Genomic DNA, 144179 nt, shown 5'->3' with positions numbered 1-144179 from the left:
TGTTGTTGTTGTTGTTGTTGTTGTTGTTGTTGTTGTTGTTGTTGTTGTTGAATGATGCAGTGCAAAGTGGTAGAAACATGGTTTTTGAGACTTGCAGCTGGATAATGGTAACTTCAAACTTCCATGAAGATGAACAACCTTTTGTATGTAATCCAATCATTGTTATGGCAGCCATGAATATGTCATGAGTTGTCAACAGTCACACAAAAACCTTCTCTAGTGCTTAGTAGGGCAAAAAAGGGGAAAAATGATAATGATAATTAATAGAGAGTCCACAATGATTGCAAAAGCTATACACACTACATTACTTGTAACATGTATCATAGAAATGAAGACACATATTGTACAGGACGGGTGCTGGGTTTAAGATATAACATCAAAGAACAAAGGAGGAGATTGTCTTCTATTTTGTAATTATTTGTATCTTTTAGTCCCACTAATGAAAGACGCAATTGTAATACATATACTACAGTACTACTACTATGGCAATGGCTACAAATCCATAAGGTTGATTGTCCACCATTGTCTACTTTGCAGCCAGAGTTTTTGTAATGTGCCAGGATTTGTCATGTCTGCATGCATACAACGTACCATCTCAACCTACACGAGTATCAACATGCCGGCAGCATTTCCATCTAACTGCCCGTATGTGTTCACACTTGATATGCATCCAGATTTTACGTGTTTTACTGAATATGCATAACCCCAAATCTGATTCTGTATTCACGTACTGTATCACTTGCATTGAGTAAACTGCGTCTGAACACACTACAGCCTTATAAAGTTAAGTCCATTTCCCATCACAAAGAGCATGTAACCACTCATGATAAACACCAAGAACTCTACATACTCCATGAAGGGACATGCTGAAATTTAGTATCACCAGCAGGAATAAACTCCATTAAAACTCTTTATCAAGATATCTAGGCATATGAGGAGATAGTTATTTCTTTTAGACTGTTGCAAACATCGGCATCAACACCAGAAGTAACCTCTTTGTGTTAAACTGAACTTCGCTGCTATCCTTCACGCTGGTGTACAGGTATGTATAGCCCTACAGTTGGCATGTTTTGGCAAGCTTTGTATTCCACAATGAAAAGCTCACTGCTCCTGACATACACTGTACAGCAGTATGACTTCCTAGGAGGAATTTCTGGTTCAAAATCAGCACACGAGACAGAAGAGAACTTGTACGTATTATCAAAAAGATTAGGCCTACCTTACCCACCACCTGCAAGTTGTATTCTAGTAGTCATCCACTGTAGTCTGTATGCATAGGATAGCAGACGCTAAATGCTACACCAAGACAAGTGTGTAAAAAGTACACTGATATTCAGCTATACCCTTCCAAACAAATATGTTGTACACATAGTCAAAATACAAATATCTCGCACTACACAGCTTGAACTAGCGCTACACAAACACGTAACACTGCAGAGTTAGTGTACGCTATACTCAAATGACCAAGTAGGCATTGTATTACACTCTCACTCCACGCACAGATCTCACTTGACACTGGCTTGTGTGCCAGATGTAACAAATCTACAAGAGCTTCAAAAGATATATATTTCTCAATACACTAACGTCACACGACCTCATGTCCAAAAAAGGCTATCAATGACAGCCTTTCACTGGATACACACCAACAACAAAAAATCAGATTTACTCTTTGGATCAATTATACATCACTTCTAGTATTACATAAACTATAAAAGTGATATTCTTTCAATAAAAGGAAGAAAAACAACATAAAATTGTCTTGCGGACGATCATCACAAGACTACAAACTATTGGCAAATTCTGGTGTCAAATTTGCATTCATTGGTTATTAATGATCTCCAGTCTTACTCTAAAAGGTCCTAGACTCAATATCGTTTTAAAAACACATCAGACCTTCCAACGTAACACCCACAATATTGCCATTCTTGAAGACTTACTTTATAGTCACGCCGATACAAAGCTGTGACGCAAACTGTTGTTAAATACATAGATAATGCTGCTAAATGCTGGATACTTTGGTTGAAACGCTTTGCATAATACTCATACACATACAACAGGGAAGTCTGACTGTGAAGAAAGCATTAACAGATGGTTAAGTAGAGAAAGTCACAAAGGCTCTGCACATGACATGATACAGAAAGGGAATGAAACCAGAGTGCTGCCAACACAAAGATCTATGTGTCGGACCAAGCGTTGCCCTTGCAGACTTAATTAATCCGCATGATACTTTAAAAAGTCTGCATCAATGTCTTTGTGCTGGTGCCACAAAAAATATCCGCTGTAGCAATATCCCTCATCCAACAAGTGACAACAGAGCACAGTTTTTTGTGGAAATGGAAAAAAAAAGAGTGGTTGAACTGAAAAAAAAAGAGAGAGAAAGAAATGAGTTGCTTAGAATTCAATGCTGCAGTATGAACATGTCTGTCATGACTTGCCCAGTATGCATGGATATTACACTGCACTAGGAACATCATTATAAGATAAAATTCATACAGAAGATGACCAGTGTGGGTGGGGAAGCAGACAATGACCACTGTAGAGGATTTGAAATGCTCCTTTAGAATATGGACCGATAACATCCTCGAACTACTGCATACGCCATATATTTCGCGAGTTTAAATTTTCGAGAATCGGGACTTCCCGACAATTTCGCGAGTGGTTAAATTCGCGATCGTGGAGTCCTGTACTGAACAGAGAATGTATACGCGTACGTCACATTCATATTGACATCAGAGTCAATATTTTCGCGTGTTTTCAATTTCGCGTGTTTTCAATTTCGCGAAAAAGCAGCTGAATCACGACATTCGCGAAAATTAAAACCTCGCGAAATATTCGGCGTATACAGTAGTAAGTACCTTCCCAAAAACGCACATCATAATATGGAGTGTGTTATGGGCTATTTCAAGTACTTTCACAGGAAAGTATCAGATATAAACGAGGTTCTGTGACATCAAATGACGCATTGCTTGAGGGCAAAAACAAATCATGTGTATATTAAAGTGCATAGCTCTAGCGCACAACTGTACAACATAGCCGCCTCATGGGACCTGGGATGTAATGCTTATGCGCTCGCTCATGCGTACAGGGGCCCCCACATACAGTTTTTGCCCCTCGGCATAGCTTGATGACGTCAACGGAACCTCATCTATACCTTCACATTGGACTTTCTGTGCTAGCAAGTGTTGCAGCACAGCAAACAAGCCCACATGAAGCTATTCTAAGTATGGACAGCTGAATGCAGCTTTAAACTCATTGTCTTTGGGCCTCCAGTGGACAGAGCGTGTCCATAGCTACATACCATTATTACACAAAACAGGCTTGTCCATTTTACATTCCTCCTCACCATTCATTTTACAAATTGTACATCAAAATGTTCTCCCTCATGTGAACATTCCTAAGAGTGATATGCCCATGGGAGAACAAAAATGGTCCATTATCATGTGAGCCATTATCATGTGATCGATGGTCAAGTATCATGTGAACCAAGGTCTGCTATCATGTGATCAACAGTCTGCTATCATGTGATCACATTTACCCAACCATTGACTAGTACATGTATTTCAATGACACATTAAAGAGATTGTCATCTGCAAAATTCACATGATCATGTGATCGATGGTCAAGTGTCATGTGAACCAAGGTCTGCTATCATGTGAACTAGGGTCTGTGAACATTTGATCACATTTATCCAACCATTGACTGGTATTTGACTGACACATAAAAGAGATTGTCATCTGCAAAATTCACACTGTCTTGAGTTGAAGCAGAGCCGAAAGTCAATGATCTAAAAAAAATTCACTTCATTTTGAAAGCGGGAATACAAATTAAGTCCATTTATAGTGCTTTGGTGCTGGGAAGAAAGTCCAATTAAAGTGGGGCTAAGCACAACACAGAGGGTCAAAACTACTCCTGGCATCAATACACTTTAAAAAGATATACAAACAAATAAACAAATACACAGACTCACAGCTGCCATCTACTGCACATACCGTGCTGGGGCTAACGTCGACATGATACGACAGGAAAGGGATGCATATTAAACCGAATATGCATGAAAAATGCCTGGAAATTGCATATCTTGATTTCAATATAGCTACATTGTTTCGCTTTATATCTCTGTCACAAAATTGAAATGTCTAGTCACCATGATTAGCTGATTTAATAGAGATTTGCTCCTTAGTTTTAATACACAAGTCCTCTTTTGTGTTTACACTCACACCTACGGAGAATCTAGGACTTCAAATAATCAGACTAGTGGGCAAGACTACCGCGCACAAGGGGTTGGGGGAGGGGGGAAGAAATGGTCTTGGGGCAGACTTGTCCTGGGAATTACCAGACAAACAGCTGAAGTGGCGCCAGCTCCAAATCTTTATGTAGGGTCTTCAGTGCCTGCTCCCGGATAGTGCACCGACCTACTGGAAGTGACAAATGTAAATGATCACAAGATATGAAGAAGACTAGAATCTTAACGACATTTTTTACTGTTTGCAGATGAAACAAAAACCCAGTTTTAATGCTTCAAAATAGTTCTAAAATGTGTGTTAGGGATAGAAACAACCAGTGTAAAAAAGTTAATCAGTATAATCAATGTTGAGCATTGTTAGATATACAAAATATGAACAATAGTCAAAATAGCACTGTTTCTAGACCAAACCGTCTACAGTTACGGTTTAGTGAGAAAATAGTGATATCTCCTAATATTTTAGACTTTATTCAAAATTTTTTATATGGTAGGATGTTTTGTGATACTACAGACCTACACATATGCATCACATGTGATAACTCGAACATTTTTTAAATCACTGCTCCCTGTGGTAAACGGTACCTTTAAATCAATGTTTCAAAGCAGAATCTCTTGCTGCATTCACAGCAAACTCATGAGCAATTCCAGTCCAGTCTTTCGTAAATCAGGACAAGATTTTCCTATTCCACAAGGTATCTATTTGTACCGTCCCACCAGAAGATACATGTTGGTTTCTCTGACATTAAATCTTCACATTACTACTTACACATGGTACTTATTCAAGGGTCAAAATGTAATGGTTACACAAAAATTTTGACTTTACAATAATGATGCCAGCAATACAATGTATATTGGCAGGACAGCACAAAAGCTGAGAAATTTCTGAAAATTTACTCTCTCAAATTTGACACATACGTACGATTGTATTGACTTGATATACTCACCAAATCAACTTGAAATTTGATGCGTTTGATTCAAATAAATCATAATTCCAAAGTTGCATTTTGTATTATAGTCTAAGCAATAGTTGTCAAATGAAAAGTAAAGTTTCTCTCAACAAATCAATTTTCTCAAATGATTTGTTTCTAAAACCAATCTCACCTCTTGAAAATGATCTGCCGGTGCATCCGCTTGGCTTCGTTATTCAGCTTGGTGCGGATAGCATCCTTCACTGCCCTGACCGGTACACCGGTCACTCGCTGGACATAATCTACAAGATGACCAGAAAAGGATAATCAGGCTGGAATGTAAGTTGTGTCTAGCTTGAGCAAATGCTCATGATCCTATAATTGTATCAATTTGCATCACAATGTACTTTATTACTCCAGGGGCCTGTTGCATAAAACTCCAACCGGACTTTTTTCCGGTTGAAATCACAAAATTCCGGTTGGAAGCTCCCAACCAGAGTTTTTATGCAACGGATTTTACATTCTTAGGTTAGCAACCTTAAAAAATTCAGGTTGGGCAAATCCCAACCTGAATTTTTTAAGGTTGCTAAAAAAGTTTTATGCAACGGGACCCAGTTCTATGAACACGACTGAATGATATAAGAAAAGTCCACTGTGTTGCAGATGTTACATACCAGGAGACTTTACACATTTTATTTCTGAAAAAACTTCACTAAAAAAATATATTTAAATATATGGTATTAATACAGTTACTGTAAATATTTCAAATCCTACCTGTTGTTTTAGATTCAAACATGGAATAGAATTGATTTTCCTATGATCATAATTATTAAAGATACATGGACAGCAACACACAAGCTTTCTTTGGATCGATCAAGAAGCTGTCCCATACTTTTATTCTAGCATCAGATACTCAGTATATGAAAGTATGTGTTATGTGCGGTCGCAATTTCTTGCGGAAAAGTAGCACATGAGCTTTCTGTACAATGCTCGATAACCCATCTTTGTAATAATCAATAACGGCTTCATTTCTGGCCATTCTGCAAACAATAGCAGATTTAAATTTACATTAACAAGCAAAATGGTATACCATGCTCTAAGTACTGAATCACCGTGCTATCTGTCAAACATGTTTGTCCAGTCTCAATCATTGCATAGTCACAGAACTAGAAGTGCTGTAAATTTGGGTCTAATCTTGCCAAAAACTCGTACACAGATGGGAAGACGCAGATTCTCCCATGAAGCAACAATAATCTGGAACCAACTCCCAAATCATATTAAACAGGCATCCTCAAAACAAGCTTTTACAAATCTGTACTGGAGGAGATGGTGAGACGTACTTGAGAATGAGCGAAATAACTGGGTTACAAAGTATCCATTTTTTTTTTTTTAATTGACTTTCTCCTTTTCATTTCATTTTTTCATATGATATTAGTTTGTGTGCCAAATGTTTTGTAGTGAATTTTTTTTTTTTCTGAAAGACAAGAGTAACAGGAATACTGTGTTATTCAAGTGTAAGAGACAAATAGTATGTTTTGTATAGTATTTTTTGTGTTAAAACGGTGTTATTGAGAGTGATATATGGAATGATAGTAATTCCGACTGCAGATGTAATATTGAGAGTATTTTTTTATTCTTTTCTTCATATGAATCCTGTGATCTCTAGTGTTGTATTTCATATCATGATGTACGTTTCATTATGCATGGATTGTGTACAAAATGATATCCAGTAATGTATTTTTTTTTGTTCAGAATAATGTGTATGAAATGATTTTTTTTTTCATTTGTTTGACAGCGTTTCCATATACTTTTTTATTTCCTCAAACAATGTTACATATGGTTGGATATTACGAATTCTACACCATCAGATATGATACTGATTGAAACAGGATTTTTTTTTCTCTCTCTCTCATATGCTATAGTATTTCAGTAATTACATATAATGAATGAAAGAAAGGTTCTGTGAGCAGGAAATTTGTGTTTATTTAGCTAGCCTGTTTTTAAAGGCCCTGTTATCATATAATAATAAAAATGAATGAATTTGTGTGTTGATTGTTTCTGAAAAAGATTACAATTAGGCCTATGTAATCTGAAGTGATATGAAGAATTATGGATTATGCAATATATACATGTGCTGTAACCTAGACATTTTGATTTTTCTTAGATATGTCTTGGCATATCACTTTCCAGTGAACTGTAATGATAAAAATGATGTTATTTTTTTTTTTTTCTACCATCCTCCGCAATGCTCAATTATTTGGCCATGTTGTAAGTGTACCGTAATTGTACATTATGTTATTTTTCTTGGTAAATGTGTCTACAATGTATTTCGTGATGTACGTTATTATATGTGTAGGGCCTCTGAGAATAACAGTGTTTAGCCACTGACAGAGCTACCCTACTGAAACAAAACAAATAAATAAATAAATAAATAAATTAACCCTCTCGCGAAATGGAAGATCACAAGGCTTTTTGTTTGATTAAACGGATGGTATAGTACTGGTTAAGATGGGGCTTTAGGTTTCCAACTTTTTTGTGAGTTAATGAGAAACCTCTTATGAAATATGAAATAGCATACAATTATAAGAGGAATTCAAAGTTTATTTGATAAAAATCGGTCTTAAAAATGGCTGAGATAGCCAAAATCAAAGACGTCCTAATAAAAGGTGGGACCCATCTTTTATTAAGACCACTTTGTTTTGCTTTGTTTTTGGATATCTCAGCCATTTCAAAACCGATTTTCATCAAATAAGCTTTGAATTCCTCTTTAGATTTGTATGCTCTTTAACATTTCATAAAGTGGTTTCTGATTATCTCGCATAAAAGTGAACAGCTGAAGTCTAACCTCAACCAATATCATATCATCCTTTAATACTTCAAATGTGGTATACAATTAGCTCACAAAAAGTTAAAATCAGAATCCCTCATCTTGACCAAAACTACACCATCCCTTTAACCTGTTGAGAACGAGTCCCGAGTATACTTGGGCAGGTGTCTATGGGAAATGCGTGTTGTCGCAAAATCAAACCGTCCTCAACGGGTTAAAGTCCCCATTCTGAACCTGAGCAGAGCCCCTACAGAACACCAGTGCCATTTGTCTGTTGGGCCTGATGTTTGCTGCTTCATCTCAATACCCACCAATGATCGCTTCCACTTTGTCTGGGTCAAGCCGGGTCTTGTTGGTTGGGAGTCCCGTCGTCCTGGAGATGGAGTGGCTGGTCCCGCCCAGCGTCGACCGGCTCAGCACCTTCCGCGAGAAGAGACACATCAGGAGGTCGGAGGTCAGCTTGCGGAAGTTGGTGTGGTTGCAGCGGTCAAGCAGCTTCTTGTCTACTTTCACCCGGTTGCTCAGCGTGATCTCAATCTGTGGAAACGCAGGGCAGATCGGAGAGCAAAAACGGATGTCTCATATTTGCAAAATCATGGTGTATGTTTACATGAAAGGATTTAAAAAGGCAGACTTTAATGACACACATCCCTATTCTTCGGCCAATGAGACATGTAAAATTATATACCTCATAAGTGAGATTCGTATCACTGATTGTTCAAAAGTATATCACGTGACAAGGTGTAGTCCCGTCTATCTTGCCTTAGGGTTCTCATATAAGTGATAGAAAGGCAAAACCCTCGTGATAGAAAGGCAAACCCCTCGTGATAGAAAGGCAAAACCCTCGTGATAGAATTCGTAAACCCTCCGCGACTTTTGTACACATAACAAGTACACTAGACTTCGCGCGCGGTGTCCGCAACCCCTCCACCCAAGGACGTTCACTACGCGCATCGTATAAACGCATGCAAAATCATCGCACCTAGCGCACAGCAGGCATGTTTCAACGTGGCATGGTGATCGAGCGCTCCTCCGTGATTTGAAGTGAGCTGGATCAAAGATCGTACCACTTTGCAATTAGAATTTCTTAGGATCCCGAAGCAGAGACAAATCTCAGCATGTCGGAAATATCGAATTAAAACACGAGCGACGGGAAACTGGATGTATACTGTAATCTTCTGCCAAGATTTTATGCAGGAGCTCGCCGAAGGCCGTGTGAGTGAGTACAATGTACCGTGCGTACTGGGTAGTGTACGAAATGCACGAAAACCATGCAAGCAAGCGCAGGCTGTGGCCTGATTTTAGGGCTAACGTTTAGGCCTAACAGTTAGAATTTACTTCGTATTTGCCTACCCCTAGATCTTGGTTAAGTCTTAAACGATGAGGTATATAAAACAAATATTAACTGCTCTGTATTCGGATGGTGGTGGAAATTATCACTCCCTCGGTGCTTTTCATACCGACCCTTCCATCACCCCTCGGCTAACGCCTCGGGGTGATAGAAGGGTCGGTATGAAAAGCACTTCGGGAATGATAATTTCCACCATCATCCTCATGAGCAGTCAATATTTGTATACTATCTAATGGTCACAATCTAACTATAAAAGACAAACTTTTAACAAAGAAAATATAGAAACAAAAACAAGTGAAAGACATTACAGAAGTACAAAAGTAATCAAATTTACTTCTTGTGACCCAACCTGCCCCCCCCCCAAAAAAAAAAAGAAGAAGAAGAAGAAGAAAAACAAAAGAAAACAGACAGCTTGCCCGAGGCACACCTGAAATTACAATAAAAACTACAAACATATCGTATTTAAAGTCCTAGAATGTAGAAAGCATGCAAAGTTGAGTTCCATGACTTCTTACCAGGTCTGCAGGGCAAAAATATTCCAGTATGAAATATTACTAGATCAGATTAGAGACTCTCTACCAAGCCAGCAAGACATAATGTGGTACTCTAAAAACCAGAAATATCTGTGGCATGAAACTTTTGCGAATTGGAGCCCGAGGCCTTTTACACTGCACGAAACTTTCGCACCCTGCCACTGGCATTCGATGCATTGTGTGGAAAAAAAAAACTTTCGTGTGCTTTTTATTTTCATAAATCTTGGATAATTGCAAAATCTGCAACAGTTTTCTGCACGAGAAAATTTCTGGTTTTTCAGCATGCCACAGTCAGATACTGAGGTCACGTCTAGTTGGGAATTCCCCTAAAATTTCTGAGGGGTGACGTACCGTCTCTTCCGTCTGTTTACCCCCCGCTCGTGGTGGCACCTTGCCCCTCATCCTCAGCATGGTAGGTGGTGCCATTCCGGACAGCACCACCTGGGAGGGTGACTGGGGGACCTGACTGGGCAGGCTCTGCTGCAGCATGGCTAGCTGGGACGGTGCCCCTGGTGGTACCATTGGTGTCGGGTTGGCTAAAGTCATCTGGATGCTTGGCGCCAGAACAGGAACCACTGGTGCTCTTGGAATGTGCACCTACAACAACACAGAATAAAGGGCACCAACATTAATCATCAAGATATATGTCATATACTGAGATAATGTTCTTAAAAACAAACAAATAAACAAACAAAAACAGGAGCAAACTGAAGTACATTCCTATCTCAGGTGTTCCATTTTGCTAATATCAACTGACAACATATTGTAGCACCAAACACACAATAAAATAAATGACCCATAGGCAGACGGTGAGTTTGACCATAAATGCTTCTAATTAATGCCTTGTAAGTGTAGTTTCTAATAATAATACTTTACTGTCATGTTGAAGTCAATGGTAAGGTCGTTGCTTGTGTCATTGTTGTTCCAGTCCAAATTAAATTTTCAAACCTGATACCTGGTATTAAACACAAATGAGTTTGATAGGAACTCCACATGATACTGCTTTCATAGCAAGAGAATGGAAACAATAGGGAAAGATTGCTGAAGTGTTTCCTGCTATGGGTTAAAGGGAGAATCATATGAGATTGTTACCTCTGCTGAGTTTATATTTTTGCCACATTGGTTTGCTTATTTGTATGTTTGTGTGTTTGCAAAATAACTCAAAAAGTGACATGACAGACGTTGATTGCTGCTTTCATTCATTTATTCTTTATTTTTATATATATATAATTTTTTTTTTTTTTTGATGAAATGGTGGTAATGACACAAGAAAGACAGAATTAAATTTTGGTAACAGTTCAGATGACCATCTGGATCAAGGAATCTTTTTGAAAATCATGGGAGGTAATCACAATATATACTGTACATGTAGGTGGAAATAGCAGCTTGGCGGAGGTCTGTGTTCTCAGAGTGCCTTTCTAGTCTTTGATGTTTTGCAGTAATATCAATTCCAGATAGAGAAATGGCTCAAAGTGTCACATGATACTGAGAGGACAAGCTAAGACTGACCGGCTGCTGGGAAACCTGCTGAATGGTCAGGGGTGGAAGGAGCTCTTGCTCCACCACAGTGACCGGTGGCTGGCTAGTCTGAGGGATGGCCATCCGGTCCACGATGGACATCTGCGAGACGGTGGTCGGCACGCCGGACTTTGGTACGTGTACCTCCTGCGGAACCATCACCGTGGCGATCTCGGAGATGGGCGGTGCCCCGTCGACATCGCCGGGCGTCGACGAGATGGTGTATGCCGCTGGCTCCTCGTTAGCCAGGCTGTGGCATTTGGAGATGGTGATGGTGGAGGGAGTGGACGAGGGGGTCTGGATAGCGGGCAGTGTGGCTGAGGTGCCCTGACCAGAGCCGGCTTCCTGGGGATGCTCCCCTCTCAGGGAAGCCAGAAGACTGGGAAGAGCTGGAATGGGGAGCAGCGAAAAATACCAAACATTTCACTGTCTCTACATCAATGATAGAACCCATGTACAGGTAGTGACAAATTCACAAGGTATTCCCCTTTACTTCACATACAATTGCATTAATATATAGCTGAGAATCTTTCTTCTTTCCTCTTCCCTTACTCTCTGCAGGAATGCACTTGTAGAAATATAATACTATAAGCTGTCATTTTTGCATAAAGATATTTTCCCGAATGAGGAGGTCATGGACATTTTTGCGAGATGCTGTTTTCGCAAATTGACACCAACTCAAACATAAATGCACTATTACTCTAGTGCCTGGCGACATATTCATGTGTCGTTAAATTTGCTGTTCAAGTGTGATTGTGAAAATCACGAAAATTAATAACTTCTTATACAGTATAAGGGGACAGTATTGGAGAAGCACTAGTACAAGTATGTAGCAGCAAAAGTTGGAAACTATTGTGATGGACAGAATGCCTCTTTTCAGATGTTTCTTCATTTATCCACAGAAAGACTGCCTCATGTATTGACACTTTCAGGTTTTATTTTTACATGCATTTCATAGCTTGTGCACCTTGCAAGTTGAGTAGGTCTCATTATCTTGTTCCACCCACCCCCCCCCCCCCCCCCCCCCAAAAAAGAGCAAAGCTTTATCTTGGAAAGATGGCATCCATATACAGTAAAGGTCTGTGCATTATGACAGTCCTACATCAATCTCCCACTTGTATCGATAATAGTGCACAACTTAGACTCCTAGCTTGCTATACATGTATGTTGCAAATCAGATGAGAGTGTGCACAATGGTAAAGGAAGTAGTTCTCTATTCCTGTTGCATCACGCATTGCTATATGTTTGCAAACTGTCCAATTCATTTGACTTCATTCATTGAGAAATTATACACACAAAGTATCAAATCAACCAACAAATTAACTGCATCAATAAGGGAAGTCAATAGATAACTACATTAACCAACTACTGAGGAAAAACAAGGAATGCTCGAGTGCTTTAAGTATGCAAATTTCGCGAGAGCCAAGATTAGCAAAATTAAAGTGCACTTAATAAGAAAGTACTTGTCTACACTACACGCATTGAATATTATGTATAGAGGCAACTCGCAAAAATTTCATGCCACGAAAATACCCGGTATCATGTGCGAGTTTCTTCACTCTGTCTCCCTCTACAAACTTAATTTGTTAAGTGACAACCGCTGATCTGTAAATTAACAAACATGTCTGAAAAAGGAACCAGTGGGACTCAAAGAGGGAGACAAAGTGAAGAAACTGGCACCTGAACCTTCACCCCTCTGAATAATATCTTTCTTTCTTTCATACCCGATATCATGTTTTACAATACCAGTCTCATTGAATCCATCATTACCATCATTGAGGGCGATAGTTTCCACCAGGCGGTCCACCTTGTTTCGGAGTTCTGTGTTTTCCTTCCTCAGGGCTTCGTTCTCCTCCCGCAAGACCGACAGCTCGTCATCTGGAAACTGTATGAAGATGCCACAAATTTACATTTTGCGGTGTTAAAAGAGATGATTAAAGAGATCACATCCCTCCTAAAAGCTTACGTTGGGAGATTCTATGTCAGTAAAAGTGGCCCCAATCTGCATACTTAAAAAAAAAATGATACTAATAATAATGGTAATAATTCACAATGGTGTGCCCTGCCTTGAAACAGTGAACATTATACCTGTGGATTAGACTACCGCAAAGTCTGTAAATGAGTGAGACTATGTCTCTAGATGCTGTTTCGTTCTTAATATCTTGTGGTTAGAAAAAAGGATTGGAGTTTCTGCACACATACTCTTTTGGAGGAGAAGGTCCTGCATGAACCATTCAAAACATATAGAATAGACATTTTTCTACATCTCCTAATTCTTCATGAAAAGAAGTAATAACTGATGAGTGATTGATTCAAGAAGAGTTCTAGCTTGACTTATCTCTTTGAAAAATAAAAAGAAGAAATGTAGAGAAACCTATGTGATTTTAAGTGCACCATATTTATGAAAGAAAAGTTCACTGGCAACGTATAACATGAGAAATTCTTGAACTCCAAATGATACAGTTGAACCTCTCTTATCCGGCTTCCCTTTATCCGGATCTCTCTATTATACGGACGCAATCTCGCCGTGATTTTTTTAAAATAATTACGGGAGGAAAGGGGGATTCCCAACTCCTTGAGATCTCCTACACAAACAGTAAAACACAATGAATTACATATACTTGATACATTTCTTAATAATTATTTAGGTAAATCATCCCAAGAATTTATAAAAGAAAATGATTTCATTCTTGCAAACATGAACCTCTATATTGGGGTCTGTTACTGAGTGTAACAATGAAAAGGTTGCAGTATACACATTACTACATGTGGTACTACAATGGGCTACATCAGTACATGTGTATGTATATATGTGCATGTATAAAGCATTGAGTCTCCCGTATGCGGCCAAATCCCTTATCCGGATGAGCCCTGGTCCCGACTTGTCCGGATACGAGAGGTTCAACTGTATTTATGAAAGCAAAGATCACTGGCAACGTACAGTGTATCAAGAATTTCTTGAACTCCAAATAATTTTGCATTTCTTTGTTAAAATTTAGATGAAGAAATATGTTTCAGGTATGTTATGCCAATGCCTTCACAAATGTCTATGGTTTGAAGAGAGAGAATTAGAAACTGATCTAAAATATTTGGAGTGGGAGGGGAAGGAGGAAAGAGAATGGGCTATTAAAGGGATAGTACAGTATTGGTGGAGATGAGAAGTGAACTTTTAACTTTTTGCGAGATACCAAGAAAACACTTATGAAATAGTTCAGAGCATACCATTTTAGGAGGAATTCAAAGTTTATTTGATGAAAATCGGGTTTGGAATGACTGAAACATCCAAAAAACAAAGTAAAACAAAGCGATCATGATAAAGTGTGGGTCCCACACTTATTAGAATCACTCTGTTTTGGATATCTCAGCCATTTCAAAACCAATTTTCATCAAATAAATGTTGACATGCTCTTTCATATTTCATAAGAGGTTTCTCATTATCTCACCAAAAAATGTTTCAATAGAAACCTGAAATTAGGTCTCAACCAAAACTAAACAATCCCTTTAAACTAGAAGACAGTTTGTCTTGAGACTTACCTGCATACATGCGTCTTTTTTCCCAGAGGTTGACGTCGTGCGACAAACAAACGGTTCTACTGCCCTCTGTTGTCTTCTCACCTATAGTCAGAGAAATGAATGTAGCAGAGCTCACATACAAAATACAATACACGTTCACTGCACAAACAAGGTGCACAAAAGCCTCCCGACAGTAATGTTGCACAGACATCCCGTACATGTACAAAGTAGGTCACATTCCTTTGTATCGTATGACCCCTCACTTCCCCACAAAGTCAGGCAAAGCCAAAGTCAAATAATACTGTCTGTAAAAAAGAGTTCATGGAGTTAGTCAATCTTTGGTAGTCTGGAGTTTCACTTTTTGAGTGTAGTTTTAATCGAGGTCAAACATTTAAAAAGCCGGAGAGGAATGAATTGCAAAATGTTTAACGACACCTTGTCATCTATTAACACATTCATGCAATATCACCAAAAGTTCAATCATAGAATCATGTACACTCTGTATTTTGTACACACCAAGTACAAGTAGGACACCACATTTACTGTTGTACACTTTGTACATGTTCATTTCTTTTTTTTTTCTTCTTCTTTTTTTTTTTGGGGGGGGGGACAGAAAAACATTTGGTGTATAAATCATGCACTTCTGCCCAATGTTGTTGCAACATTGCATCTCTGGGATTGACATATTTCTTAGACTGTCTTTTTATGGTGACACAACATGTGTTCCTGCGACAATTGTTGCAGTCTATACTTTCTTTTAAGGTCTTTAAGATTAGGGTTAGTGTTGTGATACAAATGTATAGGGTTTAAGGTATAGTTTGATGTGAGGATTAGAATTAGGGTTAGGGTTATGTTTGTGGGTAGAAATTACGTATCGTACTATGGCTCAGCATGCAGTACATGTTTTGATTTTCTTTATCCCATTGTTTCTGAGACAGCCATGTACTGTACATGAGGCAAAGATTTTATCAGCATAATGGCACATTTTCTACTGACAGAGTTTAACATCATATTAAAGTCAAGTGGATGCAGGAGATGTGTCAAGTCAATGCATACAGTCCTATTAATAGGCAATGAGATCATGTACGAGACCCCTATATCCAAACAGTCAGAATAATACTGACTCCTTTCTTTTCTGAATGCTGTGAATAGCCTAGTACATGTCACATTCTCAATCATCCCACAGAGCAGACCTCAAAATATATTTCAGTGCAAAATACTAAAGATTTATAAACCTTTACCGCACAACTATCAGCATGCTATGATGGACGAACATACTGTAGGGCATAGCTTTGCTGTTCCTGTTAATAGAATGTTAATGTTATGATTTTAAAAAATGCACATATTTTATGTCATAGATCTATTCAACACGAAACCGATGTAAAAATTGTGGGTCCATTGGCATAATTTTGTATTGCTTTAAAATCATTCAAAAACTGTCGTGGCTGGAACATGAAATGCTGACATACCCTTGTATCTTTTCTTGTGTTTTTCCTTGTGAAATGACATTTGAATTTGTTTGTTTGTTTTTTTTTTTAAGCTTCAGAGTGTAGTCCAAAGCTTATAAAGTATTTAACTTTAACATAAAATTGGATTTTCCCAACATTTCATCCTTTAATAGACACTTTGTAAGAATAACTCCCACATTTCCTTTGGCAATTAAATACTAAACAAGATGACAATGGTGATTATAGTGGCCCTATCAAATAATGGAAATTCAATTGTCACAACCTTGGTAAATTCTGCAGGTATTAAGAAAACTATAAACTATTTCAAACCTTCTTTAACTCAACCTTAACAGGCACACACTTTTAAAATCAACTAATAAAAATTATCGAGATTTTTAACAAAGATGTACGAATTGTATGTCACAAATAGATTAGACAGGTTTCTGAAATGGGCTGTATACAAGCGTACACCTGTACCTCTGATGTAATGTGCATTACAGCACAGTATACACTCACTACAATGAGAACTGAGTTGCACTACCACAATCACATCTTAAGCACTAGGAAAGATTCAACGCTATCTGTATATTTGACTATTCATTTTACTGGAATTCTGTTGGGACAGGGTTTTAGAGATTTCAAAGTTTATGTTTTCTTTAATAATAAATAATTTCACTAACTCTACAGGGAGTCACGTTTCTGCACAGATTTATTTGAAATCAAAATTTTGTCATGTCCAAATGCCAATTGATATTTTTTCATGGTAAAAAAAAAAGGAAAGTATCTTTCAAATCAATACATACAGCCAAATTTCATTTGAACTGCTTGAACATGAAGAGAAAAAAAAAATGAGGAAGATGTGTGCACCTAAAGATTTGTTTGATGTTGTTTTTTTCATCATTTTCTTCGAGGAGTCGGGGCATTAACTTACTTTGTTAAGTCATTACCATGGCAACACGTAAACCTGCCATTCTTCAAAAATAAGAAAATGTGCGTCTTGCATTTATTGAAAAGTAATCAAAATTAAGTGTACCTTGTACACTGTAAAAACAATGTCTGCATAAATAAAAATAAAAAATAAAAATCACTACAAACCTAAGGAAGAATTTTGCTCCAGTACAAGCTTTCAGAATATGATCAAACAGCAGACTATAAACTGACCGACAACAGATACTGTATATGCCTCATAATATGCGAGCTTTTTATTTTTCATGAACTTTGCGAGTCAGGTGGTTGCAAATTTTAAAACATGCAAAAATATTGGCTCTGATCCCGACATGAATGTACAGTGTATCTGTGCATGAATACAAAATTTCTCTCTTCAGTACTCTACTCTATAATTGCCAATTTAACGACTTACGAAATCAACAGGAAGTTGCGATTCGCAAAGAATTAGACCCGCTTTTATTGTATATATGGTGCATCCACCATGACCAGCTAAAGTATCTAATAGACTAATTTAAGACACCCCTTTCAAACGTTACGGGTTGCAATAACTTCATCTGGTGGGAATAATTTCATGTTCACGTAATTCATTACTTATGACTCTGCCCTCCCCCCCCCCCCCCCCCCCCCCCCCCCGCACCACATAAAAGGATATTATTCATGTGACCCCGACCTACATTGTACAAGCTTACATTGAATGTCTGCAGACACTGCACACATTTTTAGTTCATTATGTGTACACAAATAGAAACTTCTACTGGGTGTGGGTATGTACCCAGACAAAAAAGAAAATACCATCATGTTCTGGGTATTTTTTTTCATAATGCCTGTCTTCTTTGCTGTTTAATGTTTTTCGTGCACACACCCAAGCATACTTCGCAGCCCTCACAGAAGCATTTCTTCTCAAACTTGTATGACAACATCAGATACACAAAGCATCGGATACACACATGATTGAGCGCATAAGAAATTATGTCTGCCATGGTAGACTACATTCAAATGCATTGTACAATGCAAAAACAGCATTAAAATAGAACATATTTGTACCATGTACCATGACATACCTGTACCACAAAAAAAGAGGAGAAAAACCAAGAAAAATAAAAAAAACACTTGAAGGGGAGCAGTACCTCATTTTCCCCACCTCCCTCTCTCATTCTCCCTGATCTGTCACCCATAACATACCGACATCGTAAGATGAGTAAAAATACAATAGTATGTGTATTAAAATGTAACACAATAGACAAAGTTGTGAAAACCTACTTGTAAGATGTAGACAAGAGGTTTGAGGTAGCACCATGTACCATGTATGTCGTCTTTGAAAGGACTGTGGTTTGACGGAAGAAGATTCTAGAAAGATGGCGTTACCGCAAATCTCTCTCCCTCGTTTACTGTATACATCACCATGCAAACTTTCAAGCAACACACCTACAGGTGTTAAGATGAGTGTGCACGTACACATGTGTTGACAATTGACACATACACTACTTGTAAGCAACATGCAATGTACGTATAATGTGCACTGCCCACTGAAAAGGACACATTAATGGACTAACGTTTAATGGTAACTGTCATGGGAAGACTACACAGAGAATGCTGTATCCTCTAGGTTTTACAATGCTACGCTGAGGGACTGAATAATAACCTCAAAATAGCCTTTTGTTTTTAAACTCAATAGAACACACTACATTTAAAAAAAAATAAAAAAAACATAAAAAAACATACTGAGAACACATTATGTACTGCACTGCATGGGATACAGTTTCTAGGTGGGATAGTCAAAGTATACTGTACAGTACTTTGAAAAGGAACACACGCTTACCAACCAAATTTTTCTGTTTTATTAAGTGTAAATTTGTAAATTTCTATATCACAGAAAAAAAAAAAAAAACATTTGCCAAGCCAAAACTGTACCAGCTCTATACAGTAATGTATTAAATTAAAAATAACAAAAAAATGCTTTGTGTAGAATATTGACCCTAAATGTCATACAGTGCACACTTCATCTCTAAATGTACAGTGTGATAATGACCCAAAACGTGACACATTTTGATTCATGTAACAGCAACACTAAATGTAATTTTGACTCTCTAACTGACCCTTTTACTGTCAAACATTCCAATAATTGAAATGTTGACTTTAAAATGTAATATTTACTCTTCATATACCGTATTTAAAGCATTTTAACACAATGCATTATACGGAGACAACCTGTATAAAATACTAAACATCATAAATCTAAGACGTAATATCCACCCTATATAAAACAAAATCCATTTAAACTTTAGGCCAAGTAAAAAAAGAAACCAGTTTCTCGTCCTCGCGCGCATCGATTTTGGCCGCCGCATCGATTTTTTTACTATTTACTATTTTCAAAATGGCGCTGAAAATACCAAGAAATTCATAATTCTCGTCCCAGCCCGCTCCCCGCCCGCATCGATTTTCAGTTGCCGCATCGACTTTTTTGATATTTACTATTTTTTCGGCCGTGTCTGTAACTTGCTAGCTGTCCAAATCGGGTCCCCAGGCCATCGCACGCATGAACACATTCGAATGTGTAGAGGCCCGTACACTCTGCTCTGTAACGTTGCACCTGACGGCGATGTATTTTGAAGAGAAAATGAGTGCGCTTTTCCAGCAAATGTGGAATTATAAAATGGGTGTAACTACAAAATAAATAACTTTTCCACGGATTCTGGTTTGTATCGTATTTCTGCGGGATACTTTTCTTTACGGCGTAAATTCACGGACACGGCCGTGAATCGTAACATCTGTAGTGTGGTATACAGGGCAGGGGAAGCTCGGTTTATAAAACGAACACTGCTATAACGAGATATCGGTTATTACGAGGAAATTTTCCCGGTCCCAAATTTCCTTCCACACAAGTCCATGTAAAATGCTACTCTACAGCGAGATTGGCTATAACGAAATAACTGCTATAACGAGATAAATTTTGTGATTTCCAAACAAAGAAAAATATAGCCAATCAAACCTGATATAGCGAGGTAAAGCAAAATGTCTTCGGGTAAAGTTAAATTCGCCTGTGCTATCACGGTCCGAGATTGTAAAGCTCGATGCGCCAAAAACTGTCTTGTACACACACATTTTCTTCATGACAGTTCACTCTACAGCTAGCACCGCATGTTGTACGTGTATGTGTGTGTGTGTGTGCGCGCACTGATACATGCAGAAAATGTGGTGGGACGGCCGTATACATGACATCATCATGACGTTTAGCAAGTGTGAGGCAATCTGATGCTGTGATTGGCTTTCTACGTAGGGAATTCCCCATCTACACACACACATGCAGTCATAATGTACATACAGAATGTGTCACACACACACACAAGACATCGTGCAGACCATATTCAAGCTTTCCACACACAACACCCATACCATAAACCACATACCAATCCACAGACGATGTTCACACAATTGCAAGCTATGTAGATTTACAAATTCAAACATCTATTCTACAATTAATAAGAAAAACATTCTTGATATCGGATTTCATTGGCGAAAAAAAATCTTCTTAACCATAAAGGTGAGTAATTACCTCACACACATTAGCAAGTTATCAGTATTGATTGAAAGATGATGGGTAGTCCCACGTGTGCAAATTAATGTCTTTATGTTATGCCTTCTTTTATGCCTACTGATATAACGAGATATCGGCTATAACGAGGAACACGACTCGTACCCGACCATCTCGTTATATCGAGTTTCCACTTGTACAATCATCATCCAAATGATGAGTGATTATCAAATGTCTTTTTAGAACATGAAGAAACATCTTTGTTTAATGCTATAATGCCATAAATCGTATCATTTTGACATCCATCTGCAATTGTACAAGCCAGTTTCCAGTTGAATGTGCTACAATTGTACTGTGAGGAAATGCATATACAGTGTACATACACTGTACCAGCTGTGTGGACACAGTGTCACAAACACAATAATAAATAAAGCAGTGTTTTGAATATCATGGAATTTATTTCAGTCGTACATTTGTTGAAAGACATGTTTTATACCTGTTTCAATTAATAGCACAATACATCAGAATTGCAAGTACACTGGTATCAGAAATGCCATTACAACACTAAATACCAGTATTAAGATGGTCATTTTCCCTTGACATCTGTAATGGAAAGAAAAAGCAAATGTATTTCTGCATGCATGAAGTTTCATTTCAAGTATGGTACATATATCTATTTGTTTGAATATGTTTGAGAGTGCAGGCAAGACATACACTTGGGACCTGGTTTTTCATAACACAGCTACCACTTAACAGAGTGATATTTCATTTCATAAATTGGATATAGAAAATAGTAAAGCCCTCTCTCGTTACTTTTCTCAGAATTACCGGACGAGAAACACATATTACTTTCATTTTGACAATCCTCGAAAAAATAGTAAGATATCAAATAGTAAGGACCTCCCTCATCGCCTTGCTCAAAAAACCCGGACGAGAAACTACTTTCTTTTTTTACTTGGCCTTAAATGTACAAATGTACTAAATGTGTCATCTACACCAAATGTGCATTTAATACCTAAATGTAATCATCTAGTACAGGGTTGACGGACCGTTTTTAAAAGTGGGTGGGGGGGGGGGGTTGGGGCCCACTTCTGGGTTTCATAAGCAAAAAAAAAAAAAAAGGCCTTCAGCTCATCTTTCTCCTTCCACTTCAAGGTTTCTTCAGCCGACAAGCAAAAAAAAAAAGGCCTTCAGCGCAAAAACATCACCTTCCCCCCCCCCCCCCCCCCCCTCCTCACACTTCAAGGTCTCTGTATGTTATCTATTTCTTTCTAGTGCCACTAACGCACTTCCGGGGTAAAAAAAAAAAAAGTGGAGGAGGAATGTACATTCCTCTTGCATGTGTATACAGTAATATGGTTTGTCAATTCCTCTTGTTTGTACTTTACAGGTAGCTGGTTTATGTGTATCTTATATCATGAATAAATAATGGGGTGAGTCATAAAAATTAGATTGTGATTAATGATACAGCACTTTTCTGTATAAACAACACAGAATTTGGATTTACACAACACACATAATTTCTACCTGCAATATTGTGATCATGGTCATTAATGAATTACATGGTATGTTGTATTTAATATTCGGTATACATTGCAGGTATGCATTTATTCATGCATGCTTCGAACCATAAACTGTATAGTGCAATATGAAATATGAGTCATTTTATTCACCTACATGTAGGAATGTACAAGTAGCTACATTATGTCAGTAAAGCATCCATAGAATTCAAGATTACTTCTTCTACAAAAGTTGTACATCTCATAGGCAGAATATTCATTTTATTACTTCTTGAATACAATATATGTCTGGTAAATGTCTGGCAGAGTATAAGATGCACACAAAATCTAGTCAGGTTTTTACATATTATGAGAATGAACCCCATATAAACAACAGTAGCTAATTTCTATGTGTTCCTTGAATTGTTTTACAAGTATTAAACAAAAAAAAACAACAACATTTAAACAAAGTTTTGTTTTGTCGCATTCTGTTTTTGTTTATATTTTGTTTATATTTCAGCCAGTGTGAAAACAAGAGTGATTGCTGTCTTTATAATGGCAACTCAACATCTCCTGTTAACTGGGTAATCCCTAAATTGTGCAGATCTACTATGTAGGCGTACTATGGTGGGATAACCTTTAAATTTGAAGTAAGATTTGTAACACATAGACAACAACAACAGAAAAAAATCAAATCGGTCTTCTCAGAAAATGTGACAGTCTCCAACTAAATACACTGAACATTACATCCCGCCATAAAACTGCCTGGTACAAAAGGGAATAAACTTGTACATCTTTGAGGATATTTACTACCCCTAGCATTTCTAATGCACACTAAAGCATTGGAAGCCTCAGAGCAGACCAAGATTAACCCACAAACTCTCTCAAGGAAACAGTGAATCTCACTGTAAATGCACAAATTTTCGCAATGCGTTACTATTTGCCCATTTCGCACTATTTTTGGCAAGCGCAAATTCTAAGGCCCGCGAAAATATCTTCACAATTTTCTCTGCACATTTTGAATGGGTTGACAGTTAGTGCAGCGCGAATTCAAGAACCCACACACACGTTTTTGAGCCACTCAGCGCTAAAAATTAATCACACCAAAATATGGACGTTTACAATACTTGCAGTTTAAAACATGGAGATCAACGTTGATCATAGGGCGATACAGGACCGTTTGACTAGAAACATTTGTGGTATGAAACTTTCACTAATTGGCACAAAACTTTCGCAAATTGCCACTGGCACTCAATGCATCGTATAGACAGAAAAAAAAAAATCTGCTCAATTCACAAAAGATTCAAGTCTGAGAAAATTTCTGGATTGTTAGTACTTTTGTAAAACACCCCTCTTCCCTTCCTCCCCCCCCCCCCCCCCACACACACACACGACAGTGTAACTTATGTACAAAAAAAAGAAAGAAAATACAGACAGCTTTGGAAGATACAGTGATATTGAAGAGCGACAGACACGGGCACTTGAAGTGTGAGAGTTTAATATCAAAGACACCGTATATTAATAACCGAACTCAGTACCAGGTAGCTCAGATAGTGCAATTTGAAAAGCTCTACCCATTATAAAATTATCTCTTCTGTCTTTGTTCCAGCACACAAATGTTTTCATGAAATCTGTGGTCCCGGTGGCTGATTACACCACGAAAGAGTGTTTTAGAATTTGTTTTTTTCTTCAAAATAAACTTTAGATGTTAAAGTCACATTTCTGTTGTTTCAAGTTTCATTGGGGTGCATGTTTGTAAAGCATCAGTTTATAATAGACACATGGATACCAAACTTGCTGGTAGAGTAATCTGTATCATATAAAGTTTCTAAAGAAAAGGCACATTCAAAAATTTGTGGATCCAGGGACTAGCCTTACAAACTGCCAGGAATGATCTCTGGCCAGATATAAACCATGTTAATCCTTTCATTCACTATCACAGGAAGATCAGGAAGTTTAGATTAGCAAAAAATGTATTTCTGTTATCTTTACGTTGTATGTCTGTCCATACAAACTACAACACAGCAGAAGATCAATTTATACTTTACACAGAGTTGTTGTATTTAATTGCTCCAACAGTTGCATGTAATTTAGTGTGCAAGTCACGGCATAATTGTAAGCCACTATTGCCACTGTACCATGTAATTGGCCTGCAAGCTTTGAATATCTACTGTGATGAAATATTTATTTGATGCCACAATGACAATGATGACAATGATGACATAATGACTAGTGTCAGCGCATTCTTTACATTAGCATCGGTCATAAAACCAAGCTTGAAATCAGACGGCAGGTTGACCTCAAAGTTAATATGACATATTTCTGGTACCAGGAGGGTGTTTCATAAAGTTGTTCGTAACTTTACGAACAGCTTTATGAAACGCCCCCCTGGTGTTGGGCCTGGGGGATGTTACATAAAGCTATTCGTAAAGTTACGAACGACTTACGAGAGACTGGTGATCAGTTCTTGTGCTGAATTATGGAAATTCTGATACGTACACTGTAGAGCACATCAGAACTGATCACCAGTCGCTCGTAAGTTGTTCGTAACTCTACGAACAGCTTTATGAAACAGGGCCCTGGTGTTAAATGTTGTCTGTGAGCTCCACTGTTTGTGTTGGCGATTTACATAATTTTCCCCTTTGGCTAACACTAGCCTCTACGGATTATCATATTTGTCATAAAGTTCAGTGTTGGTGTTTAGCGTTGCTACGTTCGTATGCTTAGGCAAGACCCAGATTCATGTCTCTAGATGCACATTGCGCATGCAAAGTCTATGCTAGTGCAATGGTTGCTCATGGAATGTACACGAACACTCTAGACATGGCTACACACATCTGACCCTAGCAGCAAAATCAAGATCATCGTATTTTGGAGAATGGATGAAATTTGTGGCATTTAATCTGTCTTCCCATCAAGTGACTAGAACTATATTAAGTAGTCATGACTACATTCTTTATTACTTGACTTGAGCCAAGCACCATCACTTTTTTTTTTCAACACTCATTTCCCCCAGTTTGGGAGATAACACTAGCACCAGCACTAGCACCAAACCTGAAACCACCCACTTTATTTGTAAGGTGCTGGTACAGTCAGCAGGTCTTACAACACGCTAGAGGTACAGTAATTTCATATCTGAGACGGTGAACAAACACAGACTTGTATAATCCTAAACAGGAGCACTGACAAAGAAAGTTGCCAAGATCCCACCGGGACACGAATAATCAGAAACACTGCTTCAATGACATGGCACAATGGCAAGACTCCTTAAATAGGAGGAATGAATACCATCATGGGTACAGTGTACTATTTTCGCTGTACATACACCACTCAAAGATAACACGACATTGGTTTACAGTAAGTAGGACACATTTCCTTCTTAAAGGTGCTCTTTACCTTTGGGAGCAGTGATTTAAAAAGAATGTTCAAGATATCACATTTGATGCATATATTATGTAGGTCTGTTGTATCACAAAACATCCTATCATATAAAATTTTTGCAATAAAGCCTAAAATATAAGGGAATATATATCAGTATTTTTCTCATTAAACTTAACAGTAGACGGTTTAGTGTGGAAACATTCTTATTCTAACTATTGTTCACATTTTGTGAATTTAAAAATACTTAACATCGATAATACGGATTCAAATTTTTACAGTGATTGTTTCTATCCCTAACTCACATTTTAGAACTATTCTAAGGCACTAGTGCTGGGTTTTTGTTTCTTCAGCAAATGATAAATTATGCCTTTAAGATTCCTACAAAAATACCGCCCCCTAAAATAGAAAAACAAAAAGAAATATGGTACATAAATATATCGATGAATGTAAAAGACTTGGGTATTCCCCATCCTCTGGCCAGCCATGGAAACTACTTCCCACATGAGTATGAAGAAACGCCATGGTACATTGTAGCATACAATGCATTATTTAATGCAGAGCAATGCATTATTCAAGACTTTGCAAGCTACAGTGCAATGTGTTGTAAATCTCCTGTATGATACAGCTGTAAGTTACTGTTCACTAAATCTATAACCTTCTTATTTTTCTCCTTCATTTCCTTCATATTCTCAGGACAAAGAAACTACTGATACCGGTAGTCTTGGAGTCATCTCAATTAAGTGGTGCCGGTCAGGTCAGGTTCTAAAACCACCCCCTCTACATGCAGATGGTTTCAGAATCTGACCTGATCGCATCGGATCGGATCAAATCGGATCGGATCTCCTTTTCTGAATTCTGTCTGTTTAAATGCTGAGGTGAAAGGCTCCTTGAGGCTGCTATAGGAGGCTTCACAACCCCCTTTTGATATAGTATAAATGGGGTATTAATGTATTAATGCTACATTAATACACCATGCTTCCCATGGCCACGAAAGCCCTGTTTGCCCAAAAACAATGTGTGCCATGGCAGATGCCCTCCATATTCTACATTTGTTACGAGAGCATCCTCACTCTAGTGAGCATCAAGCTAACGTAAGGCGTCTGGTCAGGCTAGACTACACGTATTTCCTGTTGCCTTCCCACTACTCACCACCTCCAAGTTTTGTTACTGCCTTACTATTACATGTTGTCAAGTTTTGTTGCCGCGTTTGACTATAGCGTACTAGGTTTCCCCATCGGCATGATAACTGCCGTCGCAAATTTTTTTGACAATTTAAAAATCTGACACTGCATCCATGGCACGGCCAGTCATGTTTGCTGATCCCAGTCTCCCAGTATTGTCTCCGATTGTCTCACATCCATCCCATTTTGTCCACCATATTTTCTACAGCCTATAAACATGATTGCCATGGCTGCCAGAATCACGTTGTAAACTTGGTATAAAACACTAGGGGCCGAATTCACGAAGGTGGTACAAATGATACCATGGTTTAAACTATGGACAAAAACCATGGAGCGCCAAGTGTCGCATGGAATATTTCTTTACGAAATCAGTCATTTCGTCGATGAAATGATTATTTTGTAACAAAATGACAATATTCTGTAACTAAATTAACATTTCGTCCACGAAATGATAATTTCGTTAACGAAACGGTCTTTTTGTTGACGAAATGACCAATTTCGTAACGAAATATTCCGTGCGACACTTGGCGCTCCACGGTTTTTGTCCATGGTTTAAACCATGGTTTCATTTGTACCAGCTTCGTGAATTTGGGCCTAGGTGTATAGGGCTTACCTGGTTGGGTTCCAGGTCCATGGGGTAAGACTGGTAACTGTCTGGGGTCATCTCGATGAACTGTCTCTGTCGGATGAAGGTGCTGGCGCTGGAGTGGCGGCGGTTGTTGAGACTGAAGCGTCCTCCTTGGAGAATGGACTGGGAAGACGTGTGGCCTGCAACGATATCAGCCCGCACAACGCAGTACTTTTAGTTATCAGTTTGTTAAAGGAAGATGTATTTAGGTATAGAGCGAGATGAAAAATTCCTCAAGAAAATGCATTTCATCTTTCACATTGACAGGTGTGGAAATGCCTTGTTCTTGGGATAATCCTGTTCCATCACTGCTGCGCAGAGTGTTCGACACATGGATGTTTAACAGCTCTAGAAATGACAAGTAAAAACTGCTCAAGACTTTACTTGGCCCGGGTTTCACAGTGTGTGTGTTTGGGGGGGGGGGGGGGGGGGGGGAGAGGGGACAGGAGGCTCAGACCAAAGGCAAAAGGCAAAACATAAACTCACATTCAGCACTGCCTGCTCCTATCTTAATACAACTTAATAAACTTGGGAGTTCAAGCTGCATATTTTTTTTTTAGGTTAGCACGATACGCGCACTACAGTGCATGCTCTAGTTTTTGCTAGGGCAACGTGAGCCGCACAGCTGGAAGTTGATGATGTAACAAAAGGCTTCTATATTGGGAAATCGGGCAATTTTCAGCATGCGTACGTATGGGTGGAAATCACTGATCACTATGGAAGAACAAGATCATTGGTGGAAATGAGCTGCTTGGTGGAGGTCTGTGCTCTCAGAATTCTTCTCTTGTAGGGGGGGGGGGGAGTAAAGAGGAAACCTCTGACAGGAAGTACTATTTCTTGTGACATGAAGAAATTAAACGAGTCTCGCAACTTTCATAGATTCACGTTGTTGCTTTACATTTTCTGTTATACATCCTGCTGTCTCTCAGGACAGGTAATTTATCCCAGAGCTTGGCATCAAAGTAAGAGTATGTTACATCCAAACTATTATAACCCTTTGGAGCTCATATTGAAGGGGAGTTCTCACTTGCTACGCTTCACAAAGTAGGGCAAATGTAGGTACGACCAAAGCTAGAATAATACGTGCATTATTTTTGCAACAACAACAAAATAATAATGATGATGATAAACTAGAAAAGTACTTGGAGAGTGCAGACCTCCGCCACGCAGCTAATTTCCACCCATATTGTTATTTCCACTCTGTATTATTGTCCTACATTCATATCATCTGCATTATTAGACTTCTCGATCCTCAAAGCATACCCTCAGCATTTGGAATCACATTAATATCATTGGTAGAACAAGAGCTATTTACAAATTATGACCCTATCAGTATCTCAAAATGATAAAGAATCCTTCAGTTTTTCTGTTTATTTTTTAATTCTTGGATCTGGACGGTGATGGGATCACAACCAAAATTTATCCATCTGCTCCTTGTGTCATTAAATCAACTTTTCCTGAAAATTCTTTCCAAATCCGTTCAAAAATATTTGCCAACAAGCAAACAAACAGACAAACAAAATGTCGGGCAAAATTATAGCCTTCTAAAGCAGGGTAAAAATTCTCATTCAACCACACAGGACTAATTCAAGGTTCTGTCAACATTTGGGGGGGGGGGGGGGGGGGGATACAGTGTATGGCACAACAGAAGTGGATAAGACTCTTGACTTTCATTTCAAACCGAGGTCCAGAGTTTGAATTCTGTCAAGTGCTACGTCCTTGCACAAAGATGTTTTTACCCACCATCATGTCCCTCTCAACCCAGGTGTGTGAAAATGGGTACATTGCAACACTACCTGGTAATGCCAATGGCAGGGCACTCAGATAGAAGAGTGCCGACACTGAAGAGGCTACCCTGGATGAGGAAGAACATGTTATCATGACAATACAAACTGTGATGCACAGCTTTACTATGTTTTGTGTATCTTTGTAATGAAATAGTAATGTAGATCTCGACAACTAAGTTTTTCCCCTGATGGCCTGTTCTGGACACTGGACATCTTTAAATGTGACATTTTGATGGCCCTAAAAATAAAACGTAGTGGCCCAGGATAAACAGAAACATGACAATCCATTTTGAATCTTAACCCGCTGAAGACTAGTCCCGAGTATACTCAGGCAGGTGGCTATGGGAAATGCGTGCTATAAAAGCAGAATTAGTCTGTGCTCGACAGGTTAAGTGCGCGATCAGGCCACCGAAAGGTAGTCTTTATGGAAATTTGGTGATCCGACATTGATTTTTAGTGGCCCCAGGACACAGGCCATCGCTAGTGTCAAGCCCTGAGTAATGAAACAGAGATGGCATACCTGTACTCTCTTCGTGGACCTCGAGTGAGTGCGATTCCCCTCTCTCCTCCCCGTCCACTTCGTTGCCCAATGCTGCGGCTCCCGCCTCCCCACCATCCATACCGCGGACTTCGAAGCCCATGACGCCGTCCGTGATGTGGTCGACATTCTCATCCTGGTGGTACCACCTCTTGCTGTCGATCACTTGTATGCCGTCATCGTCTGGGATATCGATGATGTCGTTATCTGCACATGGTGGGGGGGGGGAAGAGGGGGATGAGAAATGGGAGTAACTGGGAGTGAGGGGGGCTTGATAAGCAAGACACGACTGAAGAAATGTGCGTATAGATTTACAATGTAGTTATGTACTTTTTACTTTAAACGTTGAAAAAACAAAATTAGCTGAAAATAAAGCACAATGGCATGAAATCAAAGGAGATCCACATCTAGCCTTATTTTGGAAACGCAATTCACTTATTCAAATAAATCATGCCACAAGATGCTTTGCAAATCATTTGATCTCATTCACGGTCTACCAAAAATTAGTGACTTCTTCTTGTATGTTTTATGCAAATTTTAAAGCATGGCCTAATCTGTACTGGTACACAAAATTCAAAAGAAATACCATTGAAATCAAAAGTGCATTGTAGAATGGTTTCAACAAATCACGTTCAGCCAACTGTATAATCTCTTTAGAAGTATTGTGGCTAGGCAACCCGTCTTCACAACATGCACACTGTGCTGCAAACACAAACAAACGAGAAAAAAAGTTGTATAGCTGCGACAAAGTTTGCATCAACTTTCTCCCTATAGATCATGTACTGTATTATGTTTCCATAGGAAGTAAAGATAATAACAAAAGAAAAGAAAAACAAGAGAAATATTAGTGTACCTAGTGGAGGGTTCCTCTTTCACAAGTCTGTGTGGAATAACATTACTATGTTGTAGTACTTACTTATGAAATGGCAACATGCCAAATGCTTTTAAAATCTCCAATATTCACAGACAATATGTTACATTGTACAACTGTGCCAGTGTACATGTACATGTTGTGTATCAAGTGGTGAAATATTGCACGGCTGCTATTATAACAAAAGGCAATGTTCATCTGTTCAATTGTTGTTGATGTTTTTCCCCCTCACTCCTCTTTCTTCTTAAAAAAAAGAAAAGAAAAAAAAAAGTATGTACATGTAGCCACCTGCATAGTAAACCCAGACAGTATTCATAAAGCCGCATACGTAGTAATCATTGTCTGGATGCGCACAATGTACAAAGCTTTAGTCCTTCCCTAGCATGCAAATCATTCAGAGCTACCCACATTCACCCACCAAACTCAAGGACTCAGCTCCGATAACAACATTAAAGGAAGACGGCGTGCATGTCTTTGATGTCTCATGGGGTAAAGATAATTCCCAAATCAAGAAGATTTTCATATTCTATACAGACATGAGATATTAAAAGTTTCATGAATTATTTCTCTTATTGCTTTCTTGGCCTCCATTTAAAATTCAATTAGATATTTCACATCTTTTTGAGCCATCATACATTTCAGCCAACATCATACAAATGTATACTTTATTTGATGTCTCATTTTTAACTAATTTCCATTATTATCAGTTTTTGTTGTACCCTGTGATTGTATTTATTTATTAAATATATATATAAATGCATGTAAATTTACTTATCTATTTATTCATTTATTTATTTATTTATTTATTCATTATTATTTATGTTAATTAAAATAAGTACAAATGCAACAGGGTGCACCTTACCCGACAAGCATTTGCTTCTTCTAGGAGTTACCGAAAAGAAATCTCTGTATTAAAAATATTTCACTTCTTTTTTTTTTTAATGCAAAATAAAGGTGAATTAAATTGAAATGTGAAATGAATGACAACTTACGTGTACAATTTGTATGTCAGAATCAGGGAGACTGGGCAGTTGTGACTTCATCATCTTTTTTGGTGACACAGTATCTAATAGTGTGGTCCTGAAATGTGTTTAATGCTGATTTATGCGACTACCGGTACACAGTTTAATTCAAAATTGTAAGCATCTATTGGGTAGTAACGATGTCTTTAACAGGTTCAAAGGTGCTGGTGATCATGAAAGTCCCTTTAAATGTTCATCCATACTAATGGTTTTACCATCATACCATGTATTTTGTCTTTTAATGTTCTGTGTTGCCTTGATCATGTCATTCATACCAATCACATCATACATTAGTGTACATGTAGGAAACAGACTACTGTACAAGTGGATATTTTCACGCGAGTAATTTTTCGCGCTCAGCTGGGTAAGATGAATTTTGTGCGTTTTTAACTCAGGACATCAACCACTGGAACATATAATGGCATGCAAAAAATAATTTATGTGGTAATTTCTACACTGCAAACATTTCCACTCTTACAGTACTTATATTTAAGAAATAACAAGCTTTGGATGAATTATTCAAACAAAGAAGACTTTTTCTATGACAGATTTCAGGTAATATCTATCTACATTTTTTAACACTGTCCTGCTCATTCCCAGTTTAACTCTTGATGTGTCTTTGAAGCACTTTTGTAGATTTATTTGCCAAGCTTTTTCATTAGCATTCACTAATCCATCCAAACCTGACCTACAACTGTAGTTGTTAAGTTATCAAGGCTACTCAGGTGTTTATTAAAGGGGCATAGTCCCGGTGGTGTAGAGGGCGCTGTTGATGATACTGCCGATCACCATTAGCATTGATACGAAGATTACCCAAGTTGAGCTGTCATCAAGAGGAAAGTGAGTAGCTGCTGCTAAGTAACGTTGCCTGCGTTGTCTTCTCTGCGCATCGCGCAGTCTGTAATAATGCCATGGTGCTTGCATATGTGCATGTTATTATGACATCACAAAAGAACTTTGCTAAAGCTGTCTTCCCCCTCACCCGAATCATGAGCCAAACTGTGATCCGACCACTGACTACAGTGAATCGGACTTCTTCGGACTCGGGGAAGTGGGCCAAAGCGTAAGCGCTAGAGAGGAGTCGATAGCGTAGGTCTCTATAGGAACTTGCGCCGTGCGCCCGCGTACGCATTTGACTAAAACACCAGGACCATGCACCTTTAAAATAGCAATGTGCCTCGGTCCAGTGGGTAGGCCAGGGAGACACAAAAAGGGTATCTAGGTATCTAGAGGGGATTAGGCAAATCTCTATATAGACTGATTTGGGTTCATCGAGGGCAGCAGACAATTTGTGGCACTGGGCGCAGCCATTAGCTCATTTTGAGGTGTCTTAGCCGACCCCCCCTCCTCTCCCCCACCCCCGGGTAAACATGTTTATCGCGCACTTGTAACAAAGGTTCGCGCACTATTACTTTAAAGCAAGCATTCGCGCACTCAGTACAAGACGCCTATTGGCCAAAACGACCATGCATCAGTTTTTCATTCCGTGCGTGGAAGGGGGTGGGGGAGGGGGGGGGGGGGGTCGGCTAAGACACCGCGTTAATGGCGCTGCCCATGCCAAAAATACACATAGCGCGTCACAGAATCGGTCTATACACTGTACAATCCTGTAGATGCAGTGGCAAAAAGTTTCAAGATGACTGTCCCATCAGCAAACAAAGCCCTCCAGTCTGAGCATCAATCGGCAGACAAAGCTCAAAGGGTTAATAGACTTTCAATCAGTCTGTCTCTTTCCCTGAAGTACAAATCTGTCATGTACAGACTGTAGAATGTACTACTGTACGAGCTGAAATTTTCGCGTACAGATATTTTCGTGAATTGCTACTTGGAGAACATTTTCGCATGTTGTTAATTTCGCGGTTGCGAGGGTCTAACTGAACTAAAATTTGCGCATCGTTATTTTCGCGAGTTGTAATATTCAGCTCGTACAGTATCAGCTTCTGAAGAGCAGTTGATTACCATGAATAGATTCAAGCACTATATCCATATGGTCTCAATACTTGTGCCTGATGTACAATGTACATGTTTGGATTACTTGTACTGGAAATTTACTTGAGATAACACTGCTCTCTCGGTATGAATGGCATGAATGAACATTATGGCCATTGACTGATGATATCAGTGACTGTTCATATACCGGTACCTTTTTCAGAGAAAAATCATGTTGTTTTGATATTCAGTTTTTTCTCCCATAACTTTTTCATCCACAATTTACGTGCACATATATGTGTACATGTACATTGCAGGCCTCGAATTACCCGGCAGGCAAAAGGCAATTTGCCGCAATGCCCTATCTACTTGCTGCAATGCCTCTCTCAAAATTACCATGCTTACTGCAACTTTTCCTTGCTGCCCTTTAAAAATTTTGAGAGAGTGCCCCTAAAACCAAAAATTGCCTGTCCCTAAAACTGGCGAAATTCGAGGCCTGACATTGTATGCCCTCCTTGACATGAGCCAAAAAATGAATATTATCTCTTTTCATGAACTTTCTCCCATATTTCAAACAAAATAGGAATTGCATGCAAGTATTTTATGTTCACTTGAGAAGATGGTTGTTTAAGGATCTCTATTTAAAATAAGATGCCACAAAGCATGTTTCTCACAGTTAAATTACATATATGTGTCCATCTCGTGTAACAAGTGTTGTGTGTGTGTGTGTGTGTGTGTTTTGGCTTGGTTTGATTTGCTTTTTGTTATTGTTGTTGTTTTGAATTTGGGTTTTTGTTTTGTTTTGTTTGTTTGGGTTTTTTTTTTTGGCTGATCTGCTGCTGAGGTGATTTCAAGACAAATAAGCTCTGAAAGCTTCACTAGAGTGACACATGAAACACTCACAGGAACTATTCAGTAGCGCTTAAAATCAAACATTTATCAACAGGCTGATATTCACAGTCCGAGTTGTTTTAGACAATTGTGTGCTTCTTTCTTTTTTTGTTTCTTTGTAGCTGTTGTCTTCTGTGACTATAAAAAATAACTATGACAAAGTCAGGTGTGTGGGATTTGTGCATGACTTTTTTGACAAAAGTGCAAATAAAGAACATAAATTCTTATCACAGATAAATGATTAACATGTACACTGTATTACAGAATTGGAACCTTAATTTTGAGAAATTTCTCACACATACACTATATATGTAAACACACAAAAACATACACTTAAATGTAGTGTCACATTTTACAGAATTCCAGTGTCCAGCTTAACTGTACAGCTGTTTGCTAGGCTACTGATCTGTTACATGAAAAAAAAATAATAAAATTATTATTATTATTATCATTATTATTCTCATAACTATTATTATTATTATTATTATCATTATTATTATTATTACTATTATTATTATTATTATTATTTATTCATTTATTTATTCATTATTATATTTTGCATTCATTTTTGTATCATAACATTATGAAAAACAAAAGTGCTAATATCACCCCTTCATTGGCATTTGGCTTTTCAGGGTCATCTTTTTGTAATGTCCATGGATCTCCTCTCCTTGATTTAAAAAGAAATAAATATATAAATACAAAATAAATAAAAGTAGTGAAAACGTTCACTCACGAAGGAGTGAATTTCAGAAAAGAGTGAATATAGAGTGAAATCATAGTGACTTAGATGCAGTAAAAAAACAAACACGCTAGAGAATTACCTAGGTATATAAAGTACAGACAGTGAAGTAGGGCCTATCTTTGGATGTGATAAGTTGTGTGTATAAGCTGTTAGTTAGACATGATGTAGATCTACGTATGCCGAAAGTCCTCTCACTCAAAGAACATGAGCCAAGTTTTACATTGCCTCCCCCTTTTTTTTTTTCTCTCTCTCTTTCTTGCTGGCTTCTTGCCCAATAAAATACTTATGTTTCACAGTAAAACAAATATTCATGCTGTGATGACGTGTTGTTGCCCAAGACTCACCATCGGTGCTCTGCAACACTCGGCTTGGATTGTTGCTCTTTCTCCTGGATGAATCCTCAGACATGGTGTCTTGTGGAATTGGTGCTGAAAGGCAAGGAAAATGAGAACATAATGATGTCTAACACTACAGTTTAGCATGGTACTGTATCAATGCTGGACAAATCAAATTGATTCAATCTACTATCTACAGGGTGCTACATAACTAAGCACTTGCCCGATTGCCCGGGGCAAGTAAAGCAAATTCGGGCAAGTGTTTTTGAACAATGAGAACAAATGCTTGCCCGAACTGGGCAAGCAAAAAATTTTGAAGCCACCTTTTTTCACTTAAATCCCCCCAACAAATCCACAAAGTTAACCATACAGAAGTCCAAAGATAATGGACCCTATTTAGTAATACTAATACAACACATCGACACACTTGATATTTCATTTCAGCAATTTTCCAACACTTTGAAGAAGTCCCAATGCAATTCAAAAGCAACACTTGATCTGACCAAGTTTGTTACTCCATTGTGTTTAAGCTTGCGAATCAGTGTGTGCTGTTTATTCAAATGATTATGTTTTATTAAGCCCTTGACTTACACATGATTTTCTATATTATTTCCTTATATTTGGGGCTTTCTTTTCAGGCAAGTAAAATTGATACTCGGGCCAAGTATTTTGCATCAAATTTGAAAATCTGCTTGTCTGACCGGGCAAGTGGATAAAGAAAGTTATGTCGCACCCTGTATCTAGAACACAGACTATGTTAATTTGTGTATTCAAGCAAGCAATGCAAGTCAAGTGCAGGAGTATGGCATAGAATGTTGGAACTTGAAAGATAATACTAATAGTTACATTTACTTTAATACTGACATTGCCATTGTGCTACTAATATATAGTAATACTGTTTTTATGCTTGTACACAATTGAAGATTCTACATGTATGTAGATCTAACAGTTATACATCAACAAACAAAAGACAACAATAAACATCAACACGATCAAGTCAGAAATAGAATTGAATTTCTAGATAGACAACACAAGTGTGACAAGGAAACAATAGCAATGAAATTCCCGCACAAAGAGATTATCATAATCAAGGTCTTCAGCACTCAAATATGGGACTCTCGTCTAGGGTAGTTTTAGAGCTCCGTTTTATCGAGTAGTGGACACCTTTAATATTTACGCAGCCAGCACAAGTAAGAGCAAGCAGTTCGGTATTATCGTATGACTGAGAGCGCTCCTTGACTGCATGCGCCGTGTGTGCCCTGTGTATGTGGTGCTGCAGCAGTGCAGAATGACGATATTTTCTGCAGGTCAGCGCCTGTCCACTCGATATCCAACGACGGCTACGTTAGACACTAGCTCATTATCGCGATATACACTCATAAAACAAATCACTCTCACAAAATACTTTACCTCAGGTTAGATGTTCATTGGGACACAACCATTAGCAACGTGCATCATTCCTGAAATACTCTTGGTGATATTTTTGCTCTGGATTCTTGCCATTTATATTTTTCAACTTTGTCAGAATACACACAGCTGTCGGACATTGCTGCTTTTCAGTCAGTAGATGGCGCTGTCCTCGCTGTCAGCAAAAACAAAACGGATGATATTATTATGACTCATCATACTCGCGCTTACTAAGATGATGTTTATTATTCTCGTTCGTGTGGTTCTCAGGACACATTACTTATTCAACTGAATTTTGCTTTTCCGGTGTTGAATGATGACCTTTGTGTCTTGGGACAGTGTTCAAGATCCCCGGATGGTTCTCTGTTTCAATTTTTGTTGTTGTGGTTCAACCTCCAGGATCGCTGCATGCTTCATTCTTATTCTTTCTTTCTTTTTTAAACTCTATCATATTTAATATTTTGGACATCAAAATTGTAACGTTTGGTTTAGGCACTTTGAAGTGGGCAGCTATGTGTATTACAGTAAACGAGTAACGAATATCGATAGGCCTATCGACTGTCGTTGCTACTAACATTAAATGAGGAAAGAAAGAAGGATAATAACTAGTGATAATTGGTCAATTGTCAATTAACGAATCCGTCTTAGAGTCAGTTGATTCAATATCTCTTCTCGGAATCTGTATTGATGAAAACTTAAATTGGAAGAAACACATCAAGAATGTATGCACTGTTTTAAGCACACAAAAAAATAAGACTTTTGGACAGAATACGACACTTCGTCTCTAAACAATTGCTACTGTTATACAATGCTTTTATTCTACCTCACATTGAACCTACGGATTGGAGGTCTGGGGCGGAACAAACAAAACTTTCTTAAATCCTACTCTAATTCTACAAAAGAGAATGTCGAGAGTGATAACAGTCCAAAGTTTCAGGCATCCTTATTGTATGAACTAAAATTATTGGATGTTAAGGAATATAGATACCTAATTGGAATATTCATTTATGATCTATTGAATGATAACCTATATACCTCATAAAGCATCGTATTATTTTTCTCATATTGACCATACATACGAAACAAGAAACAAAGAAATGTGCAATATATTTTAAACTAAAAACTGTCAGAACAGAATTAGGGAAGCGATCAATAGCATATTCAGGTGTTAAAATATGGAACAATCTTTCAACTGATTTACGTTATACATCCTCTCGTTTAAAAAAAAAATGTAATGTCTTCAAAAAGAATTTATTGGAAGAATACACATAATTGGAATAAACTTGTTTATTTTGTAATCCACAAAGCAAAAACTTCAATTCTAGTAATATAAGTAATGTAAGTACACTTATCAATTTCAAAATGTTAATCTTGTACATAGTGTAAATACATTTGTTTATAATGGTTTTCTTGTTGAATTTATACATTCTTCTTCTGTATTCAATTTCCCAACGTCCACTATCGTTGCTATTTGTTGGACCCTTTTACCAAATTTGTAAATATGTTTGTACTTTCATATTCATATTGTTGATAAGTTTGATTCTATACTTTCATGTCTTGTATTCCTGTTAATTGTATTATTATTATATTCTCAATGATTGTATAAATTATCTGTGAGTGTAAACGTGAACTTATAAATTTGGTAATAAATCATTCATTCATTCATTCATTCATTCATTCATTCATTAAGAATAACTTCAGCTTGACAAGCAGCACTTCGTTTGCTGCTAACACCTTGAGTTTGTACTTTTTTTCAAAATGGTGTAAACTTTGTTCAGCAATTTTCCCAGCGATACAAGAATTTTATGTGTGCGGTTTTACACTTCGCTGCATACAGTCACACTGCGACTTCACTTTTATCATTTTCTCTGTTTGTTAAGAATGGATTGATGAATTAATGCAATTTGGGAAAGATTGACACGATTGAATAAAACAGTGCAAACTTATGAACAATCATTCTTATCTATTGAGAGATAAATCATCCGATCCATTATTGATCATAATAAATGATACAGCTACACTGTAAAAACATCGGTGTTAGATTTAACACCACGGGTGTTAAATCTAACACCGATCAAACTTCAATAAAGGACCACACCCACAGGTGTTAAAAATGCACTGTGATGGTGTTGAAAAGTGTTCACCTGACACTTCGTGGTGTTAATTTGACACCGTACCTGGTGTTATTTTGACACTGTACTGGTGTTAATTCAAAAATGACACCACATGGTGTTGATTTGATATTTGCTGGTGTTAATATCAATGGTTTAACACCCGTCCAGCTTCGATAAGGGACCACACCAGCTGGTGTTACTTCGGTGTAAATGTATTTTCACATTTTTTTCAAAAATCTAGTATTTTAATGTAAAATTCTTGATCGTCTTGTTTAAATTAAAAATCAACAAGAAGTGCAGTTACTAAGAAACTCTTCAAAAAACAGTTTAAAATTTGGAAATGACACCCGTAGGTGTTAATTTAACACCATAAATGAGCACCGAAAATTTAACACCAGCTTGGTGTTCACTATTTAACACCGGACTTTTTGCAGTGTATAAAGGGCACCATTATAATCATTATAGCTATGAGTAGGTCTGTGCTGATTTGTAAAAGCCGTATAAAGACTCCATCCGTATAGTTATGTTGTCAAGATACACAATAAAGAAGACAAGAACTTTTCACTTTTAACATCGATCTCCAAAGTTCACCAAACTTATCAATAAAGTGCAATGTTCTCCGATCATGGAATTGGTGTTTTATAGAGAATACAATCAACAACAACAAAAAAATATTGAAAAAGAGAATGGTAGACTTTTCGTCAAAGTTGGACCTAAAATGCTTTACTTATTCAAACTAACTTGTTTAGGGTGTTTTCACAGAATAGTTGTTTTGGTCACAACCACTTGTCACGTAAATTAAAAGTGGTGGTGACGTCATCGAGTCACAACTATCTAATTATTCATAAAGCTATGAGTTTTATCGCAAAAGGAGCTTAGTCCATTCTTGTTAAGCTGACATATATTTGTGATTAAAAAACACAGAAAATAATAAGAAAATATGGGATATTTTAATCATAACTTGTTCTAGAATATTCCTTGAATTGTTATGTTACCAGCGATGTATTACCGGAAAGGTTTTATTTTGCTCTATCTGACGATGGACAATATACTTTGAAATGTTTAAAAATGGCACTTAGCTCATTTTGCAATGAAACTTTTCATCTGATTGTATATCGCGTTTTTATGTCATGTTAACAACTCATACAACTCCTGCCCCCTAAAAGGCATTGTTGATGTAAGATTCTTGTTGCAAAAAGAAACTGCTTGAAACTGCTTATCAAGAGTTTATCGATCCTAGCAGAATCTTTGTCAGAGGCAAAAATGACAAAAAGGCAGGGACATGCAATCACATCTGTATAAGGACTTTACACAACAAGAACTGTCTGGGGAGGGCTATAGGGACACGGAAGAAAGAAAACAAAAGGTTATAGGGTTGGAGGTCACGGGCAAGGAGCCCAACGGGTATACGGAGGGGGATTAAAGGAGGGTAGACAGATAAAAGGCAGTGGTCGTTGAGGGTCAGTGATGATCCCGAGAACCATGGGGGCAACATTTGTAGGGTAAGGATAGAAAGGGAGGCAACATCAAACAAGAAGAGGAACAATAGAGTCAGGGATAAAGAAAGGAAAAGAGTGAAATAGCAACACTGAGGGGGGGGGGGGGGGGGGGAGCTGAGCAAGCAGCGAGACCTATAACCTGGGGCCCGTTGCATAAAACTTACCATTGAATTTCAATGGTAACTACCGTCAAAATTAGGCGTCACAGCCAATCAGCATCAAGGATTATAAAATTTACCGCTAATTTGAAGACTTACCGCTAGAAAGGGGCGGTAAGTCCAGCGGTCTATAAGGGTTTTATGCAACAGGGCCCAGGTGTACCAAGAAGAAGCAACAAAATGAAAGTAAGAGTCAACCAACATAATGCTAATTATCAAACATATCAAAGTGTATATAAAAAATAATATTAATGACTATAAAGATTATATTGATAATAGTAATGGTAATGGTTTTGCCTCTGACGAAGATTCTGCTAGGATCGAAAGCTCAGGCCCCTTTGGACTCCATAAGATTATTGCATATGACTAATCATGGCCGGCGGAACGGGGAAGGGGGGGGGGCAGGCCCCCCCCCCCCCCCCCCCCCACTTTTTGTGCACCATACAAAGGAATATAAGGTGTCATCACTTTGTCCCCCTCCCTCTACTTTTTTTTTTAAAGAAATAGAGATCTTGAAGTGAGCACGTAAGGTGATTTTTTTTTTTCTGCGCTGAAGACCCCCTTTTTAAATTTATTTATTCATTTATTTATTTATTGCTTGTCAGCTGAAGAAACCCGGAAGTGGAAGGAGAAAGATGAGCTGAAGACCTTTTTTTTTTTTTTTTCTTTTTTTGCTTGTTGGCTCATGAAACCCGGAAGTGGGCCCCCTACTTTTGAAAATGCTCCGCCGGCCCTGCTAATACTTATATGATTTGTTGAAAACACCAATTTTATGAATAAACAAGACAAATAATATAATGCCTTGAGAGTTCATGTGCAATTCCAAAGAACTTGCGATTTGATGACATCACCAGCGCCTTCATGGCCTATATAGAAGTGACAAAAGTTTGCACGACTTTGTACTTGCACGCGACTAAAATGTTTATCCCATATAAAACATGGAAAACGTGAACATTCAACAATTTTCTCTAAACCCTTATATACCTTTCTGTTCATCCATCTGCATGGACTCTTCTTTACGATTCCATCGCTGACTTTTGGTTAGTTATAGGGCCTACACGGCGATGAAATAATAAGGATATACTCATACAGATTGTCAAGATGGTGTATGGATTATAAAGAGAATAATATGAGATTTAAAAAAAAGAAGATCTGAGTCCTGTGCACACAAACCCATGACAATTATTGTGTTCGTCATGCACACTAAAATCCATATTCTTAAAGAAGATGTCACCCTCTTTACACGTTAACCCAAGCAACTGAAACGCAAGAAACCGCACGTCTTTCTTTTTTTTTTCATTTTATGCTTACCATTATCTGTAGAATATAGTTATATAATTTTACAGAGGTGAAGGGTCAACAACAGCATGTCATGATTATTTCTGTGACACATTATTCTCTTGGCAAAGTCTTATAGCTTTTGAATAAACATAATAGACAAAAATGCAGTGAGCTATTTTATTAGAAAGTTGTCGAAATGAGAGCAATGTAGTACCTTCCATGGATATAGCCCATTCTATATACAGAATCTTCCGTCGATAAAGGATTTATCTTAAGTAAAGCTTTATTATTAATGAATAAAATGGAAGCCGTTAGTGCTTTGAGTTTTCGAGTCACTCCAGTGTCCATGACACTGATACTCAGTGACAAACGGTGCAGAATTTATATATTTTTTAAGCCATCCTATCAAGACTAATTTCGTTTTAATTTGCCAGTAATTGTCGAAAACATAATTTGGAAACACCGTTGATCTCACGTTATCAGCTAATAAGATATCAAATTGACGTAAATGATTGATTTATTTGTTTATTCATCAATATTCATTGTAGACAGAGCCTATACGGTGAAATAAATGCCATACAACATACAACGATTTGGCATGTTCTTGTAATATAGAGGCCCTATCCATTTCTTTGTGCGTGCTCTTTCTGTTGTCTTTGAAAGTCCCTTGGCATCAATCAAAGTTTAGTTGTATGATCATGTCATGCGTGCTGTAGGTCTAAATGAGTTTAGTATAGTGTGCTCAGCGATGAGCATGTTTTATACTGTGTTTATTTATTTTTTTTTTTTGCACACGAGATTGTAAAAGTGTTGGCAACTATGTTATGATAATATTTGGGTCTTCTTTATGTAGGATAGGCTCTTCAGTGTATAGTACCACTAACTCAATGACATCTACACCTGTGAGAGCATTGCATGCCATGATTTAATTTAATTTAATTAATTTCATTTAAAAAAATGCAGTTACATATATGCAGTACCGTAGCGCAATGACGATCCGATTTTGCGCGAGGTATCAACATTAATTTAAAGAAAGCGGTGAACGTACGGAGGTCGTATATAGGGCCCTACGATTAAAAACTGAAAATCATGATTTATCATAGTGATATCCAATATCAATGCAACATTATAGTAAAGGAAAATACAATGAACAGAAATAGTAACAATAATACGTGTTAGCCTATATTGTCACTTTTTTAAAAACTGTGAGAGGACCAAAACAAAGCGATTGGAAATACAGGGAATGTTGAATTTGCAATCTTCTTATAACATAAAATACTGAACTAATAACACGAGGGCAGATTGCCTTAAAACAAATCTAGAAAGACGCATTACGCACATAATATCTAATCATAATAATTACCGTTATACTGTAACTCACGCGATGCCGCGATTGCAAAATGCAAAATCAATGAAATAAGATTCAAAATCACTCGACGTTACATGTTTTCCACTAATCTGACATAATGAATAAAGAACATTCTACAATGTAGATTACATTATCAATATTATTATTTGCTTGATTTGAAAAATGATAAAATCGGCTTTCCAACGGGGTTCAGTTTCAAAACCTGTAACAATTTGACAGCTAAGATTTATCTATTTATTTATTTTTGCACAAGGCCTACTTCTGAGAGAGATTCATTTTAGTCTTTATGTTTCATCACTTCGTGAAATTTCATTTCATTTAGATGATAATACAAAAAAAGCATAATATAGTCGATATTTATGTTAGCGTTCAAAATGAATCTTCAGATTGCTCAGAAAGACGGGGGCATCGAAACCCGATCATCAAAGGCATAAATGTACCTGTGGAATTCTTTTGTACATCAATAGAAAACTGACAGTTGTTTGAATAATTAAGGCCAGTTGGAACTCGTAGTCCATATTACTGTATTCTCTTTAACCTCATTGTTTATAGGCTTTGATACTAACTAAAACCTCGTTCTTGCCGATCTTTCTTTCGCTTGGAATGCATGGTTTGTTCTGTGATTTATGTCTTGCGCCCTCTATAGTGATCTAAACATACACAGACTGGTTGAAAACACAGTTGCACCATCACATTGGGTAGTCGGGAACAAAACTTAAACTTCATCTGTGGTACCATTCTTCTTACGGGACACGTGTATTATAGCACTCCTACCTCACGATGATACTATTGGTACTGCACACTGATCAGCCCGCTGCACACAATCAATGCACCACTACTGTGCTGTAATATTGTTAACGCGGCTGTAGGATTGGTATGCATGGATCGCCGGGAATCGTCTCTGCTCCGATCGCTCTGGAATGCGTTCCTGTCTTGCCCCTGTCCCTTGCGATATATTTACATTATCTAGTTGTCACGGACACCAGGGTTCATCCACGGTGATCACAGCTGGTTTGTATATAACCAAAAAAGACGATGGGTGAAGGTGAAACATCGTATACCGAGTCGCTCAGTCAACATCAGACAGCGAGCAACCTCAACGAAAGGGTCGTTGCTGCATGCAATAACGTGGTTATGGCGGTTTTGGACTTCGGCGAAGCACTGCGTACGGGAAGAATAGATATTTTGGACGTCTTACTTCTTACATGGCTCATAGTCACTGCGAGCGTTTTCCTTGGATTTACAATTTACGGTAATATCAAGAAGAAGGAAGAAAAATCTCACGGGAAGGGCCGTAAAGATGAAGGATTACATGACCGTACCTACGGAGTTGACCGCCCTCCAGCGGGTAGCTCCGTGACCCAGTACGGGCAAGCGCCGGGAGGACGGGACTCCGTTGATGGGGGTGATCAGTGCAGTTGGCTGAATTCAGTTGTTGCGTGGCTTTTCTCGCAACATTCACAGCAGACACCCAGCCAGCTCGCTTCTTCCTGGCTCAAAGCTCTCAATGATGAAACAAAGAAACAAGGGGTAAGTTGATTAGGCATATGATTTACCAAAATTGAATAAAGCCCGGCCTACCACCACGCACCACCTGTGGGTGTGCGAGGGATGCATGAGATCGTATGACGAATGTGACCACACTCACATGCACACTGACACAGTGAAGTGTGTAAACACTAAAACAGTAACGTTTCAGAACCCTCAGCACAATATCAATGGCAATGCCGGCATAGCGGCAGTGGGTAATTCCCCAACACTGGCACAGCTTTCAAAACAAACGTAACACTCCATAGAGTCTACTGATACTATATATTTCTAGTTGTCTCTAGATCTACCATGATGTAAACCTAATAATATACATTTGTATGCATTAGTATTATAAACAGTATTGTGTCCTTGAGTCTAGACTATGGATTACCCACAGAACGATAATATCAGTTCTAAAATAACCTTGCTGTCACAATGATATGTTCCTTCTGAGAATCTTACAGAGAATTGCATCCTCAAAGCACAGGATCAGATCCCCTTTGAACTGTGTATTATTGATTGGCATGTTTGGATAATGTGTTTTGATGCAATGTTTTACTATACACGATGATTCTGCCCTTTGCCCTCAAAATTTAGAAGATACATGTACAAGTACATGTAGCTGTAGTTATCAGATACAGACTGTACTGGGCAGACTGGAAGAATATCTATGAGTGATCAGTAAATAACTTCTTACTTGAGGAAGAGAGAAAGAGAAATAGATATCTAGAGTGGTAGAGAGAGAGAGAGAGAGAGAAAGAAAGAGGAAGCCAGACATGGTCCAGGTGTTCAAAATTTTACATAATAGTCAAGCCTGTTTGTGGCAGGGTGCCTACATGTATGTTCGGCAGGGGCACTTGCTAAGTACTGTAAAAGCGGAAATTTTTGCGGTGTTTAAATTTTCGTGCATTTCACGCAACCGGAAACTACATGTAGCGCAAAAATAAAAACACGCAAATATTTTTGCTTGCCATATGTTCCTGTGCATGATGTCTTGATTCCGCGGAATTAAAAACACGCGAAACTCTCCTTACCCGGCCAAGCGCGAAAAATTAGTCACGCAAAAATATCCACTTTTACAGTAATTCATCAATAAAACAGCAAATGAACATATATGCTTAGTCCCACTCCAGAACACAAGCAGGAGTTACTCGTGAGTTTTATGGGAAGTGACACCTGATTGGGTCTTTTCATCAATGAATGAAATGGCCCCGTACAAACGTAGCAAATAGGCACCCTGTACAAGGCCTGCCACAAACAGAGTTGTTTACTCTCTGGAGATAGACTTAACCCACAGTCTTTGTTTACGTACTAGTGTACAAACAATCACTCTATCATGGAACAAGAGACCACCCATTCAAATTATTTACCACCCACTGTTGATTGAACATTTGGAGCAATTTTTTTCATTTTTTTTTTTTTTAAATCAAAAGTTTCATCCAGTCATGGAACAGAACAGTTGCCCACATCACTGTGAACTGATATCCACTGATATTATTTCAAACATGGTGTAGACATGTTCTGGTTTTCAGATATCTGTATATCTTTTGAAATTGTCTGTCATCCACAACCACGCTTTATATACACACTTTGTAGACTGACCGGGAGACTGACAGGACCTTGTGTACACTCCCATAGAGATGATGGTGATTGGGGGGGGGGGGGGGGGGGGAGGGAAAGAGGGAGAGAGGATTATCAATTCCTATTAAACTCGTATGCTCATGTTAACAAAGACATTACATTTGATTGTTGTTGAAAGTGCAGATCCATCATATTGTAATGAGAGCCCGGACCATCTGCACTTTCTTTTTTTATGCCGGGAATAATTTTAAAAAAAAAGAAGAAAAATTTGTAGTTAACTGTATGCGTGCAGTATAGGGCCTATTGCACATTGTATGCATTCTTATTCATGCAACTCTTTTTTTTTTCTTTTCAAATAAAATCATTTTTTTTTTAAACTGTCAGTTAATACACAAAGTTTGTATTCATCTACAACCTTTGTTTGTGTTGTAGCACAGATGATCTTGCAGTGTACCACACATAGAGGACATTGTTTGTTCTGAACTTTTGTTTCATAGCGCACTATAACACGGTGCATGTACAATGTACCATGAAAATACAAATGGCACCTTTTTCTCAGTCTTCCACGCAGCAATGTTTATGTTTGGTTGCATGATGTTGCATACCCTATAGACCAATCCCCAAACAGGAATTGGATAAAGAAAGGATGAGTACAATGTACTTACTGTATATGAATTTACATTGGACCATCCTGGGAGTTTGAGTACCATGTACTGTAAAATGAGGAATGTTCGTGTGCATTTTAATTTCGTGAATTCCGCGAGAGCCGAGTTTCGCGAAATTAAAATGCACGCGAAAGATCTTGTCTACACTATATGCATTGAATGTTAGAGGCAACTTGTGAAAATTTCATAATGCGAATAAGGCTGTCGGCTCCCATTCCCGAAAATGTCATGCTGCGAAAATATTGTGTTTCACAGTATGTTAATTATATCTAGTGTTGTTTTCCTGTTGACCCATAGTGGTAACATACGGGTGTACAAGTTTTACTTGTGCATGTACTAACTTTGTATGTCCTTCCAAATTTTCAATTTAATTTTACACTGTAAATTATATGTGAAACTAACTATCGTGGATGTTGATACTATCCTTCCTGAACACAATGTTATCAAGTATTCTGCAAATACCACCAAATAACATTCTGATGCGCCATCGCAAACAGGTACTGTACAATCCCTTTAAGTGTTGATGTTCGATCCATGTATGTTATTTCTTTGTTTTTCTTTAAATCAGCTGCTGGCATGGTTCCTTATCTTTCTCACTCTGAAAGTCAGGTATAATGCTGAATTAGGCCTTTTTGTGAGATTTTAGGATTTCCCTGTGGGAAGACAATTTCAGGAGGAAAACACTCATATTAAAAACAAACATTGTGGTCATGCAAATTTAAGCAAACACACATTAATCAATGGCCCTAGCATTTCTGCGACCTTCATTGCTCTGATAGCTAAAAATTCCCTGCATGACATGTTCACACACTGCAGATTTTTCTACCTTCCTGTTTTGATGGATCTTTGCACTCATAAATTTGATGTATTGCTGTGCTATTAAAAGGCTGGTGGCTGTGCATCATATTTGGACATCCTGTACATTTTGACATTTATAGATTTTTTTTTTTAGATTGTTATTGCCATGTTATCTTTTGACTTTAACACATAGAGCCACTTGATGTCTGTTATTTATTTTATTTAAAATTCATTTAAATTCTCTTGTACTGTTTAGGAAAGTATACGTACAGTAATGTATGGAGCTCTATAAAGGGCATCCTATTGCAAACCTGTCACAAAAGCTAGAATTTGTGGCATGATTTCCAGTCAACTGCACACCCAGTTTAGTGTCAAATTAAACCCACAGATTAATAAATGTATGGATTGACTACATGGTATTTGATGGCAGTAATTATCAATTTTTGGATGGTATACATGTAGCTTTGTTTGAGAGGGGGTACATGTGTATTCAGATTTTAACTTATTGGGAGATACATGTAATTAGCAACCACTGAGATGTAAAGTACAATGTATATACTATGAAAGAGCATACAATTTGAAGAGAAATTCAAAGTTAGTTTGATAACAAAATTTCTGAGAGTCTTATTTCACACCACAAAATAAACCCAGGAGGTCCTTATAAAAGGTGGGTCATATCGTTTATTATGATCTTTTTGTTTTTTGGATATCTGGAGGGTACATATTAAGATTTTAACTCTTTTGCGAGATATGTACATTGTAATAGAAACTGGACACTTAAAAATATGAAAGATCATACTATTCTCAGTGAAATTCAAAGTCTATATTTGATGGAAATCGAGTTTGGTATGGCTGAGATTCTTAGAATTTCAGAACAAAAAGTAAAACAAAGAGGTCCTAATAAAAAGGTAGATCACATCTTTTATCAGGACCTCTTTGTTTTTGGATGATATCTCAGCCAGTGTTCAAAACGATTTTCATCAAATTAATGTTGAATTCCTCTTTAATAGAATTGTACGCTCTTTCGTATTTCAAAAGTGGTTTCTTATCATCTCACAAAAAAATTGGAAACCTGAAGCTTTATTTCAACCACAACTATACCATCCATCAAAGGGATGCTGAGACATCCGAAAACAAAGTAAATCAAAGCAATCATAATAACAGGCATGTCCCACCTTTTATTCGGATCGCTCTGTTTTGGATACATATCTCAACCAGTTTTCAAAACCGATTTTCATCAAATTACAACCTGTCACTTTGAATTCCTCTTAGAATTGTATGCTCTTTCATATTTCATTGAAGTGGTTTCTTATCATCTCAGCTTCATCTTTAAATAACCAAAACTGCATTGGAAACCTAAAGCTTCATCTTAATAATAACTACATTGTATAGCGCTTACATTGTACCATAGACAGGCAATGATTGAATTGAATCGAATTGAATTGATTGTTTTATTGTCCACAATGCGAATGTGGAAATGCGCCTTCCACCAGCGTTACATACAAGAGATACAAACAGATAGCAATTATTGTTCATTGAACAACATATACTGTATAACGTCACAGATTATGAATAACATGCAACATAAATGTTTTGCAATACTTGTTGCAGAAAAATGAAAATAATAACCGTTATATTCATAATACATATTACATCTCATTCAATTCATTCATTTAAATAAATTCTATAATCATTATACTTATCAAAAATTCCACATCATAGGGCTTGTCTGCCAGTCTCTCCTACCCCCCCTCCCCATCCCCACTCCCCACCCACCACACTCCTTGCCAGTCATCCAGACGAAAGACCTTCTCAGCTGGGGAGAATAGATTGCATGTGAAGGGTTACCATGACAACCACTACCAACCTGTGGCAGGCTCGCCGCGTGAATTTTTAAAAAGCCATTTGAGCAGCGTATCAACAGTATTGTTCGCCTGCTGCACGTGCGTATTGAATGGGCACCGTCAATTACGCTGCAGGTTTCTGCTTTGATGATAGTATGGAGCGGGTGGAGTCAGAGAGGTAGAGGTAGATAGATAGAGAGAGAGAGAGAGAGAGAGAGAGAGAGAGAGAGAGATACAGTGTATGAGAAAGGAGTAGTGAGAGAAATAGAAAAATATTATATTGCTGCTTTCAGTCAGAGAGGGAGAGGAAGATAGAGAGAGAGAGATATGAGAGAGGGAGAGTGAGAGAAATAGAAAAAAGAAATATTGCTGCTTCAAGAGTAGATCTTTGTGTCATGTGGTGATTTTTCCCTACTTATGTTGTATATAAAATGCGTGTACAATTGTACAGTCTGACATATGGCAGTATCCAGTGTCTACCTGTATCTTTACCATTTGATTATTAACATCTCATCTAGGAGCTTAAATTTGTTTTTGCTGTCTTTAACTTTTGATATTGTTTTTAAAAGGAGCAATATTACAATGAAAAGCACAGATCAACAATTGACGCACAATACATGTACATGTAAATTGTGTTTTCTTGCAACACATTGATAGAAACATCATCATCTCCCTGTTGATTATCGAGAAAACAAGAAAATACTGTAGTCAGTCTTGCAATCTTCTAGGGATGAAAACCATGTTGTAGTTTGTCATTTGTAAAACTTCACCTCTTTTTGAAATGCAGTAATATTATTAACATTTTTTTCTTCAGATAAATTGTGCATTTGATTTTTTTTTAATAGAATTGCTTCATTTTAATTAGTTTTGGATATCTCATCCATTTCAAAACCAATTTTCATCAAAAAAAACTTTGAATCCCTGTTAGAATTACATGCTCTTTCATATTTCATATTATAGAGGTTTCTCACTACAGTGTATCTCACAAAAAGCTCTAGATGAAAATCTAAAGTCCCATCTCAACCAAAACTAATATTCAATCCCTTTAACTTCAGTTGGTCAACCTCAATAGTCAATCAGACCATGGGGGTGAGTTAAAGATACTAATGGAAGAACTGAAGGGAAGATGAAGGATCCAGGTCCTCGCTGGGGCGACAAGACCTCGTATCTAAAAAATGTGAAATGTTCAGGAGAGCAAAAAAACATGGCCGCCAAAGCACTACTGTATGAGCTGAAATTTTCGTGAATTTCGCGAATCGCCTTCGAACCGCGAAAATAACAACATGCGAAAATAACAATTTGATGCGCAAATGTCTTCCAAGTAGCAATTCGCGAAAATATCTGTACGCAAAAATTTCAGCTCGTACAGTATATCAGATGGGAGAGCCTTTCCTTTGACATGCCGTGGTGGCTTCATTTTGGGGGTAAGACAGCTAGGATTTGGACAGGACATCACTTAACTGATTATCTGACCATTAATTCAAAAAAGTTATTTTCACCAAAATTTCAGTAGGAGGTCTTGTCACCCCAGCGACGAAATATCCCTTGACCAAGTACAGATAAGTTACTCTTTTCACAAGTGTGCCAAACAGTGTTTTTGTTCTGTTCAAGTTACGTAGGAACGGCCCTTTTTCTAGCCCATTATGGTATCGTCCCGTTGCACCTACTACCATTATAAACATACATTCCATCCCGTCACACTACCATTACATATACCGTATATTATTTCTGTCCCATCACACCTGGGGGCATTTCATGAAGTATTTTGTCAGATATTTTTTTTTTTGGACAAACTGTTATAAGCTACTGAAATTCTTGAATCTGATTGGCTGAGAGCAAATTTGTCAGACATATTTGTCAGACAAAACTACATGTAGTCATGAAATGCCCCACTGAAAGCGCGATGGGATGAAATTCATGTTGAAACATTATAATTTTATTATGAATAGAGAATTTAAATCTATTTAGAGTCATGGATGTAGAGCCACACTAATTCATTGATCATGCATTATGGAAAGTGAGTGACCAAACTTGCGTCTATATAAAAAAAAAAATAATAATTTTGGGTCAAACTACCGAAAACATGTTAAAAAAAAAGAAAAGATTTTGATCCTGAATTTTAATAATAGTGAGAAAAGCAAATTGAAAACATGAATTGCTCCTAGGAAGGTTTAATCTGTGATTAAACTTGATATTTCCCCTACTTTTGTAGGTTTTTTTGCAAATTAATTGAAAAAACAGTGACATGATACATTTTGCTGGTAAGAATTTACACTTGTAAGCTTTACACTGTCATACCATTAAAAGTATCCTGCCCACACAACTGAAAAATTTGAAGTGAAAATAAGTTTCCTGGCCACACAACTGAAATATTCCAAGTGAAAATGATGGCCATTGGCTCAGACCAGTGTGGAAGGAAAAGCTGATACAGGAGTGTCCTGTAACCTACTGCACTTTTTTGACTGCACAGGAAGGCTTCAAAACTCATTTGACATTTACCTCTCAACAAAGCACATTGCATGACTCAATGTGCTGATGTGTGATGGACATAAGCCTGCAACACAACACCTCATCTTGTTTACCGTCCTGTGCCGAACGTCACGTTATTATTCTACCACCCTCCGATCGCGTCACGATGTCATACCCCGCCTGATGGTAGACGTGCTAGGGAGGGGGGTTGGCGCTACCCACGTAACCGCCTCGGAATGCTTGGCATTTCCCTTGGTTGGCCGCTAGCCTGCCTTGCCGGCCGCCTGTCCCACTTGCCTCGAGTGCCCCTTGCACTCCAGCACATTTACGACTTCGGAGTGTTTGTACGCTGCTTTAACATGATGTTTTAAAGCCCCAGATGGTGGTGACAGGTTTACTATTATGCAAACTTTATTAATGTATTAAAAAAGAACTTCAAAATCTGGTTTAGGCAGATCCAAATGCATACAGTAAAAGGTTGTGGGCGTGGGTTGTGGTGTTAGCCAGAGAAAAATGAAGTTAAACTTTAAGACTTGTCACACTAATTCTTTAGCACATTCAAGTGATGTTTATTAACACAGAAGAAATGAATGCTTGGGTCTGATTAATTGAACTCACATTTTGATTCAGTTATTATGAAAAAATAAGACCCTTGGTAACCCCCAAACAGATTATAAAAGGTACAGTATTCTTGGGCATGAGTACACACTATGCACGTGTACACTCATGAATACACACAGGTCTGTGAGGCATGACTTTTGGAAGACACAACCATCATAAAAAAAAACAGCATTTACTAAAGAAAAAAATCCTTACAAATGGAACGCTGCTATTGAGTTACAGCTGTACCATGTGCCACAAGCTATACCTGTACTTTTAAAGTGTTTTATAATGGAATAGAATCACTTCCAGTGTAGGGCAAGTCCAAGATAAGGTCCCCTCAGAAGGCAAAATTTCATCTTTGCTCAATGTTGACATGTTTGGTATCATTTTGAAGCTTATGAGTTGAAGTTTTGATTTCCATGGAGGAAAAAATTATATTACGTAAATTTATGCAAATTTCAAGGGCTTCATTTGCATAAATGTGAAACACAGCGTTACGTATGGGACATTTATAAAAATTCATATTAATTCAAAGGAAAGCAAATGATATTTGATTAATATGTGGACATAAGAAGTTCATCAAATGGTTTAACTTGGTATGAAAATTTAGGGATTATGCAAGTGATTATGCAAATTAGCTTGTGTCCTATCATGAGATGTCCCATACGTAACAAATTGAGGTCATTTTTTTAGGTTTTTTCTGAAATTGCTAAGGTTATATTAATGCCCTTTTGGAAAGTTCTAATTTATTGTTTAGAGAAATTAAATACCACAGAAAAAAGAAAAAACAGTGAAAGGAATATTTTTTATAAGGCATTGAAATAATGTTACGTATGGGACAAATGCGTTACGTATGGGACATCCTCATACATAATGCATGTGAATGCATGTAGCTAGCTGGGAAGGTCTCTCAGTACACAAATGGTCAATCATCCTGAAGAAAGCATCCCAACATTGTCGCTACTTTTTGAGTTATAGACACTTTAAACAATACATGTACTTGACTGAACAATTTTCAGAAAGGGGGAGGGGAAAATGGCAAGATACACAATGAAAAAACAGCATTAAAGGGATGGTATAGTTTTTTGTAGAAATGGGGATTCATTTAATGAGATGATTGGAAACCAATTATATGAATTACTAAAGAGCATACAATCCTAAGACTAGAGGAATTCAAAGTTTAGTGATGGAGATCCAATTTGAAATGGTTGTGATATAAATATTTAAAAAGAATATAAAGTAAAATGATTTTTTTTTTTTATTGCAAGTGATACACAAATTGTCCTTATTCAGGTTTCAATAATAGCCACGACAAAATTCATGGGTATACATACTGAGGTGTGACTCGAATCAATGACCTGACTGCTAGACAGACATCATATATCTACTCGATCACTGGGGTTCCACGCAGCAGGTATTGCTTATTTATAAGAATTAACATTTCTTGTGTCAAGTTGTTTTTTATTGAAACGAAATGGCAAACTGCCCTTCATCAATGGAAGCAAACACTTTAAACTATTCAATTTTTCAGTAGTAACTATCCTGATAAAAAGAGGGCATACTCCATATTTAGGTTGGTCATGAAAATATAGAATATGATTAAATATGATTATGATGGTAAATATTTGGGGAATATTGTTCCCTTGTCAATCTGGATCAGTATTTGAGTAGTTTCAACTGATTCCATTTCAATAATTATGCAAAAAATTTGTTTATGGGTATTTTGCAAAATTATTTTGCAAACTACCCATAAATGTGTCTCTCCACACACTAAACGAATGGGGGACAAAGGGCATGCATACTCAGGTTGGTCATAAAAATATGAAAATATGATTGAATATGATTAGGATGGTGAATATTTGGGGAATATTGTTTCCTTGACAATCTGGATCAGTATTTGAGTAGTTTCAACTGATTTTACTTCAATAATTATGCAAAATACCCATAAACATGGTTCTTCACACACTAAATGAATGGGGGACAAACTGTCCCATACGAAACTGTCCCATACGTAACACGTCATGTCTGTCTTTAATTAGAACCTGTAATTAGAGTTTTTTACCTAATGACACGAAACTTACCTATGATAATCTTGAGTGTTGTGACTTTCATCACAGTGAGTTACAAGTTGTAGAATGAAATACTTTCAGAGAGTTTTGAGGTTGAAAAAAATGTTCAAAAAAACAAATTTTTTCTGGTCCCATACGTAACGGCACATATTTTCTCTTCTAGAATATAATTGTGAAGGTCATTTTTCTCCATTTTTTGCATGATTATACTTCCCCTAGATATCAATCACCATGATAAAGTTTGATATGATCAAAAGCCATTAACACTATTTTTCAGGTCATAAAAGTCTCTGAATGTCCCATACGTAACGCGCGTGTTATCTTGGACTTGCCCTGTACTATTGGATATTGTGATTTATTGATCAGTTTTGGTACGATTGTGCATAATGTAATTGAACAAAATATACTAAGTGGGTTGCAAACATGGCACACAAAGAGTCTAAAGCCCTTAGCGAGACTTGAACCCAGGATCTTGCTGATAAGAAGTCCAGAGCTTTATCCATTCTACCACAGTGCTCTCCCTGGTTGTGCTCTGTTCAGATTGTGGAATACACTTTTGTATATTCCATGTGGGTGTTCTGTTAACTCTTTCTGTGCCAGGGACTTTGGACACCGTGATTTCTCTGCCTACTCTCTCAAAAAGATTGAGTGAAAATATTCACTATTGCTTCTTAAAAGAAAGAATACAAAAAAGAGTGAATTTAGAGTGAAAATGAACATTTTTACTCATTTTGGAGTGACCTCAGGGATCACTCGAAGATTTTGGAGTGATCCCTGAGGTCACTCTGAAACGAGTGAAAATGAAAATTTTCACTCAAAATTCACTCCAATTTCACTCTAAATTCACTCTTTTTTTGTATTCACTCTTTTAAGAGTGAATATTTTCACTCAATTTTTTTTAGAGAGTAGAGTAATGGCACTCGGAGAACACAGGGTAAAGAATCCACATTTTGTTTACATAGCCTGCACAAACAAGCAAGCATGTATCACAATATTTTCTGTTGACACATTTTTTGGAAAGAAGAAAAGCAATATTGAATCAACCGTTTTCTCAATTCTTGCGGAACAAATGCACAAAAGAGCCTTTCATTGTGCACCTTAATTGAGTGAAGTTGACTGTTGTGCACACAGCATTGGTTTTGCTGTGTTTCCCTACTTCCCTGTAACAGGTATGGACTTGATTTAATTTATTTCCATCTAATTATCGGGGGGGGGGGGGGGGGGGGCTGACAAAGCTGTGCACATGTACATATCCACCCAAAGGAGAAGGAAAAAATACAATGTACATAGACATACAATTGTACTGTGTACATTTGTATGTACAGGTTTGTTGGCTGTATGTAGTGAAAGCTATGCCAAGATGAAACCAGACTAATGTACAAATTCAGTGTGCTATGCTCTCTATGTACAGCAGCCGGGAGTATGCAGGGATGCAGAGTGTATAATAGGATGGAATGTTCAGGTTCATGTAAACACAACATGAATGTCTATATATGGGCTCACACAAACATCTTGCTGGATGAGACCCTTCATACGCTGACCACAGTAGCTTCACTTGTTATAGAGAAGGATTTAAAAAAGAAGAAGAGAGGAATAGCAGGGACAGTTACTAATGTAATCTCTATTTGATTACTGTGTACATAACAGCACATCAGTGCCATTTGCTTTAAAAAAGCACCCCAGTGTGTGTGCGCCAATTGGCAAACACTATTAGGATGTCCAGATAATGAAAGTGATGATGGTGGTAGTGGTGTTGGTATTTCTACACCCACAAGTGCAGGGGGGGGGGGGGGGATCCAAAGTGGTGAGGAGTTTAAAGTGGCAACACAAAGAAGGTTACCACTGCAGGTGCACCAGGTGTGTGATAATTCAAGGGTGATTTTAATACAAGGGGGAAGGAACCTGTTGCAATCTACAGAAGATAACCCAGGAGAGTGGGGGAAGGGTGTGGATCCAACACCCCTGCCTCACCCATGGTGTCAGTCTCACTCAACTCTGCACCTGCTACTGAGCTAGTAATGCTAGTCTACTTAATGCAGACCCAATTATTTTTTTTTTAATTTCAGTACAATTGCATCGATTAGACAGAGAGATTTTACATAGATACACACACACACACACACACACACACACATGTCTCTCACATACACATACACACAATGATTTTTTTTTTAAATGAAGGGGAGAGGAAAAGTTGGAATACGAGATATGAGGGAGAGAAAGGAAGGGTGGGAGGGATGGAGGGAACGAAAGAGACAGAAAGGGATGCAGAGGAGAAAGGTTGAGAGAAGAGAATTAAAAGAAGAGTGTTTCTCCAAATTCATGAATTTCTTCCGTCGAGATGTTTTCATTGCAACTGATTGACAAATTGCCCTACATCGACGTAAATAAGCACTGAATTGATCATTGTTTTAGTAGTAGCCATGATAAAAAATCATGGGCGTACATACTCGAGCAGGATTCGAACCTACCACCTCCGGTGATCAGGAGGTCGTAGGTTCGAATCCTGCTCAAGTATGTACGCCCATGATTTTTTATCATGGCTACTACTAAAACACTGATCAATTCGGTGCTTATTTACGTCGATGAGGGCAATTTGTCAATCAGTTGCAAAGAGTGTTTCTGTTGATCAATAGGATGTACTGTATTCAATTCATTTTGAAATTACACTACTCTCAAAGCAAAGTGATCTATTCAATATCTACTATAGAATATATGGCAACATGTATGCTACAATGTGTTTGAAGTCAGCTATGTTCATATTTAAGGTATAAAATGTAATCTGCTGGCTGTGTCTGGGCAGTGCAGACTAGGCTTCACTATGGCAGTTGAAGTCATGACTAAATAGATTAATGAATATGTATCAAACAGCAGCAAATTAATTTATTGATTAGTACAACAAGAGCCTGCCCTCGCTAGCTCTGTGCATTACCTTCTGTCGATGCAAACATCATACTCGGTACGGTAATTTACTCAGTGGAATTGCAATCTGTTAAATTGACCGTGGCTGTGGAAATCTCTAAACCTGTACTCTCTGCTTTTGACTCATGTGTGTGGACATTTGTATGAAGCTACAGTAATCAAACTGTGAATGATTTAATACAAATGTTGTGCCACCTTATCAAAGAAAGTTCAATCGAACTAAACATTTTAGAAAAATTTATGTACATAAAGTTGGATAGAAATTTACAAAAAGTGGGCATTTTAGAGAGGATCACAACTGGAATATCTGTATACATATTTGAAAAATATGTTGCCATTATGCCAATGAAATAAAGAATTAATTCTAAAGTTGGGAATTAAGGGGCTTTGCAAATGTTTTGCACCAAATGAGAAATTATCATAGAATTATCAACAATGGGCTCAAAAACAAAATCATTTTAGTGTACATGAACATTGTACATAATTATTGTACCTTTAATACAAAACTCTGAGGATGAATAGTGAAAGCTGTAATAAAAAAAAGACAAAGCACTATGGATTGCAGAATTATGGTTTTATGGTTGCAAAGTTGAATGCTCTTTTGGAATGTATTTGAAACTCAGATTAAGGCTAGATTGTGTATTTCGAGCATGGTTAAAGTTTTTGATAATGCATATGGGGGAGAGAAGGGGGTGGCAGGCAAGGGATATGAGAGGTGAGAAAAAGGAGGAATGAGAATAAGAACATGATAAAGAAGATTGGTGTTGGAGGTGGAAAATGAGGTTAGAGAGGTAGAGTAAAATGGAAGGAAGGGAAGATAATGCCAGACTGACAGCCCCCTGGAGATCAAAAGTAAAATGCCGCCATTACCCTAGTCCCCTCTAAAGGTGAATCGTCTGTACTCCGCAGCATGCAGTGAGCTTGTCAGAGTCGTTGGCCGACACAGTCAGGTGTAGCGTATTGACAGTGTGGGTGACAAAAAGTGCATTGTGCAGGCTTTGTGGCACATTTGTCTTCGCTCGACACGCCTCCACCCCCTCCGATGCATTTGCGTAATTAGCTCGCGGCAAAATGCGTGCAGCAGCAGCCGCTAATGAAAATACTCTGCAGCCAGCCAATCTGTGTACCATGCTCCATGGCTATGGAGAGGGTTGTGGTGCCATCACAGCTGTGTGCGTTCTTGAATCCAGGCATGCTATAGAGTTTATGGGAACCTCGGATAAAGTAGTGACATTGCTCAATGTCTTGGGCTACATAGTGACAAAGGGTCATCCAGAAATCAACCCTGTCACTAAAAATTGGGTGGGAGGGGGGGGGGGGATCGTATTAGTTGTCTTGTGCAGGACATACACCTGTACACATATTGACATTAACCTGTTGAGGATGGGCTGATTTTGCTATACAACAGGCATTTTCCCGAGATATTAGGTCTCACTATCGCTTTAATAGTGTAGTGGAACATCATTATTTTGTTGAATTTACAAAGAAGTTGAAGGACTGAAAGAATAAATGAATTGTTTAAAGTGGTTGACTTAAAGCACAGTTGCAGCTGTTGTCTAAAAACTAAAAGCTCTGTAAATTCATGAATAGAGCTAGAACCAGTTATTTCTTCTGATTTTATAATTTGGAGAAATTCCTTTTGAACCAGCAAAATTTAAAGAAAGATTGCTCAATTTTAAAGAAAAATACTGAAAACCAAATTCAGAATCCACACACATGCCTACAACACAAACCATTTGTGTATTCTAAGTCTAAACATTACATTGTTGATTTCTTCATGGCATACTTGTGAAAGTAAAGACAGGATTTCAGGAGTCATAATTATCATGAAAGGACTTGAAAGGAAAAGAACAAGCCCTGTATTGGCACTGACTGCTTGCTTTTCATGGAAATTACAAGCAGAGTGAAAGACGTCATTAAACCACATTATCAACACACACTCGGGCACTATAGGCATAGATCTATAGGGGAAAAGTTTCAACGATATTTGGTCTTGTCACAAACACACGTTATGTGAGTGAGAAAAGAAATGTTTTTTTTTTTTGGTCTCATTTTCTCTCAACTCACTTTTTGTCTCTGTACTGTGGAAACTACGTCTATCCTTGAGGTTGTGCACGCTTCTGTGAGCAAATGCCATGGTACAGTGCAGTTGATTAGAGGCAAGGCACTGCATTGATTATTGCTCTTATTATCATTCTCTGTGTCTTTTTTTTTTCAGCTCGAGGCGTGTAATTAGAATCGTGTGTATCTCTCTCATTTGTTGTAGTGGGGAAAATCTGCATGACAATTTGCTAATTATGGTATTGTAATCAGAGGAAATGTAAAGGGGGGGGGGGGGCTATTGAGCATGTAATAGAGTAGACATTTGAGCCCTGTTTGTTAACTCATACATTGTACATTATATTATACTGTATGTCTGAATGCACTACACAAGCGTGCATGGTATGATCATTCTTATCTGCAATGTACACATAGAGTAGGTATATAATTCTAGTATCACTCCTGTGCCATTTATAAAGGTTGATTGCATTTCTTTTTTCTTTTTTTAATGATATTACCAGGATTTCCCTCCATTGTTGTTGTTGTTGTTGATTGCCCTTTGAGATTAATGTCTAGTGTGTTTTCCGTAAATTGTAATTCATGATACATGTGCAGGAAATAATTTCTTGTGAATTTTGAATTCTTAATAATAGCATAGATACTAGTAGTAAATCATGATAATAGTGACCAATTGTTGAGAGGCCTTTGAGATTCTGAAATTGTTGCAAATACATGTATCTACAACTTTAGGCCCTAATTCTATTTTTGAATTTATGCATCATGTGACAAACTTCATTGTTTTGTTCAAATCATGAGAAAACATACCAATTACATTATACTTTAATAAACCTAAATATTATTTTCACTGACATTATGTTTGAGTGTGTAGACTGCAGTTGTAGAAAGCTTGTCATCTGATATGGTGTGAACTTTCATATTTAATCTCTGCATAGTGACTTGAATCTTGATCGCATCCAGGAAAAAGTGTTAAGTCGTCCGGATTACGTCCCACCACTTTATCAGATTCATTCGAGGGTGGATCAGGCTTTAGTCAGGGAGTGACTTCCTTTATACTATTATAGTCTGTCAAGTTCGGTGGGAAGAAAGAGAGAGAGAGAGAGAGAGAGAGAGAAACATATAGACAGCGAAGGAGAGAGAAACATAGACAGCAAAGGAGAGAGAAACATATAGACAGCGAAGGAGAGAGAAACATATAGACAGCGAAGGAGAGAGAAACATATAGACAGCAATGGAGAAAGAAATATTTAGACAGCAAAGGAGAGAGAAACATACAGTGAAGGAGAGAGAAACATATAGACAGCGAAGGAGAGAGAAACATAGACAGCAAAGGAGAGAGAAACATATAGACAGCAATGGAGAAAGAAATATATAGACAGCAAAGGAGAGAGAAACATATAGACAGCGAAGGAGAGAGAAACATAGAGACAGCAAAGGAGAGAGAAACATAGACAGCAAAGGAGAGAGAAACATATAGACAGCAATGGAGAAAGAAATATATAGACAGCAAAGGAGAGAGAAACATATAGACAGCGAAGGAGAGAGAAACATATAGACAGCAAAGGAGAGAGAAACATACAGACAGCAAAGGAGAGAGAAACATATAGAGAGCGAAGGAGAGAGAAACAGACAGCAAAGGAGAGAGAAACATATAGACAACAAAGGAGAGAGAAACATATACAAGGTACAGCTGTAGACAGCAAAGGAGAGGAACATACAGACAGCAAAGGAGAGAGAAATATATAGACAGCGAAGGAGAGAGAAACAGACAGCAAAGGAAAGGTAAACATAGACAGCAAAGGAGAGAGAAACATATATAGACAGCGAAGGAGTGAGAAACATAGACAGTGAAGGAGAGAGAGGGAGAGGAAGGAAGAGAAAAAGAGGTAAGAAAGAGAGAAGGAGGGGGAGATAAGAAGGGGGGTGTTGTAGGAGAGAGAGGGAGAGAGAAGAAGGGGGAGGTGGCTGATTGTTGGATCAGTGATCTAGCACGTGGGTAGTAAGCACTGACAAGAGAAGCGGAATGAGTCGTCAATGGGAAGGGGTGTGAACTGATCGTAAAGGGATTGAGATATCAGTGCTTAAACTCACTGAATTAGAGAGAGAGAGAGGGCGGGGGTGGGAGGGGTGATGTGAGAGACTGAATTGCAGAGTGAAATAGTAAAGGAACTTAATAGGATAAATATATGTCGTACCTGGTAAATGCTCAGAAATCCAATCAGTTGTCAATCGAGCACTAGAAAGGTGCCAGAATACATAATGTGATTCTGTGTAAATCCCATTATGATAATCATGCGTTTATTTTCATTCGAGTGAATGGTGCGTGCTCATAAAGCTCCTGCCATTGAAGCGATTTCTCACCACTAAATTCATGGGTGTGATGCGTACCGATGAAATAAGAGGGTGGCCGTTGGGGTGAAATTTCACCCCTCTTGGGAAACTTGAGTATTCTACTGCTCAAAGATATCAACAAGGGAAATGCTAATGTACCTGGCAAATGTACCTTCAGTATATATCGCTCAATGGATTTTTTTTTTTTCATTTTTTTTTTTTTTTTTGGGGGGGGGGGGCAAACTACCTTCAGTATATCACTCAATGGATTTTGTTTTTGTTTTGTTTCTGTTTTTTTCTCCTTTTTTTTTGGGGGGGGGGGGAACAAAAACTATCCCTCCAGGTTCCAGTATTCTACTTGTTGTAAGTGGTTATTTCTGATCATGACTATAAAGTGGTAGACTAACCACTACAACTTAATGAAGTCTTCATGTTTCAATGCTTCACTCTCTAATTCCTCTATCCAAATGTGTGTGTAGGGAGGGGAGGGAAGAGGAGAGAAGGAATTTTGCAAGTTATCACCCCCGTGATGATGCTTTGGGGTTCTTTAACCCACTGAAGTCTAGTCCCCGAGTATATTGGGCAGGTGTCTCTGGGAAACATAACATCGAGCAAAAACAGCTAGTACTCAGTGGGTTAAATGACACAAAGAGAAACACAATGTAGTAAAACATTTAATCAAGGCTTGAGGGACCTTCTCCAATCAAATACATAATTTGTATTTTTATAGCAAGATGAGGTGTATACAGTAGACTGGGATGGTAAAATGCCATGCAAGACACATAAATGTAGTGTGACATTGAAACTGTAAAGGCTAGAAGTGTGGGCAGCTCTGCAATAGTACCGACAAAATCAACGCGTGGCATTCAACAAGTTGATTGCATTGACCAGGAATCACGCTAGTCTGACTCGGTCTTGACGAACGCCGAAGCGGTTTAATCGGTGGAACGATAAGTGGGCAGACTTCATCAGTGGACTGCGGCGCTTCCGAGTCAGCGCGACCTGATGGATGACAGCTAGCAACCACTGACGACAGCAGCCGCTTCTCTCTCTCACGTATTCTAGCCAAAATATCCCGTCTCACCTGCAATTAACTGAGACACTGTACATTGATTTCCATCAACCTCTAGCACCTTCTTGGCCTTGTAGTGCATCCTCCCCTTCCCATCCTGCTTCAGTGTGCCTACCCATGATTTAGTTTATGTTGTCATTTTCTACAATTTATTTTCATTCTGATAACATCTTTTTTTTCCTTTTTTTTTTTGGGCAGGGGGAGGGGAACTGATTATCTAAGCAGACCAAATAAAAATGCAGTTCAGTTACAGAAATTGCGTGACCTGTTGAGGAAGGTTTGATTTTGCTACAACACGTATTTCCCATAGACGCTTGTCCGAGTATACTCGGGACTTGTCCTCAACGGATTAAATGTTAAATTGAGTAAGAACATGTACTATACATTGTCCCCTGTGAAATTCGATACCCACCTGTAACTGAATTTGTCAAACAAGTCTTTAATAAAATGTGTGTACAATATTCACAAAATGGAGTACAACTTGATACAAATTTTTCACAAAATCAAATCTCTAGGGTGCAAACATGATAATGAAAAGAAAAACCGACTCCAAGAATGTTTGTCAGTGAAAGGTACAGTGTAGAGTGTGTTAAGAGTCATAATGACAATTTTGCTGCCATACAATATGTTCACATGGTTATGCAAGTGCTTATTGCTATCATAATTTTTCTCTTTTTTTATATTTGGGGGTACCGTACAACAGAAGATTTGCAAGGCACCATCTCTCCATTCGTTTAGTTTAGTTTTGTTTTGTTTTGTTTTGCTGCTTTTTTGTTTTGCAAGCATTGATAAAGGCTGTCAGTGTTGACTCAGGATTGCATTCGATCAACATTCAACCAGTCATAATTACATTTACATGCAGTTGATCATTGTGAGGCAGGAACATGAAGGATAAGCGTGGTCAGACTTACAGAATGTGTATATACACAGATCAACGTATTGCTGCCATGGCAGTAATAATTTTGTTTCAGGAGGGTCAGTTTTGTCAATTGATCTAGATGAAGAGCTGAGGTCCTCTTTAGGAAGATGTAGACTCATATTACACATATTATCCATGTACATGAAGTGTATCAAAGAAACTACAATTACAAAGAAATACTTTATACTACTGTACATTATTATGATAGTTGAAAGAATATGCACAGAAGTGAGCGAAAAAATTTATTGAAACTACACATTTCCTGCATTTGTAACAGTGCAGTAGTACAGTGTATTTCAGTCCCCATGCCTTCTGGAAATTATGTACAATAAGAGGTACTAATGGCCCTATATGTTCAGCAAATTTCTTCCAGATATACAACTGTGCGAAGTAGGGAGATCTGGTAACAAACAAGTCTCATGGGTGAAATCTCTGAGTAAAATGCTGACTGACTTTTCAGAATAAATGTTACCCTAGAACCATCCTTAATAAAATCCTGGGAACTCCTGGGAACTCTCAAGTAAAGCTGTAAAGTGAAAGGTATCACGGTCAAACTCCCTTGTGATAAATGACAGGCTACTATATGCCAACGAGGTTTAAAGGGTGTGTACAGTTCTGGTCGAGGTGAGGATTTAGCTTTTAACATTTTGCGAGATATTCAGAAACCACTCTATGAGATGTCAAAGAGCATGCAATTCTAAAAGGTAGCAAAAGTTTATTTGATGAAAATTGGTTTTGAAATGGCTGAGACATCCGAGAACAAGGTGAAACAAAGAGATCCTAATAAAGTTGTGGCATGTCACCTTTTATTTTTATCACTGTTTTGGATATCTCAGCCATTTTGAAACCAATTTTCATCAAATAAACGTTGAATCCTTCTTAAAATTAGACTGTATGCTCTTTCATATTTCATTCAGAGGTTTCTCATTATCTTACTTAGAAATGTTCAGAACATGAATCCCTTACCTCAACCAGTACTGTACAGTCCCTTTAATAGTGTGCCAGTTTGAGTATGTGCCATAAAGTCTACTTCCACTGCAGAAGAGCAGATGAGAGAAATTCAACTGAGAACTCATTCGCTAATATGAAAGAAAATTTTGTGGGGTATTCCCCATTTGATCCCAGGAAGAATCTCTCAGATGATCCCCTGGGTGACAGGCATGAAAGGGGGCATTGATCAAGTGTCTTTTTTTTTTTCATTTTGGGAGCAGAATATGACATTATGCAGAATTCTTTTCATATTTTCTTTATATAGTGCTTTCTTACTACTATGACATCACAAACTCGTCTAGCCTTATTATCCAGCAGTGACAGCTCACAGATTAATCAGTCCAGATTTTAAGAATTCTGAACTTTTGAATGGATTGTCCTATTTCCTTCAATCTTTCCTGACAATAACATGCTCTGCTATCATTTTTTGCATTCACTTCATGAATCCATGTAAGATTTTGATTGATTCCTCTCTTTAAAAGGGGTGGTATCATAGTATTGGTGGAGATCAGGATCTGAGCTTTTAACATTTTGTGAGATACTAGAAGCCACTTTCAAAATGTAACAGGGCATGCCATCCGAAGAGGAATCCAAAGTTCATGTGATGAAAATTGTTTTTGAAATAGCTGAGATATCCAAAAACAAAGTAAAACAGAGCAAAAAGGTGGGTCCCACCTTCTATTACACATTTATGTAGTATTCTTTTTTTTTTGGATATCTCAGCCATTTCAAAACCAATTTTATACCAAAATAAACTTTGGATTCCTCTCAGAATTGAAATCATGCTCTTTATTTTTCATTAGATGTTTCTCATTATCTAAAAAAAATCATCATCAAAAACAGTGGAAACCTGAAGCCCCATCTCAAATGAAACTGTATCATCCTTTTAATGTCTATTAGATGTTACGTAGGCTAAGTACTACTACTACCATGGAGTAGACTGTAGAGCTCCCCCACATTGTATAGCCACAACATATGTGTATGTTATTTCTTTTACCACAATTGATTATGAAATCTGAAAATTGAATCAAATTGATGGGAAACCTCATGGAAAAGCCCAAAAATTTCATGCATGTCTGATGAAAGATGGATTTATTCATAAATGTCAGAAACATTAGAATACATGAATGTCCTTATTCTTTGGCAGCTCTCAGCTGGTTTTGACATTGTTGAACTACTGCAAATCTTGAACAGATTTGAAGAGTGATGAATTAGGACATGTTCAACTCATTGAAGCATTACATACTGCATTTTTAAATGTAATGCACAGGTCAGATGGTTTTTGATAGGAGACAAAATGTGCATACGATGCTGTGCATGTCAAAAGGCTAGTATTCTTCATGCAGCATGATGAATTATGCATACGTGTGTATTTTTGGCACACGGTGACGACAAGGTCGCTGCTTTGTCCGCGCCCCGACAGAGATGTCCATCTCGTGTTTCACGTGTGGAGGACAGCAAACAGTGGATGTTTGAGGATGCGGCTCTGACAAGCGCACGAAAATCAGCGGCGTGCGATGAGCGTATTAAGCAAACTGTCAAGACAGGCGTCGAGTGCCGTGAAATGCAAACATGGGTCTTTGCAGAGGGTGTGACGCTCAGCTGTGAAACCAACAAGAATATTGGGAATATGTGTTTGCCAACTTCATCTGATTAATATGTGACATATATCAGTCACATGAAATTGCTAGTGTTTATTCTGAAAATCAGTGTTGTGATACTGTTATTGACATCAATTAATAACTGGAGATACACTGTACATTTGATATGTGTCAATTTTATATTTTGTTTTTTGGTGACTAAACTTGAAATACATGGATGATTTCATTTTAATTCTACTTCTTGAGTCAGAAATGAAAGAAGAGACAAGCTGGTCAAAAAGTTATAATTGGTAGAAAGGCAGAGCATGGGATTAATACATTGGGCATTACAGCTGTATGTACTATGAATAGAGAAACAATAACTTGAAGACATGTACATTGTAGAGTCTTCTCTTATTACTTATCTTCAAGTCAGAGTAAGTGATCGGCTTCATTAAAAGTGAAAAGGTACTGTATACATGTACGAAAGGAACTTGGGAAGATGCTGTTATTTGCAGGAGAAAGAGAATATATTTTGCAGATAAATATATAGATACAGAGAGAGAGAAAAAAAATACATAGAGAGAGATATACAACAAATATGAATTGATAATGTGTGATAAATACACTTGATAGAGTTGAGAAGAGATGTATAGATTATAGAAGGATATATGGGGAGAGGAAAGAAGTATAAGTACATAGAGTTAAATAGTAGTGAGCTTGTGGGAAAGGAGCAAAGAAAGATGAAAAGGGGAATAGAGAGAGAGATATGAATTGATAAATAGATATAGATTTAAAAGAGATTTATAGATAGATTGATAGATAGATAAATAGATCGATGGATAGATAAATAGATAGATAGACAGATACAAGGTTTGATGAAGAGGAGAGGAAAAGAGGAGAGGAAAGAAGTATACATTGTTGTTGTTGTTGTTCATTTTCCATCTGTGAAGATGGCTGGATAGCCCATATTCAGCTATACACTAAGCTGGTCTTCCATGGGTCCAGTTGGATGTGGGGTGGGACCACTTCACCGGGTTAGACACCCTGCTCTTTGCGATGAATGAATGAAGCGGGATCTTTTACGTGCATGAGCTGTGACTCTCTCAAACACGGGACCTCCATTTTATGTCCTATCCGAGGGACAGAGTGTTTTGCCTCTTGCTAGAGGGGACGGTATGTTTACACACAACATTGCTCAGTCCAGACTCGGGTTCGAACCCGGGCCGCGTTGAGTTAAAAAGGAGTGAGCTCGGGTGAATGCAGTTGTGGGAAAGGGGCAAAGAAAGATGAAAAAGGGAGATAAAGAGATGGATAAGTTTAAGGGAGATCAGAGGGAAGAAAGAGAGAAATACATTGTAGGAGAGAGAGAGAGAGAGAGAGAGAGAGAGTAGAAGATATTGCAGACACATTGATGACAGAAAGATAGAAATAGACCTAAAGTAGATGAAGGAATTTGAAGGAAGGAAACTATCTATGTCATGCAGCTGATGTAAAGTACGTCGTACATGCTGGCATGCAGTAAGGTGTCTACTTTAGACTCTATGCTCGACCCCTTGGGACAACATCACCTCGATATAGCCTGGTATTTCCTCTGCATAATGTACACGGATTGCACTTTGGGGGTAGTAGTGGTCTCAGATCACACTTTAGAACACTAACGTGTAAAGAATATGTGTGCACATCATGCAACCTATCTACACAATTGGGCCAAATGAGCATCAAAAGGACTGTTTCTGTTTGCTTGTTTGTTTTGTTTTTGTTTTTCTGAGAGGTATAACATTTGAGAAATATGCAACAAGATTGGAGGGTGTGAGAATGTGTGTGTGTGTGTGTGTGGGGGGGGGAGGTAGTTTGGGACGGGCAGTTTGATCACTCACACTGATCACAGGTGGACATTAACCCGTTGAGGACGAGGTGATTTTGCTATTACACACATTTTCCATGGACACCTGCCCGAGTATACACAGGACTAGTCTTCAACTGGTTAAATCACATGGGTGTGTCCGAGTCTGAAATTGAAAACACATGATCATTTGCTTCAGTGTGCTATTTGGATCTGTGATCTAACGAGGACCATGCTGGACATTAACAGCCCTCACTAACCCCCCCCAAAAAAAACAAAAAAAAAACAAAAACAAAAACAAAAACAAACAAACAAACAAACACAACAACAACAACAACAAACAAAAACCAAACCCAACAACAACAACAACAACAACATAACAAAAACAAAAAACACAAGAAGGAACAATCCATATGGGAGAAAGAGAGAGAGCCTAGAGGGGATAAAATATCTTCCTGTCACTGATACATGTAGTGCACAGACACAGTGTTTTTGTATCCTCCAGTATTTGTCACATGTTATCCAAGTTGGGTGCATAGAGCATCAGTTAACCTTTTGATCGCAGAAGGTGATGTACTGCATGTCAAATCTATGGTGAAATACTGTAATGCAGCTGCATTTTGATAAAGATACAGCTGCACTATACTGTATGATTCTCCCCCCCCCCCCCCATTCCACTTCATCTACTGATGATGGATCTGTTTTCATTTCTTAACCTGTTGAGGACGGTTTGATTTTGCTACAACAACGCATTTCCCATAGACACCTGCCCAAGTATACTCGGGACTCGTCCTCAACGGGTTGATACCAATTAAATGTTATCATGCTAATTATGTGTATTATGTACTATATGTGCAACAACAACAACAACAACAACATACAAAACAAAGCAAAACCAAAGAGTATCTGAATACCACCTGATGTCATTCTCGTCTCCCTTGTTCTGACAGAGCACAGTGCAAGTGACCTTTGACCGGATCAAACCAGGGGGCACGCCACCACAGTTCCAGAATGTTCAGGCTGTTGCAGGTCCAAAAGATCACTTGGTAAGCCCACTATGATTTCCTTGGGTATTTCTTCACTAAATTTTGAAATTATTTGGACTATTTATTTTCTTTCCAATTATGTAATATTTTGATAAATTTAGATGTATTTTTTATTTATTAATGTATTGATTCATTCATACATGCACATTAGTTTGTTACTTGATTGATGTAAACAAATCTTTTTTATTGTATTCATTACAGTGTAGTTCATTCACTCATTCAGTTTTATTAAAAAGTATAAGTTCAAAGAAAGGTTCAAATAATACTTCTTTGATTCCTTGTGGTAATCTGTAGATTGACAACGACAACTACTGCTTTGATGTTAGCATGATGGTCTCATGCTTAGTTCAGAGTGTGAAATGGTGCAATTATACCTCATATTAAGCATGAATCATAAATTTTGCTATGCACTGGAGTCCTGCACACAACAAAATTACCATGCAATGTCAGCTCTAGAAGCTTGTTGTAGTTATTCATGCACCCATTTTACCTATTCATTATTTCTTTTCTAAGTGAATGTGTTCTACTTTTCAGAGTCCAAAGAAAAATTATGAAAAAGTGCAGACTTTGCAAAATATATTACAGCATGGTGTTGCTTGCTGCATGAATTGAAAAGAGCCTGAAACTGTTTTGTTTTTATTTTTTTGAAGTTTTGCCTGTCAAGTACACATAGAAAAGAGCATCATGGTGCATGCATTGAATGTTCAATAAGTATTGCAGAAATGTAGTCATAGTCAGATGATATCTTCTCTACCAAAAAAAAAAAAATAAAAAGATGACAGCACTTATCTTAAGAGCTCCTTTTTAAAAAAAGATCTTTTAATAATCTGATCTCTGTGATATTGTTTCTTTTTACACACAGCCGGTAGATGAAACTGAGTGTGCGGTGAGTTAAAATAGATGTGTCACAGCTCTGGTGGAGGAACATATTAATATCTAACCATGTGTGTAGTTTGACATTTAACACTTTCTTCATGAGTGACAGTCTGCCTGTATCATCAGGGCTCACTATTGCCACACTTAACTCACCTGTGAAGGTTTCATTGTGTGACATGTATCATGAGTACACTAACACAAGGTGTGTGTGGTTTGTCTAGCTGTGCATCATCATAGTCCCAGCCTATGCAGAGAGACTACTATGAGTATGGCATTGAAGCCACGCTGTCCTCCAAGTCTTCTCATGATATCATACTTTGCCCCTTTTTCTTTTCTTTTTTTGGTCTTCATTTCATAGATTGATACAATTTAGTTGGCTGCGGCAAAGCAGGGTTCCCTAAAAATTAATAACTTCCTTTCCCGCCATGCGGGGCTCCCTCTAGGCAAGGTCTGTCGGTCTGTCCCGTGTCTGAGGTGCATTGCCCTTTGGGCGGACCTCGTGCCGCCTCCTGTTGAAGTTCCTTTACAGAAGACAAACCAGTGTTTTTGCACTTCACTCCATTCAGCTAGTCTTGGCATCAAAACTTTTTCTTTCTTAATTTTCCTCCTTTTTTTGTGTCAAATTGTTTTCTTTCACCTGTTCAGGGCTATAGCCCCAGACTTGTCTACTTTTAAGGGCTGATTGTAGAGTACATTGATGCTTAAAATTCAGTCATTTCCTTTCCTTGGAAATTCATTATTTGCCTTTCCATGAGGTAATATGAAATATAGGAGTCTAGTTTAAAAAAAAATAATTCTCATTATATGATTCATGCACATTGTAGCTGCCTAGTCTCAATGATTTAGAAGAACACCCCCCCCCCCCAAAAAAAAAAGAAGTAAAGAAAAATGAAAATGAAAAGAAAAAGAACATCTGCATACATGTTAATAAAAAAATTAATAAATAATATTATTAAATGGGAACAACCTTTCCATTGTATCCAACACACACAAATCTTTGTGATTACTCTGATACTGATGTATCATAGATCAATGTTGGCCTCCATGTTCAGTGAAAGTTGTGGCTTTCTTGGCCTAACCACCTGGCATGGAATTGTTTGAAAAATAGTCCAGTAGATAATTCTAATTTCCATCATTCATTTGGTTGTTATTCATTATTTCTCAGACTGGGAAAGACTTGATTAACCATTTGTTGTTCTTCACACTCTGATTATTTCATTTTCATCATTATTGTTAGTTTTGTCATTATTTCTAGCTCTGACAACTGTCAGATGTTATTAGCACTCTCATGATTTGAAGTCATTTTCAATGGATTTCCAGTACTGAAGCCAAGTTTTATATTATTGAATAAATGTACACACATGAAAGAAAATAAAATCAAAGAAATAGCTTTGCGGCATCGATGACAGAAGAGGACAAGAAAAAATAGAAAGATGTGAGGTTTGTACAAAGCTTATAATCGTGTGAATGGGTGGAAGAGTGCAAGTACAACTGTATTCCTTGAACTATTCATAATGGTGCCTTACAATGTTTTGAAGCCTTCAGAGCAATTTCAGACACAGACTCTCTTTCTAGGAAATGTTTCTCATTATCTGAGATGTTGAAAAAAATATGGAAAAGAACTCTCTAAAAAAATGGAGTGAAAATTGTCACTCTAAAAAGAGTGAATACAAAAAAGAGTGAATTTCGAGTGAAATTGGAGTGAATTTTGAGTGAAAATGCTCATTTTCACTCATTTTGGAGTGACGTCAGGTATCACTCGAAGATTTTGGAGTGATCCCTGACGTCACTCCAAAATGAGTGAAAATGAACATTTTCACTCAAAATTCACTCAAATTTCACTAGAAATTCACTCAAATTTCACTAGAAATTCACTCTTTTTTGTATTCACTCTTTTTAGAGTGAATATTTTCACTCGATTTTTTTTAGAGAGAATGAAAAAAATATGAGTCTTTTCTTTTTTCTGCTATGTTAGAGCTCATCCAAAATGAAGTGGACATAATGACTTCACAAACAACTGTGAAATGTAGAGATCTATGTAAATTGCATCTCTGGGCTGAGTTTTGAATAAATTTGCCTTCTAAATTTCTGTTGAATGTCCTATTATGACTCTTCTTTTTCACAATCTTAAAGAAAAATACAGCCCTACATTCTTTCCAACCTCCATTGTGCTTATGATGAGAATCAATGAGATTGTACCACTCCCAGGGTAGCACTCTTAAAGTACTCTCGACCTTATTCATTGCTTCCTGTATTAGGATGAATAGCCCTGTCTGCAGGGGGCCGATCCAGTCTTCACAGGGGTGCAACCCCAGCACCCCTGTGAAGCTCCCAGGTACCTCCCAGGTACCTTGTGTGACTCTGACACATGGCAGTGCTTTGCTTTGTTATAAAGTTGGTGGTCGTCTGATGCCACCAATACAATGAAAATGTATGATCAAAAGGGATTTGATCTGAACCATTAGCTAGATCACGTTCATGTCTACACACCACCACTTGACTGAAAGGATATTTTTTTCTTATCTATGTAGCTGAGTGCCGTGCATTGCTCAGAGTTGAGCTGGAGTAATGCTCTTGAATTTGGTCTCTTGATTATGGCAAATTGTTGTTGTTGTTTTTTTCTTATGTCAGATGCGTTCCATAGTTTAGGTTAATCCCCAGCATTCCATTATCACTTGTTGTAATATTTGCCTGTTACAACAATAAATCTCATACTAAAGTCAACTTCTGCTTTCCAACTACATGTAGGATGCGCTGAATATTGTTCTAAGCCATACATGTAGATTATCTGGATGAAATTAACTGTCATTGTCATGTTGCTGTATTACTATGGATTGTCTCAGTACATTGTATTTTATGTCCATGCAGTACCTCTTGATACACACAGCTGCACTGACTTGACCATGATCAAGATTTATGTGTGCTTTAATATGTTGACATCTGTATCAGGGTTGTCTTGCACATATAATTAAGATGCATACCGGTACCTCATACCAATCAATAGAAAGCACACAAACCATGTAGTGTTAATTTGTGATTTCATGTCACTTTATTAAAAACCTATTCTTTCCTACAATTGAACACTTCAATTAATTGGGTAATGAGGACAGTCACCCTGTCCCTAGATTAGTGCTTCTGGAATAGATTAAATTAGAACAGCTATAGAGTACTGGGTACTGAAGATTGAATAAGAGTAATTGGCAGCAACAATTTTTAGAATTGATGAGAGTGCCAGCCAACAACAGCTCTGAATCAGTGTAGTATAAATGTAGCTAATTCCCCATTAACAGCTTGTACACCAATCTTTCATTGAATAGCACATTAAAAGTTGATGAAGAGATCTCTTTGGTTTTTGCATCAAAGCTGTCTTAATGCTCCTTGACAAATTCATTTACATGTAGCACAATGGCCTTCTAGATGAGTGTGGTGAATTCTATTCTTGATTGTAATATTAATACGCAATATTTTATGTTTCCATAAAGGGCAGACAATTTCTGGCTTTACAGTAATAATAATAATAATACATTCTGCTTATATAGCGCATGTTACACTAAAGTCTCTATGCGCTTTACAAAATTTTTAACATTACAATTAGAAAATACATATGTAATACAATACAACTGACTACAACAACAATAAAAAAATTAAAGAAAAGTGATCTGAAAAAGAGACGAAAACTTAAGAGCGATCTATATGATCGTGCTGCCTCGTTGATGGCGCTACATTAATTAAAGTTGTGAAAGTGTTTATAGAGGCTTCTTTGAAACATTCAAATTCTGGTGATATGAGAATCAAAAATGGTCTGTGGACTAAGACTAGCACAGCTGGTGGCATCCACCGGCTGACACACATAACACACCAATCTGTTTCCAAGTTACTCAATGAAAGCATTGAATACTGTCTGGAGATTCCAATGAGTTCCACATCTGTTCCTCCTAGGTGCATCTCCGTCTCATGAAGTAGACCCTGGTAGGTTTTGAGGGATTTCAGACTTCAGAAAGAACTTGTTTGTAAACATGTTTAGAAATAATTGTCATGAAAGCAGGCATGAATCTTTTCTTTTCCAAACACCATTGTCTAATCATGGTTCTGGAAATATACTTAATTTCAAAGATTTAAGTGTGATTTTTGGTCCATGTTGCGAGTCTGGGTGACTTTTAAAAACTCTGAGTGAACAATTAACCTGTTCCATACTGAATTCTGAAATGCCCATAGACTTAGTATGCAGGCCACCAGATTCCCGTACGGAACGGGTTAACAAAGTGGAGCTCAGCATGACCAGAGAGGTGGGCGCTTCCGCTGTGAAGCATGCTGGTGCATCAGGGCTACTCTTTCATGTTGAAGCGTATCAAGCTGATCTTTTGTGATTTATGGGCCATGGAGTTGGTGCACAGTTGGTGTGTGTAATGGGGTTGTATTGTTTAAGGTCAGCGAGAAGACTTTTCTGGGTGATTTCCGTCCTGTAACTCATGACATGCTTAGATTGGATAAGGTGTACCGGTACTGGAAGATTTTTGAAGTGTGAAATCCCCCTCTGTCTGTTTACAGGAGAAAAATGGTGTGGATGATATGCTTGGCTGGTGGTCCAAAGAGGGACATTCTGGTACACATATTGAAATTATGAAAAGAGTTATTCAGTAAATTCCCGAAACTTTGCAGATGATTGAGGACCACGCACCCTTTTTCTGTTCGTCCTCTGTTGAGGGATTGTAAGCCTACATCAAATGTAGAAGTGATATTTTGAATGAATGTTAGTACAGAGGGAATAGTTTGATTGAGAATTCCATGTAGTGTCATCAAAGTGGTGGCTATCATTTCATGATGAGGAGGATTAATAATGAAAGTATGTGGCAGCTTCATGATCATTCACTATTGATGATATGTGATGATAAATACAATAGTAGCAGTTTACATCTTCAGGTAGTTTAAATGCAATCCATGCTTTAAGTTCAGTTATTCGACCATAAAACAAGAGCAAAAAGGCCTATATTCTATACATTGACCTTGCATACAATATGTGCTTTTCAGTGTGTGTGATTATTTGATGTCTTCTGGCATATGCTATGTGTCAAAGTCATTTGAAGGATAAGAATGTGCATAATCTACGGCCTTGATTTGAAATATCTTTGTGAATCCAGGGTATGATTTTTATGTTCAGCTCGAAATGTAAGCCATTGTAGATATCAACATGAGAACATACTTTGCTTTATAAAATACAAAATTCATTCACTGCCACAAGTTTTTGTAACCTGTCTTTTCTCTTTGTCATATTGGCACGGAACAGGAGATCATTTGACTCAGTCAAACTGATAACTCTCCTAGGAAGATGCAATTATGTCAGGTTACCATAGTAACAGCTGAAATACCTCCAGTTGGCTGGTTGCCAACTACCTTAATACCACGGCAGCGGCATGTGTTGTAAACTTGCAATGAGTGCGCGCATCTTGTTGAAACTGCTTCCTGCTCAAATCTTAATGTCCTCTTCCCTCTACACCTGTTGCTTCTGTCTTTGATATACAGCACAATCTCATCTCTCTCTTAACCCTTTTACTCCCACAGACAGTGACGTGTCAGTTGGACGTGGCTGGGTTTGGGTTTGTGGTCTTCGCCACCCAGCACACCTCTGCCAGTGTCAAGCTGTCTACCTGTGATGTCACTGTAAACAGACTCGCTGGAAAGGTGAGACAAAAACTTGGTCATTGTATATAACCCCTTTAACCCTAACTGCACTTTGTTAGCCAATTGGCACAGATGTCTAAAAATCAATTGTCAATGAATACAGATTTACCTAATCCCTTAATCCCCTAATCCCTATTTTGTCACCATGGAATTCCTGCTGGACTGGGACATATGGGTGCACTCGAGTGGACTTGCTAACCTGTACTGCACAATTTGTAAGTCAACTTTTGACTAGTGGATTATTCAATGCTTTATACAAGTGAAGTACTGAGTGCAAGAAGGGTCGATCTACCTGTACCATGTCAAAGAGGGTTCCCTCCCCCTTTTAGTTTGACTGTAGTACCCCTTTTATTACATTTTTTTTTTCAAAGCATTTATCTTTTTTTCCCCTCCATTTTTAGATATCATATCATTTAAGCAGAATCTGTTTGGAAAGTAGAAATTAACTGAGACATTATTTTGATTTGATCATTTTGATTGTTGTTAATTTCTCCAGTCCAATATGTTTGCATGTTAAACCCAACTGCAATTAGTCTTTTATTGGCTTGACAAATTTATCATGCATGATTGATAAATATAATGTAGAAATGGCTGTGTGTCATCATACTATTAACATTGTACATTTGTATAAGAAATGTTTTAAATCTAAACCACTTTATGAATAACCTATAAATAGAGCATTATCTCCCAACTCTCTGTTGGTTATGTAGAAAACTTGTGCTGTTCTTCATTGCAATTTCAAAATGCAGAATGAATGGATGCATACCAGTATGCATGAATTTAGATAATCAATCTAGAAAAATCCCAGAATAACCTGTGTAATTTCTTCAAAGCATTCACCGTGATCATAAGGTCAAAGTGTTTGTAAAGGTGTAGAGTTTATAGTTCACCATGTTGTGTGTAGACTTGAAAGGTTTGTTTGGGTAGAATAAGGTGGGTAAATACTGCCTCATTCAAGAAACGTCTGAATGCGTTCTGTGTGAGGATTTGGTGGCCTAGTATTACATCATGCTTAGTTCATAACACCTTTAACTGAGCTGTACCTGTAATTGATTGGATTGGACACCAATAAGTGCAGGTCGGTAATCACTGCATACAGCAGACTTGATGCGCCTTCTAAAATACTTACAGAGGGCAACACATTTACAGAGTGCAGTGTTTATAAATAGCCTCAATAGATCTTCCTGAAATAACAAAGAAGATTGCATTTTGCATGATGAACATTTTTTTAAATAGGGGATGAGAGTCAAATTTACAAAGGTTTTAAAAGTTTAGCGTCCTTGTAGAGTGTGTTCAGCTGATTTATAATCAAGCAGAGTCTCATGAGCCTTATGAAGTAAGTTCATATCTTCACAAGACGAAAACAATCCTGGTTGTGCAAACACATAATTGAATGTGTGGGACTGTAGGCTCATTACTTGAGTGATACACAGAGTCGTGATGGATGTGCCATGTGTAGGTCATTATGAACCCATCACATTCCCCAGGCTAATACCGACCCTGCCACACTGTCTCAAGGAGACAAGGGTCGTTTCTTTAATTGCGTGCGTAAGGAGGCATCACCTTGCCCGCTATAGAGCTATCCATTACAATGCATACAGCGAGTGCCCATACGCATGAGTTACAGGTTGATACGATCCATGCTCTATATACATTGTACCCTATGTCACAGCGACACCAGTGGAAATCAACTCTGATGTTTGTAAAAGAAACTGTAGAAGGTTTTCTTTGTCTCTGTGATAAGAGGTAAGCACTATTTGGGCACCCGTCCCGCTTCATCATGAATATTCATTAGGCAGTAAGATACTGTTCTATTAAATGGCAGAACGCTGGATACGTGCAAAACGTATCGCCGGGAAATGTAAAAATCCCGAAAAATTGCATCAACGGGGAATGTTGAAACGTCTCGCCGGAAGATGGAAAAATGTTCAGTTTTGCCGAGAAATGTAAAAACGCTGCCGGGAAATGAAAAAATTATGTATTTCCACGGTATTACGGATACATGTAGACGATGAATATTCATGATGAAGCGGGACGGGTGCCCAGATAGTGCTTACCGTGATAAGACAGCAGTGAGCGCCACATACAATGTACAGAGTGTAGGTAGAGATCCTGAAAATCTGCTGCTTTTTCATTATTCCATTCAAGCCTAGAACAAGATATCAAATGATGTTTTAATAGGGCATGCTTCCCCCCATACCAGCCTTCCATTTCAGGTTTGTAGAGGCAAATATGAACCATATGACATACTGTATAAGCTGTTATTTTCGCGAGGGTTTAATTTTCGTGAATTTCGCGAATCACAGTTGGATCGCGAATTTAACAACACGCAAAAATGTTTCCATGCGCCCTGTTAATAATGCATTAATGTAAGCGTCGGCGTCATTTCGCGAAAACAACATCTCGCGAAAATGTCTATGGCCTCGTCATTTGCGAAATTATCTGTACGCGAAAATAACAGCGTATACAGTAGATAGTGCGGTAAAAGCTATTTGATGATCATGTGCAAACTCTCTAAAAATATTGAACTTGGTAATTTTCCCTCGAGATATTATTCCTTTCATGATAAACTTTTGTCTATGAGAAGACCCATTGACTCTTGACCCAGAAATTAGCTAATCCCAGATGAAACCTGTCTTTTGGTTTTACTAGAATGTGCCAGAATGGGTATGGAAGGCTGACAATGTACCTATAAATTAAATGAAATAACGACATGGTATTTATAGAACACCATATCAACCCCAACCAAGTATCATTCCGGTACTTAAAAAGCGCAGAAATGTGATACCAACATACATACCGGTGCCTTGAATGCTAATGTTTTCATGCCAAATGTCAACACTGTATAAAATTGAGTGGAGGCAGTGGTACGATAGATGGCTTTGATACCACTAACCATCTCTTTGGATGATACAGTACACTGAGCTGATTATTCACTTCAGTCATCAACCCTGCTGGGTCTTCCGAATTCAAATTAGCCTGATTACAGTCGGGAAATTGTGTGCCCATCATACAATACATACAGTCTGCCGCATGCAGCCTGAAATTAATGGCATTATGCTTTTGATTGGATTATGTTTTCCAAGGGCGTCTGGCCAACCTGCATTGTCGTTACGGGCAGATCAGCTCTGCATTGACCTTTGACCTTTCCATTCTGTGATGCATTCACTATCTGTACCGTGGAATGTATTTTCCACGCAGCGTTACCCTTTACAAACTACAGTGTAGATGTACAACTTAAGTGGATGGTTACGTTGCAATGCATAAATAGCTCTCGGCAAGCAATCGTAAATTAGCTGACTTAATAGTGATAAGAGATTTGTAGGCTATCAAAAGTCATGCAATATCTCCTTTTATCAGACGTAGATAGTTACTGCCTTCTAGCAGGATGCCAAGTCTTTGTACACCATGATAAGAGACATGTAGAAGGGTCATCGTTTATCAGCAAAAGGTGCTTAAGGTTTTATTGCTATCCTCAAGTGGGATACAATGTGCTCTTAAAATTCCACACTGTGGATCACATTGTACGGCTGCTTGCATTGTGTAGTGTTTACACATTGTATTTGATCTGTAACTTATTCAGTACGGTATGTTCTTTGCAGAATTATTGACAAAGCTCTCAAATTTCAAGTCTCAAAGAAAGCATTGCGAATTCAAGATAGTCATCATTCCGTGAATAATGTAGATTGTGATACAATGTAGCAGTATCTACACAGCACGTTATTTTGGTCAAAGTTGATAGTTTACCTCAAGTGAGAACACTGTGATATATTGCTATCATCATTATTATAGCGGCAGTATTATCATTACTATAGTTATCATTATTACAAAGGTTATCATCTGCATCAGTTGGTATTCTAACAATTATTATTAGTGCTTTGCCACTTACACATATTGAGAGTCAGTGTGCAATACCGTTGTGTTTATACAAAGGTTTTGTACTCTGACAAGTTTGTTTCAAGAGAATCATGCATACTGAAATGGAGCATTGCAAATACAGATCATGACTTTGTGGTACATAATTAGATACACTGTATTAATTTATGGTGGATACGGGTGGATGACACCTATTCTCAGGATTAGTGAATTCTCATGATAGCTTGACACCCTCCAAGGCACCATTCATCCCTTAACCCTTTTTATACCAATGAATCAAATATGAACAAATTTCACACAAAAAACTGATATGTAGGCCTACAGGTAATAAACATGGCACGCAGGGGGTTAAACATGAAGCAACAAGGTCAGCTCTAGGAGAAAGATCCGTCTTATTGAAGAGAACGACTCACAGTATAGAGAGAGAGCGTCTCAACCATAGCTAAAGAGAGTCGAAGTGTGTTGGAATTGTTGTTGCTGGTGTTGTTTCTTTCTTAATCCACCTGAAGCCAAGAAATGCATAGATCTACATTTCGAGGCACGTTGATGCCCGGCACAACAGACAGAGGTCCCACGAGGGGTAGAGTTTTTGGCCAAGACGTGCTCACGACTGCGCTTTTCACTTCTTTGCGAGGCACGGGGTGAAACATTGGTGAAGTGGGCCAGTAAACACACACATGTTTGGAAAGCTAGGGCATTGCCCCTTTAGGCTTGCATCCCTGGGAGAGAAAAAAAGAGTCTCTCAAAGTCGTCTACCTTTAATAACAATATCATCGAATGCTACAAACTTGGACAAGAAATTGCCCATCAAAGGGATGGCTTACTTTTGTCATGCACTGTTCCCCCCCCCCCCCCCCCCCGCCCGCCTCTTCTTGCCATGAAAAACAAGCATACAAACTAATAGGTAAACAAACAGTTGTTGAAAACTTGACTTTGTGCAGGTTTGTCTTCTTTGAATACCAACTACAACCTAAGACACACAAATACTTCAGAGATTGATGTTAAGCTTTTGCAAACCAAAACAGACCAAAACAAGATCAAATTCTGGAGGGAGTCCTTTGAAAACTTGACTTCTCATTGGTTGGCTTTCCTTTTAATATGCACCAATCAAGATCAGCAAGTACGGCTGTTATTGATTTTAACCATTTGCGAACACTAGTGCTTTTCTGTCTTTGATAGGATTATTTACATGTCTAGATTCTGTCAAGTGCAGAGACTCCAACTCCAAGCACCTTCTGATCTGGAGATTCTCCCGCCTGAAACCCCTAGCGAACGGGAGATTCCAAGTTGATGTGCGCGAAGCGCGAAATTCCTTGCGGCCAGGGTCCAGTCTAGGGTTCTTATAGATGCTCTCTCGTGCTATCTAAGGCTTATTTTTCATTATACGATATAGCAATAAGTAAGAAATCCTTTCCAACGGGAGACACAGAGCCAGGGTGGGAGAAATCAAATCTCAAGCGGGAGAACGGGAGATTGTGCAAAAATGGGATTTCGGCGGGAGATCTCCCGTCGAAAGCCCATTTTGGAGAGTTTGGAGTCTCTGCAAGTGCAAGGTACTAGCAAGCAAGTTTGTTTGGAAACCAGGTTTGCCAGCACTTGTAGAAAGTCTGTGCAGCGTAGGCCTACATTTATATCACAGTGCTTGCCTGAAGTGATTTGGTTGAGATGTGTAGAACGATATGTTGTCAGACTATGCAGCATTTCAGTATAACAGAGGATATAAAACAGCTTTTCTCATGATTTTAAAGGGGCGTGTATTAAAGTAACAAACAAAGAAAATTTGTCAGCAGGAGCTCGTAAAAGTGCATGATGACAAAGTTTGTTTCTAACTGTGGAAAAAGATGAAAAAAAAAAGATTGCATCCCCATACTGACATCATGGAATTAAACATCAATATGCTGCATTGATAGGAATTAGGAATGCCATGCCAGTATTTTTGCACGCTTTTGAGGTGGGGTTCATTCATTTGAGCTTCGGCTCCATGTGCCTGGTCGATACCTTTTGCTGACTATTGCTATTCACCTGGGGGCGAACCACGAGGGGTCGCCATCATTTGCCCATTTTCTTAATGTATAGATGGGTAGGGGGACCACTTCACCAGGTAAGGACCCTGCTCTTTGCGATGAATGATGAAGTTGGATCTTTTACGTGCATGAGTCTGGCTAACTCAAACACCGTATATATGTATACAAACTGCATAATGTCCCATCCAAGGGACAGTGGTTTGCCTCATACTGGAGTGATGGGGTCGAAAGATGGTAGACATGTGACTTTAAGACGGTCAGTGACTTTAAGATGGTCAGTGACCCTAGAAAGATTCTTTGCATATGTCCAAGATTCCTCTACTTTGAGGTCAGTCACTCAGCCTTTCTGATAACTATCTATCGATTTATTTATTTATCTATTTTGTTTAGAACTTGGATTCTTTATCTGTCTTTGAATATTGATAGCTACAATACACAGTGTACTACAGTACTCTCCGCATAATCGGGTAGGCTCGTGCAGAGCGTTTCTTACCCGATTAAGCGGAGTACCCGATTAACAGAAGAACACGTCTCATTCACATTGGACACACACAATGTGTATGTACATGCATTGTACACTGCACCAAACACCTACACTGTATACTTAACACGCGTGCTTGTATACAAGTCACATTCGGAGCGCAAGTGAAGTGTGTTCAACTCCGTCTGTGCAATATTGTGAGTGCCAGTTACATGTGTAACATTCGTTTACGTGTGGCAAGTCGGTACTGGTACATGTGTTTTCACTTTTAATCACTCCCCAAATGATCGTCTTCTTTGCTTAAGCAGAGAATGCTATTAGCCGTGGAAAATTTGACATTCATGATTTCTTAAAGTGTCATATCTGCGATAAAATGTGGGTAGAAATTAGATTAGAAGAAAATTATTTACCCATTTATGCGGAGAGGCAACCCGATTATCAGGTAATTTTAATGTGCATTGGAACTGATTTTGACATTACTACCCAATTAAACGGAGTACCCGTTTAAGCGATACCCGATTACGCGGAGAGTACTGTACTCCATCATTGTCATATTGTGAGAGAGACATGATACATTGTAGTTCCACAATGATGATGATGATGATGAGCCACAGCATTGTATAGTGCCATATATCTGTTATAGAAACATTCAAAGCCGCAGACTCCTCCAAGAGAGACACAGATCAAGAAATAGTTATCTTTGGAGTTTAAAAATAGACAAAGTCAACCAGCCTCAATAAAGAGATTCCATAATACCTCATGGGACATTTGTTTGTCTATTTCAATGGCATATAAATGTCTTGTGTGCTCCGGATATCAACTTCATGTTGTAAGTACGGAGTGGTAGTAGTCACAGTCTTAATGGCAACTCAATGACCATCAAATGACCAGAGTGTGAATATTGTATTCAAACAGCCATGGCACTAATGGGCTGGGCGAGGGCGCCCTGGATGGCGTGCAAGATAAAATGAGCAATTTAAAGCCGTTAATGGGTCCACTCATCGGGTGGAGGATGTCGGATGAAAATTAATGTCTGTGTTTGACACGACTCGCAATCCATTACAGCCAACAACTGGAGGGCCATTAATGTACTGAGACATAGTAATGTGTGTGTACACAGTGTCAGTGGGAATGTTGTTCTAAAATATGTAAAGAACGGAAAAGCTATTCCACCATACACCCTTTAGCATGTGAAGCACGATATATCATCATTCCCTGTTCAAATCTTATTTGGGAGCTCTATTTTTGTGCTATCTACTATTAAATCACCATTAAGCCAGTTAGCCACCATTTTGTTTGTTGCTTTTGTCTTTTCTTTTTTTATTCATCACCACTGTGTCACACATGGTTCAACCTGGCCCACGAATTCCTTTCAATTGCTCAATTATCCTAGCAGAAAAAAACCCAACACAGAATACCAAAGTGGGCTTAGCTAAATGACCCAGCAGTGTTTCATTACCAACCAATTAATCCTGATGCTTTTAATCAAACACAGCATGCACACTGTAAATTTTGCAACCAAAGATATAGATTTCAGCTTGCTGCAGCAGCATTACATTTTTAGTCAGTGCTACAAAATCAAGAATAGGAGATCTGTTATGCAGTCAGCATTGGACAAAGTGTTTGATTTCAATACAGTGTCTCTTTACACTGTTCATGTTGTTACTGCCCAGTTCAAAGCCCACCAAATAGTCACAAATTAGGATTCACTGTAATACGTAGACCAAAATACGTACACGACGTATGTCATTTGGGTCGACTATAAACTCAAATTGTGAAACTTTGTCTTACCTGAGAGAGTAATCTTTTCCTACACTTACAATAAATATATTATCAAAATTTGGTGGCTGAAAATAATTTACCAAAATTGAGATATTAGCAGTTTTTTCTGACTGTTTTTTCTTTTCTGGATAGATGCTGCTTTCACTGGGATATTGATACATTTTCATTGATACTTTTCACAGTATCTGAGTGACCACTGTCTTTAAGTCCTCTTTTCTTCCTTTTTCTATGAAAAAAAAACTATTCCTCGAAACACTTTTCTTATTTCAAACCCTTTTTGAGTCTGTTGGGGTGATCCAGTTTTAACAAGTTATGTATCATTTTTAAAAGCTTAACATAACTTTTTTTTTTATTAGACTATACAGTAGAAAAGTGGGAATTCATTTTGACTTACCTTTTTTGTGGGTTTTGAACTGGGTGTTTACATTTAATTTGTATAATGCAATAATAAGGATATCAGTGGAAATGGTCTATGGGAGAACAGTGATATAATTAGTAAGGCCAATTGTGACAAGTGGAGCTGACAACAATGATATTCTTTTCATTATTGACTTTTTTCATATCATTATTATGATTCTTATTGATAATATCAATCATTGTGTTATGTATAGGTATTATCGTTTATTTAGTTATCACCACATCATCGTTATTTTTCATCATATTTATTATCGGTATAATTTTCATTATCCCTATTATGACTGTCAACATCTTTGTTAAATTGTCATTATCATTCATTATTAACATTATCATTATCAAATTTATTGTGATTGTGAAAACTCTGTTATAAAAAAAACAAACGAAAAAAAACTGTCCTGATTTGCCTTTCATCTTTGCATCCAGATTCTTTATAAAAACAGGCAGACTTACTATTTGTAGTACTGACTGTAAACCTTGGACCATATAATTCTGTTGCAGAGTGTGTGTGTGTGTGTGTGTGTGTGTGTGCACCATTTCAAGAATTTACATAGGTCGACTTCTGTTAAGATTTTCAAATATTTTGTGCGCTCAAAGAGGTTGATTGACTAATATCTTGATGCTAATGTTTTGTGATAAAATACATATTCAAATATCTTTTTTGTTTTTGTTGCTGTACAAATGACTTCATATCTAATGCTGCCAGACTAATCCATGAATTCATCAACTAAAACTCATTATGTATGTTCTGTTTCTGTTCTCTGTGTCTCTGTTGTACCTAATAACAGCTCAAAACCAAGGTATGTCCAATGTGTGTGTACACATTATATGTCTCTAATAGTCTTGTATGTGTGAAATGTCTGGTTTTTAACATTCTAGTTCATCCGAGTTAAATGCTTTAACTTTTACTTTTGATACAATGCGCTTTGTGAAGTCATTTCTTTCTTGCCTTCTTTATTTTATCTCTGCTGCTTTGCAAGCTGCTACAGTCGGCATTTTGTGCTTGTTGCATTGATTGTCGGCTGGTTGCACTGCATTCTTCTTTGTTCTTTCCATGTCAAGACGATTGGCAGATGCTGTGAAAGTGAAATGGAAGCAGCTGTAGTAGGTGTGAATACAGTGAATGTATTCAGATTTACAATGAAGAAGCACACTTAAAAAGTCTCTTTATATTCACCACCTCCTCTTTATCTCTAAATTCTCTGTGTTTATGCACCTCCAAGAAGTTATTTGAATGTGGAAGACAAAAAATGCGTGATTAAGTTTTATGTTGCGCCACTTTTTGCGAGCATCACTCATGGAGCATTGGCAGATGGCAATTTTTTTCTGTAAATATTGCTCTATATCACCCCCAAATGTTTGCATGTTCTTGTTTTTTTATGTTTATATCGTATATTTGTAGTTCAGTGAGATATTCCATGTTCACATTGATTTTACTTCCCCAGAGAGCTCCTCCATTCTCTATCATCATCTAACAATCTTGCACACTTTTTTTTTTTTGCCGTCATCGAGCGTCGTCTTTCTGCTCAAATCCCTTTGAAGGTTTTGTGTTTGCTGGTTGAGTCACTGGGCAAGCAGTCTCTGCAGACTTGTTTGCGCCGTGGATTGCCGGCATTTCACTGTCAGTCTTCCTAAGCTGGTGCATATCAATGTGAGGGCTTTTTTTTTTTTTAGCCTTGTGGCAATATGTTGCAATATATCACAATATATGGCGATATATATGTCACAGTACATGACAACATGTATAGTTCAAATTAATGAATTCTTACATTGAGTTGTTGTTGTTGTTTAAGTTGCAGTACAAATGTACTCTATATATATGGTTTGATATTTCAAATAATGGGTGAACAATCTAAATGGCATGAAGATGCAAAAGGATGTGCAATACAATGTTCAGTTTACCTATAGATCTATAGATACAGAAGGGCCCTTCTGTATCTATAGACCTATAGGTAAACTGAACATTGTTCAGGTAATATAAATCTGTAGGTAAACTGAACATTGTTAGCCCCAAATACTCTTGTAAAGTTACCTTCTGCAAGGGATGCTACTTCTGAAAGCTGAGAAGGGAGAACACAATAAAAAGTGAAAGATTTTTGTTTGTTTGTTTTTGGAATATGTACTATTTTCTCAGAGTGAAAGAGTACATTTTAACATGATCATATTCTCACTGAAATGTCTACACTCACAGTCCGACTTACTGTAAAAGTGGATATTTTCGCACGACTAATTTTCACGCTATTACTGCTCAGCCGGGTAAGAAGAGTTTCGCGGATTTTTAATTCCGCGGAATCAAGATGTCAACTTCTGGAACATATGGCGAGTAAAAATATTTGCGTGCTTTTCTTTTCGCGCTAGTTTCTGGTTGCGCAAAATGTGCAAATATTTTAACACCGCGAAAATTTCCGCTTTTACAATAGACTGGTCATTCTCTGTATAACCTGTGTTTATGTTCTGTGTTTTTTTTGTGTGTGTGTGTGTTTTTGTGTGTGCATCAATAGTTTTTATGTGTTGTTTCTGTGTGTGTGAATCTCCTAATCTTGGAAAATAGTGGAAAGTGTGTGTGTGTGTGGGGGGGGGGGAGGCTGGGTTTGGCTGTAAAGGGTCATATATCACAGGGATGGAATTATGCCCAAGCGGGGCAGGTCTATATAAGGGGCTGTGCCAGTAATTCACCCGGCCGCAATGCACTCATCTTTCATCGACCCGGTAAGAGAGAGAAGAAAGGGAGAGAGAGAGGCAGAGTGAGGACTGCATCTCTTCCACATATCATCATAAACCCCAGCCAGCCTTCCTTGGCTACTCACTACCCCATCCCCGTTACTACCACCAGCCCCATCTCACTGCCCCCCTCTACCATCCCTCTGCTCCCTGCATGCCCCACCCCTTTGTACCCTGTGACTTCACCCACCCCTGGGCCATGCAATATATAACCCCCTTCAGCTCTCTCATGATCCTCAATGACTGTAGTCTGTTCTGGCAGTACAGTACATGATACTAAAAGTTGATAATATCTATTTTGACTGAAAATTTATTTGTGACCAATTTTATGGTATTTGTTACTCCATTAGCACTGTGTCATGTGGGGACAGGTCACCTGTAGTTAAACTAGTGTATGAAACTAATCAAGCCTGGCTACTGGAGAAGAGAGAAAAAAAAAACAAAGATAAGTTTTGTTTGCTTCTACATTGTATCTCCGTCTTTCTTTGAAATAACATTGATATGTTTCAAAAACCTTAACTATTTTAATAAAAGTCCAATATATTGAGTTCACCATATTGAATACAGTTACTGTAAAATGGAATACAAGTATACAGGAAAATGTCACTGAGCAGTTGAGTAGATGCCATGTTGAATAAAGTCAATATGAAATACAGGTATACAAGAAAATATAATTGAGTCAGTGTTTGTAACCTTTGGAAGCGAACAAGCTGACAATGAATTACAGTAAAATCAGACTGTAGATAAGATTGTTTTCATCAGAAATGATTTTTTTAACCCCAAATATTCACAAAGATATAAGTTTGTACTATGATTCATATAAAGAATCAGTGAAATACACCAAACAGCGTGAATGATTCCTTACTTTTTCGTACATGTATATATTCTCCAAACTCTTTAAATTTACCAGGCAGAAATGAAGTGATTTGGCAATTCCTGAAATTAAAAGAATAGATGTGATGCTGTATACCTTTTTAACTTATTTGTATAAATTTATTTAATATCATTTTTATTTTCTTTTTACCATGAGATATGATAATACACTGAGGTTGGATATGAAATTTCAATTCCACTTCTGCCCCCTGCTGTTTTCAAATCAGAGTGTTTGTGTGTGTGTATATACTATGTGAGAGAGAGAGAGTTAGAGAGAGAAAAGAAAAAAAAAACAGCAAAACTATCAGACGATCCAGGGATGTTTCAATATAATGCCATTGGCAGAGCGTTTGGTGGTCTGTGCAATATGTTGTCACCTACTCAATACCAGCTGTCAACTCCAGACCAAATTTGATGGAGATTAGGAAGGCGAGTAAATGAGAGCTAATGCTCCTAACGACTCAACGTCATGTCAGTGCAAATATTTGTTGTGACATGGCGCAGGTTGCTGAAGTATGTGGGTAGAATATTGTCATCAAAGATGATAAAACAGCAACGCTGTGCCTTTGATACAAAGCAGCTGAATAGGTTTTCCCACCAGCAGATGATGTTACAAAATAATTGAGGAAGTGGTGTAGACAAAGGGACCCTGTTGTATCAAACTGGTAGACAGTGCTTAAAGGAGACGTCATGTTTGGAGGGAAACATTCTCAGTAAGATTAATGATAATACCAGGGCAAATGTTACTATAAATCATAAAACAAGTAAGGCACAAATGTGGACTTTGTATTGGTTTCCTGCAATAGGGCTTGTACACATTGTGTGTGGTGCCCGTGAATGGAAATTTTGCTTGCATTCGTGTATAAGGTGCATCCCCAACTTTCAATATTTTGGGGGACAAAAGAGATGTACCTTATACAACGTTCACAAGAATTTACAGCAGTTAAAATTAGTGCTAAGAATTATGTAGGTATACGATATTCCCATAGTAAGCCATGAACTTGAGGTAACAGGAATTATGCCTCAAATACACATCGTGCATCACAGCATGCCGAGATGCTAGTATGTTTTTCCTCGCTGTGTGGAAATAATTAATAGCTATTGGCATGTGGGGGGGGGGGGGGAACTGCTCAACCACCACCCATTTCGTTCTCTCCAAGGATGGCCTCTATTCACGAATCAACAGATACATATCGGTTGCCGTGGCAACTGGCTGAGGGAAGATGCTTGTTGGTGTGTGCATGCCATGAAGGGTAATACAAATGCATTGTACAGTAGTGAAATTGTGATGCAGTCATAAGATAAGGTGCAGGTAACGTATACTGGAGGATCACTTTAAGTTGCCTGAAAAACATAGATGACCCTGTTGGTGTGTGTAAATGGTAGAAAGATGATATGAACTCGTTTGGGAAGAAAAGCAATGATTGAGGTGTATATAATTGGTGTTATGGGTGTGTATATTAATAGTAATGCATAAGGTGTAAATTAATTGTGTATTTTATGTGTGTAGGAATATATAAGACTTTGACAAGTTCTCTCCCGCCTTCTCTCTATGTGTGTATAACTTCTATGTGTGTACACAAATGTGCAGGCCTATGTACATTGTATACAAGCACTTGTACAATGTACATACAGTGTACAATGTTGTTTTGAAAGTATGGGTATATAACATGTTCATTTGTCTAAAAGAGGATGTCAAGTTGGAGGGATTTCTATGGGTGGAGACAATGCGATGAGGGGTAAAACTAGGCAGGTGTAGGGGCGGGGTTGTAGAGGTGGTAGGACTAGGTGGTAGGTGGTGAAGAAGACAATAATGTAGAACATTATTGCTGTTGGCAGTAAAATCTAGCATCGAAGAGGATGATGCAAACCTCCATATATGCAGTTTAGCCCTGGAGGTAGGATTGTACAGAGTGTACGTTGCCATAGAGACTGGGGGAAAGATGCTGTTCTATTGACGGAAGATGGCTGTTGTAATTATTGTCGGTTTGAAATATTCCTTTAACTTCAGAGAGAGAGATGTTTTCAGTGGGTATAGAATCAGGAAAACAGTGAACTCGGAAAAGGAGGAAGTGTAGTTGTAAAGGTATTCAAAGTAGATGAATGGTTGTTGGGTAGCCTTTTCTGACTAATGTTTTGAAGGAAAAGTAAATAAATAAAAAAGAGCTGTTTTAGTGCCTGTCTAATTTAATGAAGCCTTGGAAGGAATATTGGAAAGAAGTTTATTCAAAAGATTTTTCCCCCATGCCATCCACGAATGGGGGAAAAAATCTTTTTAATAATCTTCTTTTTTTAATTTAGTTACTGGTACATCTTTCTGCTGTGTTCATTTTTGGCAGTGAAAAATTAAGAAATGAATTCCCGCATCATTGTTTTCTTCCTTTCTATCCCAGGTGTATGAACAAGGCTTGCCCAAAGTGTCGTACACAACAAAGCCCCATGTGCTCTCATTGACCGATTTACCTACAAATTTTTCTCTTTCAGCAAGGATGAATGATAGAAAACAACAAAACAAGATACTCATGGGGCTTTGAGACATTTATTTTTGAAGTATGCACAAGGAAGAATTTGAGTAAGGAGAATTACACCAGCAAGATATGTGCTGCAGAAGATTGTGGTTTCAGTTTAGTCTTCCATAACAAATGTCAATCCTAGAGGTGTCGTCTTTAACTGTATGCAGAAAAAGAAAACTGGGCCATGGGAAATTTGATACCTTGTGACCACCGGCGGGGCATGCACTGTAGAACAATGTTTTTAGAATGTATGTCACGGCTACAGCCTTGAGTAGCGAATGTTTAGCGGCAGCGCCCGGCCCATTGGGCCAGCGAGTGCACCGTGTTGCGCCCATGTCACTCTATACCTAGCAATGTGGGGTACTGTGAGCCGAGTAAATACCAGCGTGCGTCAGTCGTGAGCCCCTGCATGGATCACTTGCTTAAGGTCAGATCAAAGCTGCACTCCGTGGTTATAGTTCTCGTCTGAAACATTGTCTTGCTGTTTCCCTTTTCTAAAAATCAGATATTTGCAGACTCCCAGGCATAGTAATTAGTATACCAACAAAGAAACAAACAAAACAATGTGTTGAAATGCACCATAACAAATGACGGTGCATCTATCATGATGCACCAATCATGGTTCACCAAACATGATGTACAAACATGATGTACCAATCATGGTGCATGAAACATGATGTATCAATCATGGTACACCAATCATGGTGCACCAATCATGGTGCACCAGTCATGGTACACCAATCATGGTACACCAATCATGGTGCACCAATCACGGTGTACCAATCATGGTACACCAATCATGATATACCAATCATGGTGTCCCAATCATGGTGCACCAATCATGGTGCACCTATCATGGTACGCCAATCATGGTGCATCAAACATGATGTACCAATCATGGTGCATCAAACGTGTGTACCAATCATGGTACACCAATCATGGTGCACCAAACATGATGTACCAATCATGGTACACCAATCATGATGTACCAATCATGGTGCACCAAACATGATGTACCAATCATGGTGCATCAAACATGGTGTACCAATCATGGTACATCAAGCATGGTGCACTAATCATGGTGCTCTGACAGTATGACTTCTCTTTTTAGAGCTTTCCAAATTTTACCAAACATTATTTCCACTCCACTTAAGATTTTGAATACAGGAACAGCTGATCTCAAGTTTTGAGTGACCGACATTCAGAGAACAGAATTCTTTCCTTTGATTTCTTCTCAAATGAAGGCTTCTCCTTATAGCTGCAGAGGATAATTCAATTCTCTTTTTACAGCAAATGTTATGACCACACCTGGTGTGCCTGGACATTGCCTACCAACGGAGCTGCCATTTTAAGTTACCTTGAGCTGGTCTTTATTCCAGACCCTCAGATGGTATTTTACAGTTTGATGCTAAGTACTAAAGTTGAAGCATAGACTCAAGTCACAAGTTATCTTTATACCTTTCAAAACAAATAAATAAAAAATAGAGTGTTAATAACCTGTTCGTGTATATAACGTCAGACCCATATATTGGTCAAAATATTAAGAATTATGTGGTACATGACATAATCATAAATGATTGTCACTTTGCAATAGGTGATTATAAGTTTCTAAACCTTAATTCAGACAATAAAAATGGCATTATTTAGAGAACTTTCTCCGCCAGTTTATTGCATTAGATGCTGAAAAATTTGAATGTAACAAGTAAATTGCTGTCTTTTTTATTGATGAAATAAAACACAAAATATTAATCCCAGGTACATCATCCCAACTGCAGTAATTTTCTTTCCAGCAAATAAAAGCCAGATTTTATGAATGATACTGATACAGAAATAACATCCCTCAACTTTCATAAATCAGGGTGCATTCTAATTAATAAATGATGGGAGAATTCAGTCAAATACATTAGTCAGCTGTTGAACTCTCAATGTGAAGATGTGATTGAAAAAAAAAAATGTTGTAGCATAGTTAACTCTCAATTGCAATGTCTGTGTAAAGGTCAATATGAAAATGAAAGTATGTATATGTGAGTGTGAAGGTGTATGCAAGTATAGTTTGAAACAGAGAGTGAGTGAGAGAGAGAGAGAGAGAGAACAAGAGAGAGGCAAGTAGACATATAGATATACATACCTGTTGAAGGAAGAGAATATCAAAATGAAAGGAAGAGACAGAGAGAGTGGGAGAGAGAGAGAAAGAGAATGTAGGATGATGTAGTTTAATAAAACAGATGATGCACAGTTTTGCTTTCCTTTTCAGTAGAATGTCACGGACTGTCTCAACCTTTAATAAGGCTTCCCCTACACAGCCCTTGATCCCTCAGAGCTCAGCTGTGTCACGCTACCCCCTGGTATGAGGCCGGCACATCCTCCTAGGTCAGTGCTAAGCAGCAGGTCTACCAGCTGACATTTTTAGAAGACTGCCCCAGACTACCAACCAGCATAGTGGTAGGGGACTTGATGGAGAAATACATAAAGAGATAGATAAATATATAAATAGCTAAATGAAAATATATACAGAGAGGGAGATATGTAGACACGACATGTACTGTAGATAGAAGGATGATATAGATATAGATAGATAAATATATAGATAGCTAAAAGGGATATAGATAGACATGAGATAGAAGGATGGATAGAGAGATAGAAACAATGGATCAAGAGATTGCTAAATACATAAAGATATGAAATATTGATAGAGAGATAGATTGAATAAAGAGAGATGGATAGAAAAAGATATATATATAGAGAGAGAGATAAAGAGTATCTTAGAGTTAGATAAAGATGAGATAAAGAAAAGAACACAGAGAGAAAGAGAGAGAGAGATTGGAAGAAAAAAACGACAGAGGTAAGGGGAGGGTGGCGATCTTGACTTAGGGGTAAGAGAATATGTGACCCTCTTGTGGAAGCAGGTGTGGTGATGGTGGTATAGGACGGGGGTAGTATAGGATATTATTGATGTTGTGGGTAGAATGCAGGTGCTGTCGTAGCAAAGGGGTAATGTGCTAAAAAGTATTGATGTTTTGAGTGGTAGACAATGATTGCAGTGGTGGTAGAGGGGCTAAATAATTGAAAAGGATTGATTGGCATACGATCAGATTTTTTTTTTGCAGACTTAGTGTAGGAAAATAAAAGGAAAAATGGGTGAGAGGTTGTGATGTAGGTGGGAGATCAGGTTTTGCCTGCAGAACAGTCGAAGCTTGTCTGTGTGTGTAAATGTGGATGTGTATGTCTGTGAAGAGGATCGCATGGCAAATATCTTTTTTCAGATGAGAGACTCTTGAACATAAATTGTACAGAACAAGATGACAATTTCCAGGAAATACTTGTTTGTTTGAAAGGTTGACGTAGAGTGAGAGATAGAGTGTAGAGAGAGAGAGAGCAGGAGATTCCAAATATCAATGCAGCTAAAAGTCAGATGATGCATGGCTTTGGCATCTTGTCGTAAATCATCTCAAGGGAAGCGGATGGATGCAGTCTCCATGGGAACAGCGCCCTCACACATGATGGGAGATAAACCTCGGGTCTGTGACCATCATAGATTGTGAATGTTAAATGACATCAGCTGTAGATATGAAGTTAGAGGTATAGGTATAGGTAAGGAGACTTTTATGCTCGATTAGGGTGATAGTCCTGTTACACCTTAAATAGTCCCAGGTACTGTTGTATGGAGAAGTGGGCTTCTAACCCACTTTAGCATCAGTTTATGCAGTGGAATGAATTATAAGACTTGTTTTTTGTTTGTGAACAGAATGAACAACAGTTACTTTTCTATCTGCTATTGAAGTATGTAATACTCTGTGAATGTAAACAAGTATGCTGCTAACTTGGAGGGGTGATTTTCATAGGATGAAATGAGATTGGAGGGATGATTCCACTTTGATTATTATGATACAAATAGCTTTGCCAGCTTGGGGCAATTCTAAAAGTTATCATGTTTTTCTTCTTTTTTCCCTTTATTACAGATTGTTGATTATCCTTGTGAAATTAGATCACAGGTTAGTGAAGAAAAACACAGTGGTGCTCTGGAAAATAGAAAGAATTAGAGCCAGAGGGCCAACAACAGCATTCCTAGAATACCTCACTGCCCCACATTTTTGTTTTTTCTTTTTCTACGGCAAGGGCGGGGGAAGGCATGAGGTGAAGCGAGCATTTAGGGCATCAACAAATTGTGATATATGAGACAACCATCTCTGCGATTCTTCTCGCAATGCGCCAAGAATTCTCAAAAGTGTCTCAGAAGAGGCTCTCTTCTTTCTTTTCTTCTTCCTGAAAATAGGGTTTGCCATGTCAAGGATTAGATGGGTCGAAGGAAGGGACTGATGCTTGAGGCATGGAGGAGTAGAGTGGTTGATGCGACCTCTTTAGCACATAGCGCATCCAGGTCTGCGATTACATTAAAGGACTGCCCTCTCGAGTTCAACAGCTTGCATTCATGTTGACAGACGTAGAGTGGGTTACTGTCCAATTTTGGCCATAATCAGCACTTTAACCGCCGATATTGTCCCAAAATCTCATCAGGTTATTTGACGAAAATTTCAGATCATTCATGATAAAGCATCAATGACAGTCAGCCTGACAGTTACAGTATAGCTATGGCTGTAGGATGCTAGTCTCTGTTATATATGGAAAGTCTTCAGGTATGGACCCTTGAATGGAGTTGCAGCTATATGTGTCTTAGAAACAAAAATGGTGTTTTACTTGTGGAATGTTGCCTTTTATGGCAGTAAAATCTACACAGTATGTGAAAAATCAAATAGGTGAAGAATCAAATAAAATTGTGAAAAATCAAATCATTGAAAGTTGTTAAAGATTTAGTCAGATTATATGAAGAGTATGACCATAGAGATAAGTCTACAAAGTATGAAGTATGAATTGATTTTACATTTTTAGTCAAATTCTAATATCAGCAGGTGAATTTATGGTGTAAATTATGATATTAATGGTAATGTATATATTCCTAATATTTAATCTCTCTGAAGTCATGAAAAGGAAAGTGAGATACCAAAGCACAAGATCAAATGAAAAGAGTAATCATTTGTTCCAGATGAACTCACTGCATGTGCATATATGACTATTTGAAGGAATTTATTCATTTGTGAATCTGTGCGGTGTAGTAATCAAAGTCTTTAAGTGGGATGCAGCTTCAATACGCTAAATGCTAGTGAGCTCTGATGGGAATATGTGCTTCACTCCCTGACTGCGACTCCGCCCTCTCATGCCACATGACCTAGTTACCACAACAACTTTCTCGCCGATGAAATCATGTGATATCACAGATCCCCGGTACGTGGAGGAGTGTTACCGACGGGGTATTAGCGCTAGCAGTGTTGGGATGAGGTTGGAGACAGAATGGGGAAGGAGGAGGAGGAGGTTGAGGAGAAATAGGCAGAGCAGGAAAGGGAGAGATTATAGAGACTGAGAGGGAAAGAAGAGATAAAGTATGGATGATAGGGAAATGAAAGGGGATTGCTATTTATATTGAAGAAAATGGGTGTGAGAAGAGAAGTTGTTGATGAGGATGAAGATGGAAAGGAAGGAGAAGAGAGAAGGACAGAAATGGAAAAGGAGAGAAAATAAGATATATTAATATATATGTGTGTATGCTGAGAGAAAAAGAGAAGAGACAGAGAGAGGGAGAGAGAGATGTTGTTAGGGAATATGTCTTGGGGAGAACTAGAAGACATAATATATAAATACACAGTGGTCAAGGGGGGAAACAAAATAGCGATTATTGAGACAATCACTTTAGATGGGGAAAGGAACAGAGAGAGAAGCAGTTGGGCTTAGAGTAGTGCAGGATGAGGTAAGGGAACACATGCTGATAAGAGAGAAAGAAAGAAAGCTAAAAAATAGATAGTGGGATAAGAGAAAGTAAAACAGGTTGGGTACTGCGTTGCAATGGCTTGTTAAAAACAGAGAGAAAGAGAAATGAGAGAGATAGAAGACAATAATGCAGTATGACTGCAGTATGGCTGCAATATAAAATGACAGAGAGAAGGGGGTGGGAGAAAAGAAAAACAGAAAAGATGGAGAATTTGCAAAAGAATAAATGATAGAATGATTGGATAATGTATCATTTCTCTCCTTTTCCCTTCACCAGAGAAACATCCTGTCAGATTTGGCTATAAAGAATGAATGATTGAAACAGGCATGGCCTTTGTTGACGGTTGTTGCATTCTTCATCCCCCCCCCCCCCCAACAAGCATTGTGTCTACATCATCATAGTCTGACACAAGCGTTCCATCTCATACTGACACAGCCCAGTGTGAAGAAAGCCAGTGATTTACAGACTGCTCTTTAGGACCTCTGGTGTTTGTCATGTTCGTTGCCATAGCGACCCCGGTATGTTAACTCATACAAAATATACACACTTTTTTTCTTTATTGCTGCTTTAATGAGTTTCAATAAACTTAAGAACTTAAGAATTTCCCTACAGGACATAACCTCCATTGCTTTCTCATCTGTAACATGAACTGAATGTAATCTGGTGAATTAGCGCCCTAAAGATATATGTGACCCTGCACCTCAAAACAAACAAAAAGTCGCCAGACATGAATTTTTAGTTAAGACCATATTCTGAAAGAGCAGACTTTAATCTTTAAAATGGTGTATAACTCAAATCAAATGGACTCTCCTAACCTATCTAAATATTGGAAAGAAAGCACAAACTCAGGAAAAGTGTGAACAGAGAAAAGAGGCTCTGAAGTACAGTGTCTATTCAAGCGCTTAATCTTTACCAAACCGTGCTGGCTGTGCGATGAATGGGACAAAAAACAGGAAATAAACCACCAGAGTAACAACAATGAAGGGATTATCAGATTAAACTGAAATTAAGCATGCCTCATTAACACATTCTGTCCATAATTAATGCCAACTTTCAAAGCACTAGCACTATCCTTTCAAAAGGTGTTAGAGTTGAAAGTGAAGAGTGTGGACAAGGTTTTTCAGAAATGAAAAAGGGATTCTAAAGACATGCCTAATCACACTATTCTACCAAAAATGTTCGAGATAAACTGCTGAAAAAACACACTTTCCTGCCCGTTTTAAGATACCACATTTTAGCATAATGTAAAAGAAGACCCGCTCTTTCAGAAAATATGAAAAAGTCAAGTTCGGCTAGGTTGACCCATTTCACTTATTTTCAGTCCTCACGCAAAATCAGTGTGTGCGACTTTATGTTCGTTTTGAGGTGCACGGTCACATATATGAATTAAAAAAAAAAGGAGAGAAAAGAGGAAGGGGGAGGGATAGAGAGAATTTAACATGTGAATTACAGAGGAATAGATGGAAGAATGACCAAAAACAGTGTGGTTGAGGTGTGGGAAGCACAGGAGAGAGTAAAAAAGAATGATATGATATGATACATGAACTGACAGGAAGAGATGAAAATATACCTGAGTGTTTCTTTTAAGAAAAATAAAAACGACATTAAATGAAAATTTGAAAAAAAAAAAACTGTAATTAACTTACAAGAAAAGTGTGTATGAATGCCATGTGCATTTTGATAGAAAAGATAAAAAGTGTAATTCAAGAATTCAGAGGAGATTAGGAGATTTAATAGAAGGGATCATCTTCATCCTCGTCTTAAATATCAGCCTGACCTTTACCCAGATTTCCGCACTGTGCTGTTTAAGTCGCTGGTTGTCAGAATTACTCAGTTTTCCACAAGTAACACATCACTGTCAAGACAGATACATAACCACATCTTTACAAGGATCATACAGTTTTGGTTGGAACCTAACTTACGGTTTATAACATTTTTGGTGAGATGATGAGAAACTTCTTATGAAATATGAGAGAGCATACAATAATCTCAAGAGGGATTCAACGTTTATTTGATGAATATTGGTTTTGAAATGGCTGCGATATCCAAAACAGAGCTATCCTAATAAAAGGTGGGACCCACCTTTTGTCACGATCACTTTGTGCCATTCCAAACCCGATTTCCATCAAATAAACTTTGAATTCCTCCTACAATGGTATGCTTTGTACTATTTCATAAGTGTTTTGGTTTTTTTGTATCTCGCAAAAAGGTCAAAGCCAAATCCAGATCTCCACCAATACTATACCATCCCTTTAATACACAACATGTTGATATTATTGTACTTTATAATCCGTTGTGTGTTTTAAGTGCCAATTGGCACAATAACCCCATGGCATTTATACACACTGTCATAAAGCTCTTGACACAGAAAGAGTTACTATGGCAGAGGCAGAAAAACAAAACCCAAACAAACAAGAGTGAAAAGCAGTATTGAGCATCAAACGGAGCATGGATGTTTTGAGTGCATGTGAACAAATCCTGTGAGGCAGTAATACATTGATTGAAATTGACAATTGGTTTTTTCTTCTTTTCTTTTCTTTTGCTGATAATGAGTAGGGACAGGTTGTTTTGAATCCTGCTCAGCAAGAAATCTTGCAAATTTGTGTCATGATACATAACTTCTGTCATTTATTTCTATTTGCATATCATGTTCATATTATTATTGAATGTTTTAGGTACATGTATGTCATGTATGTAGAGAGGGTTAAAAGCACTTTCGTTTAATTGAAGGCACATGGTCCTGGTGTTTTAGTCAAATGCGTACGCGGGCGCACGGCGCAAGTTTCCTATAGAGACCTGCGCTATCGACTCCTCTTTAGCGCTTACGCTGTGGCCCACTTCCCCGAGTCCGAAGAAGTCCGATTCACTGTAGTCAGTGGTCCGATCACAGTTCGGCTCATGATTCGGCTGAGGGGGACGACAGCTCTAGAAACTTCTTTTGTGAAGTCATAATAGCAAGCACATATGCACACACCCTGGCATTACTACAGACTGCGCGATGCGCAGAGAAGACAACGAAGGCAACGTTACTTAGCAACACCTACGCACTTTACTCTTGATGACAGCTTAACTTCGGTAATCTTCGTATCAATGCTAATGGTGATCGGCAGTATCATCAACAGCGCCCTCTACACTACCGGGACTATGCACCTTTAATAGAATTGTGCTCGATGCACTTTGAATATGATTTTTCCCCTTTTGAAATCTGTTATTTTTTTTTCTTAAGCAGTACAAGCATTGCTATTTATTTTTTATTTTTAATGTACATGTATTTATTTTCTAATTCATGTTTTTGAAAAATTGCCTGTTTATTTTGTTGTTTTCTTATGTGTTACCTTTCTCATGTCATCTGCCCTTTTATTTGTAATATTTGTGCTAGTGTTATAGCTCACCATACTCCATGTCTTTATGAAATAAATGGTATTGCCTATCTGGTCTGTCTACTCTCTGTGAGTCCACTCCATCCCCTCCCCCCCCCCCCTCCCGCCTATGTGGCTACCTCACTTTCTTATGTGAGCTATTATTTCTTATGCAGGCTGGCATTTTAACTTGTCAACTGAGAAATATGCATAGCATATTGTCCATGATTTGTTACGGTTTCAAATGGCACTCCATGCTATCATTATGTCTTTATATGATTTTTTTTTTATAAGCCTCTTCAGACTGTCTGTGTTAAAAATGTTAGTTTCTATATGATACAGATACAATACACACACCCAGAAATGCACACATAATGTGTGCATACAGCACTGCCCATACTGCACTGTGTGTTGGCATTTTACAGCAGCTCAGAGATTTAATGTTGTTGTTGCTCGATCGCTTTAGATCGAACACTGCGCTCCAAATATCTTATTTTCTATTATTGGGTGGCTTTGTGTAATAGCCCAGCAATTGATTTTTGTACTCCATTTGCTTTGAATTACACACAGCACAACAATGTGAATGTCCCAGTTCTGGTGGCAATGTACTATGTTTTATTCAGAGCACACATTGCTTAAAGTGTATATTGTACATGAAGTAAATGCATTGGACTTTGTGACTGCATGATATAGCAAAAGACATGACAGAAGGCAATAATATATTGTCACTTGGTCGCAAATGATTTTAAAAAAAGTCACAGAAAAGTTGATAATTCATACTGAAATATTCACCTGAGTGCTCTTCTTAATGTACGTTATCAGTAAATTTGAAATGTACAATTGTATTGAGGGGTACTTGGATGTGTACTTTCAACCAAACAGACATTTTCAGGTTCCCTCCTGCCCCAATGCAATGCTTTTATTACCGGAGGTTTACCAGTCATCTGTTATTATTTGCCGTAGATGATTTGAAGGGATTTTATATCTTTTATCACGTACAATTGTATCAAGTTATCTTATTCCTTTCTATAATACCTGTGTTCATGTGTAATGAATGTGATGTCAGCTGTTTTTTTTTTTTTTTGTTTTTTTTTCACGTTGCTTGAGTGTGAATCAGTGGAATATTTAATGAAAGAGTTTTGTGTCGGGCTAATAATTTGCCATCCTTCCACTTCCAACCAGAAATAATAATAATAGTAAAAAAAAAAAAAAAAAAAACAACAACAACAACAACAACAACAAACCCCAAATGAAAAAACAAACAAAGAAGAAATGAAAATGAAAAAAGAAGTTAACTGTGAGTCAATGACAATGAAGCAATGTGCTCCTTCATGGAAATATGTAAAAAACAAAAACAAAAAAACAAAAACTGTGAACATTGACCTCTTTACATACAAACCCTGCATTCTCTTTTTTATACCATCTCTCTTTCAGTACAGTGATGAATATCTTACAATAGGCAACATGCAATCAAGTGCACTTTCTTTTGTCACACAACAACAAGAGTATCTAATGTGTGTATTAACTTTGAAGAGTCAGTTGTATGATTGATGTCAATGTGCAAAGATGAAATTGGGGATCAGAAATGAAGAGAGGGCCTTTTGTAGGAAAACCATCCATCACTCGTCTGCAATTCTGTGTCTTTCTGATCGACCAGGTGCGCTGTGTCGTGAGAGGGATCGGTGAGGATTGGCAGATTTCGGCCAGCTGGGAGCGGAAGCCCGACCTCCAGCTCAACATCCGACCACAGAAGAACACCAACACAAGGGTAGGCATCCCTTGCTCATCGCATCCTGTTGCCATGACGATACAGATGCTGTAAAATTGATTGAAGACTGCATGAATACGTGTGCAGCTACTTTAACTACTTCACTATGACTGATATCATCCTTTTACCTATTAAGTATTGTTGTGGTTAAAACTGTATTAAATACAAGATCTATTTCTTCAGCGTAAAAGATTGCATCATACAAAACCGTTAATAGATTATTGTAAAGTTGATATTTTCGCTCGACTAATTTTTTGCACTCGGCAGGGTAAGAAGAGTTTGGCATGTTTTTGATTCCGCTGAAGTTTAAGACATCAACTACTGGAGCATATGGCAAGCAAAAATATTCGCGTGCTTTTATTTTCGTGCTAGTTTTGGGTTGCGCGAAATGCGCGAAAATTTCAACACTGCAAAAATTTCCACTTTTACAGTATGATTAGATTATCATTGCATGATCCCCATGGACAGCCTCAGTTACTAAACTCCTGCGGGCATTTCATGAAGCATTTTGTCCAACAAAATTGTCAGACTAATTTGTTCTCAGCCAATCAAATGCAAGGATTTCAGTAGCTTGTAAAGAGTTTGTCAGAAAAATGTCCGACCAAAAGGGTTCATGAAATGCCCCAGTCATTGAATTGACGTATCTTCCCCCTTCCTCCTACTCCTTTTCATTTTCTACATCTCCTTCCTCCCTTCACTATAATCACTACATGTACACTCTTTTGTCACAGCAGTTATTACTTTCATTACTTCTAAGACTACTACTACTACTATTCCTACTACTACTGCTACTTCTACTTCTAGTACTGCCACTACTTGTACTACCACTTCTACCTTTACTTTCACTGCTCTTAATTATACCATGCCTGCTACAACCACTCCTGCTATTAATAACTTCTACTTCTCCTACATGTACCTACTACTACTCCTACGTCTACCACTTCTATGACTATGACAGCTGTTGCTTTTATTACTGCAGAATTTATTTCATCTTGAGTATTATTGAAATGTTTTCAATTATCACTGTGCAGAGATGATTTAGTAATGTGTAATGCACATTACTAAATTATCTCTGCACAATGATAATTGGTTTATCAATGCTACATCAGCCTAGTGATAATCTTCATACAGTATTGCATTATTGGTTTGTGATACATGTATTTTGTTCTTTCTTTGCACTAAAGTAGAAGAAGAAACTAATGCTTGTATCTACAATGTTTGTGCAATTGTAGCATACAAAACAATTTTCTTTCTGTGGAATTGAACAAATATCTTCGGGTATGCACAGCTTGTACAACATGAAATCTGTGATTGACAACTAACAAATAATATTACTGTTGTTGTTTTTTTTTTCACAGAATGACGGTGTTGACCTGATGGTAGTAGAAGAAATCCTCCGCAATGCCATCATGGCCGCCACCTTCAACATGACGCTGCCAATGAGGGCGCTACCCAGGGAGATCATCACAGCCACCAATGCCGTCAACACAAACACCGCCAGGCCCTCCTACCAGGGCATGGTATGTTGTGGCGAGGGGGACTAGAACGGGGCTGGAATGGGGCCAGGACCCAAGAAAGACATTCCTCTCCAAAGATTTAGACTATATTCAGGCAGAACCATCTTTGTCTTAACATTTCATTGAAATATCTCCCCAGAATCTCAAATATAATTATTGCCAGCAAAAGTAGACGTCATACAATCTCATAAACTGACATCAGATACTCATATTTGGTGATATGTTGTCTGCACACACCCACATAATTTAATCGTTTCTCGTCCCAGGAAGGGAAAGAAAAATCATTATGAGCTGAACGAAGACCACTCAAATTTCCAGCATAGAGAGGCAGCGAACAGATGGTGGTATCTATCCATGCATGCAATGCCGAATTACATTCGAATGTCTTTCATGCCTCAGTATTAGTCATGATGTGGGTTTGCATTGGGCAGGACACGGGAAGAGATGTTGGAATATTTCTGTAAGTTGTATTATGTCCAAATTTTGCATCTCGTCCAACTTGTCGGTAAAGAGGGTGAGTCCTACCAAAACTACACATTCCATATAGAATACTGTATGCAGCTGAGGTAAGTTTTGTAAAATCTCATGTGTTAACGGTGGGGTAAGTTGATCATGTGCTATGTTTATACTAAATGTTTGAGCCAACATAAGACTGATGGTAGCCAATGCCATCTGGTTGATCTTGTGCAAGCCATATTTAGTTCTCTTAATATAACATGTCTAGCCAATGTTTTCAAATGTCTATAGAGTACCACAGTTTGATGTCATATCCATTCATCGCCATGGAAACTGGTTCTAAACAGCCTCACCTGCCCGTGTGTGTATGCACTCACCTGGTTCCAACCCAAGCTACAACAAAAGACTATGACATCATCATTTCGGTACTCTATGAGAGTTGATGCACAACATACTGTCAGAGAAAATATGATCATCCTTCTCTGTTTTTTCTCCCCCCTCCCCAACCTGCGCACCTTCCAGAGTAACAATACAAGCCGAACGCCCCAACCTGTGCAATATACACCCATCGTCCCAACAAACACCAATCACGTCTCGTCCAAGCCGCCAACCATGACGGAAACACGCCTCCTGGTCAAAGGTCAGTGATCTCTCACTTTCATCTAGTGCAGTCTGGGAATTAGACTTTGAGAAAAAAAAATACAAACAAACAGATTAAATAATGACCAAGTAAAAATAATCAGGGGGTGGTTTACGTTCTATTATTATCAATCTGAGCTCTGATGTATGTTACATGTGATGGAACATTGTATCATGAAACCCTGAGAAAGTTTGTAATGATTGATTTCCTGATGTGTATATATTTTCTCCAGATAATGAGATTTCTAATGATTTATTATTTGATGCACATCAGTTGACAAAATACACTCAATCACTGTTACACCAAAACAATTTTCATCCAAACGAACATGAAGAGTCATTCATAAAAAGTTAATTTTTAATAAGACAGGAGATGAAGGCATTTAATGGAATCATTCTCATCAATATCTTATTGTTTTTGGTCTGTCAGTATTGACTTCATGGTTACACAGTACTTTAACACCAAATGATTAACTCGATCCATTTATCTTTAAATAACTACTAAAAGCCTCAAAGCTGTCAGAGAAAATTATTTTGTCTCAGCCATTCCAAAACAGATTTTCATCAAATCAATTTTGAATTCCTCTTTACGAATAGCATGGTATGCTCTGTACTACATGTATTTCATAAGTGGTTTCTTGGTACATGTATCTCGCAAAAAGTTAGAAGCCTAATCCTCATCTCCACCAATACTATGCCATCCCTTTAAATGTGATCATTCTCCTATTATTTCTGGCAGTCATCAAGGCCAATGGTCTGTTGGTCAGGAGCGGGGGCAGCAGCAGCGACCCATACTGCATCGCGATGTTAGATCAACCACCGCAACGCTACAAGACAAACACCATCGTCAACACCACCAACCCCTTCTGGGATGAACACTTCTTATTGTACGTTGTCATGGTGACATTTGCTGTGATTCGTTTGTTTTTTTAGCTCATGTTTTTTTTTCCCTTCTACTGATTGATAAAGTGATGACAAAGAGGGTAATGATTATGATAATGATGAGAATTATGATAATAAGAAAGAATGATATCCTATGCCTGTGCGGACAATCTCAATTCTTAGTTTCATAGTGATCTTCTTTGTATGCTAAGATTGTGCAATCTATGATCTTGATCAGCTCTCTTAATTGGATATCTTTCCCTTTAAAAGAGTTTCCGAATACTGTATATGCCAAATATCTTGCAAGAATTTTATTTATGCGAATTTCCCGAGTCAGGTGCAGCTATTCGCGTAATTAAAGACATGCAGAAATATTGACTCTGATCCTGATGTGGATGTGACGTATGCATGTACATTTCTCTGTTCAGCAGGACTCCACGATTGCGAATTTAACCACTCGCGAAATTGTAGGGAATTCCTGATTCGCGAAAATTTAGACTCGCGAAATATATGGCGTATACAGTACTCCTGTAAAATCTATGTGATAACAGACAACCATATAGAAAAGTACTTCATATCTGGAACTCGTATGATGATTTAAAAGTATGATTCATTGTTGGCATTTATTTTCGACAAGTTACTTTTCCTGTACGTTGTAATGTGTGATTTTGACAAGGTTTTATTTGAAGGTTTCTAACAGAGTTATCATCCTGTGTGTGATCATGATAAAGTTTATTAAGTAATTCTCAGAGTTTGCACATTAGGTGAACAATTCTGCCAGAATATGCCAATGTGACACAGTCTTGATATATCAATCAGCTCACAACACACTCTTGCAGATGTAGGATGTTACTGACATGATATTGATCTAATCATAACCTTTCCCTGGTCTCCTTACAGTCAGCTCAATGGTAGCTCCAAGGCTCTTCGCTTTGAGGTGTGGGACAAAGGAAATAATGGTGAGACCATTCTCTTAAACCATATTTGGGCTTTAACCCACTGAAGACGAGTCCCAGGTATACTTGGGCAAGTGTCTATGGAAAATGGCTGTTACAGCAATGTCAGTCTGTCCTCAACAGGTTAAGATGAGTGAAAAGGAATCTCTCTTCAATCTTCTTTTGGTCAATTTTTTATATTGTGCATTATTCAGCAAGAGCAGGATGAAGTGTCCAGTCATATAGGTCCACTGTACTCGAAAGAGTTCAGGAAATCTGGTGATTGAAAGAATATAATGTAATTTTGGTTAAGTTAAGGCCACATAGAGCGAAACATTGAGCGAAATTCAACTCTTTCCACAAGAACACAAAAGAAAAAGAGGGAGAGGAAGTGCTGTAAAAGAAGTAAATAAAATAGAGAAGGATGGAGCTTGTACAGTTGAGCAGAAGCCCATGTGATCCTAAAAAGCAAGCAAAGAGACATGCAAGGACATTTTGTAATGTTTTTTTTTTGTGTGTGTGTATGTGTAGTCACAGTGTTATGGCATTCATTGGCGTATGTTGATATACTTGTAAAGCATTGTCAGTATGAAGGTAAAGGTTCATTGACGTAAGACGAGATGACGTATCATGAGAGAGAGAAGGATACTATGACAAGTCGTTAATTAGTGTATCAATGTCACCCATCAAGTGAGATTAGACAGGAAGAAATAAACGTTCATAGACCGCACTGTGATTGTCAGTTCTAAAGGTACATCGTATCTAACTATGCTTTTACCTCCGTTCTTAAGCAGACTTTTTCCTACCCCCCCCCCCCCTTCTCCCCGAAAAAAAAAGATAACAACTGAAGAATGATTGTATATGAAGTTTAACATGGGAAATGTTAATTGTGTTCTTTTTTTATAAGTTTATATTAGTCTTTGATGGTGTAGCAGAACAGAAAAAAGAGCACGCTGTGGACCTGTTTATTGCATATTCCTTAGACCATTTTGATAGTATTCTCCTGTTATTTCCCCTTATTCACTGAAATAGCTTCATTTACCAAAAGCTTTGTCACAGAGAGTCAATTAGTGATGATAGTTTGGTCTTCTACAGTATTTGATAGTGAATACCACTTTTGTCCCTTTTACTTTTGAGTGAATGATGAGTTTTAAATTGTATTTTTTTTTTTGCCAAATAATATTTTACAGTGTATAATGTTTCATTAGGCACAGTGGAACAGGAAAGGTAGTGTTCTAGTTTACTTGTATTGAAGGAGGCTAACTCCAGGTAAAGCTGATAGTACACATGTCAGGACACAGGACGTCTGTGCAGAGTGTGCAGAAAGAGCTCTGATGTGGACGGTTTGCATAGATTTGAAATCATATGGACCTGTTTGAATTACACACTGAGAGTAATAAGGTCTCCAGCAGTATACACATTTAGAATAGTGTTGGGGTACACACACTAGAGTTATAACAAAAATAATACCCTTTTAATTTACACTGGTCTGAGTAGGTCATTCTGTTATCAGTTAAAAAAAGGATGACAAGCTGATCGATGAACTGCATTATAATTCATAAAGATGTCCTGAATTGATCATTCCATACTTTATCTTCACTTCCAAGTTCTCTTTGTTTTTTTCCCCAACGGCAGACATGTTCTTTGGTGAGGCGATGGTCCCCGTTGACTCACTGGAACACATGAGAGGTAGTAGGCACATTCTGCCCCTGAACGGCGTCACCAGCGATGGGGAGAATGTGAAGGGCTCCCTCACAGTCTGGGTAGGGTGCAGTCTTTGGTTTCATTCTTTCCAGATTTAAACATGGAGCTCAAGTTAAAGGACGTCAGGAAGAGAAAAGAAAAGAAATCACAAAAACTTAGTTTGTCCGTAAATGACCGTGTGACATGATAGTGTATATTGAGTTACAACATCGTTTTAATCATGATACAACAATCTTACTTTGAATTTAAAAAAAGAAGGAATTGACAATGAACCTACAGTGTACATGTACTGACATGCTCTTTTTTCGGGAAAAACAAAAAGACACTACTTTAACATTCTGTTGCCATGTTCAGTAATGTAAACATTTGTACGTTGCTGTGTACATAGTGACTTGTATGAGTTTGTGTATATTCACTCTGATGTTTGTTGTAGTCCGAAAATAAGAAGATATTTGAATTTGCATATTCATTCAGATAAAACTATATCAAATAACAGCTTTTGCAACAAAAATCTCTATACTATTAGAGCTTCTGATTGTAAATGGGTATAAAATTTGTATTTCTAGTAGTATTCATTAGAAATATGTTCTTTGTAGACTGAAGGTATTGACTGTGTGTGTGTCATTTTAACTTTGTAAACTTACAGGTTAATTGTCATTATGCCCAATAATACATGTACGGTAGATGCTAGAATTGTTGAAACAAACTGCTAGAATGATTAGAATATGTGTAATTAGCATGTGTGATGGTGCCCTCTGCAGTTCTTATTCATGGAGTCCGCCGAGCAGAACACAGAGGTCAAACCCAGGCAGCCCGTCTCTCCAACCAAGCGGGTGGAGACCTCACGCAGCATTGCGCCCGATGGCACCGTCATCACCATGGTAACCACGACGACGGCCAAGCCCAAGCAAGGAGACCGGCGGACAGGCGTCAATGGTAAAGGGGGCAGTAAGCATGACCTTCATTTTTATCTTCCATTCCATTCTGCCGTTGTGAATGTTTGTTATCGTCATAGAGGCCCTTGCGTCCTTTTGCATCCAAAGATGATGATTGACTGCAAGGTGAAAGTCAGATTGATGCATGCAACACTTTTTAAGAGTTTGATTGTAAAATGAGTTAATTCCATTCTTGTCAATTTGAGATACAGTGTATTTGAGATTGAAACTGCAAAAAAAAAGAAAGAGGAAGTAATAAGAAAATAATGTCATATCGTTGTTTATAACTTCAAGAATATGTCTTGTTTAGCATTAAGTTAAGTATCAGTTGAAAGGTTTTATTTTGCACCGATGATGGACTTACTTTAAAATTTTCAAAAATGGCACTGAATCCATATGAAGACCAAACTCTTCACTTAATCCTGACATGACTTTGGGCAACATTTTACCCTTATAACATGAAAGAACCAATCAAATCCTTTTTGTGCAAAAGGATGCAGGTGGAGTAGATACATGCAGAGGTTGACATGATTGCAAGTCTAGAGTGTTTGGCATTCATCAAAGTGTACATCCTTTGCTCTGTTTGACTGTACAGATCTTTGCATCCCGTGGTCAACTTTGAAAAGATTTGATTGTATGATTTTTTCAAAATATATTTCACAGATTATCAGACTTTGGCTGAGGCTGACGGAGAATGGAGCACTTAACTATTTGCGTGCTTTACATGCCAAAACGGCATAGAAAACTTCCCCTGTATCATACATGCATGCTGTCCAAAGACCCTGACACAGAAGGGGTTAATTAATGCCCAGATTTGGAATGAAATAGAGAAAAGTTAGGGGCTGTGGTTCAGTCTACCTGACAGCAGGAAAAAGTATCCCAGAGCTCAAGGAAGTATAAATCTCTCACATTTGGTAATTTGATGTCTGATATCTTATTTCTGGATTAACTGAAACTGTAAATGAAACATCATTAAATAAACGTGGTGAAGTCGTTTGGTACTTGGTGTTTTCTAACTCGTACCCTACAACTGTACATGACATGACGTTAACATAGATAAAACACTTGATTAGTTTCAACTCTCAGGGGAGAAAAAAGTACCTGTGTGTCTAGGTGAAACTGTATTTCATTACAGTTAATGTTGTCGCTCTAGTCTTAACCAGATTCATCAAGATCCGAAACTTGACTGAGTGTTGGAATTGATAATGTAAGAAAACTTACGAGAGAGAGAGAGAGAGAAGCTCTGACTAAAATGAGAAGTCTGTGCTGGTTACGACGAGAAATGTAGGAGTAGTACAAGGGGGAAGTTTTGGTTTGCAACCTTGTCAATTTCCATGAAACCTCATCTCCACATAGCATGAAAGTATCGAGTGGAATGCATTGAGGCTGTCAATTCACTTTCCATTGTAAGCCATTCAGAGAAGAGAATGTAAAGTTGTACTGTCATCAAGGAGAACTATTTATAAAAGTCCATACCAATGTGGACAGCTTGGATTGATTACCCCCCCCCCCCCTCCCCATCAAAACAAACAAAAAATCATTGAAATTTACATTTTTCCTTTCAGTAATTCCCCCATGTGCATGCTTCTCCATAAACAATAGCATGCAGAAAACTCTACTCATTTGCCTGACAATACTCCTGTATAAGTACTGCTAAACTGCTTGTAGTGAATAAGTTCTAAACACAAGCATACATAAGTATGTAAACAGAAATCCTTGCATCACTGTATGACAGTCCATTCCCCTAAAATGTATATGTATGAACCACAGTATCGCCTGTTCCCCTTAATTAAACCTTGCAATTATCCTAAAATAGGCTTCCCATAACTGTAGGACTCACAAATAAACTAAAATCTAACAAGACCTGAAATGGCTTTTACATAAAAATAATTGTGTACTAATTGGGTCAACCTTCCAATGAAAAGAATTTGAAGGAATAATGTCAGTTCTTCCAAATAGTTGATCTCATGAAGACAGATTACTTAGAATTTTTCCTGAGATGAGCTCTTTGAATGGCAGAGTCCCTTTCTGTCAGGGAGATACAGGCTGTGCACAGAGCTACAGTGTATCTCAACATGTAATGCGAAGACAAACACTTGATACTATTCCTTTGATTTCAGGTATCAGTGTATTACAGCACCTCATACACTTTGCAGTAGATCACTCTGTGTCTATTGGGTTGGCTCTTCAGGCAATAATTGAATTTGCATTTTAAAGAAATTAAATTCTGCACTTCCATTGAGCAAAGCACAAACCTAAAGACAGAAAACCAAAAACCTGAAACAAAAATTCTCTCACAGATGCACCAATGAGAGTGGTGACGACGGCCGCGTCCCTCCCCACCCCCCAGCGGCCGGGAGTGATCCCCGACACGGAGGGGATGGTCGCCGAAAAGCCCCGCCAATCCACAGGCACCCAGTCCATGCTGGAAGTACCACGCCCAAGAGTGGCATCAGGTGAGGGGAGGGGCGTTATAGGGAGGGGGTGTGGTTAGTTGGGGGTGTGGCTAGATGGGGTGTGGTTAGTTCGGGATGTGGCTAGATGGGGTGTGGTTAGTTCGGGATGTGGCTAGATGGGGTGTGGTTAGTTCGGGATGTGGCTAGATGGGGGTGTGTCTAGTGGAGGTATGGCTACATGGGGTATAGATAGAGGGGTGTGGCTAGATGGGGATATTAGGGAAGGGGTGTGGCTACTTGGGGTGTGGCTAGATGGGGGTGTGGCTAAAGGAGGTGTGGCTAGATGGGGGTGTGAATAGATGGGGAGTGGCTAGACGAGGTGTTTCTGGATGACATATTGTTTGTGGGTGTGGCTTAAAAGTCGCGGCAGTAAAGAAGTATGGCAGAAAGGGGCGTGGCAGGAGGCGGATGGGGTCTCCATTGGCTCCAATAATTTTGCCCTCCTTGTCCATGCTAATTAATTTCTCTTCTTCCTATTTGTAGGATACAGTAATTCAAATAATTCAAAATTGTTTTATTGTGCTGTGAATAAAGCAAAGCATGATGGGAAATCAGCAGCACCTGCAAACTAAACCATGCCATCCTAATCTCATCAGCCTTATGATTCAAGAAATGCTTTCATGTATAAAAATTCTAATGTTCCTTACAGACACACAAAGCGGGGCTATCTCTTTTTATTTCTGATAATGGTGCAAAGAGGATGAAGGATTTAAATTACAGTATTCATAAATCAGAAATATTTGAATAAAAAGCTTAAAAGTGTGTGTATGCCCAATATTTTCAAATATCTAATTATGCTGGGTCATCAGGTAGACAAAACTACAGATATAGGCAAGTGAATCTGACTTTTCAGGTGTCATTGAGTGGACGCAACTGCTCAAAGGAAAAGGGGTTCTCTGCTAATCAAAAAAAATGTGCAAATTTGCAGCAAGTGGTATCACAATTTTTAGTAAGGGATATTGGATTCTGTACAATACATTTTACACCAGGAATAGGATCTGTGATGGTAGACAAGTAGATAAACAAATGTATAGAAATACAAATCTTTGGAAGGAGGTACATTTTTACAGATAATGTTTAGGTTTGATAGACTTGCAAATCCTCATTGCAAAATTTGTGTGGATTGTGCTAGTGCAAGTTGCTAGTCCCTCAAAGGGCTGCATATTTCATAAGACGCAGAAGAAAATCAAGAGATTTCTCAGTTGGACTAGTGAGCTACGTTGTAGACTGTATACAGGCAATTATTGCCTAAAAGTTTTATAGTTGAGTTTGCTTAAGAATGCTGTATGAATATATACACACTTTATTTATTAATTTATTTAATTTCATCTGATTTGAAAAGAGAAACTAACAACCATACAGGCCGCTTGAATGCCTTGCTTGTTTTCACTAACAAACCTACCATGCATCATTCATTACCTCATCTAAATTGCATCCTCCATTTCCATGGTAACAATATTGTAGAGTGTCATCCACTGAATACATCTCATGTTTGTGTGTGTGGGTGTGTATACACGATACATGTATTTGTGAATGTGTTTGGGTATGAACATTTGTACATGTGCATCAAAGAATAAAAAGTACATGTAATGGCATCTTTATTCTCAAAATCCTCATGATCATTCATCGTCCATGCTTCCGATGTGATTTTTGTTTGTTCTGTTCGCCTGGGATGGAATGTGAAGCTACACAAACACCTTCGCCGAGCATTATAATCAGAGGTTTGTTTTTTCTATAATCCATTGTCAAGCATGGATGCACAATCAGAGTCTTCACAGTATGTATTTGTGCACTGCCTATCTCTAGGTATTGAATGTATGCTTTCAGCTCTACACATGCAATGTTTAAAGGGTGTGTACAGTTCTGGTTGAGGTGAGGATTTAGCTTTTAACATTTTGTGAGATATTCAGAAACCACTCGAGATGTTAAAGAGCATGCAATTCTAAAGGGTATCAAAAGTTTATTTGATGAAAATCGGTTTTGAAATGGCTGAGATATCTAAAAACAAGGTGAAACAAAGAGATCATAATAAAGTTGTGGCATGTCGCCTTTTATTATTATCATCACTTTTTTGGATATCTCAGCCATTTCAAAACCGATCTTCATCAAATAAACATTAAATCCTTCTTAGAATTACATGCTCTTTCATATTTCATGAGAGGTTTCTCATTATCTCACTTAGAAATGTTAAAAACATGAATCCCTTACCTCAACCAGTACTGTACAGTCCCTTTAAGGGCAATATTACCTTGATGTAAGGGAAATTAGACTTTCTGAATTGGAGATGATAATATTTAAGCAATGCTTTATTTTTTTGTGTTTCTTCTTTTCTTCTTCTCCTTCTTCTTCATCTATTTGTAATCTTCTTTTTCTTATTTTTTCTTACTTTTTCCCCCTCATAGTATGATGGTACAGTGATACCATAATAAGAGAATAAGAGACAAGTGTCATGGCCAAAGTTTTGTGAATCCAAGAACTGCCATTCAAGGCTGTGAGCCAAGTGGCATTAAATATATGTCCCTTCTCATGAAATACAAATGAACGAATTCAGACACATTATAGTGTGCACTAAAGGGTAATAGTAAAAGCTACATTTCCTTTACACATTTTTTTCTTTAACTTGCAAATTCGCATCTATACTTCAGTGAAGATTACAATGAATATGAAGTGTTTGACTTATCTTTAGCCACGATTCAATGCATGCAATGTTGATGCGGAGTGTATACATCATCATAACATGCACTTGTTATCTTTCCTTCTTGCACAAGCTCTAGGTGTTAGAACAACTTCAGAAATATTCCCCTTTGATTTCATCTTTGAAGTAAATTAATTGCTTGTTGTATTAAAGGCTTTCAAACTTTCCCTGAAGCTCTTGCATTCAGATTTCACTAAGCACTGATGGCACACCTAACTTGCAGCTTTTTTTTTTCATTTCTGAGACAAAAAAACACCTTTTGTCATTTAATGTTCAATTTCTGTTTTTCACTCCGAGTTAGTCCTTTCTGGCCTTGTTTGTTTGTTTGTTTGTCTGTTTGTTTGTTTGTCTGTTTGTTTGTTTGTTGGAGCTGCCAAATTTCATTGTCTGCACACACAAGTCTTAGCACAGTAGTGTCTTTAATAGTGTCTGGCACAATTTACCTATTGTGAGACTGACTGCCTGCCTTATTACTCCAAGTAAAGCACCACATGCAAACCGTTTACAAAACTAAGATACAGTGAACCTATTTTACAAAAAACCTCCCATGATTCTTTGCATGCAATGGCTACCACAGAATATTGACGTACAGGTCTCCGTGATTTAGCTGGATGCTCCATCAAGAGTGAACTCCAGAGCACTCCCATTGCAACGAATACGACTATAGCAAAATTCTTTACGAGAAAGTAAAACATAAGGTTCCCAAATTGTTATTACTATTGTCTGTGGTGCCAAATGCCCTTCCGGTGTAACAGAAGAAAACTGCCGATTCTAAGGATGCCATGATAACAGGGGCGGATCCAGGAATTCTGTAAAGGGGGAGCACAACTAATATTTCTGGTGGCACTTCTGAGTTTCATTTCATTTTTTTCTTTTTATTTCTTTTGTTTTTGACGAAAATTAAAGGGGGGGGGCGTGCGCCGGGTGCGCCCCCCTCTGGATCCGCCACTTGGAGTCACGTAGTATATTTCTTCAAGTGCTGATAAACAGCATATGAAAGCATCCCTTACTGGGGAAGTCCCTGGTACAATTATAGTTTGGGCTATAGAGATGCATGTAGGCCTACAGTAACACACAAATACATGTATCTCCACTTTAGTATGGATGTTGGCAGTTCTGCTCCAATACGAATTTGATAGCATAAGTTAGGATGTACGATATGTACTTGGGAAGCCCCAAGCTATACCACAAGCCACAACCTGATCCATTCTACTTTTAGAAGGGATAGATTTCATTCCAGGTTCCACTTTCACATGCTGTCTTAATTCATTTCAAACTTTAATCTATGCATCATGTGATATGTTTGCATCAACTTCTGTTTTGTAGTTTTAATGGCACAACTGGCACAATCCCTTGTGGCTGTGTCAAATATATATGAATTTTGTGCGAGTAAGACTTTCTCTGTGGACAATGCCTTCTCTTAAAACCATTCAAGCACTAATTTTTCTTCCAGTTTTTTTTTTTTTTTTTTTTTTTTTCATGTAATTTCTTGCCTGTGCATGACATTTAAAGCCTTATTCTGATTGCTGGCACATCTAGAGATCACATGAAAGTTGCATATGTACAATATCTGCAGCATGTTAGAAATGAACCATTGGCTGGTATAAAATTAGTGTGCATTTGAGGAGTGCAAAGTTTTGTTGCCCGAAAGCAGAGACTCCAACCTCAAGCACCTTCTGATCTGGAGATTCTCCCGCCTAAAGCCCCTAGCAAACGGGAGACTCCAACTTGATGTGCACGAAGCGCACATCATGAGCGGCCGGGGTCCAGGGCCCTTAGGCGGGCCCTGGAAGCTCTGGGATTCTAGATGCTTTCTCATGCTATCTGAGGCTTATTTTCAACATACGATGACATTAAGTATAAGAAATAATTTCAAGCGGGAGACACAGAGCCAGGGCGGGAGAAATTAAATCTCAAGCAGGAGAACGGGAGATTTTGAAAAAATGGGCTTTCGGCGGGAGATCTCCCGTCGAAAGCGGAAGAGTTGGAGTCTCTGCGAAAGACTATGTGAGGGAACCATGGAGAAAAAAATGTGATAGCAAAGCAAATAGGCACCTCAAATTAGTTCACCGTTCAGCTCTCATTTATAGTAGGTAACTGTTCTAGTTTTGTTTGTCAGCCTGTATTCTTACTGATTGAAGGGAAGCAGTAAGCAGTAAGTCTCACACTGGTGTGATTGGTCTTGATTGATTTATAGGGTATATACAAAGAAATGTAGGGTAGGTTGATGGGGAAATAACATGAAGAGGTACACATACACACACACACACACACACACACACACACACACATCTTCATGCACTTGCACACAGACACACTAATATGCATAGAACAGCTGCTGTGAATGGTTGTGCGCTTTTTAGGTTGTGGGTAGTTCAAGTGCAAACAGGGTTTAATATAATGTGCTCATGAAGGAATGTAACTACAGAATACAACACACCCACCTCACCTGCATTTTAGTTTTGCCTTGTTTGATTTTTGTCGTTTTCATACCATGCCATTTTTCATTTCATGCTCATACCTTTTCACTATCATGTTTTCAGGTCTTTATCCTTTGTTTTACTTGCTTGAATATACAGTAACTCTACTCTGTACCTAGGATGTCAATGGTAGAAAAAAAAACAACCCAAATAATTGATATACATACGGTATGAATGTCAGGATTTCACAAGTTACAATTTCAGGCTGGATACATTCTATCTGTGTAGCATGTAATCTGTAATGTTGACATATTGGGGAGTTCACATAGGGGTACATACATGTATACGTAGCTTTCTGTAAAATATTTCTCTGTTCATGTGTGCTGTTAGTGCATGCTTATCGATATTGATTGACTGATGTCATAAAAGATATCTCAACCTGTTGTTGCCATAGAAACCAGGCAGGAAGCTGCTGCCACGCCCCCATCACCAAAGGGTGCGCCTCGCTCAGTGGCCGACACCGCCATCAGACACCTGTCGGAAGCAGCCAGCGACACCAGGCAGAAGACACCCACAAAGAAGAGTACACTCATCATACACGGTGTATCACAGGTAATGTATCATTTTACACTTTACACTGAAGTGTAACAGTTATGCACTATGCCACAAGGTGTAAACTCTCTTGAACTTAAGTACATTGTACATGTGTGGTCTGTGTGTTGAATTCTCCCACGAAATTTCAGCGCCCCATTTCGTAAAGAAATTGATATGATAACAACTCTTGTTGGAATGGCAATTGACAAGAATCCAGCTTCCTGATTGGCTGTTGCTATGGGAAGTTGCCATCCCAGCAAGAGTTGCTATCCTAACATCTTTTATGAAATGGGGCCCTGGTGTTCTATTACATGTATATGACTGCATGGTCTGATTCTTATAGCTTTGTGAAAAGACTTGAGACTAACCCTACAATATACACAAAACATGCACTATGCTATATGTATTTGACTTTGTGTGAGTAGGTGTAAGTTGTGCCAAAGCATGTTTTTTTTTTCTTTTTCTTTTTCAAAATTGTGCTCTTCCTCTTCCCCAATTATATATTTCTATCCATTTATCTATTATTTATTTATTAATATTATTATTTTTTTTGGTTGTTGCAGAAGTGAATTCTTTCCTTGTTTGCCCCAGCAAGACCTACAATGTACTAGTATTAACACAGGCATGACTACAAATACAAAAGTGTATGCTCAGGTATACAAAATTGGACATCGTGTGCATGGGTACACTGTGTGTCCAGAATGAGGCTACGTACCGTGAACACATAAACCTAGAGACAATAACAGTCACACAGGTTGAAGGGCAGTTGCAGGTGGCTATTAAAGGTTAGTTAGGAAAGGACAGCCATAGAAGGTTTAGATGCTGAAAAGCTATGTGGGAGTACAGTATGCCGTATACAGTACTTTTGACAATGGTATGTCAGCCTGCTGAGCCTTACAAACAACAAATATTGTGTTTCGAATGCACATCAATAAGCGGTGCAAAAAGGGATTGTTTTATATCTTATCCTACCAGATTGTTTCCCTGTCTTACCACACATGTTAGCCTGATAATAATTTTTTGGTAAGGTAAGAGAAAAGATGGAATATCATCCTCCTTGTGCTACCAATAGTACACTGTTTTTTTCAGATACATAGTATATAAAACTCATTCCAGTGGCAAGTCTATGTAGAGTGAAAGAAAAAAGACTGTTACATTTCTTCTGCAAATGGTCTGTGACTTTGGGCCCAGTTTAGCAAAGTGATACTCAGTCTTCCACGTTTACTGCAGCTCAAACTAAAATGCAGGCTCTTGAATGTGGTGAGTGATCATATTTCTTATGTTTGAACCTCAGGAGAGGACTGCCCCAGTTGAACAGGTAACCAAGTTTTGAGAGCAGCTATATTCATGATTAAAAGAGAAAAATAGAAAGAAAAATATATCATGGCAAAAGCGTTTACAAATAAATGTTTCCAAATTTCATGGAAAGCTTTTCTGTCACATTCATCAATCCAGCACAGTAGGATTCATGTATTACACAGTGTAAATGTGTAGCATGCTTGGAAAAAAATTCATACATTTTTTTTCTTCATTTTGTATATTCACATAGCTTGTGATGTTTTAAAGTCCTCTTGTTCATTTTGCCTTTGGCGTTATAAAAGAAGTAAAGGTAGCTGGCAGTTTGTGTACCAGTCAGAGCTACGTACTACAGAACCGGAGGGGAAAATGAAAATGTGTTCCATTCAAAGCGCTTCTTACTTGTCTCAAAGATGTTGCATTGTAGGTCCATAATTTCCTGTGTCATAATTTGGTCATGACAGTCACATTTTGATAACTTCAAATGACATATTTCACTCCATCTATTCAGAGGTGAGATGTAGGAGATATTTATAGTCTTTTGACCCTTTTTTTTCATTGTGTCTAATGCATGTTTTTAAGCAGTTGACTTGGTCTTTGTTTTGTGTTTGTGTGCTTTTGTGGTCAGTGAGCTCGTCTCTTTATAATGTATGTTTGTATTGGCATGCTGCATATCTGGCCATCATACTGGGTGTGATGGACCTAGGTTGTATTTAATTTGCAAACTGTCAAAAATAGACACAACAAGAACATGCTTTATGAACACTATATCTCTATCTTTCTGTCTATCTTAAGTATCTATCTACACGTATCTAGATAGATCTAGTATCTCTTTTTCGATCAATCTATCTATATTTCTTTGTATTACATTAGTGTGCATGTACAATGTATATTGTGTAAATTGTACATCTTTTTACTTCTATCTCTTTCCTCTAATTTTCCATTAAATTGCATGAACTGTATTATGCCATTTGTCATTTCACATAGATATTAAACTATGTATGTGGTCTAATATTCCCGTCCTTAATTCAAATGAAAAAGGAAGAGTTATTCTGCTACAATTTGTACTTTCCATGCTTGAAGCACTGTACACAGTCATCAATTTCCACAGACTGAAATAATCGTCATCATCACTAAGCTTTTGCTACACTTCAAAATATGATCCCATTCCACCAAAATGTTTCACCCATCATTGTCTGCGTTTCCTCTGAGTTTTGTATGTCTTTAGTACCCTGTAAGAAGAAAAAAAAAAAGAAGAAAACTAAATTGAAAAATAAGTCTGTATGATATGTTTGATAAACATTTAAGCTTGAATATTCCAATGAACTCAATCAGTGTATCGATCAAATGTGACATCCAGGAACACTTTAGATGTAGAAGCCTGCTTTACGTAATGTTCTCATAGATGGGATGATTGATTGGGGTGGGGGGGGGGGGGGGGGGGGTGGGGGGGTGGGGGGAGGGATGGATCGAAAGGAAGAGAGATAAAAGGAAGAAGTGCATGATTCCAGTATGATTTACTGTAAAAGTGGAAATTTTCGAGGTGTTGTAATTTTCGCGCGTTTCGCGCAACCAGAAACTAGTGCGAAAATAAAAGCACGCAAATATTATTGCTTGCCATATGTTCCTGTGCGTGATGTCTTGATTACACGGTATTAAAAACACGTGAAACTCTTCTTACCCGGCCAAGCACGAAAAATTAGTCGTGCGAAAATATCCACTTTTACAGTATAAGGATGATTTCTTGCAAGATTCTGGTCACTAGGTATTTTGGTTTATGTTATCTTCACGTACTCACTTTAAACTTAGAGAGAAGACTTACAGTGTACTTATTGAAGTTGCTTGCAGCTACAACTGTATGTCTCCTTTGGCTTCCAAGTCGAAATACACAATTCTGAATTTTTTTTCAGTTAAATGAATATTGGGAAAGTACTGACCAAAGGCATACTAAAATTTTCAGAAAAAAACATAATTACTATGTCATTTGATTTTTTATGTTTATGTGGTCCGGAATTGCTACATTGTAGGTATTTGTATGAGCATTTTTAACTTTATGAAACATTGTTTTTTCTTTGATATAATACATGTATGTAATAACTATGTGCGTGTACTCTATTAAAGGACAAGTTCACCTTCATAGACATGTGGGTTGAGTGAATGCAGCAATATTAGTAGAACACATCAGTGAGAGTTTGAGCAAAATCGGACAATCCGTTAAAAAGTTATATATTTTTGAAGTTTCTGCTCAGTCATGGCTGGATGAAAAGACTACTATAGCTTGTGATGTCACATGAGTACAACGATATAAAGAAAGAATAAAGGAAATTCAACATATTTCCATTTTTCTCGCATAACAAAAGAACAATCGACTTCTCTCTTTCAGAAGGCAGGGGGAATAATATTACCCTTAACATACATCAGTAGCAAGTCGAAGAACTGTGCACTTTATTCAAAAAGTAAAGTTTTGTGGAATTCTCTTTTTATTTTCCTTATATAGTTGTACGCATGTGACATCATACACTGTAGTTGTCTTCTCTTCCAGCAGTGACTGCGGAGATACTTAAAATATTTGTAACTTTTGAATGGATTGTCCAATTTTCCTCAAACTTTCATTGATGTGTTCTACTAATATTGCTGCATTCTCTCAATTCTTATGTATATGAAGGTGGACTTGTCCTTTAAATAAAGTCAAAAATAATGAGTAGTAGTTAAGTGTTGTGCCTTCAAATTGTCTCATTGAATTTACGTCGAACATCCATGTTACTGTATTCAGGACACATTTACAGAGATTGCTGATAAGAGTTTAACTGTATTATTAAACACTGATCTGTGTATTAACATTAACCCCACAGACACCGAACACAGACTATTCTACTCTGAGTGATGAGCCTGCAGAGACCAGCTTTAAAAGAGGTAAAGCCACTATTTAATCTTAAAGGGACTGTACAGTACTGGTTGAGGTGAGGGATTCATGTTTTGAACATTTCTAAGTGAGATAAAATGAGAAACCTCTTATGAAATATGCAAGAGCATACAATTTTAACAAGGATTCAACGTTTATTTGATGAAAATTGGTTTTCAAATGGCTAAGATATCCAAAAAAAAGTGATAATAATAAAAGGCAACAGGCCACAACTTTATCAGGTTCTCTTTGTTTCACCTTGTTTTTGAATATCTCAGCCATTTCAAAACCGATTTTCATCAAATACATTTTTGATACCCCTATTAAAGAATTGAATGTTCTTTGACATCTCATAGAATGGTTTCTGAATTTCTCACAAAACGTTAAAAGCTAAATCTTCACCTTAACCAAAACTGTACACACCCTTTAGTCCTGAGTATACTCAGGCAGGTGTCCTTGGGAAATGCGTTTTATAGCAAAATCAGTCCATCTGTAATGGGTTAATGAGAGAAAGGGTCAGCATTTGCATATAAAGGGATGGTATAGTATTGGTGGAGATGGAGATTGGGCTTTAACATTTTTGTGAGATACCTAGAAACCACTTATGAAATAGTATAGAGCATACCATTCTGTGTTATAGGATGACAATTGGTCTTGGAGATATCCAAAAATAAGGTACATGTAAAACAAAGCGATCCTAATAAAAGGTGGGTCCCATCTTTTATCAGGATTACTCTGTTTTGAATATCTCGGCCATTTCAAAACCAATTTTCATCAAATAAGCATTGAATCCCTCTTGGAATTACAGGCTCTTTCATATTTCGTAGAAATTTCTCATTACAAATTGTATTTCACCGAAAAATGTTAGAAACCTTACGTTATAGCTGTAGGTCTCAACCAAAACCATACAATCCCTTTAACCCTTTAACCACCATTGAGAGCAAGCACTGTGATTTCCTTACCGGAGCAAACATGCTCATACAATAAAGCAAACAAACAAAAAACATGCAAACAAAGCATTCAATGTGGTAAGCCGTACTGTGCTTTGTTCACAGATTGGCAGGTAAATGGTAGGCTGGTGTGTTTTCTTTGGTGATTGGCACAGATGTCTGTAAACTGATTTTCACTGACAAGAGATTACGTTATCCTTCTAATCATTCTTGTGTCACTATGGGTGCGTTTATCAACTCTTTTTCTCGGCAGAAACAGGTTTTCCGAACAGCTTTCAAGGAATTTTTACGAGTTGATGAACGCAAAGCTGTTTTGAAAGCCCTTTTGGAAAGCCTTTTCGAAAGCCGCAAATTTGTGGCTTTCCAAACAGGTTTCCTAAACAGGTTTTCAGAAACCTGTTTGTAAAAGCCTTTTGAAGGTGATAAACGCAAAGCTGTTTTGAAACGACTTTGTAGTATTGTACTGCAGTTACGAACAATGCACGCCTTATATGACCTCTTCTCCTCGGGTCGAATTGCGCAACGCAGCTGTGCAGTGACAGGCCAGTTATCGTGTTCGTGAAGAGTTGATAAACATAACTATTTTGGAAGCCCTTTCTAAAGGGCTTTGGAAACGGCTTTTGAAAGCCGTTTAAACAGGGGAAAGATGATAAACGCAGCCTATGGCTGTCCTGTCGATTAGACTGAGGTAAATTACTCCACCTGAGTGGGCGTGGCTGATTTGCAACTAGGTTAAGTTTTGATGGATTATAATCTGGTGCGAATAAAAAGCTTGGCAAGTTCAGATTATTGCTTGGACTCATAAAGTGTCAAAGAAGAGCTCTCATATTGCACTGTTTTCCCGCTAGTTTTTCATTCTGGCAAGGGATAGTTTAGTATTTTAAAAGGGACATTAGATTTGTGTATATAATGAAATTCATATAAAGATCTTCATGGCCCAAATTCACGAAGGTGGTTTTAACTTAGACCATGGTTTAAATTTAGGCCATGGTCTGAAATAAGCTTGAAATAGGCGTACCTTTGATATGCACATATCAATGTGCATTGGTTACTGAACATCTGTTGGCATACGCAATCTGTCAATCGTTTTTACGAAGAAGAAATTGACATAAACCATGGCTTGAATTTAAACCACCTTCGTGAATTTGAGCCAGTGTGTGTAAATGTGTATGTTCCTTGTCTTGAAGTTGGTTCTGTAACATAAATGTGTGATGCTGTTATCTCTCCTGGAGGCCAGGGTGGGGTACTATGCATGGCTCCACCCATGTTGAACTGTACTCCTGCTCTTCGCTTTTTACCAGTGCTGACTTCTCATATTTATTTGTTTGCTTGCTTTGAATACTTCCCTGTTTCTCATCAGATGCCTCTCCCAACCGTAGTCGGCGTGGCTTCAAGCTCTTCCGGCGGCGGAGTAAGAAGGAGAAGGCGACGAGGAGCGTGAGTCTGGACGAGTCTGACTTGGACCGGGCGAGGCAGGCAGCAAAGAGCCACGACACCTCAGGGACCCTGAGGCGGGACCAGAAGGCCAACACCCTAGAAGTTCCCACCCCTGAGAAGGGTGAAAGCACGAGTGCAGGTGTGTCTGAGGAGTCAAGTGCACACATGAATGGGTTCATACATTGTCAGAAAAGTCGTGGTTTGTTGTAGGTAATTTTAGAGATTATTTGGTTGTACATGGTTATTAGTACACTATGTGTAACAAAGGTAAATACTGTGAACTGGCAATAAATACTGTAACCTTTCCGACATACCAAATCAATATTGTGGGAAATCGACAGGGCCGCTGAAAGGCAGGGCTTGTAATTTGCAGTCTCCTTGTGAACAATAACTAATTACTGAACTGATATGATTATGGCAGATTGCTTTGATAGAAAAGAAAATTAAAAAAGAACCCAGACACATACTCCCAAACAAGCAAACACACACGAGGTAGCTCCCTTGTAAGAAATGAAAAAAAAAAGAAGACAAGCATGGAAGGAACAACAGGAAGGAAATGTTAAAGCAGGACACGAAAAAGAGGTACAGTGTATTTCAAAAAAAGGAAAAGTTTTTTCCATGATTATCATCACCAGATTGTCATCATCTGATAAACTTCACTTTCACATATGAAACACATTTCAAATTACTAAAAATAAAGCTGCACTTATGATATACCAGGTGCTCTCTATTGTCAAATGATGTGAAAATAATTTTACCATGTATCATTTTGTTTGATGGTCCAGGAGAGAGAGATGTCTGTCAAAGTTTAATAGGGTTCATACATCTTTTATGTATGCTTTGAATATATATTCAATTTTGGTTAGACTCATCACCAAGGAGAAGTAAGAGGAAAATATTTGGTTTCCTGAAGAGGCAGAAGAGCAAAGACCGCCAGTATAGCTCCCAGGGGAACATCGGGCACCCCAAGCCGGCCAAGGGGGTGGCAGTGGCCTCTACTAGGCAGACATTAACAGTGCCTGACAGGCAACCAAGATCAGCCAGTACCGGTGAGTACGTCGCACCTTACCCCCCCCCCCCCCCCCCCCCCCCTTTCCCTCATCGACTCCTAGGCCTAGGTAGGGCTAGGCATGCGAGACGATGTTAAAGGGGAAGTCCATACTGAAAATTGATTTGTGTGAATAGAAGCACAAAAAAAAAAAAAAAAAAATGAAGAGGAAAGTGAAATTTTGAGCAAATTCTCATGCAAACTGTAAAAGTTATGAATGTTTGAGGTTGTGATTATTTAAACACAAATTGACAATTTTGTCATATCACGTGCAAGCTCACTCCTACAGTGTATTTGCTTTGTGCTCTAAAATCAGTTTTCCTATCAAGTGAATTTCCTTTCATCCTTGCACCATTGATACAGCCATCATAGATGATATTCTATACAACCCTTGGATGGAACAAAATATTCTGCCATCAATAACAAAACAAAACAAAAAATGAGAGAATTTATCGGATTCAATATACAGAAAAAGTGAATGTAGAGCTTATGTGCTACATCATGGAGTCGTCAATTCCTGCTTGAGTGGTCATGCCTTCAAAATATCATCCGCTTTCAAATTTTGAATCAGAATTGTGTAAAACTTTCATTCGTCCTGTTCCTCTCATTCTTGGGATTCTATTTATACAAATTTTATTGTAAGGGTGGACTTCCCCCTTTAACCGTCTTAAAGCTCTCCACCTCAAAAGGCCATAGACAGATTAACCTATTGTCTCCTCAGAGGTACACTGTACAGTCATGTGCATACATTGTACAATTTGTACATGTACATGGCACAACTGGTTCCAGGAAAATAGGGGTTTATAGTGAGCTATGTTTGCCCTGGGAATATGGGAGTGATTTTCCTCTAACCCCATGGAACTACCAAGGATAAATTCACTCCTCAATTGATGCGTGCCTCTATTTTTTTTATTTTCATCTACAGTACAATAGTTATCTTTTTTCTTCTTTTCTATTTGCCCAATAGTTACACATATTCGCATGATAGTACGTGTAGGTGCTGAGACATCTACAATTTAGACATGAGTGCTGTGATACAGGGCTGCTCAAATCTTTGTCTTCATAGAAAAGTTTCACCAAAAAGTACACATTAACCATGCATGACTTGGCAAAAGAAGATGCATATATTATTGTCAACAACAGCCTTATTTTCTTGTGTATGCACAGTTGTAGCATTAGTCTAGAGAAACTCTAAAATGCTTGTTTCCCATGCTGAACTGGTGTCGCACTCAGTTGTCCATCACTTTAGAAATTCAGCATCTTAGCAGTACCCCAGAAGGTACAACTAGTTTGTGGGTAACTAATTGCTGACAAGTTGTAAGTGTTACGAAACCAAAATTGCAGAAAGCATCCATCGAAGCATCACATTAGTGTAGACAAAACCTTCACTCGTAAGAGGTTTGTGAAAGGCCAGTTCTCAGACATCATGGGGAAGCAGGCACACAGAATTGATATTTGTTAGGAGTGTAGGGAGCTGAAAATAGCCAATTAGAAAGTCTTTGTGCTTAAAGGAAAACACCACTCACCATGTTTAAGCTGACTTTGATAGAGTAGAATCAAACATACATGTACATGTACAGATGAAGTGACGACTCTAAGTAAAATGAAAAGTGTTTGAGAATTTTCTAAGTTTCACTTTCTGTTCACAAAACCTTGATGTTGTTTTTAGTCACAATTTTTCATATAATTAGGTAATGATGTCATCACCTATAAGTCTTCCATGATCTTGCCCAAATTCTTTTATTAATTTTTTCTTCTATTAAAGGGAAATTAGTTCAATCCGTTCAGATTTACTGTTTGTCTTTGTCTTGTGAGGGGGAGGTTATGGTTGCTAGATTATCGACATTTTGTTTTTCCAACAGTTTGCCTAATTCTGGTGTTCAAATAGGAGAGTTGCAAGGCAGTCATATCATTGCTACCGCTTGTTTGGAAATGTGTTTGTGACCGTTATTACTGTTTCATAAAAATGTGCAAAACTTAAGAATTCCTTGTGAACATTCTTATCCTTCGTAGGACTTCTCAGAAAGTATCACTGTCCTTTCTGTTAGATTTGATTCTATTAATCAAATATCAACTTTAATGTGGTGTGAATTTCCCTTCTGATAGTCACATTACATGTAATGAGCATAGTCTCAATGCCTGCATAGTTGTAAGCCTACCATCTTGATGTGACTTTTAGCAAAAGAATGTCAAATCTGATGAATTACTGTATACGCTGAATATTTCGCGAGGTTTTTATTTTCGTGAATTTCGCGAGTTGGGTGCGATTCGCAAAATTAAAGACACGCGAAAATATTGAATCTGATCCCGATGTGGATGTGACGTACATGTGAACACTTCTCCGTTCAGTGCAGGACTCCACGATAGCAAATTTAACCACTCGCAAAATTGTTGGGAATTCCGGATTCGCGAAAATTTAGACTCGCGAAATATATGGCGTATACAGTCATTAAAACATAGGACAGACATGACTGTATGCATGCAGGCAGAGAGCATAGCTTACTTTTTTTTTACACTGTGGCTGCAAAGTTCATAAAGTATGAAATTGCCAATCATCAACTTGACATGATACCAAAAGAATCCTTTTTGAATTGAATGGTATGAATTAATGCAAGTACGTACATATGTGACCCGCTACAACAAAAGGATCCGTAAGTCGGGGGACGTCAATTTTCTGAAAATGACATGACACTGTTCTCTTACTCTTTTGCATTCAACATGACTCATAAAAGTACTCAGTTGCAGAGATATCGATGATTGTATGAAAGCACGTTGAGTGGGCTAGGAAATCAGCATTTTGAGAAAGCCACCTTCAAAGTTTTCCTTCTGACGCAATCGTGGTATTACAAAAGTTGAGGTAACACAGCTTTCACCACTTGACAAAAGAAGGTATGCTCTTTAATAGCAACCTCCGCGATGTTCATTCAAGCTTTGATAGCGCCAGTAGCCTACAGATTGATTGATTTTGATGGCCTGGCTTCAAATTCGATTTTCTCGGCTCAGCCCTCAGCGACTTTCGGATCCTTTTGTTGTGGTGGATCACATATTATGCGGAATTGTGTGTTGGTATTTTGTGCTTGTGTGTCAGGGCCCACTCACACACATTGTAGGCTGCATGGAATGTAACCTTTTTTTTTTTTGGTTTTTTCTGTCATACATATGGTAATGTTGTGATATTTCTCTGTTTGTCTCTCTCCCTCTCTCTCCCTCTCTCTCTCTCTCTCCCTCGTTTGTCAACCCTGTCATGTCTCTCCTACATTTTGACCAATGACCACTCTCCGTCTCATCGACATTCATTGCTGTCGGTCATTTATTTAATTCTTCATCATTTTTATTTTTTTTAATGCGACTGATAACCATGTGGTCATCTTCATGGAACCTGCAATCAACCCACAATTACCCTAACGTGCATGTACTCAAACTCATGAATTACTTACAAACCGATCACACTTTGCTAATTATTGAACACTAATTCTCCTCCCATGACACTTGTTACATTCTTTCTTCAAATTTTTGTCATCTTTTTCCATGCTGTATGATCATTTACTGACAACACAACAAAACTATACATGTATTCATAAAACCAAAATATCTACTTGTTTTGTATGTCAATGAAAATGTTTTCTATTCTCTGGATCTTGTTGGTTTTTGTTTTTGTTTTTTTTTGTGTGTGTGTTTATTTTCATTTTTCTGAATGTTTTGCTCTCTATATATTACACTTTGATCTGGGTCCAAATACAACATTGAAACCATTTTCCATTGGAACGTTCGTACATCTGTGTCTACGTGACATTGTGACATGTTTTGAAATACTACTCCTTGCAATACTTGTGACAACACCTTCTTGAATGCTTACGTACATCCACAACATATAAACATACTTCATTGGGGGCACCAAACAAATTTGTAATCACCGTGGTTACTACAAATGCAAATTGTGTGTGTGTTCTTGTGGCCAATGTATATTTGAATTTGCCGTTGCATCACAATGTTTGTTTGACACCTGTGCTGTGAAACAAAAACTTATAAAACAAATATGCACTGTGTACACTATAGAAAGGGCAGAGGGCGCTGTTCACCTTCGGCCACATGACAGGACCGAAAGGCCTGACAGACCGCTATCCATGTGACGTCACGCTCATTCTGCAGACCCCATGCCCCGCCCTCACTCGTCCCCACACCGGAAGTTCACCCTCACGCTGCGGTTGGACGTAGCGCGGTGCTTCGCCTGACTGCACACAGGCCTTGCATCCACGATGAGGTCCAATCATTTATGGCCATGTTAGAGTGCCTGTATTACACTGTACCTTACTGTACCATACCAGATTAGGAGTGTTCCTGTGCTCTGTGGAGATATCTCAAGAGTTATTTTCTGACAGGAGCCAGAGGCCGGGTCACCTGTTTTGTAGCCGAAGGATCATTTCTCGTGCACGCTTACGCTACATGAAGGCTTCCCAAATAGAGAGAATCAAGTCTCTTTATTATGATGCAGTGTGTGCTACTCTTACGTCCATTCTTCTCACGCTAACTTCTGGTATGGTACGCTTATGGACCACATTGCATTCAAGCGTTCTCTGGTGCAGTATGATATTATGATACAGTTCGCTTTTGAAGCACATCGGATAGTGGTCCACTTTTGGCATGAGACAATACGGTACGCTGTGGCAGCGTTCGAGTGTACCTCTGACACGGGTGCGGTACGGTACAGTATGGTATGGTATGGTATGGTACAGTAGGCTTTAGGAGAGCCCTCAAACACGTCCTTTCATTTCCTGTTGGGACTTTGTGGCTGGTGCAAAGACTAGAATTCAGACAATCATGATTTACAAAATGTAGGAAACACCTGTACATGAAGACTAGCTCTATTTCACTCCAGCTAGCTAGAGCAGTCTGCAGTTGATCATATCTTAATGTGAAGACTTCTTCTTCACACCAGTTAGTCTTTCTGGACAGGCTTGGACACTCTTCAATGTAAAAGGAATAGCAACACATGGGTAATGAATGTCTATTTTTAGATAGTTTACCTCTTTTTGCCTGGCAACTCTAGAGACTTTAGTACAATATTCAATCATAGCTAAAATTTGATGCCACAACGTAGCTGTAATGGCAGTAGTTATTGTTCAATCATTATTGGAAGTTAGGAAACTGATGTACCTAGTGTGACTTGAAAATGATCCACTTGGTTTTTATTAGGGGAATGTATCCTGTTTACAGTGCACTTATGTTTCATTCAGTTGAACTTCTCTTGAGTTTAAACTGAATGTTGATGAATGTTCTTTGTCTGTCAAACGCCTTATTCAAGCAAAACTTTAAAGATAAGGAAGATGGAAATGTGACCAGCCAAACTTCCTTTGCAGGGTATTAAACCTTATGGTGTCACTACTGTCAGGGCGTTCAGCTTAACTTGCCAAATCATTTCATGAGCATTTGAGTAATTGTTCCAAACTTAAAGGGATGGTACAGTATTGGTGGAGATGAGAATTGAGCTTTTGAATTTTTGCGAGATACTAAGAAAACACTTATGGTATAGTACAGAATATACCATTTTAAGAGGAATTCAAAGTTTATTTGATGAAAATCAAGTTTGGAATGACTGAAACATCCAAAAACAAAGTAAAACAAAGTGATCGTAATAAAGTGTGGGTCCCACACTTATTAGAATCGCTCTTTTTTGGATATCTCAGCCATTTCAAAACCAATTTTCATCAAATAAACGTTGAATTCCTCATAGAATTACATTTCTCTTTCATATTTCATAAGAGGTTTCTCATTATCTCACCAAAAAAATGTTAAAAACCTGAAATTAGGTCTCAACCAAAACTACACGATCCCTTTAACTTTGTAGTTGTAGACTATTAATTTAAACATGTCCACTCAGGTGTTGCAATGTGCCTCAGTCCAACGGGAAGGCCATGGTGAGAGAACAGGGGAGAGTACAGGGATTAGAGGGGATTAGGTAATCTCTACTCATTGACAAAATAGTGTTCGGATGTCTGTGCATAGTGATGAAGAAAGTACTCCTGCGTGCGTGCAGTTAGCGAACAAAGTATAGCAGACCGAGGTTAAATACTGTAAACGTTGATATTTTTGCGTGATTAATTTTTCGCGCTGTGCGACTCAAAACCATTTTCACGAGTTCTGGAATTCATGCTGTGCAATTGTCAACCCATTCAAAATGTGCAGAGGAAATTGTGAAGATATTTTCAGGGGTTTCAGATTTTGCGCTAGCCAGAAGTAGCGCGAAATATGTGAAAATTAATGCACCGCGAAAATTTCTGCGTTTACTGTACTAAACTACGTCAAAAAGTCGCAAACAGTGATCCCTCATCTGGGGAGAAATCATTGATTTGAATGAAGTCGGGTCAAGTTTGATGGAATTTGTGTATACTCAGAGAAGGAGAAGGTCCATATTTAGTACCAGATACGCAGTGTCATACTTTGCCACCCCGAAATGAAATGAAATGTAAAGCATTGTTTGTTATTATACAGTCAAGCTGGTCTTGCTTTATTTATTACTTTATATCTGTAGCTTAATTGAAATGTTACAGAATGAAAATGAGCAGGTTATTGGTATATCCCCACAAATTTGTCATCTTTTCTTCTTTACCAAGAGACAGGTATAGGAGGAAAGTATGTCCGTCATATATGATAGGATACTCTCTTTGACTGAGGGTGGGATAGTGAGAAAACAGATACAAAGAAATGTGCAAATAGAATGTATTTTAGGTGATGAATGTACAGTTTGTAAATCTTTCAATTTGTAATTCCTGTTTGAGTAACAGTCAAGTGCAAAGTTTATTTAAGATGTGATTTACAAATTCAATGAAATACTCACTTTGAAAAAGTGGGGTTTTTTGTCTACAACTATGATGATCTTGCAAAGATGAATTAGGTTATCACAAGTTCTAGTATTCATTGTAGCTTCTGCTTCTTTGCATGTAATATATTTATGATTGTAGGAAGTTCAGAAGTGCTATCAACTGATTAAGGGGGAATAATGATGCTGAACAAATAAAGGATTAATCAATAAAGATATGCCACTAGTGCTCCATTGCATCAGAAAATGAAAACGATGATAAAAATAGAATCTGGAAACTTCACAAGCTCTATTAGCAATATAAAGAAACCCTTAGCACAGATTAGCTTTAGCCCTGGAAGTTGATATCAATGTAGATAACTGTGAAAACAAAACATCTCCACAATAATCCATGACATATTGGTTTGTTGGCTCTGTGATATTCACTCCTTACAATGTATATCTACCATTCTAAGGTGTAAAATGCCATATTCTTGGGCTCAACACTGCTCTTCCTTACAGGGTATACCCAAGGGCAAGCCAATCAAAACTTTTAGCATGGGGATGAAAAATTTTCGATGGCATGATTTCCCATGACATTGTTTGAAAAGCTTCAGACATAATGCTCACAGAGAAGTCTTTCAAAGTATTTCGGTGTAAGACAAATTTTGCCTGTTTCTCTCCAATGCTATACTATTGCAAGACTTTTTCTCTCTGTTTCTGTCAAGAATGGTAGTAAGATCAGCTGAGTGTGCTTTCTATGCCATAGCCAAGCACTGTGCCGTGGATGTAGATCAATTTGTGCACATTTCTTTAAGACTTTACTGCACTTCTTTCTTTGCTAGGTGAATTTTACAGTTGGGTTATACTCTGAAAGTGGAATTTTTGTGTTGTGGAGATTTTTGCGCACTTCCTGTGACATAAAACTAGTGCAAAGATAAAAACATAGAGTTTAGTTTTGCTCGTCCTGTGGATTACTATTCTGTATTGTGATTCTACAGAATTAGAAACGTGGAATTCATATTACCAGAATATGCATTAAAAATCACTCTCGCAAAAATTTCCACTTTTGCAATAGTTTTCTTTCAAGTTGCAGAATGCTGGCTTTTCTTTAACGTGTCTAAAGAAAGAAGTCAAAATGTAGATCATAGGAATGTAGGGATATTTTTTTGATTTACTATGAAATTATAATTGGTTTCATCAACTCCTGAACAAGAATTTACTTATTTCTCGTGAATAACATTAAAAGTGATGTTTGACAACATTTCCGGTTAAGAAAATCTGAGCTACATGACTGTTGATGTTAAGAGTTGCCAATTTGTGTAAATATGGAGCTATGAAAAAAAAAAAAAGAAAATTGGAAATGAATACTAAATTCTTTAAAAACAAAGACAAAATGTTGAAGTGACTGAATGTAATGTAATTAATGTTTCCCAATGAATAAAAAAAAAATGTTAAATTAGATAATCAAGTTAACAGTCTATCAGCATAGTGATTATATTTGTTTATAGATCTTGTAAAAGGAAGAGCATAATTTTCAAAACTATGCTGTGGGGTCGTGATTTTTCATGCATTTGAATATCATCAAAAAACCTTGTCAGCAAATTCAACAGTTTTTGAAACTGAATCGCCACAATGGTCTAAACGTACTGTCGTTAACTTATTTATTCATTTTATTTCATTAATCATCTATTTATCTTGATAGTCACTTAATATTTATTTGGGGAAAAAGGAAAACTGCTTTGGAGCTTCAAAGCAGCAGTGCTGAAAAGGCTGGTATAGTTTTGGTTGAGTTGGGGATTCAGGTTTTTAACTTTTTGTGAGATGATTGTAGAAGCCACTATGTATATGTTATATTTCACTGTAACACACATTTCCCATTCACCCCAGCCTGAGAATACTAAGGACTAGTTTTTAATGGGTTAAAGACCATAAAATTGAATGAGAAATTGAAAGTTTATTTGAAGTATTCAAAAACAAAGCAAAACAGAGTGGTCACAATAAAATGTGGATCTCTTATTCTATTAGGACTATACTGTTTTACTGTTCCATTGTAAGTGGTTTCAAATTATCTCACAAAAAGTTAAAATCTGAATCAAAAGTCTAGAGGAGATCAAAACCATAGGTGCTCATTTGCCTAATGCATTCAAGTCATCATTTCACTGGATAGAAATGTGACCATGATACAAATGTTTCATGTACAAACAAAGAAATATTTTCATTCTTGATAACTTACATTTACTGGATAACTTAAATCTACTTTCTTAAGAAAGAAAGCAAACACATATGCACACAAAGAAAACTATGATTATAGAAAGTGAAGAGAAAGAAAGAAAGAAATATATAAAAACCTGGATAACCACCAAAAAAAGAAAAAGATATATTCAGGGTTAAATTCTGCCTTGTTCTGTGCTTACTGGGTTTTTTTTTTCTGCTGTAATATCTATTTTTTCAAATCTTTATTCACCTTTTTGCAATAATTTCCATGACTTGAGAAGGCTTTCAAAGTACAATGCTCAACACAAAATGTCCCAAGATTTGCTGACTTTTCCCCCTTTTTTGGACTCTGTCTGCTTAAAGCGCATATTTTTTTTTTCATTGTATACGAGTCAATTCTAAATTGATGAAATCATATATAGATATGATTTCAATAATATCTTAAGAAAGGGTTCATGCCAATAGTTGAAAGGCAGTCAACTATTCTGCCTTTATCATGTTTCATCCTACTCTGGGATGGTTAACTGAACTTTATATGATACTTTGGTATTTCCTTTGATATTTTGAGACATGTGCAAAACAGTGCAGACAATGCACTTAATAGAGAATAAAAATAGTACATATAGAAACGTGATTTTGTCAAGCTCTTTTCTATTTGTTTGTGTGGTTGTATGTTTGTATGAATATATGTAAGTGTGTATGTGCATACAATGTCTCACATTCATGATGTTTGAGGTTTAGTATCATTATAAACATGCCTTTGCTTTTTTTTTTGTTGAAGGAGAATGAAAGTTTGCAGTAACTCCTTCTGACACATTTCTGTTAAACCATTTAAAACACTTTGAAACAGTTTAGATGTAAGAATACCAGGGTATTGTTTCTGTACATACACAATTTTCAATGAGTTTTGCCATTTTAATCTGCTCATTTTGTTCCAAATGTGGACTTCATGGGTATTACATGATTCCTAATCCAAGGCAGAGTGACATACAATTTACAGAAAATGAAAAAAAAATCTTTGTAATACTGAATTAACATATTGGGAATTATGGGCAACAGTGACATCAACACGTAAACATTGGATGCATTCCCACCATTCATGATATGCACAGAATGAATGCATTTAGTGTGTGGTCACTGAACTCACTATTTTGTCCCAGAACAACATTTGCTCAGGTGGCCCATCGTGGCCACTGTTTGTATGTGCATGTCTCCGTGCTCATTTTGTCCATTCCTCCACTGTTTTTACTCCTGCAATTTCATTTTGTTTTTAAATCTTTAAGGGTTTTTTTGTTTGTTGATTGTTGTTCATTATAAAAATCATTACTCCTTCCCATGCCATAGCAATCTGTGATAGCTTTGTTATTGTCATTTTTGTTGTTGTTGTTGTTGTTGTTGTTGTTGTCCTTCGTTATCATTTCTCTGTCATCCTTAATTGATGTAATCAGATTTGTACAGTCTCCTGTATCATTGCATCCATTACTTTATCTTGACTAAATTCTTGTTTGCTATAACTGCCCCATGATCATTGCCATCATATGTCATCACTTCGATTTTGTGTTTGTTTAAAACCTTTTATGTGTCTAAATACCATTTGCCTTTTGTTCATCAAATCTTCCCATGCTAATTGTACCCCCTTCATGATTACCAAAGCCCTTGTTGTTGAAGTTTTCTTGGATGACTTCCTACCAGATAACTGCATCCCCTCCTGCATCCTTTCCTAATTCTATGCCCTCTCTGATGAGTGTATTCCAGCCGTCTGCTTTGTGTATTCCTCCCTAGTTTACCATTCTCTGTTCTCATGATCTAACCATTCCTGTGATAACTATATGTTCCCCTTCTTGAGACCCATGTACACCTGAACCTATTCCATCTCATTGGCTGCTCACCCTTTGTTCCTCCTTGAACTTCTACTAACTCATCCCAACCCCTCATACATGTTAATACCCCAGCTTCCCACCAATACTCCCACCAATAGCCCCAGCCTCCCTCCAGTCATCCCATTTCGCAGCCAATTATACCTGTCCAGTCTTAAACCACTAAATACACCAGCCTCTACCACTGGCCCTGCCATCGTACCTGTTTTCTTGTTCTCCTGTACGTATTCTTCCAGTCTTAAACCAGTAACCCATTTCTCCTCCCAGTAACATGACCCTCCTACCAGCCCCTCCCCCTTCCAACCTCCTACCAGTGAGTCCACTCCACCCTCTGTGGTACTATCATCCCATTCGTCACCATGGTAACACCATGCCACCAGAGTGCCACCTGTCTCTGTGTACCCTTGATACCCCCATAGTGTCCAGGCCCTCAAGCCTTTTTGCAACTGATGTTTTTGAGTGGTGTTCCCTTCTTCCTCCTTGTGTGGCTTACCCCCCATGACTGTCCTGTGCATGAAGACTGTATCAACGATGGACGTACACATTCAGGTAACAGCATCTTTACCAGTCTCTCTATGCCCCTGCTCATGCTTCCACATACACATATCTTCCATGTATGTTCTTGACCACTGTAGTTAGTGCCAGTTAACCTGTTGCACAAAGTGACTTAAGTTGCGTTGGGCAGTGCACTACTTGACAATCACACGACATGAGCTTATTTTGTTTAAAATCTTTTTCTCTTTCGATGGTGGTAATGTTATATCTTTACTTTCTTCCTCCTTGCTTAAACTTTGCGAGTTTTGACAATCCTGTAGATATTATGTTAATGTGTATGTTTCTTTTCCTTCTTTTGTATGTTATAGTATTTTTGTTTGTAATTCTTTTCATTTTTTTCCTTTTTGGTCGTGGGATGTGGATGTCACCACTAATCAATTGCAGCTCTACTTTTTTATTGCAGTTTGGATGTGCAGTATGTATTAAAGTGCCTTCACATCCCGTACTATATCTGGAAAGAAATATGCGTAGAGGGAACAGGCGCTTTACTATATATTTGAGGTTTTTGAACATTAATAAAGGTATGGTATGCAGACATTTTTTTTTCTATCTCTTCTGGGTTCTGTGTATCAAAGGCTGAACAACTTGTATGTAAAACTTCCTCTATTTTTTTTCAATGAAGATTCGCATGATCAAAGTTCAAGGCACTACTAAAAAAGTGGACCAGTCTATTGAATTGATAGATAACTTTACTTCTTTGGATAAGATCACTGATGTGTTGAATTTTTTTTTTTTTTTTTTTTTTTTTTTTTTTGGTGGTGGTAATGCATGTTTTATTGAAGTGCTTGTGTCACAGCTGGCCTCTGTGAAGTGTTTCATTGTTGACTTATTTCAAATTTGCACACTGCTTTACAGAAGTCTTCAGAAAACATTTAGTTAAAACTGTATTCTGTCAACACTTGGACTCTGTAAGAGTTCAACAGACAGAACTGTGAAAGTTTCGTTGAATCAGACAAAAAATTGGAAAGTTCAGATATCACATAGTGATGCTATTGGTCAGATTATACATGTAAACGTAATGTTTAGTATTGAAGAAAATAGCAACCCATGAAATTTTCATTACTCAGGGTACTTTTTTTCTCATGATTTTGATGGTCATGTATGATGGTAACTTTGCTAACCTTTAACAGTTGCAAGCTGTAACTATAGGCCTTTTTGGTTTTGGCACTGTCTTTTATGTTAATGTCTATTTCAGCCATAACTGAGGGACTTCAATATGTGTAGCTGATTTGAAATGCACTGACATACCAATGCACTAGAATCTTTTCTTCAGATTTTGGAAGCTCTCTCACTTATGGATGACATAAGTTTCAGTTCTTAAAACCTAGTAAAGCTATAGACCTATTGTGTTGAAAAAGCATTGACAACAATTTTAACCTGCATGTATGTTGGGAAGAGATGATTCATTGAGTTATAAAAGGAGTCAGGTGCATGAATTGGACAGTGCATGAATTAACTGTTTTTAGGAATGCTTGAAGCCCCCTAGTTATTGCTTTATAGAGAATTTCACATAAAACAACATCAAAACCAAACAGGTCTACATGTAATATAGTGATACTCTCTTCAAATTTGCTTTTGATTTTTCATTTTAATCAAGAATTAAAGCACCTTGCTCAATGCACCTTGTGAATGATGTGGATTATTCCGTAAAGCTGAGGGCACACTTTTGTATGAATGTTTTTGCATGTTAATCCTGCAATCAATATAAAAAAAAAAAAGAGGTGGAAAGGAAATACAGCTCCGCCCCAGCCCCACTCTTGCAGGAAATTTGATGCTCTCATCATGTGGCTATAGCATTCAAGAGTGTTTGGTTTCTAGTGACGGCAAAGTTGAATGTGTCGCATGTATCTCTATGCTGTCACATTGAATTCAATTGAAATCTGTCAACAGTCCAGCTGTATTGTATATCTGCACAGTGACCTTGTTCAAATCACAATTGTTAAATTTGATTTCGATTCGCACAAATTACATACTCTGCTGTTAGAATATGCAGCCATCTAAGTGCGTATATACAATGTACAACATGTGTATTCTGCCTCTGATAAAGTCACCGACTACAGAACTGAATTAAATAAAGTGAAATATGTGAATATGGGTAAGAAATAAAAGGTATAATATATGCATAAAATTCAGCTGCTGTGTGGACATATTGGTGTACAAAAGGTTATGAAAATGATCTTTTTAATTAACCCATTTGAGACTAGTCCCCAGTATACTCAGGCAGATGTTTTTGGAAAACGCGTGTTGAAACAAAATCAACTCATCCTCAACGGGTTAAGATCTACTTCTTTTTTTCCAAGCGACATGTTAATATTGAATTTTGACCTGAAGCAAGGTCAGAGTTTAGACTATTGCAAATTTTGAAATTCACCAACTAGATGTTTGCCCACTTTTAAAGCTGGTGTCATTTGCTCATCAAGCATTTGTACTAGTATTGAATTGATGTGTTCCAAGGTGTAAAAGAATTTTGCAAACCAGCAGTATGCCTAAAGCTATGTTGGGTAAATGATTTGTGATAAAGATATTTTCGAAGTGGGCATCATACAGAAATTGGTTCATTTTTAATTCAAATCTCTCGAATTCTTTTGTGTATGTGATTGTAGTCACTGAATCATTCTGGTGTGATAGTTGGCAAAATGTGCATAGCTAAAGTTATCATGGGGGAGGGGGGTGTCCTGCTGGTTGTGTATAGAGAATGTGTCGATGCATAATCTCGATCTCTTCTCTGATTGGCTCATGTTCTCAGGTGACATTGGGATATACAGTGAGTACGAGCTTCGGAGACCCTCAGCAGACGATACGGAGAGTGATGTGTCAGCGTCCAGCAGTCGTCCAGTGAGCATGGAGAAGACTCTACCAATGTCTACGGTGTGACAGGGACCCTAAAGGTACAGTCATGAAACTTTTTGAAGCCAGACAGGTAATTCACTTAATAATGATAATAGTAGCATTATTAGTCAATTATTTGTTCAGTGCAGAAACTATATCTACATATTGTAATGTAGTTCAAAAGTTATCCTATTTTGCTACACTTTTAAATGATTTAGATGAATTTAATGTTAAATGAATATCAAATTCATAAAACATGTCCATCTACTGTATACGCCATATATTTGGCGAGTCGAAATTTTCGCGAACCGGGAATTCCCGAAGATATCGCGAATGGTTAAATTTGTGATCGTAGTGTCCTGTACTGAACGGAGATAATGTACCAGTACAAGCGTACGTCACATCCACATGGGGATCAGAGTCAATATTTGCGCGTGTCTTTAACTCTTTATGTGCCATGGAAGAAACCCCCTGAGTGCCACATTATTTTGAGACACCAAGGTAGTCATACTTTGAGAAAACATTTTGTTTATCAAATCTATGTAGCTTTTGACATTTTCTGTTGAGCTGGACATGTAGTGCGCAAAGTTGTAGAGAAAATGGCAATCTTTGCTTTGATGTAAATTGCATGTCAAATCTATCATATATTTTCTTTCAAATGACCAGTAGGTACATTACCTGTAAAAGCCTGACTTTGCACACAAAACAGTGGCAGAAACGTAGAATTTACACGCAAATCCAGCAGGGAACACTGATGGCTAGTCATTTATCACATAAAATGCAAGCTAAATATGAGAGGAACAGAATCACAAGAAACCATTTCATTGTTCTGTGGCATTCGGCAATTTATCGATCGGTTTTGGGTGGTTTGTGCGTTTGAGCAGAATATGCGAAGTTGGCACGCCGTCGACTGCGTCGGGCGTGCGAACGTGGCACATAAAGAGTTAATTTCACGAATAGCACCTGACTTGCGAAATTCGCGAAAATAGAAGCCTCGCGAAATATTTGGCGTATACAGTACCGTGCTAATTTGCTCTTTACTCTGACCTTAACTGAAATACAATGTAGAACAATCTTCAGAATATCATTTACTGTAATCGTGGAGAAACAAATGTAGGAGTCCAGTGAATAATATGAAACAGATACCTCTTATATGTGCATGTTACAAAGTTTATTTAGTGTTATAAAATGGGTTCAAGGATGTAGCCAATTGGAAGCGCTGAAATGAGTCACGTGTGCGTGCATTATTTTCTTCAGGTAAGCACTAAGAAGAGTCTCTCTTCCACCTCCCTGGCCTGACGTACGTCACAATGTTTTACACTAGCAGTGCGCACTCAATCAGTTGTTACAAGTGCGTCACGCGCTACTATACGCGCTGTCAATCCTGTAAACAACTTCTAGTTCGGGCCGCGGGCTGCCACAACAGCCGGCGGCCTTTCTTGTGCATAACAGTATGTGGCGTACGTATACTCTTATACGTACGTACAGTACTAGGTGAGTGTGCGCGTGCGGGATTTCCGAGTGCGACCTGCGTAAATGTTTGGGACGAACATCTTCGGACATCTTGACTTTTGAGCGAGTGCTACATGTAGCTGACTGGTATTGACCCACAAAGGTACGTGAATAATGCTGTTAGTTTTCGACCCATTTTATAAAACTAATGATGCACAGGATTATTTCGTGGCGTTAGTGAAGGTGCGGCTCACTCTCGAGTATTGACAACGGTTGCAAACATGCACTCGGCTGCGCCTCGTGCATGTCGCACCATTGTCAATACTCTCGAGCGCGCCGCACCTTCACTAACACACTCTATCCTGTGCATCATTAGTATAATAATGAGGATTTCTTCCAAGATTTTGTAGCTGAATGTAATGCGGTTATTAAGTTAAATATCAAGCATATTTCATATTAAGCTGTTAAAGACGAGCCCCAAGCATACTTGGGCAAGTGTCTATAGGAAATGCGTGTTGTAGCAAAATCAGCCCATCCTCAATGGGTTAATACTTTATTGCTATTTTGTCTTGCAGAGGATTCATCCATGCGGATGCTGCAGTTTGGAGTTTGACCCCGGTGTAGGCAGAGGTCGTAGATCTGAAATTTACATATTGCACTTTGAACCTTGACCCCTGCCATTGATGTCGAGCGGTAGACTAGCTGGAGAACTGGAGACAGGATTGGAGAAGTAAAAAGCAGGGAAATTCATCACAGATACGCAGATCAGATATTTGAGAGAGGACATGGGGGAGGTGTGTGCCTTGCATTTGTCGAGTCAGATTCTAACATGCCTGGGTGGATGAAAAGTGGCAATTGTGGAAGTTTGTTCACCCCGTCGTGAAGGAGCCTTGTCCGTCAGACAACCGGCTGACCATGATTAGATGTGTGACCACTCACCACATCAGCCTTTTAAAGTCACAAACATGGTGGAAATGTGCTTAAAAGAAAAATATATAAAAGATAGAAGAGAAAAAAAGGTAATGTTTAATGTGTAAACTACCTCCTGGTGAAATCCCAAAGTCTAAAAAAAGGTTTTGAAAATTAAAAAATGCTGAGAAGACATAAAGCAAGTCACTAGTCAGGCTTGAGTTGACCCATTTTGTGTTAATGCTACATTTCCTGAATAACTGACTGCATCTAAACTTGAAGATGGATTGTCGTGCAGTAATGTTTATCTGGTTGCCAGTTTTCTTTTCATTCTGTGGGAGGTTTGGAGAATATCTAAATTTTGCAAATCACAAGAACTAATAAAGATCAGAGTGGAGGGGATATATATAATTATACGACAATACTCAAATTAGGACAATTGATGTTTAGTGGCTTTATCAGGCTTGTGTGGTGACGGTGGAGTTCACGGACAGAATGTGACACAATAGCAGAATTGTATTCATATTTGACATACACGCTTGGCATAGTCACATATCATATGGTGGTTGATTGGGTTTAGTTGTGATGAGATTTACCCTTGGCTGATAGACCTCCTGTGGTTAATGTATGGAAAATTATGGGGAGAGCTTGCAACTTGCAAACAGCGGGCGGCTGAGGGCGGGCTTCGTCTGATATCTCCCAGCAAGGCCTGGAAGAGAGATCCTTGGGATTAGTCTCAATTCAGGCTTCACCTTAAAGTCAAGGTGGGGACCAACCTACTTCGATCCCCCCATTGCATGTATGCTGCATGAGTTTTGAAATTCACTCATTGAAAATTCTAGGTATTGACTGCAAAAGAACAAACCATTTCATCATGCTGGGTGCATTGAACACCACCATAACAACCAACTGGGTTTCTCATTCAAATTCATCCTCTGTATAATTATATTTCTGTCAATTCAAGGGGCATGGTATACGATATCCGTGGTAGCCATAGCAGCAGTCATAATGCATTCATTTTTATCAATAACACAAAAGCTTCAAAGTTGCGAATGAAACTTAACAAATCAAACAAAAGTCACTAAAATGCCTTATATTTTGCAAAATGTTATGCAGGGCTTGAGGAAGAATTTTGTGCCTAGAAGTAATTGGCCAATGCACACAAGACCTCAGCTGCAAGGAGGAAATTAAACACAAGGGGCAGATGCATTATGGGTCGTGTTGTTGTTCCGCTCCGAATTCTTTGTAAAATATGTACGTTGTAAAAAAACGAAATGCTTGCATGAATCTGTGTTCAATTTTTGTGTTCATATCAACCAACGAGCATTGATGAAAAGAGTGTACTGTACCAATAACCCTTATCTGAGCAAGAATTGGACCAGCCAACAGTTTGGTACATGGCTAGTTTTCTCTTCCTTAACAAGGAATCTCAGTGAAAATGGGCAAAGAACAAAGTAAATGTTTGAATTGATAATCAAACAACATTTCCTTGCATCCAACTCCCAATAACATGAAAAACAAAACAAAACGAAAATAGTGTGAATGCATGGGGGAGATAATTTCATTTAGTATGAATTTTTCAGGAAAATATCTTTAACAGATTAAACATGTCTATAGGTGAATTGGATATTCACCTAGTTACAACCAAACCTCTGTCACAAAAGAACAAATAACTACTCAGATGTATACTAGGTGCCTGCAAATCTGTAACTCCTCTATTTCGTTCTTCACTCAAATGCCTCCCTTTTTGCAAAAGTGAATGTTTTTGTACCTTTTTGTATCACACAGTCTATTAAAAAGAGATGATTATGATTTTCTTTAGTTTTGATTGCGGTCCAAAGGACTATATTTTGTGGCACTATTCTCAAATTTCATTCATGCTTGCTTTTGTGGATGATGTTGATGTTTGACTTGTACAGGTATTTATTATAGTCAGTGTAAATATTTTTGGCACCAACTCATGTCATATAGATATTGCTCATGATTCGGACAAGGGTTTGCAGTTTATTTCATTGAAATGCTCAGCGTGTAGGGATTATTGATTCAGTGTAATAATTTTATCCAGTAAGCTGTACATCACTGGTAAGAAATGTGGAGATTCTTTACATTTAACAAAAAGATACGCGGTGCTGATTGGTGGGTAGTGGTGTATCTTATGGGGTTATTTTTGTGTGTTTGTGTGTGTTAGGTTATGACACTCACCATATGTAGCGCACCCAGCTTTAAAAGTACAGCCAACCTTAGTTTGTTTCTATCTCTTCCCAGAGTTAAATACCTGCCACATTCAATGTCTCACATTTATTTTTTTTTAAAATCTATATATGGGGGGAGGGGATGGGAAGTGATGAGAATCTATTTATTTTAAAAGTTAGATTTGCAGCATTTTCTTGTTTCCTCTTCTTCTTCTTTGTTCTTCTCAGTGTGTTCAGATGATTGTATGTATTTGTACAAATGCCGCTGAAGTTTTCTACTGTTAAAGAAACAGTGCCTTCTGATATTAATCTTATACACATTTTGATGGAATAATTTCAAGTTGAAGAAGAGTCAGCAATGATGCTGAAAGCATAACTTGAGAATGTGTCATGACACATTGATGTGATTTTTTTTTTCATTTCCTTTTTGTGTACTTAAAAGAGTTAAGTCCCCAAATATGCTAAATCTAGTCCCTCCTACAACACAAGTGTACATGTGACATCATTGTACATATTTCTG

The 144179-nt window shown here is 38.0% G+C and overlaps 2 protein-coding genes across 2 annotated transcripts; one reads left to right on the top strand and one right to left on the bottom strand.

The window, feature by feature from the left end:
• Positions 1–2954: 2954 nt before the first annotated feature.
• LOC139728309 (uncharacterized) lies at positions 2955–37167 on the bottom strand. Its single transcript, XM_071639257.1, has 11 exons — positions 37039–37167; positions 35638–35721; positions 29818–30042; positions 27496–27650; positions 14915–14995; positions 13151–13265; positions 11372–11769; positions 10214–10459; positions 8290–8515; positions 5345–5453; positions 2955–4412 (listed from the first exon to the last, which is right to left on the bottom strand). The coding sequence occupies exons 2-11, from the start codon at positions 35699–35701 to the stop codon at positions 4370–4372; spliced, it is 1662 nt and encodes a 553-aa protein (XP_071495358.1). The 5' UTR covers positions 35702–35721; positions 37039–37167; the 3' UTR covers positions 2955–4369.
• A 7095-nt stretch (positions 37168–44262) lies between these two features.
• Positions 44263–139153, top strand: LOC139728315 (C2 domain-containing protein 2-like). The gene is made up of 18 exons (XM_071639264.1): positions 44263–44986; positions 69684–69779; positions 76215–76334; positions 101856–101966; positions 103325–103486; positions 104462–104579; positions 105318–105465; positions 106361–106419; positions 108031–108158; positions 108861–109035; positions 111335–111490; positions 113176–113211; positions 117060–117247; positions 121348–121408; positions 123708–123923; positions 124651–124833; positions 136242–136271; positions 139024–139153. The coding sequence occupies exons 1-18, from the start codon at positions 44492–44494 to the stop codon at positions 139149–139151; spliced, it is 2610 nt and encodes an 869-aa protein (XP_071495365.1). The 5' UTR covers positions 44263–44491; the 3' UTR covers positions 139152–139153.
• The last annotated feature ends 5026 nt before the right edge of the window (positions 139154–144179 follow it).

Source organism: Diadema antillarum, unplaced genomic scaffold (assembly GCF_040938485.1).
Source record: "Diadema antillarum isolate AM-2024a unplaced genomic scaffold, OU_Dant_1.0 seq00000172_RagTag, whole genome shotgun sequence".
Classification (NCBI taxonomy): Eukaryota; Metazoa; Echinodermata; class Echinoidea; order Diadematoida; family Diadematidae; genus Diadema; species Diadema antillarum.
Note: the sequence above shows the minus strand (reverse complement) of the source record. Positions and strands in the feature narration are given on the sequence as shown.

Coding starts and splice junctions, on each gene's coding strand:
- LOC139728309 (XM_071639257.1), bottom strand. CDS start 35,701: ATGTCTGAGGATTCATCCAGGAGAAAGAGCAACAATCCAAGCCGAGTG. Junction 14,996..27,495: donor TGGACCTGGAACCCAACCAG/GTAAGCCCTATA, acceptor CTCTGACTATAG/GTGAGAAGACAACAGAGGGC. Junction 10,460..11,371: donor AGCAGGTTTCCCAGCAGCCG/GTCAGTCTTAGC, acceptor GTGTTGTTGTAG/GTGCACATTCCAAGAGCACC.
- LOC139728315 (XM_071639264.1), top strand. CDS start 44,492: ATGGGTGAAGGTGAAACATCGTATACCGAGTCGCTCAGTCAACATCAG. Junction 76,335..101,855: donor TAAACAGACTCGCTGGAAAG/GTGAGACAAAAA, acceptor CTGATCGACCAG/GTGCGCTGTGTCGTGAGAGG. Junction 123,924..124,650: donor GGGTGAAAGCACGAGTGCAG/GTGTGTCTGAGG, acceptor AATTTTGGTTAG/ACTCATCACCAAGGAGAAGT.